This window comes from Thalassophryne amazonica, chromosome 4 (assembly GCF_902500255.1).
Source record: "Thalassophryne amazonica chromosome 4, fThaAma1.1, whole genome shotgun sequence".
Lineage (NCBI taxonomy): Eukaryota > Metazoa > Chordata > Actinopteri > Batrachoidiformes > Batrachoididae > Thalassophryne > Thalassophryne amazonica.
The window spans coordinates 94500727-94644905 of NC_047106.1; the positions used below are offsets into that span (position 1 = coordinate 94500727).

At 42.7% G+C, this 144179-nt stretch overlaps 1 protein-coding gene and 2 long non-coding RNA genes across 3 annotated transcripts; all 3 read right to left on the minus strand.

Moving 5' to 3' along the window:
- Window positions 1-1720: 1720 nt before the first annotated feature.
- LOC117508498 (arylacetamide deacetylase-like) lies at window positions 1721-101026 on the minus strand. The gene is made up of 5 exons (XM_034168274.1): window positions 100717-101026; window positions 65262-65490; window positions 46021-46090; window positions 33978-34149; window positions 1721-2721 (listed from the first exon to the last, which is right to left on the minus strand). The coding sequence occupies exons 1-5, from the start codon at window positions 100855-100857 to the stop codon at window positions 2101-2103; spliced, it is 1233 nt and encodes a 410-aa protein (XP_034024165.1). The 5' UTR covers window positions 100858-101026; the 3' UTR covers window positions 1721-2100.
- Window positions 71005-90855, minus strand: LOC117508500. Its single transcript, XR_004560108.1, has 3 exons — window positions 90725-90855; window positions 80562-80573; window positions 71005-71017 (listed from the first exon to the last, which is right to left on the minus strand). It is a non-coding gene; the product is annotated as an uncharacterized LOC117508500 (long non-coding RNA).
- On the minus strand, window positions 87083-88754 carry LOC117508501. The gene is made up of 3 exons (XR_004560109.1): window positions 88641-88754; window positions 88052-88230; window positions 87083-87114 (listed from the first exon to the last, which is right to left on the minus strand). It is a non-coding gene; the product is annotated as an uncharacterized LOC117508501 (long non-coding RNA).
- Window positions 101027-144179: the final 43153 nt, after the last annotated feature.

Consider the following 144179-nt stretch of genomic DNA (forward strand, 5'->3'; position numbering starts at 1 on the left):
ACATTGCTTCATATCACCCCACAGTGGAGTCAGAGCAAGCTGTGATGTATTATTGGTAAATAAAAATAAGATGCTAGCCAAAGAGAAAAGTCGTAGTGGTGTCAGATCGGTTTTGTTTTAGTGTTGAAGCCGTAAAGCCATCAAATGCTCATTATGAATAATCTGCTACATTTGGTGATGATACATTGAGTAATTCTGAGCGTTATATTCCTGGGCATGCCAAGGCTGTTATAACTCCTCATTTTCATTAAAAGTCTCATTACATTCCTGGCCTGGTGTTGCAGATGATATTTTAAAACATTAAATTAATATAATCCACACGTAAGGAAGAAATGCCACCACTAATTCTGGCAGCGTTGCTGAAATAGGAGGAACAGATAGCCAACCAGAGTGCCCCTTTATATCATGTGACACGTTTGAACCAATGGGCAATGAGCACATTCAAGAGTGAAAAAATGAACTGCTGGGCAGCTTCAGGATCAGTTCTTAGAGACACAAAATGTCAAGAATCATCCTCTTCAACGTGTTTTTTTTTCACATTATCTTGATGTAAAGGATATTCCAGAGAAATCATCTGACGTACTAGATTAAAATTAAAACAGACTCTAGTTACATGAAAATATTTTATAACTCAATGATCATGTGAGGGACACCAGAAGAAAAGCTCAAATGACAAAGTATGATAGAATGTGATTTTGTGTTAAAAAAATATGTCATTAAAGTTGTTATGGTATGAAAAGAATCATATTACTGATAAATATAACAAATATATTTAAAATGAATAAAAGTTGTAACTATCTAAATTGTCCCCGGACCCCCCGAGGAGGACATGCAGTTGAGAATTTGAATAATATTTAATAATGCAGTGTTAGGGAAAGACCAGATGACCAGAGACTTGACTCGGACTTGTGACTTAAGGACTTAAGAATTGCCATGAGCTTGCCCCCTTCAAGGACTTGAGATGACTTGGATTTGCAAAAAAAAAAAAAAAAAAAAGTCACTTAAGGTTCAAGAACAACACCACCATTTCCCCTTTGGCAATATCTTTCGCTGTGTCATATTGCTGGACCACAATGTCAAAATTACTGATAAAAATGAACACATATGGTGAGAAAAATGTGTGGAAATATCAGTCAAGTCTCACACTTTTTTCATGCTCTCATCACGAAAAGAGACATTTGAGGCATTTTTGTTTTTAAGTCAATACAAACCCTCTCCCTTCCCTTAACCCCCACAGACCTCCCACCATCACCCTGCATTTTGTGATACCGTCACGAAATGAATTTGCACTCCCATTACAAAAACTTTTGACGATATTAGTACAAACCAGTAGATTAATTTACTTTTCATGACACCATCACGAATGGGTGTGAGACTGGGTTGAGAAAATATGCACTTATTGCATGGCTTTTTCAAGCTGCTTGTTTTACACACTTGTTTCTCTTTTGATACACTACTCATGGCAACTGCAATTAAAATGACTCAGATTTTTGGAGTGAAATTTCAAAGTCTAACCATGCCCCGACTAAATGATAATCAAAGATGTCAACTTGGAACAGTCAAGTTGTCTTAGGTTTCATCTTCTGCGCATTATCACATGGCAATTAAATTTAGACAAGATACTAGTCATACTATAGTGACCAGGTTAGGTCTCATGCTGGAATGTAGTCAGAAGAAAAAAAAAAAAGCGGAGCACCACACAAAAAGCCAACAAATAGGCAAGACAATATATTTGTGTAATTCTCTCGTTTGCATTTTCTTCCACATTTGGAATTACAGAATATTTGTGCATTTTAAAATAACACACCACTGTATACCATCTTTTGAGCAGAGGTTCTGATGTTTGGTTGAGCTCATCTCCATCTTGCATGAAAAATCTTAACTACTCCTTCAAAAGCTTCATTCATAATGACATCCAAAATTGCTAATTTGCCATAATCAATGAATTGGGTAAAGATATGATCTTGATTCACAAAAGACAGCATTACCAAAGAATATTAACATAAATTTTATAATCAAATGAGGGTATCCAAACAAACCATGGTGCTGTCTGTGAAAAAAACTGGAATGCATATTAACAGTCAGTTTTTTTCTGTTTTTCTATAAATTTTCCTTGAGCCATTTGATGTAGTTGTCTATCATGCGCCGTGCAATCAGGAAGTCAGTTGGCCACACAATGAGCAACAGTGCACCATGGAATCCACTTTCATAGTGTTCGTGTGTCACATCAACTCCAGCAGCACGGAGACGTGTGACGTACATGATCCCATCATCTCGAAGAACATCATACTCACAAGTCACAATGTAGGCTTTGGGTAGAGAATGTAATACAGTGTCTGGGACCAGTAAGGGTGATGCCCTTGGATCAGTAATAGAATGCCCACCCTTTGCAACTGTTTCCCCTCCCACTCCTTGTACCACAGCTGGGGCGTTGTAGTTGTAATTCCCGTGGAAAGACTCCGGCAGGAAGGTGCTCCAGTTAACAAACTTTAGGAGGCTGGAAGACTCCAAACTATTGTGGGTGTTGGTCATCATGGCTCTGAAAAGGGCCTTGTCATTGGTAAAGTACTCACTCCAGAAACGCACCATGAGGGTGCGTGTTAGAATGGGCATGTTATGGTTCTGTTGGTATGAAGGTGTGTTGAGGTCTAAAGCCTGTAGCGCCGGGTAGATGAGTGCTTGAGCCTTCAACTGAATCTCGAGCCCAGGTTGTTTCTGCAACTACATCAGGAAAGAAGGTGAGAAAGACAAGTGAGCATGTGTATAAATATATTAGGGGGTAATCATAGTTCAAAATTACAGGGGAGTGAAGGGGAGCTTGCTTTCCTTTAAAAAGGACACAAGCTCCCTTGAAAGCCTCCACAAAAATGTTTAGAGGGAACTCTAAAAATAAATACACTCAACAAAAATATAAACGCAACACTTTTGGTTTTGCTCCCATTTTGTATGAGATGAACTCAAAGATCTAAAACTTTTTCCACATACACAATATCACCATTTCCCTCAAATATTGTTCACAAACCAGTCTAAATCTGTGATAGTGAGCACTTCTCCTTTGCTGAGATAATCCATCCCACCTCACAGGTGTGCCATATCAAGATGCTGATTAGACACCATGATTAGTGCACAGGTGTGCCTTAGACTGTCCACAATAAAAGGCCACTCTGAAAGGTGCAGTTTTATCACACAGCACAATGCCACAGATGTTGCAAGATTTGAGGGAGCGTGCAATTGGCATGCTGACAGCAGGAATGTCAACCAGAGCTGTTGCTCGTGTATTGAATGTTCATTTCTCTACCATAAGCTGTCTCCAAAGGAGTTTCAGAGAATTTGGCAGTACATCCAACCAGCCTCACAACCGCAGACCACGTGTAACCACACCAGCCCAGGACCTCCACATCCAGCATGTTCACCTCCAAGATCATCTGAGACCAGCCACTCGGACAGCTGCTGAAACAATCGGTTTGCATAACCAAAGAATCTCTGCACAAACTGTCAGAAACCGTCTCAGGGAAGCTCATCTGCATGCTCGTCGTCCTCATCGGGGTCTCGACCTGACTCCAGTTCGTCGTCGTAACCGACTTGAGTGGGCAAATGCTCACATTCGCTGGTGTTTGGCACGTTGGAGAGGTGTTCTCTTCACGGATGAATCCCGGTTCACACTGTCCAGGGCAGATGGCAGACAGCGTGTGTGGCGCTGTGTGGGTGAGCGGTTTTCTGATGTCAATGTTGTGGATCGAGTGGCCCATGGTGGCGGTGGGGTTATGGTATGGGCAGGCGTCTGTTATGGACGAAGAACACAGGTGCATTTTATTGATGGCATTTTGAATGCACAGAGATACCGTGACGAGATCCTGAGGCCCATTACACCCCTTCTATTTTAGCCTGGCTGTGCCTGCTCTCCACGCCAGATCGTTGTGCTTTACAGCCTTCGCTTCCAGCCTTCCTTCAGAGTTTTTGTATCATTGTATTGATTGCCTGCCATGTTTTTTGACCTCCTGCCCGTTCTCTGGACCTCGCCCTGCCTTGATGAATTTGTTACCGTTGCTGATTATTGACTGCCTGCTTATGTACCAAATCCTGCCTGTGACCCGACTAAACCTTTCTGAACACCCATTGCCTGAGTCTTGCATTTGTGTCCAGCCTCCTCTGGTTCCTGAGCCTGATATGTTCATGTGGTGGCTTGAAGGTTGAGCATTTCCACATTGTGAACATAATACCTGTTTTTGGTTGTTTTTGTTTTTTTTAACCTTGCCATATTTTCCAGAATGCAAGTCACATTTTCTTCCTGCATTTGTCACTTTTTTAACCCTCTGGAGCCGTTTGACGCAGATACGCTTCAATGTCACATGACCGAATTAAGCCATCCTCCCACCAAATTCCACACACTTTCAGTTAGAATGTTTGTTGAAAGTGCAGACTTCACCATATATACCAGTTTTTAAAATTTTGTTGAGAGAATTGAATAATGATCAATACTTTTCAGAAGGCTTTTTACTGATTTATTATGATAATGTGTGTGAAGCGCTTTTCTGTCATGCACTCCTCAAACACGTGCACAAACAAGACTTCTCTCCCTCTGTTCTCTTCTCTGCCCCCATCAATTACAAGGGGAAAGAAAACATGACTGTCTCTTTATGATTTTGGGTTAAACGCACATTCTAAACTAAACCAAAATTGATCATAAAGCCACATATTTGGTCATGGGGGTGCTGCATTCAGTGCGAGCAAATTAGGGTTGAGCCGGATACTAGTTTCAGACGAGTATCTGGTACGGATTAGGCATTTTTGACGAGCACGAGCATGATCCGAATAAAACTCATCAATATCTGTGTTCGTGCTAAAGGAATATTCTCATTGGCTAACTGGCTGTCTTCAGACTTTGTGATTGGCCAGTCTCACACAGCGCCTGCCCCTCCCTACACAGACATGTCTGTCTGCAGCTTCTCTCTCACACACACACAGACACACACACAGGATCTCTCTGTGCTTGGCTGGTTTATGCCTCACATTGCTCTGTCAGCACAGAGCTGAAGATGTTGCAATTTTCTCTGGGAATGATGAGGATGGACAGGATTAGGAATGAACATAGAGACACAGAACAGGTCGGACTGTTTGGAGATAAAGTCAAAGAAGCAATATTGAGGTGGTTTGGACATGTGCAGAGGAGGGGTCCAGAGTATATAGGAAGATGCAAGTCTTTTGTTCTATACTTGTAACTGACAGTAATTTACCATGATTTGAACTGTACAGTGATCTTGAACCTGTTATATGTGCTGACCTCTAAAGCATGTGTACAGTTGCAACCGAAATTTCATTATTATTATTTTAAAGTGGAGGCTATGCCTTGTCATGTTGCCAAGTTTTATGTTCTAACCCACAGCCAGTGAGGATCAAAATCACCAAAGAGTGACTGCATTGCAATAATCTTATGACATCATTCATTTTTGTCACCCCTAATATTCAGCAGTGGACTACCAGAACAATGATCAGCTCTCCTCTGAGAAAGATGAAACAGTACAGACGAAGAAGGGGCCTTGGTGTGTGAGTGAGATGGCAGTGCTTATCCCACATTCCTTTTCCCTTTATCATTTTAGCTAATACTCAATCCCTCTGGAGTTTAAAAAAGGATTAGCTTCAGGCTTATGTTCAACACTGACATGAGTTTGAGAATTCTTGTACCACGGCCCTAAAAGGAGACTCGACTCAAACAGAAGGATTATTACCATTTTTTGTTTTTGTTTTTTCAGTCAGCACTTTGGTGCATCTTTACGTACTGACTTGGAAGCTTGAACATATTGAGGATGTGTCTGTTTATAGAAACAGATGATGTACAACTCGTAAAATTCAGGAACATGCATACATTCAAGATTTAGGGCTGCTCTCATACATATTACTGACACATCCTATCATTCATCCTCAACTGCTTTTCCGGGTTCGGGTCATGGGGGCAACAGCTCCAGCAGGGGACCCCAGACTTCCCTTTCCCGTGCTACACTGACCACCTCTGACTGGGGTATACCGGGGCATTCCCAGGCCAGTGTAGAGATACAATCTCTCCAACTAGTCCTGGGACATCCCCGGGGTCTCCTCCCAGATGATCGTGCCTGGAACACCTCCCTAGGAAGCCACCCAGGAGGCATCCTTACCAGATGCCCGAACCACCTCAACTGGCTCCTTTTCCACGTGAAGGAGCAGCGACTCTACTCCAAGCTCCCCACAGATGACCAAACGTCTCACCCTATCTCTAAGGGAGACACCAGCCACCCTCCTGAGGAAGCCCATTTGTCCGCTTGTACCCATGATCTAGTTCATAGGTGTCAAACTGACTCCAGAAAGGGCCAAGAGGGTGCAGGTCTTCTTTGAAACCACCCACTGCACCAGGTGATTTCACTGATTAACTGATTCCATCTGCTCAAAGTGATGTTAATCAGTGAAATCTGGTGCAGTGGGTGGTTACAAAGAAAACCTGCACCCTCTTGGCCCTTTCTGGAATCAGTTTGACACCTATGATCTAGTTCTTTCGGTCATGACCCAACCCTCATGACCATAGGTGAGAGTAGGAATGAAGATTGACCAGTAGATCAAGAGCTACAGTACAACAGTACGGTTGAGCGAATGCAATCCCGCCCCTGCTGCACTGATTCTCCGGCCAATGTCACGCTCCATTGTCCGCTCACTTGTGACTAAGTCTCCGAGGTACTTGAACTCCTTCACTTGGGGCAAGATCTTATTCCCTAACTGTAGTAGGCAATTCATCAGTTTCTTGCTGAGAACCATGGCCTCAGATTTAGAGGTGCTGATCCTCATCCCAGCCGCTTTGCACTCGGCTGCGAACCAATCCAGTGAGTGTTGGAGCTCACTGGCTGATGAATCCAACAGGACCACATCATCTGCAAAAAGCAGTGATGAGACCCTGAGCCCACCAACCCTGAAACCCTCCTCCCCCACTCCGCCTCGATATCCTGAATCATGAATATCACAAACTGGATTGGTGACAAGGCGCAGCCCTGGTAGAGGCCAACCTCCACCGGAAACGAGTCCGACTTACTGCCGAGCACCCGAACACAGCTCTCACTTTGCGAGTACAGAGATTGGATAGCCCTGAGAATGGACCCCCTCACTCCATACTCCTGCAGCACCTCCCACAGTATGTGGATGGATGGATGGATGAGATTTATTGTCATTGTCATTACAAGTGCAACAATGAGATTACGTCCACACTCACATTACCACAGACAAACAGCAATTAATCATCCTATTATCCAGCAATTAATCAACAGCAAATACTCCATCTCCTTCGCAGTTGAACATCTTCTCACGGTTCAACAGTAGCAGCACACCAACCACCTGGACCCCTCCAACCCCCAGCTCCCCCTCCAAACCCTCAGTATTGATGAACAGCTGGTGACCTCCATCCTGCAGAGAGTCATCTCACACAAGGCAGCGGGTCCTGACGGGCTCAGAGGCAGGGTGCTCAAAGAATGCTCCACTCAGCTGGGTGGGCCTCTTGCCAGGCTGTTCCAACTTCTCCTGGATTCTGGCTCTGTTCCTAAGCAATGGAAGGAATCTTTTATAATTCCAATTCCCAAAAAAACACCTGCTAAGGAACAGAGGGACTACAGACAAGTAGCCTTAACATCAGTGCTGTGTAAATGTATGGAGAGGGTCGTGTGCAAACACCTTACAGACCTGCTGACAGACAAACTAGACCCACTTCAGTTTGCCTATAAAACAAAACGAGCTGTGCAAGATGCAAGTCTCACTCTTTTAGACACTGTCACCAAACATCTAGACTCTGCACATCCACACACGAGGATTTTATTCAAGGACTTCTCTCTGACCTTCAGGTTCATCCCACATTGATTTTATGGATTAAGAGTTTTTAATGGATAGATCACAACTGGTGTTTTTAAATGGTTTTAAGTCAACTAAGCTGGTTTTAAAAACAGGACTCCCACAAGGCTGTGTTTTATCTCCCATTCTCTTTTCTGTTGCTGTTGTTCATTCGGCTGCTCCTGGTTTTGTTCGGGGTCACCACAGCGGATATAGCCAGATCTGCATTGGTAACATTTCCTGCAGCAGTGAAGGAATGACTCTTTTTAAATATGCAGATGACATGGCTCTGGTGGCGCACTTGACCGACACTGATGCTCTGTCCCATTACCAGCTCACAGTCAGCAACTTGGTCCAGACTTTTTCTGAACACTCTCTGGAACTGAACATTTCTAAGACCAAGTAGCTGTGCTGTGGGGGAAGAGACAAAATACCATCTTCACTGTTCCAGCCACTAAGTATCCAGGGTCAGATGGTGGAGCAGGTTCAGTCATTCAAGTACCTTGGAACAGAGATCGTCACCGGTCTGTCCTTCTTAACACACAGTGACACCGTTTATAAAAAAGCACAACAGCGTCTCCACCTGCTGAGGAAACTGAGGACTTTCCACATCAGCAAGGACATTTTAACTCTGGTCTATAAATCCCTCAGTGAATCACTTTTTATTTTCAATATCTCATCCTGGTACAATTTCCTCACTATCAAACAAAGAAATAAGATTATCCAGATTATCAATCATGCAAGCAAAATAACTGGCTCACCCCAGTCTGAACTATACAGTCGCTCGGTGATAAGGAAAGCCATCCTGATCACTGAGGACCCCGTACACCCCCTCCACCACTCCTTCCAGCTACTGCCATCAGGCAGGCGGTACAGAGTTCCACTGGCCCACAAAAATATTTATAAGAAATCCTTCATCCCCTCCCCTGTAGTAGCCCTTAATACGACCAGATAAACGCTTGTGCTGTCAATTTGTGTTGTCAATCCATTATTTATTTATTTATTTTTAAAGTTTTGTGTGAGTATTTTTATGTGTTTTTATGAGCCAGTTGTTGAAGAATTTCTGTGACCTTTGTGGGACAGACAATAAAGTTTATTCTATTCTATTCTATTCTAAAATCCACAATTATTACTTGTTTACCGTAATAATGGCACACATCAGAATTAAGACAACACATATACATTTTACATCGTTTATGTGCACTAAACTTGAAACGGTCCGTTATCCAAATTGAGGCGATGTGAGTGTGCGGTAGCCACTGCAACTGGAGTCATGCTGCCGCTAGCTTGGGGGAGAAGGGGGGGTGACATGGGCAGAAGCCGGAGTGGGGGGTGTGTGATGGTGGGTAGGAGGGGATGGGGAGAGGGAGTGGAGCATGCTTCAGTCCTATGAAAAACAGTTTATTGTCTTTGTGGGTTGAGATACGAAAGGAGCCAAATAATCACCAAGGCCTGAAGACATTCCACAGTCGGGCAATTTGTCCTTCAGGCTTGATAAGCCAGCCATGTTGTGGTTTGAGCAGTGAAAAACACTTTTAACAGTTCCACTTGAACAACCAAATCCCAATTATGAATTAAGAATATTCCCAATTATGAATTAAGAATATTCCCCGGCCTCCAAAATCTTCAACTTCATCTGCAAGGCACGCATCTGCTCCAAGATGTCATCCAATTTGCGTCTGAGTTCAAGAGTCATCGCAGTCTGAGAATGCAATGGACAAGCGAGGGGCCGCGCTTCTTGATGCCGCCGTCTTGCCAATTTTCCGATAGATCAGGGCAGCACATAAGCCAGAAAGTACCAGCCCTGCTACCATAAGACCAAATATGAATAAATCCTTGACGTCCTCAATGGAGAGAGGCACCAAGCATGCAATACGACAAGATCCCCAGGAGTTGAGAACATAGCCCGCAGGATGCGTTCCATCTGGGCAGGTAGGATCCCCCGGTCCTGACCTTCTTGTAGAAAAAGATGGTGTCAATAGTGTTCAGAGACCAGCTGATCAATTCCATGGTTAATCTAATAGAAGTCCAATAGAACAAGTATCCAATATAATTTGAGGAATTCACAGTCTGTTGAAGTAGGGACTTAAAGGTTAAAGCAGAGAGCAGAGATAAGAGAGAATGGAGGAGATGCGACCACCTTTGTTGGAGTCCCAAGCTTAGTATGTCCCAGGGTACCTGATCATACACCTTCTCCAAGTCCATAAAACACATGCAGAGGTGGGTGGGCATTCTCCCAGGCACCCTCCAGGATCCTTGTGACAGTGAAGAGCTGGTCATTTGTTCCACGACCAGGATGGAACCCGCATTGTTCCACTTCAATCAGAGGTTCGACTAACGGCCGAACCCTCCTTCCCAGCACCCTGGAGTAGACTTTACCAGGGGGGCTGAGTAGTGTGATGCCCCTGTAGTTGGCACACTGCCTCTGGTCCCCCTTTTTAAATATGGAGACCACCACCCCAGTTTGCCACTCCTTAGACACTGTCCCAGACCTCAACACAATGTTGAAGAGATGTCGTATCCAAGACAATTCCTCCACACCCAGAGCCTTCAGCATTTCTGGATGGATCTCATCAACCCCTGGGGCCTTGCCACTGTGGATCTGTTTGACTACCTCAGTGACTTCCATCAGGGAAATTGATGAAAATCCTCCATGAGCTCCCAGCTCTGCCCCTACTATAGAGGGCGCTCCAATCCGATGCAGAAGTTCTTCAAAGTGTTCCTTCCAGCACCGGATTACATCCTCAGTTGAGGTCAACAGAGTCCCATCCTTACTGTAGACAGCTTGGATGGTTCCCCATTTTCCCCTCCTGAGGTGCCTCACGGTCCGCCAGAAGCACCTTGGTGCCAACCGAAAGTCCTTCTCCATGGTTGCTCTGAACTCCTCCAACACCCGCTGCTTTGCCTCCCCCACAGCAGAGGCTGCTGCCCTTTGGGCCTGTCGGTACCTTGCAACTGCCTCTGGAGTCCTCCGAGATAACATATCCCGGAAGAACTCCTTCAGTCGGACGGCTTCTCTGACCACCGGTGTCCACCATGGTTTTTGAGGGTTGCCACCCCTTGAGGCACCTAAGACCTTCAGGCCACAGCTCCCTACTGCAGCTTCAGCAATGGAAGCTTTGAACATTGCCCATTCTGGTTCAATGCCCCAAACCTCCACAGGGATGCTAGAGAAACTCTGCTGAAGGTGTGAGTTGAAGATCTGTCAGACAGTGGGCTCCTAGAGACATTCCCAGTTCAGCCACACTATCCCTTTGGGCTTACCAGGTCTGTCCAAAGTCCTCCCCATCCTCTGATCCAACTCACCAGAAGATGGTGATCAGTTGATAGCTCTGCTCCTCTCTTCACAATTTCAATTTATTTTCATTTATATAGTGCCAAATCACAACAGAGTTGCCTTAAGGCACTTCACACAAGTTTGGTCTAACCTTACTAACCCCCAGAGTAACAGTGGTAAGGAAAACTCCCTCTGAGGAAGAAACCTCAAGCAGACCAGACTCAAATGGGTGACCCTCTGCTTGGGCCATGCTACAGCCATAAATTACAGAACAATTCACAAAACAAATATACAGGAAATGCTGTTGGTGCACAGGACAGGAGGGTCGCCAGCACAAATACAACTCCCATCTCTGGATGGAGCTGGGAGTGTCCAGAGCATGTGGCCTCAAATCAGATGACACGAACATAAAGTCGATCAATGATCTTTGGCCTAAGGTGCTCTGTAGGCACCCTAGTAATATTTGACCAGTGACATGTAGAAATAATATAATTTGCTTGGCTATTTGATTTAGTAAAAAAGCCTAAGAATGCCAGTCTTTTGATCAATTTATTTATTTATATAGTGTCAAATCACAACCAAGCAGCCTCAAGGCCCTTCACATGTTAGATCATTTGTTCGAAATGTCTTGTTCATAAGTTTTCCTTTTGTAATTTTAAGTTCTTAAATAAACAAACTTATTACATGATACTGAAATTTAACTTGTAACAAACAAAATTTCTTGGAGTTTTTATTGATTACAAATTAAGCTGGAAAACACAATTATGTTAAATCTAAAATGTCTAAAGCCATTGCAATTCTCTACAAAGCAAAAGACTTCCTCTTGCAACATTCATTAACAATTTTATATCATTCACTACTTGTTTCATATATGACCTATTGCATTGAGGTTTGGGGAAAACATACAAAACCAGTATTTGTACTACAAAAGAAAGCCTAACTTTCTATCTGTCTACGTATTTTAAAATTCTGGGATTTGGTTAATTACAATTCACATCACGTATAAAGTCAAAAACAAACTTTTTTTTCTCAACATATCCAGGATCTGTTTAAAATGAGGGAGTCAAGTTACAATTTGAGAGGAATGTTAGTGTTTGAGAACTCAAAGATTTGAACTACTGTAAAAAGTCATTGCATTTCTGTTAAAGGTGTTAACATTTGGAATAATTGTCCTGATAACAGCAAATTATCTGGTACTTTGGTCGGCTTTAAAAGGCTCTATAAGCACAATATAATTACTTGTTATTGTTTTTGGGGATGGTGCAAAGTGTTTGTCTTGTTGTGTTATACTGCGCTTGAGATTTGCTGTTGTGAGTATGTGTACATGTATGTAGTATATACATTTTACTTTTGTGGTAAAAGGAGTGGGCGTTAATAAGCTTTTGCTTCTGCCCACATCCTTTCAGTCACACAGGTTCACTGTTAAATTGTCCCATTTCTGAGTTTTTTGCTATTGCTGAGTCTGTGCTGAATAAATTAATTCAAACAGACAAAAAGAAGAATTTTTGATTCCAGGCTAGTATCTTCTGACTTTTTGATAGCTGCGTTCTGCAACGGAGTTTTATGTGATGGTTCTCTGGCGTGAGAACCAGTGGGTGTGTAAACTGAAGTTGTCCATCAGATAATGGAGCTCTCCAGCTCTCCACAAGTTCTTTTATACTCACTCGACTGGTAAGCACTGAAAGCCGAGATAGACATGTCCCAACTTGTCCTCTAACACTCCGAAACGGAGGTGTTCCTTTGTCTCGCTTCATCAGCGAATCGGTCGTGACGCGCGAAGCCTCCGCGCGGCTTTCCATGACAAAATCTCTTGTTAAAAGTGAAATCTGCCGGAAAATGGCTGATGTCCAGGTCTTGTGATAACCAGAGAAAGAGCACATAACGGTCTCGTATCCACAGAGCCATCAGCTTAGAAATGATCCAGTGGTTTGTGCCGCATCGTCGCAGCTCGCAGCGCGGTGCACCGACCGTCCTTTAAAGGGGTCCTTAAACCTGTAGTTAAAGTCCTTATTCTCTGTGAAGCCCATAAAATTTTCACTGAAAGCCAGATAAATTTTTCGAATGGTTTCCAGGTGCCAGTCTCTAACAGCTTCTGAAAAAATTCTGATGGAAAAAAAGTCCAAATCATTCTGCCATTTCCAGACAATGAAAATCCGACGAGGGGGCGGGACCGCTCCTTCCACAAGGCGTGCTCACAGGCGAATGACGTCACCGACAGGCGTGGAAAAACTCACGCATGCGCACGAGGGTTCAAGCATGTCTGACGTAAAAACATATGAATAAAATCCATATAGTTTTTGAAAAAAATAAAAAGGTACGATACTTTACGGACAGACCTCGTACGGTTGACCAAGAGTTTCCTTCTGTACCCAAAATAAACCACAGCAGAAAATATTTACAATTTATTTACAATTTATACAAGAAATGAACATTTGACTGGCATTTTATAGACAGTGATGGAAAATACGTTCATTCAGGGAAACAATTTTCTTACGCACTCATGAGATGTTGGAAGAAAGAGGTGAAGCTTAAAACTTTAAGTAAATTAATCTGATTGGAATTTAGTGATGAATTTTGAAGCCAATTATGAAGGAAAAATATTACATGAATGTCTTCAAAGAAAAAGGAGATGAGGAGCCACCTGTACCCATTGACAACAAACCTCCTTAATGGAGCCTGGACTGGGTCGATTAACTGCTGTTGGAGGGCTGGTTCCATCCGTCCGTCGTCGATATCGGGCAGCGTGAGCTCAACGAAAATAAACATGCAGAGTTGCCAAGACGGAGGCGGGAACCAGCCTCTTGCGTCTGTGTGAGCCAATCTGAAGCTCTCAGTAAGGAGCTCTCAGCCAGTGAAATGGAGTAACTTGCTGCTGGTTGTGTGCCTCCTTTTCTGTGTAAGCAGAGGAGGCAGGCAGTCTCCTGTGACTGTTTTGGGACAAGGGAGGAACCCAGTCCCACCTGCTGCTCATGAAGGAGAAATACTTCATGCTTTCACATGAAGAGCCTCCAAAAACACTAGGAAAGGTTGCTAGATTTCTCACTAGTTACTTTAAAAAAAAAAAAAGCCAGTGGAGGGGTCTCAATTATCGCTAAGGTGCAGGCCCGGCGCCAGAAAACAAATTTTAAGGGGGCGATGAGTTTATCACAGGGGGCGGGGTCGCCCCCCCCAAAAAAAGTGCACACCGGAGGGTACCTGCCTCTGAGCATGCATAATGAATTGGGTGCGCTCCTAGAAAGCTCGTGTATTTAAGCTACACCATTGTAAGAGTGACTGAGTAAGAGTAAAGAGTGATGACAGTATTTTTTTATTATTATTTGAACGTATAGACCCTCGGTGAAGTGATCTCCTGCCTCAAAACCAAACCAACAACTGATCTGAGAAACGACACGAGACAGTAGATTAACCCCACATACAGCCCTCCATCACAAGCGCAAACACAGCGCAATTGGGCATGACAGTCACACAACGGGTCAAAGATAAACCTTTCATGTAGATACACAGTGGTCCCTCGTTTATTGTGGGAGTTACGTTCTAAAAATAGCCTGCAATAGGCGAAATCTGTGAAGTAGTCAGTGCTATTTTTTGCAATTATTATAGACGTTTTAAGGCTGTAAAACCCCTCACTACACACTTTATACACTTTTCTCAAACAGGCATTAACATTTTCTCACTTTTCTCTCGTGTGTAAACATTCTCAAAGTTCAAACCTTAAGACCAACCTGTTTTCAGGCCCAAACATTTGTTTGAGAAATAAAAATAGAACGTTTTCCTATAAATAATTATGATGGCTTTTAGAACTAACAAATTTAATTTTAGCGATCAACGTACGAGGTTGGACACATAAGAAATTATTAATAGTGACTGACCAGTATTTCACAGTTCCTCTGATCGTGCCTCTGTGTCCTGGTGCCGTGCCACTGTCACGCCTTTTTCCACTCACACCTCGCTGCAGGTGTCTTTTTCCGAGTGAAGAACACAGTTATGGGTAGTTGTTGGTGCTCTTTTTTCTTCTGAGCGAGAAGTCTTATAAACAGACGCAGAACACAATGCGCGTACTCTCCCTTCGCGGTGCCGCAACAGGTGTCCCGTCATCTCAACAGAACACCAGCCTGCTTGATGAGGATGCAGAGCACAATGCGCTGTAAAAAAAAAAAAGCATGCAAAATTGGACTAAAAAAATCTGCGAAACTGCGAGGCGCTATATTTTCCAGTATTTCTTTTTCTTTCTTTTTTATTTTTATTTTTGATAACTCTCACATCCGAGGGGGCGAGGTTGATGACGTGAGGGGGCATCACCCCCAAACGCCCCCTCGTGGCGCCGAGTCCACTAAGTTGGCAACACTGCTAGGGTAACTACCGTGTGATCGGGGCTACAAAGCTAGCTACTGTCACAGAACACTTCCTGTTTCTTGCATGTGTTTCAAAATTAGAGCACAGGTCAAAGGATGAAGTCATCACAAGTCAGATCGTCTCTTAAGAGACGAGAAAAAAACATTGTGAAAACTCTTCTTGCTTTTTACAATATTTTGGGGATCACAGAATCAATTTATTTTAGGTGGGTGTTGAATAAACTAATAAAAAAAAAAAAATTTGGGATGGATGTTAAACTTTCTTCAAAAATGGGAGTGGGTTTATTCACAACCCTGGGCCCTCAAACGCGCGAATACAGTAGTTGCTCCAGGGTGACCTTCTTGGCTTCCAAGAAACAGTTCACGGACGTTAAGAGGCAAGATAAGCCTGCTCTGTGTGTGAGGGGTGCATTCAGCAAACCGGCCTATTTATTACAAATGTTGACATTTTATATGAATTCGTGATGGTCTAGTGCTTAAGCGTTGGGCTTGAGACCAGAGGATCCTGAGTTCAAATCTCAGCCTGACCAGAAAAATCACTAAGGGCCCTTGAGCAAGGTCCTTAATCCCATAGTTGCTCCCGGTGTGTAGTGTGCGCCTTGTATGGCAGCACCCTGACATTAGGGTGAATGTGAGGCATTATTGTAAAGTGCTTTAAGCGTCTATATAAATGCAGTCCATTTAATTTGGTCAAGATTTCACGGATGGGATAGTTGTAAAATAGTGACACTGCCTATGATTTTTAATCTGTACAGACTGAGGTTTTGAGAGATTTTGTTATTTGCACAAAACTAGAACTTAAAAATGACAAAATACTCCATCTGGTCTGGCTCAATATGTTGCACGAGTATAAAAAAAAACGATTCAAGCTACTATTTGCACATTTCTGAACAGGTGAAAATGATATGTCCATCCAAAATTAATGTGTTTTTAAGTTTTAAAACATTATTCCTGGCCCATGTATAATAAATGACGTGAAAAATAACACCAAATAATGAAATATGAAATTTTCATCATATTTAACTTAAAGTAATAATTGTAGACCATTTCAGGTTTTTGCATACCAGTTTTCTGACAATGTCTTTGACTGAAGTTCGAAATATAATAATACTACTTTAAAAAGATTAGGTTTGGTCGAGTCACTCTTTTTTCTAATTCCACTGTGCACGGAGTGGTACCTTAAAATCCTAAACCCAGATTTAAGCTTCTGCACCTCTGCCATGGAATGACGTCAACGTGCATGACAGTTTTAAAGTTCTCCATCACGTCTTTATACAGTTTTTCTGGATTATGCTTTTTCTGGAGAATTTGTCACTCAGTGAGCTCTTCTTTCAACTTCCAAATCAAAGGTAAGGTGTACAATTTTATCCATGAATTGCGGGTGTAATCAGCTGCACACTGCAAAACCTTTTTAAAATATAACAGGACAGAAAGGAGTGAAATATAAAAGTGGTGGTCCAATGTAGCAGGTGCACAGACTGAGTCCCATCTGTTTGAAAACAAAACAAAAAAAAGATCAGCGAGTGTCAGTGCTGAACTTTAATTTTGTACCTCCATTACTGTGCATGTCCAGACTGCTCTGTCCATGCATTGTAATCAGACAGGAGGTTTTGTCAGATATGAGCGAAAACCCATTATACAAAATCTGGTATATACAATGTTTATTCCATGGAAAACCATGCAAAAGCACTGAGACTTTTGCTTTTGTCTGGTGAGTGCAAATATCCGGTTTATACAATGAAGGTTTATGCAAGTTTTACTGTATATTCTAAAACCACAACTCATAAATAAGACAAAGGGTCATGCATCCATTGGTATCGTTAAGAAATTATTCGATCCATCGACATTAACAGCCTTTTTGCTTAATGATTCCCTTATCGGTCCTTCAGAGCAGCCGCTGTTTTTGAGGGTGTTTGTTGGGAAAATGATCATTTCTCTACGTTGATTGCAGACCCTGCAGCGGGTCTGTAATCAACCACTTCTGCAGCGCGGCTCTGCTTTGAAGCAATGAAGCAGTGCTCCGACCCGCTGCTTCGTTGGTTCTTTGCTTCGCTGCTTTTCAGAAGTGGTAACTCCACTTCTTAACCCCTCTCAAAGCCATTAAAATGTCAATCGTGAGTCATTTTTGTGCGGAATAAAGTCACTAACTGGGACTCCTGTCTTGTTGCGAGAAAGAAATGAGAATTGTCCTCCGTTCCGTTTGCACAGCTCCAAATGCTGCACCGCCTTCTGCCGAGTCAAGTTACAAAAAGATAGAGTCCAGTTGGAATTAATAACTTCAAAGCAAATTGTCGTTTAAATCAAATGACACCTGTTTCCAAACAATAAACTGCAATTGATCAAAATGTTTTCTTCCTCCCAAAATGAGACGTGAAGCAGCCGAGTTATGGAGTGACATTCATGCAAAAATGTCTGAAAGGAAATGCTTTTGACAAAAACTACAAATTTTATTTTTATTTATGTGCAGAGATCAAGGATCCAGGGACCAATTTCATATTTATTTACTTTTAGTACACAGAAAACTCTCAAGACATATCAATAAGGGAATCAGAACGATAAGCGGAATCGATAGATAAAATCTTATCAATACCCATCCCTACTTAGCAGTGAAATCCAAATGCTTACACAGCTGCAGTTCAGTTTTGAATGTGGACATTCCCATTTCCCTGTAAATGCTACACTAGTTTTATCCCTCTTAAAATGAAATGTATTCTTTCATTTCTTAACACTTGATCTCAGAATGTTTTGCTTTCCTAGAGAGTTGCGAATCATTGTTTTTACAACCACCAGCATTCACCTTCCTTGTTGTTGTTCATTCAGCTGCTCCCGGTTTTGTTCGGGGCCGCCACAGCGGATACAGCCAGATCCGCATTGGTAATTGGCACGAGTTTTACGCCAGATGCCCTTCCTGACGCAACTCCAATTTCACCTGGAAAAACACTCACAGCCGCTGGTGTTCCAAAGAGGTCTCCCATCTCCCAGTACGAACCAGATCTTGCTCTGCTTAGCTTCTGAGATCTGACGGGATCAGGCGGACACAGAGCAGACCAGCTGCAGCATTTACCTTCCTTATTGTTTGTAAATTTTCGCAAATGTGCAAGATCATACCTGTGTTCACAGATAAAGGTAAACAGACGCGGATTATGTTTACCAAGACACAGAACTACAATTGTATGTAAAGCAGGTGGATAATGGATACTAAGCCCCAAAGTCAGGGTGGTTTCACTGGAAAACATTTGTATAAAGCCAAAATGAACAGACAAAGGAAGATAACACATGCAGCGGGGAAGTGACCAAGTGCATGGGTCCCACGGGAAATAATAATAAATATATGAAAGCTATGCTCATGTAATAGTGAAAGCATTAGGAGTACTGCACTGCCAAAGGGCACACCATATATGGAAAGCAGTCAAGATGTCAAGAATATAAAGATGTTGTCAGTTGAATAAATGGTTGTGGGTGTACTTACTGTTTGTTTTAATGCTTTCTGGGCAATAGGACCTGAGGTGATGTCTTGAGCAGCTCCACTTTAATGGAGAAAATACAAGGTGATGTGGCTGCCTGACAACGGGCAGCAATTTGTTGTTGGAGCAGAGGGTGACCCGTGTCCAGGTAGGGGATCTATGTTCCTATTATACTCCACACTGTTTTTATTGTCTTCTGGAGGTCCATTTTCTTCCTCAGAGTCGTGTTTCTGTAGCACTGCAGTGAGGGCATTCTCCACAAGACTTTTCTAAGCATGGAGCTTAGCTGATGCCTCAAGACAACTTTCTTCCGTATCCTAATAATTCAGGGCCGCTGCTGCACCTACATGATGGTGACCAAGGCATTTTCTGACCAGCTCAGTTTTGGACTGAGGAAGCCACCATTAGTGTGTGTGTGTGTTTGTGTGTGTGTGTGGGGGGGGGGGGGGGGGGGGGGTGTGATAACATACTCCTTAACTTAATGCTGGTAAAACTAAAATGTGTATTAATTTTAGATGCCATCAACTGTGTCTTAGTGGTTTGCACTGTTGCTTCCTGGGATTGTTTCCTGCCTGGTCCTATCTGTATGGCGTTTGCGTGGGTTCCCTCTGGGTACTTCAGCTTCCTCCCACTTCCAAAGACATGCGGGCTAGGTGAATTTCAAAACTCTGACTTGACCGTAGGTGTGCATGTGACTGAATGTGTTTGTCTGTCTATATATTGCCCTGTGATAGACTGCTGACCTGTCCAAGGTGAACACTGCCTCTCGCCCTATGACTGCTGCGATAGGCTCCAGCTCCCCTGACCCTTGGTTGGAGTAAGCAGGTACGGAAAATGAAATAATGAATCAACTGAACATCTCACCACTGGATCAATGGCCAGACTTTGAGTACCTCAACAGGATAAATGACAAAAACCTGATATTTGAGGTCAACCCAATGCACCAGTAAAGAAAAGCTACCAGCACGTTTAGACTGAAACAGCAGAACCCAGATTAATTTTATTACGACAAAAATTATTTTTTCAAGTAAATCTTTCATCGAGTCAGTCCACATTTTCCTCACAAAAGCAAACCTCTAAATGGCGTGATCCAAGTTTATAAGAGTCATGTAAAAAGCAATGCGAACTTTATATTAATCAGGAGCAGAAAACAGTATGTCTGTTCCATGCTCCCTCATTTCTCATTTCAGAGCTTAATTCTGAACAAATAAGGTGGCCACATCGTTTATTTTTTTTTTTAATTTATGCGTGAATAGTAAAAAACATGAATGTAAAAAAGTAACTTACTGTACAGAAAAATGCAAGTTAGAAGCTATGCAAAGAAGTCAGTGTCTCTTCCTGTCATGTCAAGTAGTTAGATATTCAACAATTTATATAAAAAGTAAAAAAAAAACACATTAGGTACAGCCACATTGCTGTGGTTGAATGCTTTCATGAAAGTGTAGGTGACACGATATGCAATTTTGTTTGAGTATTTAAGACTAAACTGAGACTTATCCTTTCCTGGTGTGCAGTTACTGAAGAGATAAATATTCGGATTTTAAACTGTACGCCACTAAAAAACAGGAACTTTCCGGTGACTCCCGACATCGGAGAATAAACAGGAAGTGTCATCAGCTCCAGAACCATTATCTTAATAGTCCCATTAATTTATGGAGTTTTACAGGCTACTGACAGCCCCATTTCCACAGAGTGGTTCGGGTCAGTGATGCATGTTTTTTATTTGTGTCAGAACGGTTAATTTTCACTGACAGAATCCTTTTGATTGACACGTGGAGCACTTTTATTGACGAGCACACACGCATGGTGTCTACGGCTTCTCCACAGTCTTAACTTGCAGCGCAAACAGGAGAGACTTGATCCATCAACCACAGAGGCAATGAACGGATTACACCTGTAGTCAAGGATCAGCAGAGACTCGAACCATCATGGAGTTTTCTTCAGCCAGGACAACAAATTAAATTATTTTCAGACAAGGATCTCACTGAAACGGACAGGTAAGACTACATAAATACTCCTTGTGTGAATGGCTTTAATATTTAATAACGTGCACACAATATAATAAAATGGGTGCACAGTATAGTAAAACATGTGCACATTCTGTCCACATGCAAAGCATTTTGCGATGGGCTCCATACGCTACTAACGTACAGTACACTAACTGTATTCAAAGAACTGGTAAAAAAAAAGGTATCACCTGCATGTCGCAATCACCTGCAGTATTTATTTATTTATTTTATAATACCATTCTGTGTTTTGAACTCTGTCAATAGTCACTGTTGTTCGACTGAAGGTTTTCCTCAAACGTTTCGTCTCCCTCATTGTGGTCTATATAAGGCCCAAAACCATAAGACTGTGTTCCACACAGTTTCTTCAGACACACGTTTAGACTGAACTTAAAAAAACAAAAAACCATCCATCCATCCATCCATTTTCTTCCGCTTTACCCGGAGTCGGGTCGCGGGGGCAGCAGCTCAAGCAAAGCCGCCCAGACCTCCCGATCCACACACACCTCCCCCAGCTCCTCCGGGGGAACCCCAAGGTATACCCAAGCCAGCCGAGAGATGTAGTACCTCCAGCGTGTCCTGGGTCTTCCCCGGGGCCTCCTCCCAGCGGGGCGTCCAGGGGGCACAAAACCAAACCAAGAAAAAAAAATCGTCCGAAAACAGCTCGACCTCAGCGATGTTTACAATTGATTTGGGCTTGAATCAGCAGGGGCTGTTCTTGTTATTACGTAGCAACAATATGGCCGTGCCAGAGGGCTGAAACAGAGCACAGGCTTCAGACAGCTGTTTATCCTTCACATGTGCACTTTGACTTTTATTGCTCAGGATTTTTTTTTTTTTAATATCAACATTTCATCATTTTTAAATTATATGTGCACTTTTTTTGGTGTCACCTCCACTTTAAGTCTGGTTAAAGTCTTCTCAATCCAGAATATAACACAATGCTAAAATACCCTCAACCATATGAGCATAAAAATAGGTAAGAGAATGTGACCTTTTGCCCTTTTAAAATAGGTCAAGGTTAACCATCTTTGAACTTGTACAAGGTCTGTGTCCCAAGAATGTTCCCTGTGAATTTGAAGACCCTGGCAGTAATAGGACTGGACTTCTACCGAGCACAGACAGATGGAGAGACACCAGGCCTTTGCAATACCTGGTGGCCATATTTTGGCCTCGGGAAAAAATTTCAATTTACACTGAGTGACGGCTTTACATTTTTCTTGCTTAAAACAGTTTGATAATTACTTCAAATTAATGAGACAAACTTTTCTGCTCGAACATTTTTTGTGTTGAATCAAACTATGATGTAACAGAGTGCCAGCAGTGTTGCCACAGTAACTTTGAAAAGTTACTTTGTTACTTTATACTTCCAACTGTCGCCAAGTGCTTGCTCATAGGGGGTCGTTTTGACCGTTGGGGTTTTTCTGTAATTATTGTATGGCTTTTGCCTTGCAATATAAAGTGCCTTGGGGCAACTGTTGTGATTTGGTGCTATATAAATAAAATTGATTTGAATTGATTTGATTTATACAGTTACTTCATTCTCAGCTGCAGACAACGAGCTGGCAGTTGTGATATAAATAAAATTGATTTGAATTGATTTGATTTATACAGTTACTTCATTCTCAGCTGCAGACAACGAGTTGGCAGCTGCTGAATGTAACTCAAAGTAACGTGGTTATTTTTAAGATTGAGTACTCAAAAGTAACTATTAGTTAGTTTACTGATGAGTTACGATTACTAAATCTTAAGAGCAACCGAGTTAGATTACTAGTTACATTACAAGTTATCGGCAGCTGCTAAAAAAGTAACTGCATAAAGCTGCTAATGAAGTAACTGTATAAACTAACTAAAAAAGTAACAAATAAAGTAACTTTTCAAAGTAACTGTGGCAACATTGAGTGCCACTGCTTCTGAGAATATCAAACACTGCTGGTATGACTGTTAACAGAAAAAGTATTCAAGGGTGATTCTTTAACTACGGGCACTATTGGACTTGTAAATGTAATTTCCACCACACCATTGCCTTACAATATAAAGCGCCTTGGGGCAACTGTTTGTTGTGATTTGGTGCTATATACATGTGCTCTGATGTCACTGTTTATCTCCATAGAAACTACCCAAACAATCTTTCATACAAACTGTTTAAAGGGACATTACAGTGTTGTGGTGGAAAATACGGCAATAGTGTGGGACAACTACATTTTGTTTAAAAAAAATCACAACAGTTGTATGACATTGAATACCCCAATTATGTTTTGATTATTTTACTGATATTTTATTCAGAGATATTTTAAAACATTAGAAAAAAATGTTTCTTTACCATTCATTTTTATCATTGAAGATCAAAAGTCTGGGTGTGGGACAAGCACAAAACGGCAATATCTGCATATAATGATGCTGAAAAAAGGTGAAAAAGTCATCATAGACTACTAGAACAAATTTCTTAACACACTTTCATTGTAAAGATAACTATAAAAGTGTGAAATTTCCCCTTTTTCTGTTTTTCATACAATATGATCAAAGAACATAATAAGTGCCCGTAGTCTAAGAATCAACCTCAAATGCATCTTTAACCATACACATGACTGTGCTCATCATTAATCTTTCAACTAGCAGCAGTTTTCATTAGCCATGTTTGAATTCTGACTCTACCTATGAACAAATTCAAGTAAAACCATACTGCCTGCTGTAGTAGTGACTGATTAAATAAGAAGGAACTTTGATATCCAATGGATAATTTAAACTATCCTTATCTGGTCAGAAATAATGAGAGAATGTTACTTAAAATACAGATACCGCACATTTCTGCAACAATGGTTGGGGGGGTATTGAACCTGGAACCTTCTGCTCTGGAAACAAGTGTACTAAGCTGCTTGGCCACTACCCCTGCTCAAATGTATCAAAAACTCAACCATGAAAAACATCTTTGTGGTTACATATGCACAGGCAAAGGACTGAGTACTAATCATGAGTAATATGATTTTCCTGCAGTTCAGTATACATTTCTCTTTTTATTCGGAGTTTCACTTTAAATACATAGGTGGTATTTTATATGATTTGTGTCTTTTTTAATTCCTTTTATTTATTTTACTTCTTTTACTTACTTATGTTTAAATTTTTTATTGTGTTTTAATCTTATTTCATTTTATTCTGCTTTTAAATGATGTTTGTGAAGTGCCTTGAGGTGAGTAGTCTTGATTTGGCGCTATATAAATTAATAAATTATTATTATTAAATTATTATTATTAGAAAATCCACTATGGTGATAGTGCAGTTTATCTGCCAGAGAGGGAAATTCAACAAGTTGAGACTGTGGCCTGCTTCCATAGACGTGTCCATAAAAATCATAGAGGGATATGCTTTGCAAACTTAATACCCATTACGACATTGGATGATGTTAAAATTGAGGATGGTCCAGTGGTTGTTCCAGCAATAGCAAAGATTTTGTATCTGCTACCTACAACGCGCGTGGAATGTCTCAAACCTAGACCTACTTCGAGGCATCTTATATATGCTACTCTGGAACCACCCCTAAATCCAAACAGTTCAACTCTCAACCCCACTGAGGTCCTTAGTCTGGGTCTCATTAACATAAGATCACTATCCTCAAAATCATTGTTGATTAATGATCTAATTATTGATCATCACTTAGATATGATTGGTTATGTGAAACCTGGCACCAGCATATATATTTAGTCATGCCCCTCGTGATGAGAAGCAAGGCGGGGGTGTTGCTCTTATTTATAAATCTAGGTTTAGTGTAGCAGCTACACTCTGCGTTGTGTTGTTATGACTCCGCCCATTCGCTCCCCTCGGGACGCAAACTCACGATCCTCGGCATGGGAGTCGGACTCTCTAACCAGAAGGCTAAAACCCAGGGCTCTGTCCTTGTGACCAGAGAATCCTTTTGAGCTGTTGGGAGTGAGGTTTACTAACTACATCTGCCCATATTCTGAATTCTTAGATGAATTTGGTGCATTCATCTCTAACTTGTCAACTAGTGCAGAGAACATTCTGATTATTGGTGACTTTAACTTTCATATAAATAAGCCTTCTAATCCCCTCTGCAAATCATTTATGCAAATTGTGGATGCATTAGGATTTCAGCAATGCATTCAGAACTAAACGCACATTAGTAGAAATACCCTGGATTTGGTTTTCGCACATGGTATTGCTGTCACAAATACTGACATCATGCCTATTCCAGCAGTGGTCTCTGATTACTCACTTCCTAAGTTTACAGTTTCGCTGCCGTGTTTAGTGGAACAACAACCTTATATATCACTACGGCGATGCATCAACTCCTCAGCTAAGACTGAACTCGAAGCTAGACTGCCTGATGCCTAAGCTTCAGATTTGGCAAATACCCAATCAGTAGACAGACTTGTGGATTGTTTAATCTCAGTGCTCAAAACTACACTCGACATGATTGCGCCCCTATGTTAAAACCACGCACCCCAAAACACAGTCACCTTGGTTCAGTGATTGCCTGTGTGACCTCAAGCATAACGCTAGAGGTCTAGAACAGAAATGGCGTCGTTCAAAATTGGACGTATTCCACCTTGTGTGGCATGATGCTATCTTAGACTATAAGCATGCATTATTGGCTACAAAGCGGACCTATTACTCTGATTTGATCAACAAAAACAAGCATAACTCAAAGTTCTTGTTCACACGGTGGCAACACTTATTCATGGACAACCACCTGTAGTTCGCTCTCCTTTTACAGCATAAGATTTCCTGGATTACTTTGAGAAGAAAATTAAGACATTAGGTGAAACATATCCCTGCATGCCTTAACCCAGCCACTACACCCTGCTATTGAGTTGGGAGCCATTACTGAGGTATTACCTAAATTTACAGAATTTGATAGTATCTCACAAGGCGTGCTGACGAAACTCGTAATGTCAACAAAAAGCACAACCTGTTTATTTGATCGTATACCAACAAAACTGTTTAAGGACCTATGGCCCACTCTTGGGCCGACTGTGCTGGAAATTATGAATCTTTCTTAAACTTCTGGATCTGTTCCTCATTGTTTCAAATCTGCAGTGATTAAACCATTACTTAAACCTAATCTTGACCCTAGTGTATTAGAAAAACTATCGGCCGATATCAAATCTATCATTTTGCTCGAAAATTCTGGAAAAAGTGGTGTCATGGCAGCTCGTGGACTATCTTAGTGAGAATAATCTCTGACCCACTGTAGTCTGCTTTTATAAAATATCATTGCACAGAGACGGCTCTCACTAAAGTGGTGAATGAATCTCTGCTTACAATGGATTCAGACACCACTATGGTTCTGGGACTGTTAGATCTCAGTGCTGCATTTGATACCGTGGATCATCATATTCTACTTGTTAGTCTGGAAAATCATTTTGGGATTACTGGGAGTGCCCTTGCATGGTTGACATCATACCTGACCCGTCGTTCTCACTGTGTTTTGTACCGTAACACTATCTCTAACCTTAGTGACATCAAATTTGGGATTCCACAGGGGTCCATCTTAGGCCTCCTGCTTTGCTCCTTTTACATAGCACCCCTTGGGCACATATTGCAGAGTTTTGGGATTACCTTTCACTGCTATGCTGATGATACTCAGTTATACATGCCAATAACTGCTGGTAATCTCGTTCACATAAAATCCATAGAGGATTCCCTTGCATCAGTGAGAAGTTGGATGTTGAGAAACTTCCTACTTTTAAAATCTGATGAGACTGAAATGATGGTTCTTGGTCCAGTGAGACATCGGCATCAATTTGACCAGTTAATGCTTAGCCTAGGCTTGTGTGTCATACATCACACTGACAAAGTGAGGAACCTTGGGGTAATTTTTGATCCTACATTGTCCTTTGACCTCCACATTAGAAATATTATGAGGACTGCTTTCTTCCACCTGCGAAATATAGCGAAGATTCGTCCCATCCTGTCTATGGCTGATGCTGAGACCCTGATCCATGCGTTTATCTCTTCTCGATTGGACTACTGCAATGTCCTATTTTCTGGTTTACCACAGTCCAGCATAAGGGCTCTCCAATTGGTTCAAAATGCTGCAGCCAGACTTTTCACACGAAGCAGAAAGTTTGACCACATTACACCCATTTTGGCATCCCTTTACTGGCTTCCTGTCCCAATGAGATCAGATTTTAAGGTTCTGCTACTAGTCTATAAAATTGTTCACGGACTGGTACCTCCCTACCTAGCTGACCTAATTAAACCTTATGTACCGGCCTGGCCTTTGCGTTCTCAAGGTGCATGACTACTTTGTGTCCCTAGGGTGAATAAGAAGTCTGCAGGTCATAGAGCTTTCTATTATTGTGCCCCTGTTCTGTGGAATGATCTCCCTGCGTCAATAAAACAGTCAGATTCTGTGGAGACTTTCAAGTCCAGACTTAAGACACACTTATTTTCCCTTTTGTATGGCTAGAATAATGGTATAGTTTTGTTTTAAGCTTTTTGCTCTTTTAATTTGTTTTATTAGTAAACAGAGTGGGCCGCGGCCTCAACTTTACCTAAATTCTGGGTATTTTAGTGAAGCTTAGGGCTAGTGGCTGGTGATCAGATGCCTGATTCAGTTTTTTTTTTTTTTCTCTCTCTCTCTGTTTAAGGTCCAGCTCCGTCCAGAGATGGGAGTTGTATTTGTGCTGACGACCCTCCTGTCCTGTGCACCAACAACATTTTCTGTATATTCGTTTTGTGAATAGTTTCTGTGAATAGTTCTGTAATTTATGTATGTAGCATGGCCCAAGCAGAAGGTCACCCCTTTGAGTCTGGTCTGCTTGAGGTTTCTTCCTCAGAGGGAGGAATATAAATGAAAATAAATTGAAATTGAAATTGCAGTGAAGCATGGCACCAGCAAACGTTCCCAGACTTGACTTGTCTCCCTTCACTGGCTTCCTGTTCATGCGAAGTGTGATTTAAAGTATTGTTAACAACTATTGAAGTTCTTCATGGACTAGAGCCCTCATATTTGGTCAGCTTATGCAAGCCGATTGTGTGGACTCATTTAAATCCAGGTTGAATACTTGTTTTTCTTATATGTACTTAGTTGTGTTAATTCAGTTAGGTCCCGCATGCCACCCCCCACCCAATCCAGTGAGGTAAATAAGTATTTGATCCACTGTCGATTTTGCAAGTTTTCCCACCTACAAAGAACGGAGAGGTCTGTAATATTTGTCATTGTACACTTCAACTGTGAGAGACAGAATCTAAAAAAGAAAAAAAAAAGAGAAATCAATTCAATCAATCAATCAATTTTTTTTTTTATATAGCGCCAAATCACAACAAACAGTTGCCCCAAGGCGCTTTATATTGTAAGGCAAGGCCATACAATAATGATGTAAAACCCCAACGGTCAAAACGACCCCCTGTGAGCAAGCACTTGGCTACAGTGGGAAGGAAAAACTCCCTTTTAACAGGAAGAAACCTCCAGCAGAACCAGGCTCAGGGAGGGGCAGTCTTCTGCTGGGACTGGTTGGGGCTGAGGGAGAGAACCAGGAAAAAGACATGCTGTGGAGGGGAGCAGAGATCGATCACTAATGATTAAATGCAGAGTGGTGCATACAGAGCAAAAAGAGAAAGAAACAGTGCATCATGGGAACCCCCCAGCAGTCTACGTCTATAGCAGCATAACTAAGGGATGGTTCAGGGTCACCTGATCCAGCCCTAACTATAAGCTTTAGCAAAAAGGAAAGTTTTAAGCCTAATCTTAAAAGTAGAGAGGGTGTCTGTCTCCCTGATCTGAATTGGGAGCTGGTTCCACAGGAGAGGAGCCTGAAAGCTGAAGGCTCTGCCTCCCATTCTACTCTTACAAACCCTAGGAACTACAAGTAAGCCTGCAGTCTGAGAGCGAAGCGCTCTATTGGGGTGATATGGTACTACGAGGTCCCTAAGATAAGATGGGACCTGATTATTCAAAACCTTATAAGTAAGAAGAAGAATTTTAAATTCTATTCTAGAATTAACAGGAAGCCAATGAAGAGAGGCCAATATGGGTGAGATATGCTCTCTCCTTCTAGTCCCCGTCAGCACTCTAGCTGCAGCATTTTGAATTAACTGAAGGCTTTTTAGGGAACTTTTAGGACAACCTGATAATAATGAATTACAATAGTCCAGCCTAGAGGAAATAAATGCATGAATTAGTTTTTCAGCATCACTCTGAGACAAGACCTTTCTGATTTTAGAGATATTGCGTAAATGCAAAAAAGCAGTCCTACATATTTGTTTAATATGCGCTTTGAATGACATATCCTGATCAAAAATGACTCCAAGATTTCTCACAGTATTACTAGAGGTCAGGGTAATGCCATCCAGAGTAAGGATCTGGTTAGACACCATGTTTCTAAGATTTGTGGGGCCAAGAACAATAACTTCAGTTTTATCTGAGTTTAAAAGCAGGAAATTAGAGGTCATCCATGTCTTTATGTCTGTAAGACAATCCTGCAGTTTAGCTAATTGGTGTGTGTCCTCTGGCTTCATGGATAGATAAAGCTGGGTATCATCTGCGTAACAATGAAAATTTAAGCAATACCGTCTAATAATACTGCCTAAGGGAAGCATATATAAAGTGAATAAAATTGGTCCTAGCACAGAACCTTGTGGAACTCCCTAATTAACTTTAGTCTGTGAAGAAGATTCCCCATTTACCTGAACAAATTGTAATCTATTAGACAAATATGATTCAAACCACCGCAGCGCAGTGCCTTTAATACCTATGGCATGCTCTAATCTCTGTAATAAAATTTTATGGTCAACAGTATCAAAAGCAGCACTGAGGTCTAACAGAACAAGCACAGAGATGAGTCCACTGTCCGAGGCCATAAGAAGATCATTTGTAACCTTCACTAATGCTGTTTCTGTACTATGATGAATTCTAAAACCTGACTGAAACTCTTCAAATAGACCATTCCTCTGCAGATGATCAGTTAGCTGTTTTACAACTACCCTTTCAAGAATTTTTGAGAGAAAAGGAAGGTTGGAGATTGGCCTATAATTAGCTAAGATAGCTGGGTCAAGTGATGGCTTTTTAAGTAATGGTTTAATTACTGCCACCTTAAAAGCCTGTGGTACATAGCCAACTAACAAAGATAGATTGATCATATTTAAGATCGAAGCATTAAATAATGGTAGGGCTTCCTTGAGCAGCCTGGTAGGAATGGGGTCTAATAAACATGTTGATGGTTTGGATGAAGTAACTAATGAAAATAACTCAGACAGAACAATCGGAGAGAAAGAGTCTAACCAAATACCGGCATCACTGAAAGCAGCCAAAGATAACGATACGTCTTTGGGATGGTTATGAGTAATTTTTTCTCTAATAGTTAAAATTTTGTTAGCAAAGAAAGTCATGAACTCATTACTAGTTAAAGATAATGGAATACTCAGCTCAATAGAGCTCTGACTCTTTGTCAGCCTGGCTACAGTGCTGAAAAGAAACCTGGGGGTTGTTCTTATTTTCTTCAATTAGTGATGAGTAGAAAGATGTCCTAGCTTTACGGAGGGCTTTTTTATAGAGCAACAGACTCTTTTTCCAGGCTAAGTGAAGATCTTCTAAATTAGTGAGACGCCATTTCCTCTCCAACTTACGGGTTATCTGCTTTAAGCTACGAGTTTGAGAGTTATACCATGGAGTCAGACACTTCTGATTTAAAGCTCTCTTTTTCAGAGGAGCTACAGCATCCAAAGTTGTCTTCAATGAGGATGTAAAACTATTGACGAGATACTCTATCTCCCTTACAGAGTTTAGGTAGCTACTCTGCACTGTGTTGTTATATGGCATTAGAGAACATAAAGAAGGAATCATATCCTTAAACCTAGTTACAGCGCTTTCTGAAAGACTTCTAGTGTAATGAAACTTATTCCCTACTGCTGGGTAGTCCATCAGAGTAAATGTAAATGTAATTAAAAAAATGATCAGACAGAAGGGAGTTTTCAGGGAATACTGTTAAGTCTTCTATTTCCATACCATAAGTCAGAACAAGATCTAAGATATGATTAAAGTGGTGGGTGGACTCATTTACTTTTTGAGCAAAGCCAATAGAGTCTAATAATAGATTAAATGCAGTGTTGAGGCTGTCATTCTCAGCATCTGTGTGGATGTTAAAATCACCCACTATAATTATCTTATCTGAGCTAAGCACTAAGTCAGACAAAAGGTCTGAAAATTCACAGAGAAACTCACAGTAACGACCAGGTGGACGATAGATAATAACAAATAAAACTGGTTTTTGGGACTTCCAATTTGGATGGACAAGACTAAGAGACAAGCTTTCAAATGAATTAAAGCTCTGTCTGGGTTTTTGATTAATTAATAAGCTGGAATGGAAGATTGCTGCTAATCCTCCTCCTCGGCCCCGTGCTACGAGCATTCTGACAGTTAGTGTGACTCGGGGGTGTTGACTCATTTAAACTAACATATTCATCCTGCTGTAACCAGGTTTCTGTTAGGCAGAATAAATCAATATGTTGATCAATTATTATCACATTGTAAATCACATTGTATGATTTTTAAATAATTAATTAGCATTTTATTGCATGAAATAAGTATTTGATCACCTACCAACCAGCAAGAATTCTGGCTTTCACAGAGCTGTTAGTTTCTCTTTTAGAAGCCCTCCTATTCTGCACTCTTTACCTGTATTAACTGTACTTGTTTGAACTCATTATCTGTATAAAAGACACCTGTCCACACACTCAGTCACACTCCAACTTATCCACCATGGCCAAGACCATAGAGCTGTCTAAAGACACGAGGGACAAAACTGTAGACGTGCACAATGCTGGGATGGGCTACAGATAATGCAATGAAGACACGCACATCCAAAGCACATAAAAAGGCGTGCAGGACCAAAAAAAAAAAAAAAAAATATCAAAGAGAAAAAACAAACGATCTCCACAGCCACAGCGCTCCCAGACAAAACATTTTTATTTAAAAGAAATTAAATGTAACGCTTCAGGCAGGAGTCCTTCGTCTGAATATATTTAGATAGGTGTGTCACATTGACAATGCTGTCTGACGAACGTTTCAGGCAAGAGCCCTTCGTCATACAGCATGTTCAGTGTCACACACCTGTCTAAATATTGACACCTGTGTAAATATATGTCAATATTTAGACGGGTGTCTAAATATTGACATTATATCAATATTTAGACAGGTGTCAATATTTAGACAGGTGTGTGACATTGAACATGCTGTATGACGAAGGGCTCTTGCCCGAAACGTTACATTTAATTTCTGTTAAATAAAAATGTTTTGTCTGGGAGCGCTGTGGCTGTGTGGATCATTTGGTTTTTCTCTGGGATGGGCTACAGGACAACAGCCAAGCAGCTTGGTAAGAAGGCAACAACTGTTGGCGCAATTATTAGAAAATGGAAGAAACACAAGATGACTGTCAATGTTCCTCAGTCTGGGGCTCCATGCAAGATCTCACCTCGTGGGGTAAGGCTGATTCTGAGAAAGCTCAGAATTGCACGGTCAATGACCTGAAGACAGCTGGGCCCACAGTCACATCAGTAACACACGACGCCATCATGGTTTAAAATCCCGCAGTGCACGCAAGGTCCCCCTGCTCAAGCCAGCACATGTCCAGGCCCGTTGGAAGTTTGCAGTGACCATCTGTATTATCCAGAGGAAGCATCGGAGAAGGTCATGTGGTCAGATGAGGTCAAAAAAGAGCTTTTTGTTATCAACTCCACTCACCGTGTTTGAAGGATGAGAACAACCTCAAGAACAGCATCCATCCGTGAAGCATGGGGGTAGAAACATCATTATTGGGGGTGCTTTTCTGCAAAGATGACAGGATGACTGTACCGTATTGAAGGGAGGATGGATGGGGTCATGCATCACAAGTTGTTTGCCAACAACCTCCTTCCCTCAGTAAGACCACTGAACATGGACCATGGCTGGATCTTCCAGCATGACAATGACCCCAAACACAACCAGGGCAACTCAGTAGTGGCTCCGTAAGAAGCATTTCAAGGTCCTGAAAGATCTGGAAAAGATCTGTATGGAGGAGTGGACCAAAATCCCTGCTGCAGTGTGCAAACTTGGTCAAGAACTACAGGAAACATCTGACTTCTGTCATTGCAAACAAAGGTTTCTTCTGTCCCAAATATTAATGTCTGTTTTTTCTATTGTATCAAATACTTAATTCATGCAATAGAAATTTAAAATTTTATTTTTTTTTAAATCCCGTCTCTCAGTTGATGTGTCGCTACAATAAAATTACAAACCTCTCCATTCTTTATAGGTGGGAAAACTTACAGAATCGACAGTGGATCAAATACTTATTTGCCTCACTGATGTGATATCATTAGAAATCTTAGGATGTCTACATTACAAACACAACTGGTAACATTAAAAATACCGGACCTCACTATGACATATGACAATATTGGATTACTACCCTGTCATTAACCACTCACACTGACCCATGGCCTACCCACTTTATTTTTTTTAATTGTTTGAATTTTATTTGTTACTGAATTTTACTGTTTATTACATCAGTTTTACTTGCTGCTAATTTCAATAGTATTGTGTTGACTGCATGGAACAAATTTCTTGAATTTGTTATACTGACTATTTCAAATTTGTTTAGTTGCCAGATTGGATGGTCACCCAACTGAGCTGGATCCAGTATTATTCTACCTTGCTCTTGTGAAATGCTGGTGCAATACATAAATAAGAAACTAAAACTGAAGCGTCACAATTTTTTTAAACCACCACATGAATAGTCTCCATTGCACTGCACTAAAAGCGGCCTGCAGATGAACTTTCACACCAATGTCAAGGTTCATGTCTGACTGGATTGATTCTTACGCACTTACTCCATATTCATGTACAACATTTGTCCAATGCCTGGGTAAGAAAAAAGAAGTCGTGCACCTCCACATTGGTGGGAAAGACTATTGGCTGGAGACAAACTGTGATTCTGGACAATGATTTTGCTTTTAAATTGTTCAATCTTTCATTTTGTGCATGATGTAAAAAATGCTTACAGTTTAGAAAGAGCTATACAATTATTAATGATAAACTCAATACCTGCTGGGTCACTGCAGCTGCCAAGTTTCCTCCAGCACTGTTCCCAGAAATAGCAATTCGTCCTGGATCTACAGAGTACTTGGCCAGCATCCCTTTCTGGAGAAAGTGTTTGACCACACGGTAAACATCCTCAAATGGTACAGGAAAATGATGAGGAGGTGCAAGGCGGTACCTGAAAAAAACAAAAGAAAACAAAACAGTAAATACCTTGAAGGCCATTGCACATGGACATTCTAAATGTATATCATCAAAAACATGCACATTAGGGTCCGCTCCTTTCCCTGCCCCTGACCAAGGCAGCGTCTCCACATCTGGAGTTTGTCCCCAGGTACCATACTGTGGCGGCCCACTGCTCCTAGTGGTTGGACTGTGTAAAACTGCAATTAGGATGGTATAAATGCAGAAGTGTGGGATGAGCTGCTTGGTCTGCTGGCACCATGTCGTGTACACAGATGAGCAGTGGAAAATGAATAAATAAGTAAATGTAGATGACAAAATTTTGTTGTTATGTACGAGTACAGTGCTTCAAAAATGTATTTGGCCCCTTGGTATTTTGCACATTTTAATTTGTTTATGCCATTTCAAATACAGTAAGTAATACAGGCTTATCAATATAAAACTTTTGATAATTACCTTGTTAAAATTCCAACCGGAAGCAAATCTCTACAACTTGATATAAAATAATTAAAAATATAAAAGCCAAGGTGATGGGTTGCATACGTTATGGTCCCCTTTTGTATAACACATCAGTTTTATTGCCAGTTTTCTTCACACAAGTCACGGGATGGATACATGAACATTTTCAAGTCATTGAATATGTCAAACAGTGTGGCACTCTATGGTAAATCTGTGTGGAGTAGATAGTTCTCCAAAACTGAGTGACTGTGCAACAAGGAGAAGAGTGAGGAAAGCCATCAAGATCCCCAGACAACAGAAGACGTTACAGGCTTCTATGGCTGTGGTTGGAGAAATTGTGCACGGTGCATGTTTTGCATTTTGCATCACCAGTTGTACAGCTTCATGATGAAGTGGTATAGAGGAGGATTTTCTTAAAAAGAACACCTGAAAGTTCAGCTACAATTTACCACAAGGTACATCTGAGATGCAAGCCTAGATTTGTTTTGGTGAAAGAAAATCCTTCTCTGCTCCACTCCCGATTTACACACACCCGATTTACTTTTTGTTTTTGAAATGGCATGAACAAATTACAATGTGTAAAATACCAAGGGGCTGAATATTTTTTTAAGGCACTGTATCCATGGATGTACAATGACAATAAAGGGCTTTCTTCTATAACAGACAGCAAATTATTGTATAAACAATGAAGAAAAAAACAAACAAACAAACAGCCATAATTATGTAACATAAATTAACTTCAGGCTATTTTTCAGTTCATTCATTTTCAACTGCTTATCCAGGTGTAGGTCACAGAGGCAGCAAAGCAAGCAGGTCATCCCCCACTTCGCTACCCTCAGCCAAGTCCTTTAACTCTTCCCTGGGATCCCAAGATGTTCCCTAGCCAGCTGGGAAATATAATATCCCCAGTGTGTCCTAGGATTTCTCTGGGCCCTACTCATGGTTAGACATGCCTGGAAGACCTTCCAAGGGAGACAACCTGGGGCATGCTCACCAGGTGCTCAAACCACCTCAACTGCCTCTTTTTGATGCGAAGAAGCAGTGGATCTACTCAGAGTCCCTCCCAGATAGTCTAGCTTCTCATCCTGTTCAGGAGTGTAAGCCCAGATACCAGACAAAGAAATCTCTTTTATGCCGCTTGTATCTGCAATTTGATTATTTTAGTCATTACCCAAAGCTCATGGCCACAGGTGAGGAGGCGCATAAATCGACTGGTAAATTGAGAGCCATGCCTTCTGGCTCAGTTGTTTCTTTACCATGACAGTCCGGTGCAGCATCTGTAAGATTTCAACTGCTGGCCCAATCTGTCATTCGATCTTATGCTCCAAATAACCCCCACTTGTGAACCAAGACCCCGAGATACTTCAACTCCTCCATTTGGGGCAGTAACTCTACCCTGATGCAGAGGGAACAATCCACAGTTTTCTGACAGAGGATCATGGTCCCAGGTTTGGAGGTGCTGATTCACATCCCAGTTGTATCCCATGCCTCATTGCGCAACAGTGGTCACTGCCTGATGAAACCAACAGAACCACATCATCTGCAAAAACCAGAGCTGCAACTCTGAGGTCACCAAACTGGACACCCTTCGGTCCGTCACTGAGTCTTGAAATCCTGTCCATGACCATCACTAACAGAATTGGTGACAAGGGGCAGCCCTGGTGGAATCCAATACCCACCAGAAACAGGTCTGCTGTAATGACAAGAATGTAGACACAGCTACTTTGGTCATATAGAGACCAGGTAAAATGTTGCAACAAATCCAGGACCCTATACTCCTGCAGCACCCTCCACAGGATACCCAGAGGGACCCGGTCAAATGCCTTTTCCAAGTCCACAAAACGCATGTAGACTGATTGGTCATACTTCCAAGACCCACCTAATATCCTTGCAAGGGTAAAGAGCTGGTCCATGACCAGGACGGAACCCGCATTGCTCCTCCTGAATATGAGGTTTGACTAACGACTTAAGTATCCTCTCTAGTACCATGGCAAAGGCTTTCCCAGGAAGGCTGAGAAGTGTGATTCCTCTGTAACTGGAACACACTCTCCAGTCCCCTTTCTTAAAGATGGGGACCAGCACTCCAGTTTGCCAGAGGTGCTATACCTGGCTTCCATACAATGTTGTATAAGTGTGTCAGCCAAGACAGTCCAGCAACATCCAGAGACTTCAGCTACTCAGGATGAATCTTGTCCGCCCCCGGCGACTTGCCACCTAAGAGTTTTTGACAACCTTAGTGACTTCCGCTAGGGTAATGGCACCAAATCCACCCAAGTCTTCCATCCATACCTCCTTGATGCAGGGCATATCAGAAGGGTTGAAGAGATCCTCAAAGTGTTCTTTCCACCACCTGACAATATCCTCAGTCCAGTTTAGCAGCTCTCCTCCACTGCTAAATACAGCCTGGGCTAAGAACTGCCTCCCTTTCTTGAGGCACCTGACAGGCTGCCAGAATCACTTTCAGGCTGACTGAAAATAATTTTCCATGGTCTCTCCACACAGCTCCCATGCCTACATTTTTTGCTTCTGCCACCACTGAAGCTGGAATCCGTCTGACCTGCCGGTCCCCATCCACTGATTCTGGAGACCTCTGTGTTAACCAAACATGAAAGGTGGCCTTCTTCAGCCTGACGGCTTCCCTTACCACTGGAGTCCACCAGCTGGTTCTTGGGTTGCCGCCACAACAAGCAAAGACCACCTTCTGGCCACAGCTCAAAGCAGCCGCTTCAGCAGTGGAGGTCTTGAACATGGACCACTCTGCTTCCATATCCCCAACCAACCTGGTTCCAGAGCCCATGCTCTGGAACCAGCTATTTCTACTTAGTATCTCTCAACCTCCCACACAAGCTCAGACTCTTTCCCCACCAGAGGGGTAACTTTCCACCTTCCATTACCAAGTGTCAGTCCATGTGGGCATTTGCCCCAGACTACTGCCAGAAAAATAGCACACCAGACCCTCTGCAGACTCCCTGCAGGCAGTGAGCCTATTGGATCGCCACCTTATCATGGTGGAGTGGGTTGTGTGCTCTAGTGATGCTTGGTGGTTGTTGCAATGGTTTCATTTTTGTAAGGGGCAGAATTTTACATAAAAGAACCAGGTCGAAATAACATGAGCCTTTCCAGTTTCTGCTGTATTTTGAATAAGTAGCTATGGCTGTGGAAATAACTCCTTAATTTAGATTAATTCGTTACAGCACCAATAACAATTAATCGCACTTCCATCATTTTTGCTTTGATGACACAGACTTGGTCTGTAAATAAATTGTGTTTTTGAGTGAAATAATTGGTTTGGATGACCATGCCTTTGGACACCTTTTTGGCACAGTTTAAACTGTTATGTGGGCCGCTGAAGAGGAGGTACTGCTGGCCCACCACCACCAGAGGGCGCCCTGCTTGGAGTGCGGGCTCCAAGCACGAGAGGGCGCCAGACCCAGAGGAAGTGACAGCTGTCACTCATCGCACCAGCTGTCACTCATCTACACCACTACTTAAGCCGGTCTGCAACTCCACCTCCCCGCCGAGAAATCGACTACCATTGAAAAGGTAATTTCTCTGCTGTCTGACACTTTGTGTGTATAACCTGAACTTCTATTGCAGCCGTTTTCCTGGAGTGTTGCCTTGTCTGGACGATTGGCGTTTGGTGTGACAGCGACGGCTTCGCCTCACACCCCAACCCAGATAAGTGGTTGACCAGGAGCTGCACGAGTGTGTGTGATTGGAGGTGGAGGTGCTCCCTCCTAACTGTGTATGGACTGTGGATTACTGAGTGTGCGGACTCACACTCATACATCTTATCTCTGCTTTCTGCCAGCAGTACCAGGGTCGACAGCCGAAGACAGAGGCCACCTGGGGACTCGGGACTTGGCGGCTCCGGTGTTCTTCAGACCGTTGGTGGTGGAAGTCGTGTGGGATGCGGCTTCTCTCTCGTCGGGGGTCTTCTATCTTCGAGCCTGCCCACACATCACCTGGTGTTAATTGACTGTGCAAATTTCTGTAAATTTAGTTGTGTATTATCACAACATTAAATTGTTACTTTTTGGCTTACTCATTGTCCGTTCATTTGCGCCCCCTGTTGTGGGTCCGTGCTACGACACCTTCCCAACATAAACACCAGATCAGAAGGGTTTTTAAATAGTGTACACCCACAGCATACGTTCTCTGATGTGAACATAAACCTGCACAGCAACACATGTAGATGAAATACGTGTTAAATCCTTTTCATACCAAAATAACTTTCTTAAAAAAACTGTAATCATTAGATCTCAAGTGTCGGGCTTTCAGTATGAGCATCTCTTCACACACAGAAGGCTGGTTCAGCTGTAACGATTGTTAAACAGTGCCAGAACTCTGAAATGCTTAAAACTTTAAAATGGCTCGTTTCCTCATGTTTATGATTTAGAGTTTAAGGGCCCTGTCCCACTGGCGTTTAGGAGGATTTGCGGATGGAATGCGCACAAAAGTGGCCCACATCCGCCAAACAACCGTAATATCCATGTAACATTCCTGTATGACTCGGCCGCCATCCGAACACGTCCGTGATCATCCGCAGAGGCACACATGTCCGCAGCCACACACACACACACACACACACACACACACACACACACACACACACACACACACACACACACACACACACACACACACACACACACCATCACCTTAAATAAGTGATATCTCAAAAACCATTCTACAGTGCAGCAATAAATCATGCACAGTATGTTCATGATGCCCCATTTTTGCAAAGATCATAAACTGCACAATTTATTTTTGTATTTTAGATTTCTGTAACTGTTAGAGATTTTTTTTTCTTTATCCTTTTTTTTTTGCGTTTGAGAGCCTGTGTTAGGTGTTCTGCAATTTGAGGGGTGATATTTAAAAAAACAAAAAACAAACAAGCAATACACACACACACCTTAAACCTTGTAATTAGATTTATTTTTGTATTGCCTGACAGCAGTGGTATATGCATACCTCTGACTTATGTTGTCATTTGGGTGAATATAAATCAATTAAATCTTTAAAAGCTCTTGTAGGCATGGAAAAAGCTCTTATTATTACCATCCATCCATCCATCCATTTTCTTTTTTTAACTTTAATAATACAAATTCATAGATACAACAATGAACCAGAAACTGTGATGTCCCAGTGTCAAGTGAAGAAAAATAAAGACTAAAAATTATACATTCTTACACAGAGCCAATGAGACTGTTGACCTTGTAGAACACAATCAATACATTTGTTTCATTTGTCAATGGAATATACTGGTTGGACTAATATGCACCCACTCACGCAAGTTTGATATAGTAAGGAACGTATTCAGCAATTTATTAGCTTTAAAGACTTGTGTTGCGATAGGGACACACAGATAAGCATTTGGGAATGGTATACACATCCAAATACATGAAGGCAACCAAGCATTCAAGACTAATAAACATATTTAGCTGACTTTTTCACCTATAAAACTGAATTCTATGGAACAAATTCCATAGTTTTAAAAGTATACTTTATTACTGCTTGCTTTTACAGAGTCATGTATTAATCTGAACAGACATGTTACTTTCAGTAATAGCCTACTTTAATTAAAGATATAGTCCAGTTAGTTTCTGCTGATATCATAATGCAGACATTCTGCTCTGTGTGTTCCTGGTCCGGTCAGATCTCAGAAGCTACACAGAGTGAGACCTGGTTAATACTTGGATGGGAGACCTTTTACTGAAGATAGGGGCTGTGTGTATTTCTCCAGGTAAAACCAGATTTCGTTAGGAAGGGCACCTGGCATAAAACGTGTGAACTCCAGGTGCGTATGTGTACAGACATATTACAACTATGCCTACATTTTGATTTTTACAGCCATTCATTTCATTGATCTAAAGACTTCAAAATAGTTGACCAGATGACTGCAATCGGGCAAGACCAGTAATTGCTTCATTAACACACATTAAAACAAAATGAGTAAAGTACAGGGAGTTATACACTGTTAACCCCCCAAACGTGAATCAGATGCAAATTGTGAATTATCCGCAAAGCGTTAATTGCAAAACCTGAATAATGAAAAAATATCTCCCAAAACGTGAACACAGGTCTCTTAAATCATGAACACGGGGGGGAGGTCACAACAGCTGACGAGGTGGGGAGGTGATTGGAGCAGCTCTCTCTTCTGGTGTCCCACTCCAGGGACAGAGTCAGGTGAGGAATTTGACTGGGACAGTCTGTCAAATGGAAACGAAGGCGTCAATCTGACAGAGGACAGAAACCTCCCCCTCCAGTAAACGGCTCAATAATCTGAAGTGAAACACTGTAGAAAAACAAGTTTCTAAGCTCAAGAATGTACACAAGCTACAACATTATTTTTATCCATATGAGCCGTACTCTGAGCTGGAAAAACAATACTGACCTGAACGAGCAGACGGCAGAAAAATGGAAGCACAGGGACAGTCTACAAAGTGCAAAAACGACACCAGAAAAATATTCAAGAAATTTAGCCGTGGTGTCATCAGATTCACTGATCACATCAGTGATCTCCTGATGGTTATATTACAGCAGAAAAATACAACACACACAAAAAAAAAACTTTTTGCGGTGATAGTGTTTGCGATCAAGACTTCCTGCAGTAAGCTACCGAAACTGAATCATTCTATCTATCTTTGTAGAATGAATGATATTTATGTTTTGCGAGACCCACGTTCACGTTTTGGGAGATTTTTTTTTTCCAGTAGTCACGTTTTGCAATTAACAGTTCGCAGATAATTCACGATTTGCAGCTGATTCACGTTTTGGGGGTTAACATATGATCACATCTGGAAATGTTCATTAAAAGACTAGCAGTGTTTTGAAACAGCCACAGTATTTTGAAACAAGAGATAATTGCTTAACACCAGCATAAAGCCCCGGTCACAACCCACCATGCGTTTTTTTTCGCCATAGGTTTTCTACGGATGCCACGGCCACTACGTTTTTGTGAAAACGTACGGAGGCAGTAGCAAGAGGCGGGAGGGAGTACGTTCAATGCACGTCTCTAGGAGTGTAACGATAAAGAGAGTTGACAATAAAGCAGTGTGTGTGTGTGTGTGTATGGGGTCGCTTTTGTTTTTTATGAGCGGGACCGGAGCGGCAGGTGTTTTTCGGCGTCGGCGATGCATGAGAATGTCCAGCCTGCAGTGGTCAGTTGTACGAGTGTTTACTTGCCTCGAAAAGTTACAGCTAGTTAACAGACTGAAGCTGTGGAGTGTGTGTTGCTGAAGTTTGGAAATAAAGTCCAAGTTCAAGTGAGAAGCTGCATTGTGCATGCAAGTCTGTCGGCCTCCATAGTATGTGGTGAGTGCCGTAATCCGTACTGCCTATGTACGGATTTGGTTAATTCAATAGTAATTGAATGAAAATGTGCTGCTTTGAATCCGTACTGAGGCAGTACTCATCAACGTGTGTCATCTGCACTGCTGGTGAATCCGCAGCCTGACCGCAGCGAAAGTTCTGCATGCACTAAAACCTCTACGGCGTGTCTGCGTGTGTCTGCATGCTCCTAAATTCATACTGAGGCAGTACATAGGATGTATGGATCTCCAAATTTAGCCCACGTTTTTGCAAGTAGACTGCACGCACGTGCAAGTACGGCGGGTTGTGACCACAGCTTAAAGAATGTTACAACAACAGCAATCACATTTCTGCCATCCACCTATCCAGATCACCTCCAAAATTCAGTAGACTCTTCCATGCCTCTATCTGTGGTGCAAATTTGGCGAGAATACATGAACTATTTTTGAAGTAATCCAAAAAAGCCTATATAAAGAGAAATCTTGATCCAGAATCCAGATTACCTCAAAAATTTAGTGGAGTCTTCAATGGCCTAAAATCTATCTGTGGTGCAAATTTCATGAGAATCCATGAAGTAGTTTTGAATGAATCCTTCAAAGAATATATAAAGGGAAATCTTGATCCAGAATCCAGATCTGGATCCGGATCACCTCTAAAATTTAATGGATTCTTCCATGGCTTAATACGGTTGTATGTAAAAGGTTGGGCACCCCTGATGATTTCCATGATTTTATTTTATAAATCATTGGTTGTTTGGATCAGCAATTTCAGTTAAATATATCATATAGCAGACAAACAGTGATATTTGAGAAATGAAATGAACTTTATAGGATTTACAGAAAGTGTGCAATAATTGTTTAAACAAAATTAGGCAGGTACATAAATCTGGGCACCCCAACAGAAAAAAAAAAAAAATACATTGATATTTAGTATCCTCCTTTTGCAGAAATAACAGCCTCTAAATGCGTCATATAGCTTCCAGTGAGAGTCTAGATTCTGGTTGAAGGCATTTTGGACCATTCTTCTTTATAAAACATATCAGGTTTGTTGGTTTCTGAGCATGGACAGCCCGCTTAAAATCACACCACAGATTTTCAATAATATTCAGGTCTGGGGACTGAGATGGCCATTCCAGAACATTGTACTTGTTCTTCTGCATGAATGGCTTAGTAGATTTAGTAGAGCAGTGTTTAGGGTCGTTGTCTTGAAAGATTCAGCCCTGGCGCAACTTCAACTTTGTCACTGATTCATGAACATTATTCTCAAGAATCTGCTGATATTGACTGGAATCTATGTGACCCTCAACTATAACAAGATTCCCAGTACCTGCTGTGGTCACACAGTCCCACAGCATGATGGAACCACCTCCAAATTTTACTGTAGGTAGTGTTTTTCTTGGAATGCTGTGTTCTTTTTCAGCCATACATACCGCCCCTTGTTATTTCCAAATATCTCAATTTTAGTTTCATCAGTCCACAGCACCTTTTTCCAAAATGAAGCTGGCTTGTCCAAATGTGCTTCAGCATACCTCAAGTGACTCGGTTTGTGGAGTGTATGCAGAAAAGGCTTCCTCTGCATTACAGTATCTCTTGGTGCAAAGTGCGCTGTATAGTTGAACAATGCACAGATACACTATCTGCAGCAAGATCATGTTGTAGGTCTTTGAAGCAGGTATGTGGGTTGACTATGACTGTTCTCACCATACTTCGCTTCAGTTTATGAGATTTTTCTTGGCCTGCCACTTCCAGCCTTAACTAGTACTGTGCCTGCGGTCTTCCATTTTCTCACTATGTTCCGCACAGTGGAAACTGACAGCTGAAAACTCAGATAGCTTTTTGCATCGTTCCCCTAAACCATGATATTGAACAATCTTTGTTTTTAGCTCATTTGAGAGGTGTTTAGAGGCTCCCATGTTGCCACTCATTAGAAGAGATGCAAAGAGGGGAAACATTTGCAAATGGTCACCTTAATACCCTTTCTCATGATTGGATTCACCTGTGTAAGGAGCTCAAGGGTCAATGAGCTTACCAAACCAATTCTGTGTTCCAATAATTAGTGCTAAATGTATTCAAGTCAATAAAAAAAGGGTGCCCAAATTTCTGCACCTGCCTAATTTTATTTAAATAATTATTGCACACTTTCTATAAATACTAGAAACTTCATTTCACTTCTCAAATATCAGTGTGTTTGTCTGCTATATGATATATTTAACTGAAAATTCTGATCCAGACAACCAATGGAAGGAAAACCTTGAAAATTATCAGGGCTGCCCAAACACTTCTATACAACTGTATGTATCTGTGTTGAAAATTTTGTCAAAATCTGTGCAGGAGTTTTGACGTTATCCCACTAAAAGTAATCTTTCAAAGCCTATATAAAGTGAAACTTGATCCAGAATCTGGATCACCTCCAAAATTTAATGGGTTCTTCTATGACCTAATATGTATCTGTGGTGAAAATGTCTTCAAAATCAGTTCAGTAGTTTTGACGTAACCCTGCTACAGACAGATACACAAATAAATGCCAATGTTTTTAATTACATCCTTGGCGGATGTAATAAGTGATGTAATAAATAAATAATGTAATAATCAAGTCTGAACCTGAGAGTGAATGGTCTTCTCAAGATCACCTCTCCTGAGGAAGAGGTTTACTTAAGCCAGAAGACAATGCTGGAGTGAAAAAAAAATATATATAGTTGTTTTGACAGAGTTTATGTTGCTCAAACAGCTGTCAAATATCACTTCCAAATTCTCAACCGTGGAAACCGCAACACCAAAAGCATTTGGCACATATGAGTGTTCAAACAATAGTATCAGTTTTACTGTCATTCAGAAAAAGGAAATTTTGTGACAGCCACTACCTTATATCATTAATACAATTAAATCTTTGCATCAATTGCATTAGACCTCATAGGCAGGTAGATCTGCAGATCATTTGTGTAGCAATATAAGGGCCAACTGTGCTTTGCTGTAATTGACCCTAAAGGAACATATACAATGAAAAGAGAAATGGGCCAAGAATAGAGCCCTGAGGCACATGAGGAGCATTTGATGAGGAAAGTTCAATCAAAACAGAAACAGCCAAATAGGATTTAAACCATACGTACAGCACCATGAATGCTAACAAAATTATTTATCTAAATGAGAAACAAGTACTGTGTGATCCACAGTATCAAAGGTTGCTTTAAGATCCAACAGTGCCAGTACAACAGGATTCCCTGTGTCAGAACGTGATGTAATTATGCACTTTAAAAAAAAGTGTTGGCTCAGTGTTGTACTGAGATCTAGATCTAGACTGGAATTAAAAAAAAAAGCACTGTAACTACATAACAACCTTTTCTAAAACGTTAGAAAGAAATGGCAGATGAGCAATAGGCCTGTAATTGGACAAATCTGAAGAATCGAGGTGGGGTTTTTGTTTAATAAGGGGCCTAAGCACAGCATGTTTAAAAGCAGTTGGAACAGACTGAACTTAGCCAAGTGTTGACAAGTGAGGAGACCCAACAGTATTAAAAACCTCTTTCAGCACCTTCACTGAAAAAAAAAAATAAGAGGCAGTTGGTAGGTTTCACGTGCTTCATGACCTCAGTGAGGAACGAAAGAAAAACGGGCTCAAACTGCTCAGGCACAGCAGAACATGTACGAATAACAGACAATTAAACACTACATTTATCATCAGCATTCTATCTGACTGATGACATTATCAATGAAGAAACTGCTCACAGATGGTAGGTGAAGCATCTATCAAAAGAGAGGTACACAGGTTTACAACATAGTATACAAATGATGAATATTTATAAAGTTCAATGGTACGAATATTTTATGAGGTGAAACCTGGAACATACCATTCAACTCGGCTTTGCCTGTTGAATCAGAGACAATGTGTCCTGTTCTATTTGAACACGATGCAGAACTGTCAAACTCTATTCCACCTTTCAGTTAAATAAAATATTGACGCCACTGCTAAATGCTGAAATACTCTTGGATCATAAATGTCTCCAAGTTAAATGGCTCTGGCCCAGTAAGCATTTTTCTTACACAACACTGTTAAGCAGCAAATTAGGATATACAAACTATGCTTATGAAATACTCACTCAACAGCAAGCACCACTGCATTTAGCTTTGTGGCCATTTCTCTGGCCAGAAGATCATATGGACCCATTCCTGCACAGAGAGAACAATGATGGGTAAGATCACAGACTGGCATCACAAACACTGACATCTAAAACATCAACAACAGAGATGTACCCGCTACATAATGTGGTGATAATTCCTGCTAAAAGTCAGTGATACTGTAACTGTTACAGCAGCCTAACACTGCAAGAACAGCATGAGATGCATCAAACTGCATGCCATGTCTTTATGACTTTGAGCAGCAACAGTAACCTCCTTCTGAGGTCCCCACTGTACTGGCAGACGGTGTGTTATTTCTGCAAGAGACTGTAGAAGCTTTAGTCCTGTTATGTTGTGATTTTTTTGTCCCAAAGCTTTTCATACCCACATTTCCTCTAAAATTAGTCACATATTTAATACTAATGGATTAAATGATATATTTAGCTCTACTTAACTGCTGAAACAGAGAAAATAGTCATTAAAAACAGCTTTTTGGGTTTGACAATCCATTTTGTTGACATATGCATTCAATTTTGTCATATCCTCAGTACAAAGTAATCAACTTCAACAAGACAGATAAAACATGAAGTGTTGAAAAACCTGAGAATATTTTATTATGTTATAGACCAGGCTACAATGCCTCTAATCCAGTGCATCTCAATTATTTTCTGTTACGCTCCCCCTCGGAAGAGGAAAACACCCCCCACCACCACACACACACACACACACACACACACACACACACACACACACACACACACACTCCGCCATGACTATAAATCATATCATTTGTCCATAAAATTGTTATAAGTACACCTCTGCATAACATTGTATCCTTATTAACATGAAAGAAAACAAAAAAGAAAGAAATTTTGATCAACTTACAGCAAAGAATAACTTTATTAACATTGATTTTTAGTCTGTAACAGAAAAAAAAAATTTAAAGTGCATCACTTTGCTTGAAATAAAAAAAATAATAATAATAATCCTTAACCTATAAATGTTTTTTGATCGACTGCCATTTGATACTGAGAAACAAAATTAATTAAAAAACAAATAAATTCAAATTGATCAGAAAACTATGTCATGACTGCGTGTGGCGTGCATGGCACAGAAAGTGGTAGGACACACTATGCAGACTCGCAGGCCGAGGCGTGGAGGTAAAAATGAGCTTTATCAAAAAACAGGCAATGGTCCGGTACACAAAAGGCAGTCAGCGGGGCGGCAGTACAGACAAGCGAGAGGCAGATTCGTAGTTCACTACACAAGCAGAGGTCGGGTTCATGGCGTGGCGGAGATCGAGTAAACAAGCAAGGTCAAAAAACGAGGCAAAGAAACTGTGACAAAAAAGGCGAGGATGTGACACACGATCGACAAACTAGCAGGGAAGTGAGGGGCTGTGAGAGCTTAAATACAAGGGGAGTAATCAGGGCGTGATGTAAAGCAGGTGCAGAGAACAAGGCGTGGATAGATGAGAGTGGAGTGACAGGTGGGTGTGATAGACAAAACAACTAAGGGCCAGTGACACACCCACAACCAACATAGATAAAAACAACTGAATACCACAAACTGAGTGCTCATGTGTCAGGACCCAGAAATAGGGAGAAACTTAACTAAGACAGGACTCACCATGTGGCCAAAATAGAACAACAAATAGTACAACATATGACCAAAATAAACAGATAAGTGTTACTAAGAATTAAGTGGTGAACAGAACAGATGAGTACAGAATAAAAAGGTGATACAATAAATGATAAAGTGGCAAACAGACTAACTGGGAAATAGATGAACATAGAATGAAATAAACAACCAAAGGAACGTAATCAGAAGAAAACACTGAAGATAAACAATAACCAAAACCAGAGACTAAAGCATAATACGCTAAATGTGATAAAACTAAACTGAGACTGAAGTAAGTAAGTAAAGGGGCCATGAGTAAAAGAATACAAATGCATAACAATGAGCAATAAAGAAAAACTACAAATTGGACAGGAACAAAGACGAGGTGAAACAAAGAAAATAAATGAAACAAAACTAATCATAAACAGAGCATAACAACATGAGAAACCACAAGACATAGAAATGAACAGAACCCACAGACAGAAGAATCAAAATCAGAAGTGAGGCAAAATGATGAAACCTTGACCAGGGCCCTGAATGGGCCAAATCCTGACACACTAACTCAGGAGCACAATATATAAACATTTTAACAGACAAAATAAAAATGAATAAAGCAACTTGTGCTGATTTTTTAAATTATTATTTTTGTGATTTTTTTTTTTTTTTGTATTAGTTTTTATTTTTGCAGCACTTGCATCATCCAGCGTGACAGAGACCATGTCTACTGCTGCTCAGTTCCTCTGGTAAGGTGTTATGATGCCAACGGTGCTCGCTGGTTTACTGAAGCAGCATTCACAAAGTGGAATGATTGCTGGCAATATTCAGCAGGGTTTTGGTGGAAAAACTCAAGCGGCCTTTCTGATTGATTGCGGTGAAATGTTGATAATTGATGCCTTAATTTATTTGGCTTCATGCTGTCTGCTGCCAACATTTTAAGACACGTCGGTCTTTCCTTGTCTCTCACCATAGTCACAGTGAAGCCAAGTGCTACATACTTCATCATGTTTCCTCGTCTTAGCTTTCAAGTGCAAAGAAAAACCCTACATAGAGCTGCTTTCCATTATGTTAGAGTCCTCAATACTCCCTGTGCACACTCCGACAATGAGAGCGCCACTGCCACCTACTAAAGTGGATGTACAATCACACTTTTTTCTAGGGGGGGATGTTCCCCACAGTCACATGCCCCTCACAAGGGGGGTGTGCCCCCCTGTTGGAGAAGTACTGCTCTAATCACATATAAAAATGCAAAAAAAAAAAAAAAAAAAAAAAATTCTCAGTTTTCTTCATTCACTACGTGTCCCAGAAATAATATTCCACCGTGTTAGTATTGAAGCCTCACTTTCCAAAACATACTACAGTTCCCCAGACTATTTTCAGAAAGTGGCAATTTATTTATGTAGGCTAGAATTTAATTGTGCAAACTGAAGTACATTTCAACTATCACTCTGATTTTTTTGTTGTCTTTTTGTAATATTATCCTCCTTGTCCCACTCAAAGTTCAATTTCAATTCATTTTATTTATATACCACCAAATCACAACAAAGCTGCCTCAAGGCGCTTCACACGAGTAAGAGCTAACCTTACCAACCCCTACAGCAAGCACACAGGAGACAGCCGTAAGGAAAAACTCCCTCTGATGATATTGAGGAAGAAACCTCAAGCAGACCAGAGTCAGAGGGGTGAACCACTGCTGAGGCCCCTCTAACAGTTACAAGGTTTTTACAAAGGTTTCACAAAGCTGAAGAAACAGGAAACAAGACGAACATCAAAAACACAGCTCCATCCTATTAGGCTATATTATAGAGAATGTTTGTTTGATAAAAAAAAAAAAAAATTGACAAAATTATAAGTTTTGTCTGCAAAAGGTGAGCTAGCTAAATGTAAAGTGGAACCTAGGTTTTTGAATGGCTCGCTTTATGAACAAATCGGTTCATGACCATATTTTTTGAACAAAAAAAGCACCACTTTTCAAACAAAGTCTTAGTTCACAAACAACTGCTGCCGCAGAAGGTGACAGTAATTCACCATGTTTGTTTGCAATCTGTCAATACACTTGAAAGGAGAAGAAAAAGAAGAAGCAAGAACATCTGGGCACTGCAGCCCTTGCTGTGATGGAAGAACTAACATCAAGTCTTTTCTGTCCAGGTAGGGCAAAATTTGTCTAATTACTGTACAGTATTTTGTACAAGATATTATGCAAATTATTTTTTTTTGTCTGCCTTTTATGCATGAAGTGCAGTTAAAAAGGTGTTATGACCCTGAGGTCATATGTGTTTTTTGTGGCATATGTGTATTTACCCTCCCCACCTAGGTGAGGCGTTGTCTCTTGTTTTAGGTGAGCTTGTACAGATGGCACCGGCTGATTGGTCCAGCAATGAAGGCTTATAAAGGAGGCTGAAACTAACCTCCAGGGCTCCACCTTCTTCCTGCTGCCAACCTATGTGCATGTCTGAGGACACTTGGCAATTTTTGTTAACCCCTTTTGCTTTCCTTTTTGTAAATTTAGTAGCAATTTGTTTTGAAAAGCAGTCCAACACTTTTGGTTAGTAGGGGTGAGAAGCCATGTTATTTTGATAGTTTTCTCCTGTTTTTTTTTTTTTTTTTGCTTGGGAGCCTAGGAAAGACCACTGGTTGTTTTATTTGAGCACTAAGTAAGAACAGGGTTTTTGGTGGTTTGATTTGTTTGTTATTTTGGCCTTTTTCTCAACCTGAAATTTTATTTAAGAATAATAAATTTGTTGTATTTTGGACTACATTTATATAGCACTTTTCCAACTGCATCAAACATTCAAAGCACTTTCAGGGTTGCCAAATTTGGGATCTTGGCTGGAGTGACATGCGCATGCCGAAAATTTATCACCACCCTAACCCTAATTTAAAACAAACGAAACAAAACAAACAAACAAACAAAAAAAAAAAAACAGTCCTCCTTTACTAATAAAAATAATAATAGAAGGAAAACTGTTTGATTCTTCTCTCCATGTCCGTGATCCTTCCTTTTTCCAAAATATTTCAGTAAGCTCATATACTGGCATGTAAGAGGCAAATAATGAAAAATGCTTAAATTGGTTTGGGGTGAAGTGGGCTCTGGTCAGGGGTCTGGGGGGATGAAGCTCCCCAGAAGCTGAAGGGTTTTAGCCATGCTAATGCTCCCCAGGTAGCAGGAGGTGGTAAAATCACAAGTCAGAATTTCAATACATCCACTTGGGAAATGATTCACAATATTAATACCAGCATTTTGGCATCAAAATTAATCCTATATCTTGAAAATAACCCCCCACCCCTTGAATGTAACAAAGTATGGTCTATTTTCAATTATCTGGCTATTCCGCTATGTGTAAAGTTTGCCTATGCTCTTCAAAAACTTTATAAACACAATTCTTTCACAAAGGTTTTATTTCAGTAACACTGTGTGAACAACGTAGGAGGAGGCCATGCTCTTCAAAAACTTTAAACATAAACCATTGTCAAAGGATTTATTTCAGTCACACTGTGTGAATAACAGAACTTAGGAGGAGGCCATGCTCTTCAAAAACTTTAAAAACATAAACCCTTGTCAAAGGTTTTAGTTCAGTCACACAGCCTGAGATCTTGTTTTTGGCTTGGCCATGACACTTGATTTACTACAACTTGCCATGCTGTGACTTGAAATTACATGTGTAATTCCATGATCACTGTAATAATATCAGTACTTATGTAGCTTTTGTGACTTCTCTAAAACAAGTACTACCAAGTCAGGAGCATTACATATCATAAACTTGAATGATGTGTTCAATGCAGGGTTCATGAAACCTATATGAAATATCTCCCAAATTACATAATGCACAATCTCTGTGGATGTAAGCATATTTGGAAAAAAAAAATATATATATATATATATATATATATATATATATATATATATATATATATATATATATATATATATATATATATATATATATATTCTACCATTGCCACCTCCTGCTGTTACGGGTTTTATGTATGTATAAATGTATTTTTGCCTGTGAGTATTTTTGTTGGGCCACAATGGAAACAAGTTTTTTTGTGTTACCCTGTATTTTATTATTTAGTTAATATATGTTTGTATTGTTTTGCATTTTGTATTTTTATATGAATTCAAAGCGTTCCATGCAAGTGCTATGCGTGTGTTTGCGTTTTAATGTGTGCACACAGTCGCGTGTGCCATGCCACACCAGTTTCAGTGCTATTTTCTGCCTCTGTGGAAGTGCGCTCTGTTCTCTACTGCATGGTGTGGTGTGGCTCAAAAACAGTCATTTAACATTATTATTATTATTTTTTTTTTTTTTATGCAGCGAGTGCGTGTTTATTTTAAAGAGTCACAGCTCTTTTCAGCTTTGATCAGACTGATCGATCAGGGCGTTTGATGAGCGCAGGGACATGCAGCGAGTGCGCATTTATTTTAAAGAGTCACAGCACTTTTCAGCTTTGATCAGACTGATCGATCAGGGTGTTTGATGAGCGCACCGACATGCAGCGAGTGCGCGTTTATTTTAAAGAGTCACAGCACTTTTCAGCTTTGATCAGACTGATCGATCAGGGTGTTTGATGAGCGCAGGGACATGCAGCGAGTGCGCATTTATTTTAAAGAGTCACAGCACTTTTCAGCTTTGATCAGACTGATCGATCAGGGTGTTTGATGAGCGCACCGACATGCAGCGAGTGCGCGTTTATTTTAAAGAGTCACAGCTCTGATTAGACACAGAGAGAGAGCGAGAGAGAGAGGGAGAGAACGCTGTTATTTTATTTTATTTTAAGGAGTCTGATAGAGGAGAGAGAGCAGTTTTATTTTAAGGAGACTCAGACTCCTCAAAATAAAACCGCTCTCTCTCTATGACAGAGAGCGAGAGCGCTTTTATGAAACGATGTGACACAGTGAAACAGTCCTCATACGTATATAATGAGTCCAGTATGATAAAGTGAAGCAACGATCTTGCAGTATTTATAGCTCCAGAAGAACAACAGGAAGATGTGAAGTGGTGCACAGTACCGTGTTGAAGTGTGGGTGGGCTCACAATAGTAGACAGTAGCATGGCGCTGCGTGGACTCCTGTGAAGGCTCCATGCTGTGCTGTACGCCGAAGAAAATTAAACAGGTTTAATTTCTTCCATCCTACGCACGTAGCCCTCAACATACTGCTGCATATTGAGAAAAAACTCCTCGTGAAGTGGGCGGAGAGCTGCTCATTACAGCGTAGATGATACGCTGTAATGAGCAGTTCTACGAATACGGCACTGTGAAAGCCCCTTAAATGGAGTTTGACTGTCTTGGAATGTGTTTCAGCATGTAAACAACCTCTCTTCACAGTTTGAGGCCCAGTTAACACACCCTCCCCCCCCTTCAGTCAAATGCATAATTGGCACTTTACGAGTGAGAACGAGAGAGGCTTATTCAACAATATTCCCTCAAAAACAGTCATTTAACATTAGTATTATTTATTTATTTATTTATTTATTTTGTCTTGGTGGATCACTTTGATTGTGTACAGATGCTGCTGAGCAAGGGCGTAGGTTTGGTCTCAGCTTTGGTAGGGACAATACCACACACCCCACCCGGCCCCCCTGCTCACCACCACCACCCCCTAACCCACTCATACCATTAGACGCACAAGTACAGCATAATACATAACATATGACGACATAATGCTGAATAATTTAACACTTTATTTACAATATTAAGTGTGTAGGCAAACAAACAAATAGCTTAAATAACAAAATTGCACCCAAAATCACGAATCTATTCTATAGGCCTACACCTGAGAGAACAAGACAACAAAAAAATACTTGTGGAGCTAACAAAAAAAAAAAAAAAAAAAAACGTTTTTGCAAACAAGATGTATAATCTATTCTCTTCATCAATAATGCAGTTGTAGGTATCTGGCAACCTAATTTGCCAAAAAAAAAGGGATTTCCAATGATATATATGGTGTATTACGGTAAACGTAAGCCTGTGATGTCATAACACAGAGGAAAAACACGGAAGTTTCACACTAGTGCGCCGCTGATTCTCATTACCGTAAGTTCTCATGTAAGCCCTCACTCTGAAAAATTTCAACACTGACAGCAAGCCAAGAACCCGTGCTTTCCAACAGTGTGCTATATGTTGCATATATTACAGTAAAGTGCGTTCGGTGACTTTTGAAACGAGGGAAAAGTGTTGTGTGGGCCGCTGAAGAGGAGGTACTGCTGGCCCACCACCACCAGAGGGCGCCCTGCCTGGAGTGCGGGCTCCAGGCACCAGAGGGCGCCGCCGCCCCACAGGAGCAGCCTCGGTAACAGCTGTCACCCATCACCTGAGACAGCTGACGGCAATTATCACTGGGGTATATCAGCAGGACGGCATCTCCACCTCATCGCCGAGATATCGTTTCTACCAGAGAGGTAACGTATCGAAGCTACGGAGTGTATCTTTTTGGATTTGTGCTTAGTTTGTGGATTACTGTTCCAACGAGAGGTGGAGGTAACTTCCCTGCTGTTCGGAGTCCTGGGTGCAAACGCGCCCCCATCTAACTGTCCTTTGTTCCTCGCCAGCAGTACCAGGTCCGACACGCGGAGGCAGTGGCCACCTGGGAGTTCGGGACTTGGCGGCTCCAGTATTCCCGGGGTCCTGTGGCGGAGGAAGCCGTGTGGTTCCGGTCTTACCTTGGAGAGGCGTCTCCTATCTTCGAGCCTGCCCACACGACACTTTTGTGAATTGACTGTGTCCATTGCTGTGATTGGTTGTATTCGTTGTGCACATTCACAACAGTAAAGCTTGTTATTTTGACTTACTCCATTGTCCGTTCATTTGCGCCCCCTGTTGTGGGTCCGTGTTCCTACACTTTCCCAACAAAAAGTATGAAAAAGAGCGCAAAAGTGACAGAAAAGTACATAGACAGATAGCAAACATAAATGTAGTATTTTTTGAGGAAAAGGCAGGATGTTAGTGTCATTTGTGAAGGTGTGTGTGCGTGTTTGTGTGGGTGTGCAGTTTATTGTAAGTGTGGCGCACAGCATTGTTCGCAACCCCTCCCCCCCGCCCTTCTTGTTTTTCTGCACCGGAGCAGTGTTGCCAGATATGAAATATGAAACTATCGTACCAAAACCTCAAAATTATCGTATTTTGGGAGAAATTATTGTACACAAACAAAACGCATACAACGTAGCTATTTTAGCGTTTTTTTTTTAAATTTACAAAGAATTTTATGTCACATTTTTAAACAGTAATTATATTAATGGGGAAACTATGGCACAAAAAGAACGCAAATGCACAAGCAAATGCACTACCAGACTGTGAAGTAACACAAACGTGTTAATTACCAGACTAGAAAGAGTCGAATTCAACCTCGAGGTGGCTGTCGTCATCCGATGCCATGGCCACTTGTGCAGATTTTGTTGAACACAGAAAAAATGTTGACACCTCCATAAGGAACTTGAACTTTTTTTTATTTTTCTTGTATATCTCTTTGCTCTTGTGTTTTGTTCGTTTGTTATTGCATTTGTTGAAATACAGTTTCGGGAAAAAAAAAAAAAAGATGTTGGTTGGGGAATCTTCCTGTCCTGTCCTGCAGAGATTGGATGGGAACTCATTACTTTGTATGGGGAGGGGGCGGGCTTTCAAATGACTGTCCCGGCAGCCCAAAGCCAGCAGCAGCCCTGTGTGTGGTGTGTCTTTGATGCCGCCTGAGTGCAACGCCTGCAAAATGATTCTTGGGTGTCAGAGAGAGATGCGTGTTTGGGCAACCAACTGAAATTATCGTACATATTGGGTTTTTTCCCATTATAGATCGTACATCGTACAGATGGCAAAACTATCGTACAAATACGATAATTATCGTACATCTGGCAACACTGCACCGGAGCCACCCATCCTCTGTGCTCTGGGACCTCCCACTTTACAAATGAAGCACTGCCTGCCACGAGATGCACTTTGTTTACGTCCATGTGAGAAGAACGTGAGCCAATGAAATTGCAACATGGGTAACCCTGTCACTCTGGCACGTCGAAAACACAATACGTGACGACTAACATTATAGTATTGAGTTCGCAAAAAAAATAGTGAATGATTTTGTTATATAAACAAAAATGCTAAATATTGGTAGGGACTATTTTGCCATCCCAAAATATTGGTTGTGACTTGTCCCTATGGTTCATATGCAAACCTATGCCCCTGCTGCTGAGTCTGGCTGTGGTAATGGCTGCCCTGAATGAACCACTGACTCGTTAAACTTTTAAACCTCTGGTTGCTCCAATCAGGTCCGCTGATTTGATCAGACCTGATCGATCAGGTCGTTTGATGAGCGCACCGGCATGCAGCAAGTGCGCGTTTATTTTAAAGTCACAGGTTCCTTCAGACACAGAGAGAGAGAGAGAGAGAGAGAGAGAGAGAGAGAGAGAGAGAGACCTGTTTCTGGATTTCTGAGTTGAGGTTTGATTCCCTGTTCTGATCACACACAGGTGCTGTGGGCTGTGTGATCATGTTTTCAGCTGATTCCTCTGGATGCACGCACTCAGTTTTTGGTTTTGTACAGAAGTGCAGTGTTGCACAGACTTGCATGCAGTAATGCTGTGCCTTGCAGACCTGCTTAAAACTGTGTCCAGCGCTCTACGCCAAAGAAAATTAAGCGTTTAATTTCTTCTATCCTACACACATAGCCCTCAACATACTCCTGCGTAGGGAGCAAAAACACAACGTAGAGCTGCTAAAAGTGGGCGTAGAACTGCTCATCTCAGTGTAAACGATACACTCCAATGAGCAGCTCTTCGAATACGCCAATGTGAAAGGGGCTTTAGTGACAATCTTCGTTCGACCACGTGAGGTTGTAAGAGACCCTCTTACGCTGATCTGGATATTGGAAAACCATGTGACGGTGAACCAATTCCGATTGGACACTAACATTGCGCACGTCATCACACAGCTTCTATGAGGAGTACAAAGATGGTGTATGGCTGACCGAAAGTCCGCGGAGTTAACTTTTCAGCAAAAAAAAAAAAAAAAAAAGTTTCTATCTTGTATCATTAAAAAGTTATTTATAATTTAGTAAAACATGTACCTAGCCGCCGTATACGACGGCAGCTAGAGGGTTAAGAGCCTATATTTTTAAAGTTCAGGCAGGTTTACATTAGGGTGTGATTCAAGCCGACTTGGATTTCAACGAAACTTGGCTCTGAGATGGAACCTAAAAAGAAACAAACTTTCCCAAAAATTTTCAACCGAAAACCAAACGGTGACCTTACCAGGGGTCATCAAAGTTCAAGGCGAAAATCACAGCCCGCCTGATCTTTACAAAAACTGGCTCTTAACAGTTGTTTTGGGTACATGCCTTACACTCTCTTTTCATTAAGAAACAATGCACTGTGGTCTGGTCTGGTCTAATCTAGTCATCAACAGAAAATAAAGGGGAGATATTTTTATTTTGGTGTGACATTCCTTATTTGAGCGTGAGATTGATGCTTAAAGTGTGAAAGTTGGCTACCCTGTGCTTTACAACTAATGCCTCACATTCACCAGTGGTGGGCACAGTTCCGATAATCCGATAACTGATAATTATCGGAGATAATGTTTTCATTATTGGATTATCTTTTTAGATAACTTTAAAAAACATTATTGGACTAATTATCTTGCGATAAATTTTTTTCAGATAATTTTTAGACTGATAACGTGGTAAATAAAGCTGAACAGCTACAAATATTTCTAAAACTTAAAATCAGTTGAGCACCTACCTGTTAAATATTTCGTAGCTGATGTGTAGTTCTACCCTCTACAAAACAGAGAAGAGCTGTTTTAAAAAGAAACCGCTCTATCCTCTGCAGGCAAAGGAGAACTGGTCCCCCCCACCAAAAAAAAACTCATTTCTTTTAACCCCATACTGATACGCAGGCAATATCACCCAAGTCATCCAGATGCATACATTTTTAACTTATGGTTCAACTTTTAACCAAACTAATGTTGGACAAGTTATTTAAGTTAATGTCATGTCTGAAGTTTTAGAAAGTGAAAATATCAGATATATGTTTTAGTTTTAAAGTAATGCGCAAATTTTTAACCCCTTAACGCCCATCGTCGCATATATGCTACAATCTCTGACTCAAATATGCAACTTACCAAATTGACCTGTATGCCTGTTGACATGAGAAATGCATTGGAAACACTCTGATCAGGCTCTACGGACAACGGCATTAAACTCTAGTGCAAAAAAACTTGTGAATATATTCTCTGGGTTTATAGACATTGTTATTGTGTCTGCCTTTACTAAATTCCACGCATCTTAAATGCAGCAGACACGGATTATCTGGAATTTTGTTTTGGCAAGTTTTCAAGGTCTCTACCGCCATCTACTGGCCAGTAGTGTTCATTCGCCCTATTGAAGTATCCCATAATTTCTTGTGTGCCAGAGAGTCAAACAACATATAGAGAATGAACACGATGACAGTTGTAAATATTATACTACAAAAATGTATTTTTTATGCTTTTCATCACGTTAATAAGAGACTGCATTCATGATACCCTGAAAACTTGCCAACATTTATGTGTCAAGACAATATTGAGTGCACGTTTTACAATATAATAAAATGTGCGCACATTCTCTCCACATGCAAAACATTTTGCGATGACACTTCCATTGCTCCGTAAAAATGGAATATTTTACAAAAGCACATTTATCTGTAAACACCAATACATGACACATGTCACATTAAGGTGTTGGTTTACATAATGAATGACTGAACCAATCAGTGTTTAGCAGAGGCACATTTTACCCAGAATCCTTTGCAATCTGTCTGTGTTTGTTACAAAACCTCAGAATTAGTGCATTATTCAACATTAAAAGATATATGTTATATTTTAACTTTGTACAAATGACTGAATTGACTTTAATAGAGTTATTCTATTGGCATTAATGTTATTTATAAATCAAAACCATAAGTCAGCACTGCTTTATTTTCCAAGACCTCCGCCTGACCAGAGTGTTGTGATTGGGTAGAAAGCTGGGCTTTGTGGTTATGCGCAGCTGGCTTCTGTGCTAGAAGCCATGTAGTAAACAAGAGCTTCCAGCAGGGAGTGGGCTCATTGTTTGGGTCTGTTGTCACTTTTGATACTACTAGAAGCGATCGTGGTGTTAAAACTCAAATTCAGTTTATTAGTAGTTGCAAATGTACGAGAGACAATACTGGAATTTATCGGTTATCTGTAACTTCCGATACATTTTTGGGTGGTGTATAGTTTTATCTTTATCAAAGATAACTTTTCAGTTATCAGATTATCTGTTATCGAAGTTAATTTTTTGGTTATCTGTGCCCACCACTGACATTCATTCCGATGTGAGGGTGCTGCCATACAAGTTACTCACTACACACCGGGAGCAATGAGGGGATTAAGGACCTTGCCCAAGGCACCTCTGTCATTCTTACAAAGTGAAAATATCAGCAATATGTTTTAGTTTTAAAGTAATGCACTAATTTTGAAGGTTTGAGGTTTCTCTTCCTTTCTCTATGGTAGCCAGGTCTCCTCTGCTGGCAGAAGATTGAGCTTTATGTTGTGTGTTGGGGATGTGTGGCTGGACATTTTGGTGTTCTTTTCTTTTCTTTGCTCTCCAGGTGGTATGCAAACTGATTTATTGTCTGTGGAGAAGGTGCTGGCAGAAGAGTCTTTCACCCTCATCAACATGATGTGCAGCACCTGTGGATGGTGCTCATGTGCAACCTTAAAGACTTTCAGCTGAAGCAGATAATGAGATGGCGTTCTGCATTTAAGTCATGTGTGATTCAAGCAGAATTGCCGGGAACTCGACCTTGTGATGTTCGTTTGTGAGATGCTGAGGACCGCGCCTGGGTTTGACACATCGTGCCTGTGAAGGAGGAAGGGTGAGGGACACATGCTGTCAGCACACATCAGAGGTGATTATCTGAATAATTGTTAACAGTAACTTGGTATTTTGTTATGCAGTATATTTGAACTTTGATGAGAGTTGTGCAGCTTGCTTCTCACTGCCGTGGCATGCGGACTGATGATCCTCCACCTGTTGTGAGAAGCTGCTCATTTACATAAAGCTTGAATTCAGACCTGAATGTGTTGCGGATAGTGTGTGCCTTTTGAAGGATATTAGTTGTAGCTGCTGACTTACCTCACCTTTTCTATCCTTCGCAGAGTCGGTTTGTTGTGTCCACCTGGGGGGTGTTTGGCGGTGAACGTGGGTCCAGAAGCGCCGGGCTTCGATCCTTTTGGGCGCTGGAGAGCGTGCCGTCCTTCACTCCGCCAGACCGACGCAGTTTTTGTTTGTACACTTTGTTATGCACCAAAGGGGGAAAATAAATTGTTTTGTTATTGGAACCGCTTTCTGGTTGTTTTAGCGCTGGGTTCCGTCAGACGCAGGTCCGCTCCTCAACCCGCGTCGACACATAACAGTAGTTCCCGGCCATTCCATAATGGACCCAGCGACAGAGGCGGTTCCATTCGCCGAAAGAGTTCAAGAACACTTGGAGAAAATATGGGAGCAATTACAGCATCTCACAAACCAAATTAAACAAACAGATGTCCGCGTTACGGAGCTTGCAGTGCAAGCCATTCCGCTTCCTGCTGCTCCAGCTGCGGCACCATCGATACCGGTGCAGATAACTCCGTCACCCAGAGATTCGGCTTCCGAATTGATTATTTGTCGCCCGGAGCCTTATGCGGGAAACGTTGAAGCTTGTGCTCCATTTTTGATGCAATGTTCTCTGGTTTTTGCTCATACCGTTGCCCAGCGGTTGCTGAATCTCAGGCAGGGGAGGCGGAGTGCGGCGGATTATTCTGTGGATTTCCGAATTTTTCCTGCTCAGTCCGGTTGGAATGCCGCAGCATTAAGCGGAGTGTTTGTGGTTGGTTTAAATGATCCATTAAAAGATGAGCTAGTAGTCCGTGACGAGCCAAATGATTTAGATGAGCTAATATCGTTGGTGATTCGTCTAGATGATCGGATGAAGGAGCGTGGACGCGAGAGAGGGCGGCCATCAGAACGGGTTTTTTTTGTCTCGGGGTTTTCCCCGACACAGATCTGGGCTGCCTCTTCTTCGCCCCACTGAGACTCCTCCGACGGGACCTCTGGCTCCTCTTGCAGATGAGCCCATGCAGCTCGGACGAGCTGAAGCCGCTATATTGCCCCGTCATAGAAGCGTCAAGAAAAATAGCGGTGACGTCTCTCCAGGTGTTCTGGGATAGGCGAAATAATACACACACACAAAAAATTTTTTTTTATTTGGGCTAGTGTTTTTTTTTCTGAAAGGGGTTATACATTGTTTGGGGATTCAGGGGCGTATCTGGTGGAGTGAACGACAGGCGGTTCGAAGCCCGTCCTGGACTCAGTTAATCGTTGGTTTTTATTATTTGTATTTAGGTATTTTCTGTTTGGGTCTGGGGTCATTTTGTTTTGTTGTTTTTTATTTCCCTACTTCCCTAACCCCAACCTCACTCGCCCCAAGACCGTTCATCTTGTGGGTTGTGGGGTGGTGCAGGTTGGTCACGCTGAGCGTTCTCAGAAGACCTCTGCACCTGGGGGGGGGGGGGGGGGTTGTTAGGGGCGTTTTTTCTGATTTGGTTAGGGCCCGGTTCCACTCCAGCCTCGGTGGGCCTTTGTACCGTTCGTCATTGGTGTTGCCGGGGTGTGGTGCAGCGGGAACATACCTCAGTCAGAGGGGTGGGCCGATCTGTTGCCGTTCGCCATTTCGGTAGTTCCACCCCTCCCGATAGGCTGGGGTATGGTCGAGTTGGGGCACCAGACGTATTTCCGGTTTTCCGCTGCGCCTTGGGGTTGGGGCCGGGTTAGTTTTTCCTGTTCCCTTCCCCGGCTTGATGTTTTGTGTCATTCGCCAAAATGAGCCGCCGAAAGGCTCTGGGAGGGATCTGGGGTCTTTTGGGGTGCTGGGGAAGGTAACAGGGTTTATCTGTTGTTTTATTTGCCCCCTGGGGTTGTTTAATGTAGTCCTCCGGGGGTTGGACTTTTGTTTTTTTTTGTTTCCTTCCTGGTTCCACCTCCAGGGTTGATGGGACGGTCCTCTGGGGGGGAATTGGCTTGTGGGGCCGACTAGCCAAGTGTGGCCGGGTCTGGGGTTCCTGGGTTGTGGGGAGGGTGCCTCCTGGGGTTTGATGGTACGGTCCTCTGGGGGGCGCCATTGCTCCATGTGTACCTGGGGACCTCTGTGGGATTCCGGCTTTGGCTATTCCTCCTGGAACCGGCGGTAAAGGCCTTCTGGGGGGGTGTTGGGCTCTGCAAGTCGTTCTGGGGGGGTTGTTTGTTATTTTTCTTTCATGCATTTATGTTTGTATTGTGTTTGTGGGGCTGTGTTGGTTTTTTGCATTTGGGAGTTTTTCTTTTCTTCCCGGAGTTGGATGGGACGGTCCCCTGGGGAGGTTTTGGGTGGGTTTTATGTTTTGTTGTATGTTGGGTTGTACTAGGGACTGTTTTGGGGTTTTTGTTGATGCCAGCCAGCCTTCCAGCTGCGGTGTCCTGTCCTGCTGTCTGTGGTGGACCTTGGGAGCATTACGCTGTCTGCTTCCTGACGAGGACCCCAGAGGGAGGTGCTGTTCTCGGACCTGGTCTGTTCGGTCGCCGGGAGGCTTCCCGTTAAAGGGGGGGTACTGTTGTGTGTGGTGTTCTTTTCTTTTCTTTGCTCTCCAGGTGGTATGCAAACTGATTTATTGTCTGTGGAGAAGGTGCTGGCAGAAGAGTCTTTCACCCTCATCAACATGATGTGCAGCACCTGTGGATGGTGCTCACGTGCAACCTTAAAGACTTTCAGCTGAAGCAGATAATGAGATGGCGTTCTGCATTTAAGTCATGTGTGATTCAAGCAGAATTGCCGGGAACTCGACCTCGTGATGTTCGTTTGTGAGACGCTGAGGACCGCGCCTGGGTTTGACACATTGTGCCTGTGAAGGAGGAAGGGTGAGGGACACATGCTGTCAGCACACATCAGAGGTGATTGATTATCTGAATAATTGTTAACAGTAACTTGGTATTTTGTTACGCAGTATATTTGAGCTTTGATGAGAGTTGTGCAGCTCGCTTCTCACTGCCGTGGCATGCGGACTGATGATCCTCCACCTGTTGTGAGAAGATGCTCATTTACATAAAGCTTGAATTCGGACCTGAATGTGTTGCGGATAGTGTGTGCCTTTTGAAGGATATTAGTTGTAGCTGCTGACTTACCTCACCTTTTCTATCCTTCGCAGAGTCGGTTTGTCGTGTCCACCTGGGGGGTGTTTGGCGGTGAACGTGGGTCCAGAAGCGCCGGGCTTCGATCCTTTTGGGCGCTGGAGAGCGTGCCGTCCTTCACTCCGCCAGACCGACGCAGTTTTTGTTTGTACACTTTGTTATGCACCAAAGGGGGAAAATAAATTGTTTTGTTATTGGAACCGCTTTCTGGTTGTTTTAGCGCTGGGTTCCGTCAGACGCAGGTCCGCTCCTCAACCCGCGTCGACACATAACACTTTACCTCTCATAGCTGTCTGTCTGCTACAAAACACTTAACAAGCAGGAACTAAAATTTCTGATTTCATGCTTTACAAATGTTTTTAACTGTTCAGGTTAATCACTATGCCCACAACAAGATTTTAGCCATCTAAAAGTTATCGGAACTAAATTTAGTGGAAGTTAATTGGTCCACTATTGATTTTCAAAGTTATCTGAAAAGCTAATCAGCTAACAAAAAAGTTAGCTTTGCTAATTAGCAAACTGTGCCCACCATTGGTAAAAGCTAGCGAGAAATGAACACTTCAAAATCTGAAAATGCTGTTTTTGTAACTTGATAACACCTCTGGAGTCATTTACAGGACATTTTGCAGATGTAACTTACGCCAACTCAAAACTAACTTTCTACATAGTTAAATTTGCCTCATTAACACCTGCACAGAGGGTGATCTACAAATATTCCTTGAACTGCACAACTTTCGCTCTTAAAACGTAAATATTGTTTTTGACAAATTGACAGAGGGGCTTTATTGAACATGTACAAATTGTATGTAAGACAATAGGCTCTTAATAATTCATTAACAGCAAATTCTAAAGAACACAATGCTCATACAACCAAGTGCATTTTAGCTCTTTCTTTTTTTTAAACACACACATATAATACTATGATGGTATAAGAAACATCCAAGATAAGTTCATTTTGCGATAAGAAATATGCCCCTATCTGTGTGGAATATCACATGGCCAGTGTCTGTACACTCATCAGTCAGTCATCTTCAACCGCTTCTCCGGGATTGGGTCCCGAGGGCAATAGCTCCAGCGGGAGAGCCCAGAGTTCCCTTTCCCGTGCCACGTTGACCACCTCTGACTGGGGGATCCTGAGGCATTCCCAGGCCAGTGTGGAGATATAATCTCTCCACCTAGTCCTGGGTCTTCCCCGGGGTCTCCTCCCAGATGGACATGCCTGGAACACCTCCCTCGGGAGGTGTCCAGGAAGCATCCTTACCAGATGCCCAAACCAACTCAGCTGACTACTTTCAACATGAAGGAGCAGCGGTTCTACTCTGAGCTCCCCATGGAAGACCGAGCTTCTCACCATGTCTCTAAGGAAGCAGGCACCATCCTAAGGAAACCCATTTCGGCCATTTGTTCCCACAATCGAGTTCTTTCAGTCCTGAACCAAGACTAATGACCACAGATGAGAGCTGGAATGAAGACTGACCAGACTGACCTTTGCCTTTTGGCTCAGCTCCCTTTTCGTCACAAAAATATGGTTGAGCGAAGACAATACCGCCACTGCTGTGCCGATTCTCCAAAGTGCTGTTCGGTGCATACACACAAACAGTCAGAATCCCCTCCCAACCAGCACCACCCGAAGGTGCAGGGAGCCGACCCTCTCATCTACCGGGGTAAACTCCAATATATCCCCACACCCGCCCAGCGCCTCACACCCTGGGCAACTCCAGAGAAGAATAAGGTCCAACCCCTATCAAGGAGAATGGTTCCGGAGCTGAGGCCCACCAGATCTGCCCATAATTATCATGTTTTGTGTCCCTGAACTTGGCCAATATGCATTCCTAAAACTTTAACATGTCACTATTCTGACAGAATGCTAAAAACATGAAAAAGCTGTTTGATTGTTTTTTGTTTTGTTTTTGTTTTCTATAATTTTGAAACCAAAATTTTACCAGCTAACAGGAATGACCCAGAAGGCAGACTTTGTGTTGAAGAGCTTCTTCATCATTTAGGATGTTGTCATAACTCTGAGTCCACATGAAGTTCTAAATGCTGTTTTAGGATCAAATCCATTCTCCCTCTGAGTAATGGATAAATTTTTGTACCATGAACAGATTAGTAAGGAGGACATGTATAGCAGCTAGTTATCCTTTTAAGTGGTTGTTGTTCATTCGGCTGCTCCCGCTTTTGTTTGGGGTCGCCACAGCGGATACAACCAGATCCGCATTTGTAAATGTCACAAGTTTTACGCCGGATGCCCTTCCTGATGCAACTCCAGTTTTACCTGGAGAAACACACACAGCCGCTGGTGTTCCCAAGAGGTCTCCCTTCCAAGTACTAACCAGATCCTGATCTGCTTAGCTTCTGAGATTTGACGGAACCAGGCTGACACACAGACTGTGGTACAGTTCTCAATTTACTCACGTGAGCTGCCCAGACACCATCCTCCACCATGCAGGTAAATAATGGCACTTCGAAGGTCACCGTCACTGCCATGCTGCTTTGGCTGATACGTCACCACTTCCACTCCATCAAATAATTCCTCGGACACTTTGACATGCTGGTCTGACACTGGTACGACCTTTTCAGCCATGGTAATGAAGTACATAACCCCCATGTAGTCCTTTAGACCCATTAATTCACTGAAGTCTGCCTGGAAAAGAAGAGAGCATGTCAGAAGGCAACACACATGAGTGTTTACCCCATTCATCATATCAAAGCTACTGCTCATCTATATAATACATTCAAAGCCAGTTTATGATTTGAAAACAGTCACCTTTCAAAACAGCAAAGGGTTAAAATTCCAAAGTGTGACCTTCTTAAAGAGGGAAAGAAAGTGTGAAGGCTGGAGTCAATGCTGCTTCTTCCAAGGTGCCCTTTAGTTTCATAAAGTCTGCTGAGGTACAGCGGTTTGCTGTACCTCAGCAAATGATGGATGAAGTCCATCTACTGTGACGACAACAAATGAACCAAAGTCATATTTTCTAAGCTTCTCCTGTCATGCAAAAATATCAGTCTGGGAAAAAAAATGCCTACTAATGATTTCTGTTGAAATTGATAACTTTTTGATAAAAGATGTCATTATATATATATATATATATATATATATATATATATATATATATATATATATATATATATATATATATATATATATATATATATATATATATATATATATATATATACGAGGGCTGTCCGTAAAGTATAGGTCCTTTTTATTTTTTTCAAAAACTATATGGATTTCATTCATATGTTTTTACGTCAGACATGCTTGAACCCTTGTGCGCATGCGTGAGTTTTTCCACGCCTGTCGGTGACGTCATTCGCCTGTGAGCACTCGTTGTGGGAGGAGTCGTCCAGCCCCTCGTATGAAGAAGTCGGTTTCAGCATTTTATCCGGATTTTCCACTGTTAAAGGAGATTTTTTTAATGAAAGACGTGCGGACGGGTCCGTGCGTCGGGACGCAGCCGACGCGGCGCGGCGGCACAGGAAAAACACCTCCGTGTTGATAACCATTTGTTAAAATCCAGTTGGCTTTTGATGGCTTTCAGTGGAGTGAGTATATGAGAAATTGTTTATCAGCTGGAGATGTTCCAACTTGTCCTTAAGGCTTCCAGCAGAGGTGTTTTTCCTGTGACGGAGCGTCGCGGCGGCTGCGAGCCGACGCTGCAATCCGCCCGCATGTCTTTCATTAATAAAATCTCCTTTAACAGTGGAATATCCGGATAAAATGCTGAAACCGACTTCTTCTGAAACTTCTCTGTTCTCTCACGACGTCCTGGATCAACAGAGCCTGAAATGTGGAGGTTTTAAGCTTGAACAGGCTGATGACGCTGCCTGAGAGCGCTGCGCGACGTCTCACACCGTGAAAAGTCCTTAAAGCGACAGAATCACCTCAAAATCTCTCATCAGCTGTTAAAATTTTCACTGAAAACCAGCTTAATTTTTCGAACCATGTCCACTTCGATGTGTCTCACAGGTTTAGAAAAAATTTTGATCAAACAAAGCGCCAGTCTCTCAGTAACTTCTCAGACAAAGGAATTCCGACGAGGGGCTGGACGACTCCTCCCACAAGGAGTGCTCACAGGCGAATGACGTCACCGACAGGCGTGGAAAAACTCACGCATGCGCACGAGGGTTCAAGCATGTCTGACGTAAAAACATATGAATGAAATCCATATAGTTTTTGAAAAAAATAAAAAGGACCTATACTTTACGGACAGCCCTCGTATATATATATATATATATATATATATATATATATATATTATACAAATAATGGATGGTAAGGATGTTGGACAACTTGCCATCCATCAATTGTTATGTTCTCCACTCCCATCCCAAATTAAGCAAACAACAAAGAGTCAAGTAAATTAGATCAATTTATTTTGTTGTGAACAGCATATGAATGCTTCTAAAACGTCAGTAGTGTGCTTGTCTACCTTCTTAGTGTTTTTGGCATCCTTGGAGTTCAATATTTCCACCACTTCTTCCTGTGACCTCAGCAAACCTCACTGGCAGACGATTTTCTGCTGTTGTTGACATGTTTGTTGTCATTTTTTCAACCAGCATCTGTCAGCTAGTTCCTGACCTTCGTATGCTGCGCTCTGATTGACTGACTATTGGTAAGTGGGACCCAATCCAATATAACTTTTGGTCCTAGCCTTTTTGGATCCTTTTGGATCCAACATAACTTTCTGGCGCCAAGCATGCCAAAATACAGGTAAATGATGGACAGAAAGGCTAATCTGTGATTGGCTATTGCAATCTGAGTGGAGAACATATATATAGTGGAACCTTCTCATTTGATTGGTGCTTTGTATGTCACATGACATGGATTAATTCATCCCATTTGTGTTGCATTACATTCAGAGCATGGCTTGGTTCCATTTAAAGTGCAAATTTGGTTCCATACGTTTGGTACCACTGCACTCTGCACACGCATGCACGCACACGTGATCACGAGTATGTGCGTGTCCACACATGCTCGCACAACACACGTACACACACACAAAACAAATCCACTGTGCTGCCTGGAGGCTGTTAAGCCCCTGTCACAGTGGCGTATTCGTAGAGCTGCTCATTACAGTGTATCATATACGCTGTAATGAGCAGCTCTCCGCCCACTTTACGAGGAGTTTTTTTCTCAACACGCAGCAGTATGTTGAGGGTCACGCATGTAGGACGGAAGAAATTAAACAAGTTTAATTTTCTTCGCGTACAGCACAGCATGGAGTCTTCACGCGAGTATTAGCAGCGCCGTGCTACTGTCCACTATTGTGAGCCCACCCACGCTTCAACACGGTACTGTACGCCATTTCACATCTCCCTGTTGTTCTTCTGGAGCTATAAATACTGCAAGATTGTTGCTTCACTTTATCATACTGTACTGATTATATGAGGACTGTGTCGCATTGTTTCAAAAAGCGCTCTATGGCACGCGGTCTCCCTCTCTCTCTCTCTGTGACACAGAGAGAGAGAGAGGGAGACCGCGCGCACTATCAATAAAAGCGCTCTCTCCCAGTTTAACGAGTCACAGCGTTTCGTTCAGGGCAGCCTTTACCACAGCCAGACTCAGCAGCATCTGCAATGAAAATGATCCACCAAGACAAAAAACAAAAACAACAAAAAAAAAAAAATAATAATAATAATAATGTTAAATGCAGTGGTGGGCACACTTACGATAATCCAATAACAGATAATTATCGAAGATAATGTTTTCAGTATCGGATTATCTTTTTAGATAACTTTAAAAACCATTATCAGACCAATTATCTCCCGATTAATTTTTGTCCGATAACTTTTAAACCGATAAACAAAAAACAAAGCTGAACAGCAACAAGCATTTTTAAAATTAGTTCAGCACCCCCTCTGTTAAAAGTTTTGTAATAGATGCATAGTTATAACTTTTGCAAACAAAAGAGAACTGCTTGTATAAAAAGCATCTCAATTCTCTACAAACAAAGGAAAAACAGCCTCAAAAGCAAAAAGAAAAAAAAAAACATTTCCTTTAACATCATACTGATATGCTCGCAATATGACCTAAGTCATCCAGAGGCATACATTTTAACTTATGGTTCAAATTTTAACCAAACTAATTTTGGACAACTTATTTAAAATTACTGTCATGTCTGAAGTTTCATAAAGTAAAAATATCAGATATATGTTTTAAAGTAATGTGCAAATTTTTAAGGTTTTGTGAGTACATGCTCTGCCCCGCAGTGCATTTTGGGTAGGATGATGTAATCTCAGTACGTCACGACAGGACAAATGCATTTCAGACACTCTGTTCAGGCTCCACGGACAACAGCATTAAACTCTAGTGCCTAAAACTCTCTTGAATATATTCTCTGCGTTTATAGACGTTGATTTTTTAATTGCGTTTGTTAAATTCCACGCATTTTAAATGTGAGCAGACAGGGATTATCTAGAATTTGTTTTGAAAGCCTCTACTGCCATCTAGCATCTACTGGCCAGTAGTGTTCATGGCAGTGTCTTGAACCAGTAGATGGCAGTGTTGTATTTATTTTGACCCCGGTTATGTCAGATGATTGTCAAATCAACTTTTTTGCTTTGCAAATGTTTTTTTTTACAAATAAAGTTTAAAAACAAAACAACTGCAAAATAATAATAATAATAATAATAATAATAATAATAATAATAATAATAATAATAATAATAATAATAATAATAACATTATTACAAGACAGCTCTGCAGTGTTTGCACAGGCACAGTGCCAGCGGTTGGATGCTGCGTGTACCTTTCCAGGAAACCCTCACGACGGCCGACCACAATAATATATCAAACAGGTTTGATTCTCATTCGACCATATAATCGGCGATCAGGAGGTGGTCGTCAGATGTTGACCGCAGCTTGATACTCCATGAACACTACACGATGCAGGATGCACGATTAACCTGAAACTTGGTCCAAAAAATTCCTGCATGAAAAATCATCTCGCACACTGTAAAGCACGTTTTACAACATCAAATGAATGTTGTAATGAGAGAATGTGCGCATGTTTGCATTTTAACGATTAAATGTGAATAAGCCAGTTTTGAGTTTCTCAGTGCGCATGCATTTTCACAACAGGTGACAGTGTTACTTTGTGCACAGCAGAACAACACTGTCAGTTGCTTTAGGCCCTAATTTTGTATTTTATTGACTGTACAACCAGCAACACAGCACCCTTTTGGTGCATTTACTGGAATGGAACCGATCAAAATACGACAAAAGACAAAGAATTTTTACTTGACAGTTTGAAGTGAGTTTCCTTTGTTTCAGAGGGGTTCAAACCCATTAAAATTCACTAGAATATACAAAATTTGACTTGCTCTTTTAAAAACATTCTGGGGGGAGCACCCCCAGACCCCCCATAATCAATATTGTGTTTTTACTTGACAGTTTGAAATGACTTATTTGTTTCAGGGGGCTTCATACCCATTAAAATTCACCAGAATATACAAAATTTGACTTACTCTTTTAAAAATTTTCTGGGGGAGATTCCCCCAGACCCTCCCTTAATCAATACTGTATTTTTACTTCACAGTTTGAAGTAAGTTTTCTTTATTTCAATGGGCTTCATGCCTATTAAAATTCACCAGAATACACAAAATTTGACTTGCTCTTTTAAAAATGTTCTGGGGGAGATCCCCCAGACCCCCAGAATCAAGACTACACCCCGCCCCCACAACCCTTTTATGTACCTTTATATTCAGGTTTTGCATTCTTTTTATGCTTTGTCTCTCTCTCCTTAGACACTATTTAGAATAGATTTGTATAATGTATAATGTATTTATTGTATTTAATGAGGAAAAAAGTGTGTGCCTCCACTACGCCACATTTTAGGAAATTGCTGGGATTGATTTTTGCCAGGAAAAAATTTCAGTCAGATGAAAATGTATTGCTTTAACCCATGGACTAGCAGAGTGGCTTGGCGAGATTACTACGTAACTAAAGTTAAAGTGGTAAGACTATAATACCGCAACAGACATTTGCCTATTTATTTATATTATTTTGCTGCCGGTTTGGCTAAGCCAAATCCAGTAGTTCGGAGGCCTGGTCGGGTTCGAGCTCTCAGTTTAAATTTGGGTTACATTTGATATCTTCGGACTGTTTGGCCACGCATCTTTTTCTTCAGGCTGGCCTGGCGAGGGCTCAAGAACACATGGTTATACTGTATTGAAGGGTATTGGTGTGTCTGCGCACCCACAGAGCTAAACCGAGGGTTGTTAGGTAACTGGTGATTTTGGCTATGAACAGCATGGTGTCAGGAGTGGACCAAGCATATGATAGGGCTCGGTATGGAATGAGAACTTGATTTTGAATTTCTTTCAAAACTATCTATTGGGCCATGTCAATGACCTGAGAGCCTTCATACTGGATTTTCTCCAGGGTTTGTTGGTCTAATTCGATAGCTGTTTGGTTATAAAAGTCAGACACTTCAATGGGTCCTTCAAATTGGTTAGGATGCAGGTGGGAAAGGGACACCTCACCAATGCAGAGCAGGGCATTTTCGGGTACTGTGATCCACAATGTGTTTCGAGCGAGCTCGATATGAGTCGATGTATCATGACGGTTGTACACTATTAAGGCTGATTTTTCAGGGGTGCTGACTAGCCGGCATTGTCCCACTATCTCTACCTGGGTGTTCATGACCTGGCGAAATGGCATGGTGGACGTTGGACAGCAATTCGCCTCAGTGAGGGTTTTGAGGCTGCAGATGACGGCAGTGTTGTCCCAAATGAAGGGTTTGCTGGGACATAGATAATGGATATCCTTAGTGACGGTGCACATTTTGAGATTCGGCACTAAGTATAGATCAGGATTAGTGTTGTTGAACGCCACCACGGGGGGTGTGTGGATTTTGAGGTGAGTGTCTCTTTGCCAGAGACCTATGTTCACAACATTCTTAAGTCTGTAGATGTTTTCGGTAGTGACAATAGGCAAGTTTATTAGAAATGCCATTAGATTGGAATTGAGATGCCCAACGCGTACGCGAGGTGAGCTTGCAGTGGCGTGACTATGCTATGGGTTGCGGACTCTAGAAGTTGGTGGACCAGGGTTAAAGGGACAATGTAGGGTGGAATCCTACCGATGGCGAGGCTGTCAATCGACGATCCGACGTCCCTGGTCATGTACGCCATGAGCATACTTAACATCTGTGTGTGTGTGCATAGACTTCCTGCAACACTGATGTTAGTTGGTCAAGTACACCTACGGTCTTTTTAATCATGTTGGTGTGGGTGTCAAGGATCACCACGGTGTCTCGTACAGTTTGCCGATGGTCTCAAGACCTTCTCTCTGTAAATTAAGCTGAGCCTGTATTTCAGGGATTACTTCTTGAAGCTCGCTAACGTGTCTCTTTACTGCTGTCATTGTGACAGTGTTAACTGCTGATAAGCCAAAACTGAAGAGGGGTCCTACAACTGAGGCTGCCATTAGCAGACCTCCAATGAACCTCTTCTCTCTTTTCTTGAGTCCACCCAGTTCAGCTTGTGTTACCATGAACGTCTCTATCTTGTGTAGCATGTGCACGATGTCTGCCTCAGCATGCTTCAGTACAGACTTGGTCCACCGGCTACCTGCCCAGGAGACCAGGTTTACTGTCATGCTTGCGAAGTTGGCCCTGTACACTTCTGAGGGGTCGAGCCTGACGAACACCCTCTGTGTATGCAAGTGGCAGTTCATTATCAGTAAGCTGATCCTTCAGGACGATGCCTGAATCTGGTCTGAATTCAACCACGTCTGATGAGGTGTCAGTGATAGTTGCACCGAGGAGCAGCAGGATCACAAGCCAGGTCATCCTGGCAAACACAACAAACATGGTTAGAACTTTGTCTTAGAATGGTTTGAGATTTTCTTTGTCCTTTCTGGCTTATAGCACAGAGTTTGAATTACCTGAACGAATCTCAATTAGAGCGTTAGGCTGTCGTTTTTGGTGACTTACCCCCACTACGGTGGTGTTGGCGAGATCACCTTTGTTATTTTATTTGTCCTGTTGGAAGTTAAAATTATTCTGGTAGTTTGTCTCAATCGGGGTAGATCAATTGTTTGGGATGCAGCAGGTGTCCTCTCAACTTAATGAGTGTTTTTTTTTAGGTTCTATCGGCGAATGTGGCATCCCCGGCGAGTCCCATGGGGGTTTTGTGCGGCTTTATTTGATTGCGGTGTACCCACTTGAAAACTGGTTCTCTTTGACCCTTGCTGACCTTGATTTGGTATACGACGGCAGAGAGTTTGTCAGTCACCAAATACAGTCCGGTTCCAACAGGGTAGCAACCTGTGAGTCAACCTGGTTGTTTTCTGGCTGGGTTGCCCAAATGAGTAGTACCACACATTGTACCCCACTTGTATCTCATGGTGGGATGCCTTCTGATCATTGTCAGCTTTTCGGCGTTCTGTGCATTTGTTCAAGTGTTTTTGAGCAATTGAGAATGTGGTTTTCAGATGTTCAGTCAGGTCAGTCATGTATTGTTGAGCTGTGTATGCTGTCGCAATGTTTGCCTCCCCTGGCTGGTACAGCAGGTATCTTCTGGCTGGGTCATGCATGTGCATCAACATCACCCCCCCGGTGGTTACGAGGGACCACTAACGTAGGTGAAGAGACGTTCTCGGAAGCACAGAACAAGATACAGGTATGCCCTACTTGAGATGCAAACTCAGAATCCGAACTTCGATTAAGGCATGACTGTCGGAGGGCAGAGCACAGGTGGAAACAAGACCGTTTGGAGGTTTCAAAACAGATTCTTAAAGAGAGCTGGAATAATTATCAGAGGATGGTTAAAGCTGAAAAAAATAAGTATTTTCAGAACTGATTTTAAACGATCTTGGCAAGCCTCGTATTCTTTTTAAAACAATTGATTCTGTTTTTAATCCCAGTCCGTCCACTTTACTGGAAATCACAAGTGAAATGTGTGAAAAATTTCTCCACATTTTTATTGATAAGGTCGATGCCATTAGGGCCAATATATCACCGTCCCCGGTGTGTCATTGTGTAGCAAATCAGTGCTCATGTGTTTTTAGTAACTTTCAGCCTGTGTCAATGACTGTGCTGACAGGAATAGTTAGGAATCTAAAACCCTCTTCCTGTCCCACTGACCTGGTCCCCCCTCGCTTTTTTAAGGAGGTTTGGGACACCATTGGCTCTTTTGTCAGAGAAATTATTAATAGTAGTCTATCTTGTGCAATTGTGCCTTCCTTTTGTAAAAAAGCTATTGTGGAGCCACTGATCAAAAAACCGAGTTTGGATCCCACGGCTTTTTCAAATTATCGACCTATCTCTAAGTTACCACTTGTGTCGAAAATTTTAGAGAAATGCGTCTTTACACAGTTGCAGCCTTTTTTAGATACAAACAAATTAGATACATACAAATTGGATCCATTTCAATCAGGGTACAAAGCATTTCACAGCAGTGAGTCTGCACTTTTAAAGGTTTTTAATGATCTCCTTTTAACAACTGATTCTGGCAGTTCAGCCATTTTAGTGCTTTTATACCTCACTGCAGCTTTTGACACAGTTGACCACGCAATTCTTTTAGACCGCCTGAGAGACTGTGTGGGTGTCAGGGGGACTGTTCTGGAGTGGTTTAGGTCGTACCTGTCGGAGAGGTCTTTCTCCGTCAGGTTGGGGGACTCCACCTCGTCTTCAGCCCCCCTTCATTGTGGAGTCCCCCAGGTTTCTATCCTGGGACCCATCCTTTTTGCTCTTTATCTCCTCCCACTCAGAGAGATTTTTAAAAAAACATGACATGGCCTACCATTTTTATGCTGATGATTGTCAAATCTACATGCCTATCACTAAAAACAGCCTTTGCCCCCTGACACCCCTACTCGACTGTCTGTGTGACGTCAGGGCTTGGTTGTCACAGAATTTTTTGAAACTTAATGCGGGCAAGACAGAGGTTATGTTGTTTGGAAGTGCCCTCATTCACTTGGGACCTCTTAAGGATTTTGTACGTCCCAAGGTCACCAACCTTGGCGTCACGATAGACAGCGATTTTAAATTTGATAAACAAATCAATGGTGTTTTGAAGTTGTGCTTTTATCATCTTCATCTTTTATCAAAGGTAAAACCGTTTTTATCTTTCAACCTTTCTGAACAAGTTGTGCACTCTTTTATTTCAAGTCATCTGGACTACTGTAACGCACTTTATTTTGGCATTAGCCAACGGGCTCTTTCCCGGTTGCAGTTAGTCCAGAACGCTGCAGCGCGACTTTTAACAGGAGCCTGGAAGCGTGAGCACATAACCCCAATTCTTGCATCTTTGCACTGGCTTCCTATTAATTTTAGAATCGATTTTAAGATTTTATTGTTTGTCTTTAACATTTTTGTTGTTAAATGTGCTATATAAATAAAGTGGATTGGATTGGAAGGCTCAGAGCTGGTTCACTGTCATCCCCAGCATTTGTTTTGTTCTGAGAGTCGACCGTGAGGACTGTAAGGGCCTGGAGGACCATGTGGTCAGGGTCACTGAGCTCTATTCTGCTAACAGTGTCTTCCTCAGAGATGATCACTGGAAATACAGCAATCGCTCATGAGGGTTTGGAAAAGACAACCCCCCTGTTGTGGGCAGGGAATGAGTGATTGAGGGATTTGGCCAAGAACTGGAATGTTCAACTCAAAGCCCTGAAATTCATTGCTGATTACCCAGCCCAGTGGGGTGGCCTGGGGAATCAGGATGTCTTCGTCAGTGTTGTTATGCACCACCAACCGATTTCTTAGGCTCAGAAGCGGGGTGCCTTCGAGAGACAGTCCCAGTTTGGTGAAAGCTGGGATGGCTGGAAGACTACCTGCGAGTGCTGGAGCCGCTGTCCTGGACATATCACGAGGCGGAGTGGTGCATTTCTCAGATTGGCAGGTATCGTGATGTGACCATCACTCACTACCTAGCATGTGTCAGGATCAATTGTGCAAATTTTAGATACTGCAGATTGGAGTAAACGGGTTGTCATGTGCTCTGGTCAGAGACCAGAGGACCTGATTGACTCTGTCAACCTGTACCTCCAATCTGACAAGGAGGTCCCCTCCTATGTAGACAGAGTGTGGTACATTTTGAACAACTAAGAATGAGTGGCTCAATTCTTGTTGGTTCCAGCATGTTCTGAGAGTGCAGATCCCAGTGGCCTTGAGTATGGTCTGGGGTAGAGGGTCCTTTGGAACATGGAAAGATTTTTCCACATATAAAATATCTGGATTGGATTTGCTCAATGAGTCAAACAGACTTTGACTAATAGCTGATCTTTCGGCCCAAAGAGCCAGAGCTACATCAGCAGTGTGTGTTTTCCAAATGGAGACCATCTACTACCAGAGTGTAGTACTCTCTCGCATTAGTATCCTCTGACAGCTTACAGAGGAAGGTGTCCTTCTCGGCCAACAGGGCATCTGGGGGACATGAAGCATTCCGCGGGTCTACAGTCGATGGGATGTTCACTCTGACTGTGTCGCGTGGGCATTCTGTATCATCTGGAATCAGAGTCTCAACAGCATAACATTGGGGCTCTGCTGATTGGGTCGCCTCGGGTGGGTTGCCTCAGGTGGGAGAGGGTGACGGACCTGTGCCCACAGTTTTAACTGTTTGAAATCGATGAGGTTCAAATCAGTTGAGAAAATCTTTCCCAAAGAGGAAGGAAATGGTGTCAAGTGCTGATAGGTACACAGGGTGTACCAGACACATTGGGCCAACAGTGATGTTGACCAGAGCCATTGAGGACAAAGTTGCAGGGTAGTCTATGTAGGGCTGGATCTCAAGCCAACATGGTGATAGTTTGAGGTTCCTGTTGGCCTGCCATGTTGCTACCTGCACTTGTTTAAACAGTGAGATAGACATTAAGGTGCCATCGGCGGCAGTATCCAGAAGAGCCTCATATCCGAGGGAGTTTTCGAGGATTAGTGACAAATAAAATTTCTTTGTAATCCCTTTCTCAGAGATATTCCCCAAGAATTTCCATACAGGTGGTTGTCCAGGAATAACGGATGCGGGATCAGCGTGTGATCTCTTGTCCTTATCGACATGGACTACCAAGATGGTGCTGGGAGGACCAGACTTGGTCTCTCTTGGTTCTTGGTCCCCAGCTGAAATGTACAATGTCTCAGGACATGGGTCCTGGGATGTGCCGATAATGGGGTGTCTACACTCCGGTATGGGTCTTCCTCAGACACCTTTGGCAGAGTTTGTGAAGACACTGGGTTGGTAGTTGGAGCTATGTGGTTTACACACAGCACGTTAGCTTTCTTTTTGGCTTTTTTGTCCTCAAACTCCTGAAGGAGGCCTTTCATGATCTTGCGTATTTCTTGGTGGAGGCTTGAGTCCACATCCTTACCTGAGGGTTTGGACCGGTCTCTTTCTCTGGAGTCTCTGTTGCGTCCAGGTGGTCCCTGATGTGGGTGTCTGGAACCCTGCCATCCTTGGGATTGGCCACTTGGGTATTCACGTCTGTCATCAGGGTGATCTTCCCACGTGGTGGGCTTTTCCAACTGTCTGGGTTTGAATTTATTACCCTGACTTTCACCAGTTTCGGAGCCCTCTCGTGTTCCAAAATCCCTTTGGTTTTGTTGGGACCACTGCGGTTTTGCTTGTGGTCCACCTCGATCCTTTGGTTGGCCTATGACAGATGGTTTCATCTGTCGAGGGGAGGTAGTGGCAAAACAAAAGTTGCACAATCTTTCACAGCAAGATCACATTGGTATTGTATCATGACCTCATTGGGATCTCCCAGGATTCCCAAAGGATGACTCATGGTAGGGTGTAGGTTCTCAAGGAATAAGGTTTTAAAGTTAAGGTCTTCTTCCATACCTGGTTCATTTCGGGTGCTGAAATAGGCACAGAGAAGCCGGTTATAATATTGCTGGGGCAGTTCACGCCTGCCTTGTTTGACCTTCATAGCGGCAGCTAGGCCTGTCCAAACTGAATGATCCAAGTACTCTTTTTCTAATGCTAAGTTTCACAAAGTCCTGTTGTACCTCCACGGGTTGATGCTCAACAAACAGGCTAACCTCGCAGCTGGAAGTCCACTTGATGAGGTAGATGTAATGTTCAATGGTAGCATGAGTGATATCCCTGAGGTAATAGTGTATGTCATTTAAATATGCACATGTGTCAGGGGAGCCTCCTGGAGCTGGCTCAAAACAGTTAATGACTGTGCAGTCCAGTTCTCTGTCATGAAGGATTGTGGTAGGACGCAAATGAGTGGGAAGGAGAGGCAGTGTATCACAATACCCATGATGAGGAGGTTGGAGCTCCCAAAAATACGATATGGGTTCTGACAGTGGTTCAGGGCACAACTCCTTGCGTTCTGTGGTGGTGAACGTTTGCGCTCTGTTTTCCCACATGACTATGTTCCAATTCTCCTGGTGATTGGGAGTTTAACTGGAGTTCACATTTTAATGATTGCACTTCGGCACTGAGGCGCTCATTCTATTCTAGAGTATCAGCTAAAAGAGTTTGTGCATCTTTCAGACATCTCAGCACCTCATGATTCTTCAACTTTTCAGACTAACTGTCTTCATGCTTTCCAGCATGACTCTTCAATGTACGCCTGTTGGAGTAAGTTGTGAGCTTCTCTTTGTTCCCGACGCGCGGAACTAAGTTCACTTTGTAACTCCTCAATTTCATGGTCACGTTCCTGAAGGGTTTCTTTTAGGAGTAAGGCTTTGTCTTCAGCTCCGGGGTCAGATGCGGTATCTGGTTCCGGGGACTGATTTGAGGAAGCCTTCAGGTCTTCCAATTTTTCCTCAACAAGGGTCAAAGACTGTTGTGTTTCTTCTAATTGCTGTCTCAGGAGTTTATTCTCCTCGCACAATTCTGCATTTTGGTCTTTCTGCTTTTTTAGAGAAAGAACTGATTTCTCCATGAGTGATTCTGCGTATCTGAGCTTCAGGGCTGTGTGGCAATGGCTAACTTGCCAAGCACTGTAGCTAGGTTTTTCTTTTCCACAGTTGCTGCCAATGTCTGACTGATGAGTTCAGACATTTCAGCAACTATGCCTTCACGTGTGTCTTCTTGCATGGTGTGCAAGTAGTCAGGCAATATTTCGGCTGTTAGGTCGGATAGTACCTCTTCTAAAAGCTCATCTGAGTCACTATGACCTTGGCTTTCCAGGTCGGTAGAAGTACTTGGCTTGTCGGCACTGGGCGTGGCCATGTTGACTTTCTGGGGTGGCGGTTAAGACAGCGTCCACACCAGAGACAAAACAATAAAGAATCAACAACAAAATAATAAGATGAGCGAAAATAAAAAGTATTTACAGATGAACCAGCTGCAGAAGTGTGAACTGGATTAGTGAGTTAACTGCAGGTGAAACCAGCAGTGGAGAATTCACACGAATGCAAAAGGAAATTTTAAATGGAGTGTTAGTCATATTTATGTACACACAAGTAGAAACTTTCTTTTGTTTGGTTATTATGATGTAACATGAACAATTTCTGTTTGAAATTGCTGTGGGTTACAATTTATTAAAGCTCTAGCACTTTTACTTTAAAGAGATCACTCCTGAACGAGATGTTCTTTTAAAAAGGTAGGAGAGTTAAAAAAAAATGTTATTAAATGATTTCCTGATTAATCTTAATTATACTCAACAAAAATATAAACGCAACACTTTTGGTTTTGCTCCCATTTTGTATGTGATGAACTCAAAGATCTAAAACTTTTTCCACATACACAATATCACCATTTCCCTCAAATATTGTTCACAAACCAGTCTAAATCTGTGATAGTGAGCACTTCTCCTTTGCTGAGATAATCCATCCCACCTCACAGGTGTGCCATACCAAGATGCTGATTAGACACTATGATTAGTGCACAGGTGTGCCTTAGACTGCCCACAATAAAAGGCCACTCTGAAAGGTGCAGTTTTATCACACAGCACAATGCTACAGATGTCGCAAGATTTTAGGGAGCGTGCAATTGGCATGCTGACAGCAGGAATGTCAACCAGAGCTGTTGCTCGTGTATTGAATGTTCATTTCTCTACCATAAGCTGTCTCCAAAGGCGTTTCAGAGAATTTGGCAGTACATCCAACCAGCCTCACAACCGCAGACCACGTGCAACCACACCAGCCCAGGACCTCCACATTCAGCATGTTCACCTCCAAGATCGTCTGAGACCAGCCACTCGGACAGCTGCTGAAACAATCGGTTTGCATAACCAAAGACTTTCTGCACAAACTGTCAGAAACCGTGTCAGGGAAGCTCATCTGCATGCTCGTCATCCTCATCGGGGTCTCGACCTGACTCCAGTTCGTCATCGTAACCGACTTGAGTGGGCAAATGCTCACATTCGCTGGCGTTTGGCACGTTGGAGAGGTGTTCTCTTCACGGATGATACGAAGATGTGTTGCACTGCATGAGGCAAATGGTGGTCACACCAGATACTGACTGGTATCCCCCCCCCCCCAATAAAACTAAACTGCCCCTTTCAGAGTGGCCTTTTATTGTGGGCAGTCTAAGGCACACCTGTGCACTAATTATGGTGTCTAATCAGCATCTTGGTATGGCACACCTGTGAGGTGGGATGGATTATCTCAGCAAAGGAGAAGTGCTCACTATCACAGATTTAGACTGGTTTGTGAACAATATTTGAGGGAAATGGTGATATTGTGTATGTGGAAAAAGTTTTAGATCTTTGAGTTCATCACATACAAAATAGGAGCAAAACCAAAAGTGTTGCGTTTATATTTTTGTTGAGTATACTTAAGATTAATCAGGAAATCATTTAATAACATTTTTTTTTAACTCTCCTACCTTTTTAAAAGAACATCTCGTTCAGGAGTGATCTCTTTAAAGTAAAAGTGCTAGAGCTTTAATAAATTGTAACCCACAGCAATTTCAAACAGAAATTGTTCATGTTACATCATAATAACCAAACAAAAGAAAGTTTCTACTTGTGTGTACATAAGTATGACTAACACTCCATTTAAAATTTCCTTTTGCATTCGTGTGAATTCTCCACTGCTGGTTTCACCTGCAGTTAACTCACTAATCCAGTTCACACTTCTGCAGCTGGTTCATCTGTAAATACTTTTTATTTTCGCTCATCTTATTATTTTGTTGTTGATTCTTTATTGTTTTGTCTCTGGTGTGGACGCTGTCTTAACCGCCACCCCAGAAAGTCAACATGGCCACGCCCAGTGCCGACAAGCCAAGTACTTCTACCGACCTGGAAAGCCAAGGTCATAGCGACTCAGGTGAGCTTTTAGAAGAGGTACTATCCGACCTAACAGCCGAAATATTGCCTGACTACTTGCACACCATGCAAGAAGACACACGTGAAGGCATAGTTGCTGAAATGTCTGAACTCATCAGTCAGACATTGGCAGCAACTGTGGAAAAGAAAAACCTAGCTACAGTGCTTGGCAAGTTAGCCATTGCCACACAGCCCTGAAGCTCAGATACGCAGAATCACTCATGGAGAAATCAGTTCTTTCTCTAAAAAAGCAGAAAGACCAAAATGCAGAATTGTGCGAGGAGAATAAACTCCTGAGACAGCAATTAGAAGAAACACAACAGTCTTTGACCCTTGTTGAGGAAAAATTGGAAGACCTGAAGGCTTCCTCAAATCAGTCCCCGGAACCAGATACCGCATCTGACCCCGGAGCTGAAGACAAAGCCTTACTCCTAAAAGAAACCCTTCAGGAACGTGACCATGAAATTGAGGAGTTACAAAGTGAACTTAGTTCCGCGCGTCGGGAACAAAGAGAAGCTCACAACTTACTCCAACAGGCGTACATTGAAGAGTCATGCTGGAAAGCATGAAGACAGTTAGTCTGAAAAGTTGAAGAATCATGAGGTGCTGAGATGTCTGAAAGATGCACAAACTCTTTTAGCTGATACTCTAGAATAGAATGAGCGCCTCAGTGCCGAAGTGCAATCATTAAAATGTGAACTCCAGTTAAACTCCCAATCACCGGGAGAATCGGAACATAGTCATGTGGGAAAACAGAGCGCAAACGTTCACCACCACAGAACGCAAGGAGTTGTGCCCTGAACCACTGTCAGAACCCATATCGTATTTTTGGGAGCTCCAACCTCCTCATCATGGGTATTGTGATACACTGCCTCTCCTTCCCACTCATTTGCGTCCTACCACAATCCTTCATGACAGAGAACTGGACTGCACAGTCATTAACTGTTTTGAGCCAGCTCCAGGAGGCTCCCCTGACACATGTGCATATTTAAATGACATACACTATTACCTCAGGGATATCACTCATGCTACCATTGAACATTACATCTACCTCATCAAGCGGACTTCCAGCTGCGAGGTTAGCCTGTTTGTTGAGCATCAACCCGTGGAGGTACAACAGGACTTTGCGAAACTTAGCATTAGAAAAAGAGTACTTGGATCATTCAGTTTGGACAGGCCTAGCTGCCGCTATGAAGGTCAAACAAGGCAGGTGTGAACTGCCCCAGCAATATTATAACCGGCTTCTCTGTGCCTATTTCAGCACCCGAAATGAACCAGGTATGGAAGAAGACCTTAACTTTAAAACCTTATTCCTTGAGAACCTACACCCTACCATGAGTCATCCTTTGGGAATCCTGGGAGATCCCAATGAGGTCATGATACAATACCAATGTGATCTTGCTGTGAAAGATTGTGCAACTTTTGTTTTGCCACTACCTCCCCTCGACAGATGAAACCATCTGTCATAGGCCAACCAAAGGATCGAGGTGGACCACAAGCAAAACCGCAGTGGTCCCAACAAAACCAAAGGGATTTTGGAACACGAGAGGGCTCCGAAACTGGTGAAAGTCAGGGTAATAAATTCAAACCCAGACAGTTGGAAAAGCCCACCACGTGGGAAGATCACCCTGATGACAGACGTGAATACCCAAGTGGCCAATCCCAAGGATGGCAGGGTTCCAGACACCCACATCAGGGACCACCTGGATGCAACAGAGACTCCAGAGAAAGAGACCGGTCCAAACCCTCAGGTAAGGATGTGGACTCAAGCCTCCACCAAGAAATACGCAAGATCATGAAAGGCCTCCTTCAGGAGTTTGAGGACGAAAAAGCCAAAAAGATGGAAAAAGATATGGAAAAAGTTTTAGATCTTTGAGTTCATCTCATACAAAATGTGAGCAAAACCAAAAGTGTTGTGTTTATATTTTTGTTGAGTATATTTATTATCTTTTTTTATGTAAAAAATAATCTTGACCAAACAATTACCAAAAAATTATAAAAACATTTATTCTCAATATGGCTCAGACTATCTGGTCCTTTTGAGGAGTGGGTCTTTTTCACTGTAAAGCACTTTAGCATTCCTTCCTGTCCTTCTCCATAACCCCCGCTGAGTAGAGTGTAATGGCCTCATTTACATAACACTGTGACAAGCTGGGCTGTTCACAGCCGCCATTTGGCACCACCTTGGCTTTAAAGGAATAAGTGCCATTTGGCACCACTCTGGTAGTTCCAGTGTTAAATTCGCACTTAACCCTCTGGGGTCCGAGGGCATTTTTTGGACAGTTCACTCGCCTGGCATAAATGTTTTATTATTGATGTTAACAGCTCTCCCTGCATTCCATAATCAAGTTTTATGTCTCTTTTTTCAGGACAATCTGTGCTTTAATAATATATATGCTTTTGTTGTGTTTTATAAGTGCAATAAAGGTTTACAATCAGAAATAAGGAAAAAGCAAAGTGGAAAATAATTTTCCACACATTTATTCAAAACACACAGCAAACTATAACAAACACCTGTTTTGACACTTTATAAAGGTAACTTGAGGTCTTGTGTGAAAGACTGTACAACAAAACGGTTCAAACAATAAACACAAATGCACATTTTGAACAATATATACAAAATAGTCTATGTGTTTGGTCTTCATCTCAAAGCAGTTTCTGTCTGTTACATCACAAACTTCTACTTCTATTGTGTTTTGGAGTGTCCTGTACTGCTCCTAAAGCAGCTTCCATTCACACTTTGGCTCCTTAAGCCTGGCGCACACAGGGGGAAGATTCTTTTCCAAATGGCACGCGTGGTCAAATACTTAAGCAGGATACCCTCGTCTGCGGTGGATTTTGTGAGAGTCATCCGCCTTTCTGACCCAAAAGCAAACTATTTAGTGTTTAATAATTTCTGCCTCGCGTGACAAATGACTCGCTGTGTGCGGGGGAGCATAAGCATTCTGCTTTCAGTCTGACTGAACTGCACCTGTGCCACGACCTGTGTACCCCACTGCCGTGTCACGTGTCATAGATAACATGGCTGAACACATGGAATCCCAGTTGTCATCGGATGAAGATGATATGATCGGTCTTTTAGCTGTATTACTGATTCGGAGACGGCGTCGAAGACGAAGATCTGCTTGTAGTAAAAGCTGGACAAGATCTTGGATAAAGAGGAGAAATCAAGGGGCGTACAGTAATTTGGTCCAGGAACTAAATGCCGAGGATCCAGAGACATTTCGCAAATACCACCGGATTGATCGCCAGTCCTTTGATGAAATCTTAGCATCAGTGAAGCCTTTTATTAAGAAAGAAGACACGACTATGCGTGCTGCAATAAAACCTAGCGAAAGACTTTCTGTCACGCTAAGGTTTCTAGCAACAGGTAAGTCTCCTTTCCCATCAGATATGACCTTTATATTTGCTAGCCTGGTCTATGTAGATTTTTAATTATATGTAACCCACCAGGCTCTCACTAGAACATAGACTAAGCCTGGGCAGTGCTGGGAAGAAAATACTTTGAAATTGTATATAGTTACGGGAATACTGAATACTTGCCTTAAAATATTAAAATATTTCTATATAAATGTGGTGCATAATAAGATATGATCAGAAAAATCCAGGCTTGTTACACCTGCTGTTGACTTTTTTAACACAAATTTTGAAAGCAAAATTGTGGTGATAAAAAAGGATTGTACCTTAAATAGCTTTCAATCTTTGTAAATATTTTACGGGGACAGATCACTGATTTTAAAACAAATACGTAAATGGTCTTTTCCAACTTCATCAAGCTCAAAGCCCTTGAAAAAGTGAAATGAAATTCAGAAACTTTGACAACCAGCTATTTTAAAGTCAGATTACTGACGTTCAGTGTCCAACACTGTCAATTCTGAACAGAAAAAAAAAATGTTCTTGTCCCCCTTTACTCACCTACTGGTTCCATTTGTAACTGTCTGTTAAAGAATTTGAAATAAACTTTTTTTCTGGTCATTTAATTCTCTTGCAAATGTTGTGCAAGATAAGGCTGATATGTAATGACTAAGTACCATAATGTATTTGTTATGTGGGCCGCTGAAGAGGAGGTACTGCTGGCCCACCACCACCAGAGGGCGCCCTGCTTGGAGTGCGGGCTCCAAGCACGAGAGGGCACCAGACCCAGAAGAAGTGACAGCTGTCACTCATCGCACCAGCTGTCACTCATCTACACCACTATATAAGCCGGACTGCAACTCCACCTCCCCGCCGAGAAATCAACTACCGAAGAGGTAATTTTCTCTGCTGACTCGAATCGTTGAGTGATAATCTGAACTTCTTTTGCAGCCGTTATCCTGTGGTGTTCTGCCTTATCTGTGGGATTGGCGTTTGGTGTGATCAGCGACGGCTTCGCCTCACACCCCAAACCAAGATAAGTGGTTAAACAGGAGCTGCACGAGTGTGTGATTGGAGGTGGAGGTGCTCCCTCCTAACTGAGTGCAGACTGTGGATTACTGAGTGTGCAACTTCACACTCATCCATCCTGTCTTGTTTTCTGCCAGCAGTACCAGGGTCGACAGCCGAAGACAGAGGCCACCTGGGGACTCGGGACTTGGCGGCTCCGGTGTTCTTCAGACCGTTGGTGGTGGAAGCCGTGTGGGATGCGGCTCATCTCTCGTCGGGGGTCTTCTATCTTCGAGCCTGCCCACACGTCACCTGGTGTTAACTGACTATATATATTTTGTGTGTTTAGTTGTGTGTTGTCACAACTTTAAATTGTTACTTATTGGCTTATTCATTGTCCGTTCCTTTGCGCCCCCTGTTGTGGGTCCGTGCTACGACACCTTCCCAACAGTATTCCTACGATTTTTGGAAAGTAACTGTATTCTTAATACCCTCAAATGAAAAAGAACCTAAATATAGTTACTCAAAATTAATATTCTGAATATGTATTCTAAATACATGTATTCCAAATACTCCCCAACACAGAGCCTAGGCATACATTTCTCAGTGAAATGTTAGATACAAGTAAAGCTTGTCCTGGATATCTTTAAATATTCTGATGTACGAATAACATTTCCGTTTGTATTCCTTTAGGAGAATCGTTTAAGAGTCTGTCGTTCCAGTATTGGATGGGGGAGAGAACGGTTTCTGGAACTGTATCCGAAACATGTCAGGCATTGTACAATATTCTGAAAGAGCAGCACTTAAAGGTAAGCTTGAGCAAACAGTTTTATTGTAAAAAGTGAAATTGAAAAAAAAAAAAAATACTGGGAAATAAATAGAACCTTTAACAAATCCTCTACTATTACAATGTAAGTGACTTTAAGCTGTAAGTTGTAATACTGATTGTTTTAACATTTTAAATGGAAGAAGTTTTGAATCTTTTACTTTGGTTTCTGTCATGGTTGTTTTGTTCTGTCGGTTATCAAGCTGTGACCATTGATTTTGGCCCACAGAACACTGGAAATTTGCATTGTTTTGCAGTTTATTTTCCTGTTGCCAAATACTCTGATTGACATTGGTGTCAGTGCCAGGATTCAAAAATTGTTGCGGTGGTGGACACCATGTTTGATTTGGGATTGTAGAGGCAGGATTATGATGTTGTTGCTGGTTTGGTTGATACCATCTATTGTATTCGGGTGGTGCCGAAAATAAACGGTCTGGTGGAAACCAATTAGACTGCTGATTATATTGCAGAGAATGCACTTGACTTTGTGGCTGTGATTGTAACTGGCCAAGAGTTCCCATCTGAGCCTGAAAGATGACAGTGTTAATGTGATGTACAGCTAAATGCTTCATTTTTGGATCTAGTTGTGATAGGGCCTCTGACACATAACAAGCAAATGGGTCAATTTTCTGGTGGGCATTTTCTTCCCTTTTCTTCTTTCGATCTGATAATGTTTGAGTTAACTCTTTAATCAAATGATACTCGTCCTCAACCTGTCTTTTAGCAGATGACTTTGTTTTTGCCTTCAAGGGCTCCTTTGTTGATTTTCTTCCAGGGGTTACGTCTTGATCAGTTCCATCAAGTGTTGATGGAGTTGATGGGTTATCTTGGAGACTTTCTGTGTCATTATCTTCATCATCATTGTTGTCATCACTTGTTACTTCAGATGAGACCGTTGAATTCTGCAAAAAAAAAAAAAAAAAAAAAAATTGAAAATTAATAAAATTAATTATTATTATTAATTATTTTCTATTTTTAGACTCCGTCTACTCCAGATGAATGGCTGGCCATAGCAGAAGAATTCAAAAGAAAGTGGAACTACCCATGCTGCATTGGGGCCATAGATGGTAAACCAGCAACCAGACAACACAGGGTCCCAATTCTTTAACTACAAACACAATTTTAGTGTTCTTCTTCTGGCTGTTGTGGATGCAACCTATAGATTTATGTTGATGTTGGAGCTGCTGGCCGTGCAGGTGATGCTGGGGTTTTCAATTACTCCACACTGAAAAATGCCCTGGATGACAATTCTTTGAACCTACCATCTCCTGAGACTGTCGATGGAATTCCAGATCATAAAATCTCCTTCCATTTCATAGGTGATGATGCTTTCCCAATGAGCAATAACATGATGAAACCCTATCCTCACAGGCAGTTGGACAAAGACAAACGAATCTTTAACTACCGCATTTCACGCGCAAGACGTGTGGTAGAAAATTCATTTGGCATATTGACCAACAGATTTGGGTATTCTTGACAACCATCAACTTGTCTCGTGAAAAAGTAACCTACTTAATTCTGTCAGCTTGCTGTTTAGATAATTTCATGATTCAGAAAAATAAGCACCTGTATGTTAATGTCTGTGATGTGGAGGACACTGAAACATGCATGTTTATTCCTGGAGGTTGGAGGAGTGATCCAAAACTACCTGGGATTGGCCCAAGTACTCAGCGAAACCCAACACAAAGTGCAAAGGAACAACAGCAGCTCCTAACTATGTATTTCAACTCAGAAATGGGATCTGTTCCTTGGCAGGACAAAATGATAAATCTTTAATGCTAATGGGGAAAAAAGAAAAACAAACATGTATCAGTGTAAATAAAGAATAAAGAAACTTACCTTGTTTAAATTTGAGATTGATGTTCTTGTCTGTATGTGTGGATCCAAAAACTGTAGTCTCTCTTTCATCCAGGTTGCTCTTTTACTTAAACTTTTCCTTGAACTTCCACTGGGTCCCAGTTTCTTTATTTTTGTGTAGCTGTTGCGAAGAGCTTTTATCTTTGAAAAGACCCACTGAGCTGAAAAACATGAAATGATATTTGTAAAAAAAAATTTGTAGAACTGTTATATTCAAAATGTGTGTAAATTATTGGAGAAACTGTAACAAATATAAAGATGAAATTAAATTCTGAAACAGTCCTACCCTTGTCACAATGCTATGAAAAATGTCACTTGTAGCAGTCACATATAATTCAGTGGTGATATAACAAGGTAGGCCTGGTCATGAGAGACTAGCTCTGTTTATTCACGATTGCAATGTGTTGTGGAAATGGGTGTATAAGTGCATTGCATGTGGAAAATTTATAATTGTAGAACCTTTCTGCAGAAAATATATTCGCCTTTTCAAAAAACTGTTATGACATCCTTTATAAATTATGAAGCGTATTTATTTTATTAGCTAGTAGTCAGGATAATTATAAAAACTCACCTGTTTTGTTGAGTTTCTCTGCGATTTCTGACGCAGCAAGGAAGCGTTTATCCTGGTTTTTGAAATCTGCTGAATCAACGACATACAAACATGGATAATCGGGCCATAGGTCTACAAGTCTCTCTTCCAAAATTATTTCAGAAACAAACTGTGACGACAACGGGGATTCCATGTGTTCCGCCATGTTATCTATGACACGTGACACGGCGGTGGGGTACACAGGTCGTGGCACAGGCGCAGTTCAGTCAGACTGAAAGCCGAATGCTTATGCTCCCCTGCACACAGCGAGTCATTTGTCACGCGAGGCAGAAATTATTAAACACGCTAGATAGTTTGCTTTTGGATCAGAAAGGCAGATGACTCTCACAAAATCCACCGCAGACGAGGGTATCCTGCTTAAGCATTTGACCACGTGTGCCATTTGGAAAAGAATCTTCCCCCGTGTGCGCCAGCCTTTACAGTCTGAGGAGCGGCCCTCCCCCTCGCTCCATTGATATGGTAAACAGTACTTTACGCCAAGAAAGCAACAGAGTTATCCAGTAACATTCACATGCAAACTAGTGGAGCAATCCTGATAGTTACACACTCTTTGTTTGAGCACGAGATTGTCATCAGGGGCTGTCCGTCTGCTTTCACTGATCGCTGTGTGTAATGGCGTAGGGCACATTGGAATAGTATGTACTCCTTGGAGCACCCGGGGGGCTATTCAAATGGGCCAACTAGTAACATAAATCACTCCTGAAAAGGGTCTTTGGTTTTTCACGTGAGGTAAATCTGTGCTACGATTGGATTTTGGAAAACCATGTGACGGTGAACCAATTCCAATTGGACACTCACATTGCGCAAGTCATCACACAGCTTCTATGAGGAGTACAAAGATGGCCTATGGCTGGCTCGAAAGTCCACAGAGTTAACTTTTCAGCAAAAAAAAGTAAGTTTCTATCTCATATCATTAAAAAGTTATTTATAATTTAGTAAAGCTTGGTCTTAGCCATCGTATACGACGACGTCAGCCCCAGAGGGTTAACCAAGCAAGTCCTGTATTGTAAAACTCTAGTAAACAATTTCCTTAGAACTACCACACAACACAATTATATATGAAAAAACACATTTGATAACTTTCTGCAATCTATGATCAGAGCAAAAAGGCACAAGACATTTACATTCCATATGTGAAGTTAAATGACCACATTGTAGTTCTTTCCTTTCGTTTCATCTTTTTTTTCTTGTTACAACAACAAAGTACAGCTTTTTAAACGTGGTTACAACTTTATAACATTACACGAGTTGGGCACATGTGCTTTCCCCATTCGCCCAACAGGGGTCACTCTTGTTCCACGGACTGTAAGAGGCTGCGTTTTGGATTTCATTATAAAACATGAAATCTGTTAATCTTGCATTGATTTTAACCAGACAAACTGCATTGTGATGACCACATTGAGGGTAATCCTGTTGTATGGTCTTATTGGAATTGTGTTGTGAAGACACAGTTTTTGGACTTTGGGGAAAGCAGGCCTTTCTGTGGTCTGTGTTTTAGATGAAAAACCATCTGGTTTTGGGAACTGATAAGGGTTTCACAGTTCCATGAGGAATGCACTTTAAAGAGTCTTAAATCCTGTTAGTGGTGGGGGTTGATGACAGTTGGCCATCCTGTGCTAAGCCAGAAAAGCCTCCTTTTGACAACTAGATATATCCCAGATCCTTGGGATATATTCGGATTCTCTGAAGACAGATTTTATGACTTTTGCTTAATGCAAACTTAGGAGGTTGAATGGCAAAATGCAGGCTTCTCGCTACACATGCAGGAGTTTTTTTTTTCCCTACCCGCAGAATGCATCAGTCGCTAGCAGTCAGCCCTAAGAATAAACACATGTACTGAGCACCTGTCAGACTCTCATTGCTGTAACATGATGGAACAACTTGAGCAAAAGGTACTGCATCAAATTTTGCCACAATCGTGGCAATACTCTCTATGGAAGTAAATCTGTGCCATTAGAATTTGAATGAATGATTTTATTTATTTGGCACACGTGTTAATAATATTACAATTTAACAAAAATAATAAACCAATATAACATTATAACAAAATAACAATAATATTAACCAAAAACAAATCCCATGTGTCTGAAAGGGAGTGGGTTGAAGCAGAACTTACAATGCCCACCCTTATACCACAAATCTAACAATTATATTCACTCATACTCACAGACTTGTAAACATGTCACTACGCAGACACAGACTCACGTATTTATACACACACAAACGCATGATACATACATGTCCACACACACACACACACACACACACACACACACACACACACACACACACACACACACACACACACACACACACACACACACACACACACACACACACAAATCAAATCAAATCAGTTTCATTTATATAGCGCCAAATCACAACAAACAGTTGTCCCAAGGCACTTTATATTGTAAGGCAAAAGCCATACAATAATTACAGAAAAACCCCAACGGTCAAAACGACACCCTGTGAGCAAGCACTTGGTGACAGTGGGAAGGAAAAACTCCCTTTTAACAGGAAGAAACCTCCAGCAGAACCAGGATCAGGGAGGGGCAGTCTTCTGCTGGGACTGGTTAGGGCTGAGGGAGAGAACCAGGAGAAAGACATGCTGTGGAGGGGAGCAGAGATCAATCACTAATGATTAAATGCAGAGTGGTGCATACAGAGCAAAAAGAGAAAGAAACAGTGCATCATGGGAACCCCTCAGCAGTCTAAGTCTATAGCAGCATAACTAAGGGATGGTTCAGGGTCACCTGATCCAGCCTTAACTATAAGCTTTAGCAAAAAGGAAAGTTTTAAGCCTAATCTTAAAAGTAGAGAGGGTGTCTGTCTCCCTGATCCAAATTGGGAGCTGGTTCCACAGGAGAGGAGCCTGAAAGCTGAAGGCTCTGCCTCCCATTCTACTCTTACAAACCCTAGGAACTACAAGTAAGCCTGCAGTCTGAGAGCGAAGCGCTCTATTGGGGTGATATGGTACTATGCGGTCCCTAAGATAAGATGGGACCTGATTATTCAAAACTTATAAGTAAGAAGAAGAATTTTAAATTCTATTCTAGAATTAACAGGAAGCCAATGAAGAGAGGCCAGTATGGGTGAGACATGCTCTCTCCTTCTAGTCCCCGTTAGTACTCTAGCTGCAGCATTTTGAATTAACTGAAGGCTTTTCAGGGAACTTTTAGGACAACCTGATAATAATGAATTACAATAGAGGAAATAAATGCATGAATTAGTTTTTCAGCATCACTCTGAGACAAGACCTTTCTAATTTTAGAGATATTGCGCAAATGCAAAAAAACAGTCCTACATATTTGTTTAATATGCACACTGAATGACATATCATGATCAAAAATGACTCCAAGATTTCTCACAGTATTACTAGAGGTCAGGGTAATGCCATCCAGAGTAAGGATCTGGTTAGACACCATGTTTCTAAGATTTGTGGGGCCAAGTACAATAACTTCAGTTTTATCTGAGTTTAAAAGCAGGAAATTAGAGGTCATCCATGTCTTTATGTCTGTAAGACAATCCTGCAGTTTAGCTAATTGGTGTGTGTCCTCTGGCTTCATGGATAGATAAAGCTGGGTATCATCTGCGTAACAATGAAAATTTAAGCAATGCTGTCTAATAATACTGCCTAAGGGAAGCATGTATAAAGTGAATAAAACTGGTTCTAGCACAGAACCTTGTGGAACTCCATAATTAACCTTAGTCTGTGAAGAAGACTCCCCATTTACATGAACAAATTGTAATCTATTAGATAAATATGATTCAAACCACCGCAGCGCAGTGCCTTTAATGCCTAATGGCATGCTCTAATCTCTGTAATAAAATTTTATGGACAGTAAACAGTATCAAAAGCAGCACTGAGGTCTAACAGAAGAAGCACAGAGATGAGTCCACTGTCTGAGGCCATAAGAAGATCATTTGTAACCTTCACTAATGCTGTTTCTGTACTATGATGAATTCTAAACCCTGACTGAAACTCTTCAAATAGACCATTCTTCTGCAGATGATCAGTTAGCTGTTTTACAACTACCCTTTCAAGAATTTTTGAGAGAAAAGGAAGGTTGGAGATTGGCCTATAATTAGCTAAGATAGCTGGGTCAAGTGATGGCTTTTTAAGTAATGGTTTAATTACTGCCACCTTAAAAGACACACACACACACGCATATATTTGTCCATAATTAAACAATACCTATAATTCAAATCATATTTTCTTCACTGTAATACTTTGTTATAATATTCTCTTTAAATAATCTCTTGAAAAATAAAGTACCACACATTCTAATCTCTGTCGGACATTCATTCCATTTCTTCACCCCAATCACAGACACACAAAAACCATTTACATTTTTCTTACTGGTGGTTTCTTAAAAACTGCACAACCGCGTAAACTGTAACTGGATTCCCTCAATCTGAACAGATTCTGGACATGTCTCGGTAAGGCTTGGCTTTTTGCTTTAAGCAGAGTTTGAATTATGATGTAATCCACCAAGTCTCTGAATTTTAATAAATTTAAAGACACAAACAGAGAATGCATTGGTTCACGGTAATATTTATTGCAAATGATTCTTATAGCTCATTTTTGTAAAAGAAATATTTGATTAGTAAGTGTTTCCCCACATCTCAACACAATATGTCATGTATGGAGTTATGGAGTTATCAAGGAGTGATATAAAGTAAGTAACCCTTTTTGTGAAAGTATGTCTTTAGTTTTATACAAAATAGCGATGGATTTCCAGTTTCCAGCTGAGTTTGTTATTAATTATAACACCTAGAAATTTGTTCTCCGTTACTAATTCTATTTACATATTGTTTATAATAAGGTTTTTACATTTAGGTACTTGTTTATTTCCAAATATAATATATTTAGTTTTCCCAAGGTAGAGTGACAATTTATTAGCATAAAACCAAGCCTTAAACTTTTTCAACTCATTCTCCATCATGTCCAGAAGCTGTTCTAGATCATCACCACTACTGAAGACAGTTGTATCATCTGCAAATAAAATACACTTTAGTGATTGCGACACCCAACCTATATCATTAATATATAAAATAAACAAGAAGGGACCAAACACAGAGCCCTGCGGCACTCCACAACTTATCCAGTCATATGCAAGATCTCTGATCCCATATTTTTGTAATTTAGTTAGTAATATTACATGATTCACCGTGTCAAATGCTTTCTATAGATCAAAGAAAATGCCAACTGTATATTGTTTTCTATCAATTGCTGTCACTATACTTTCAACAAAATCCATCAATGCTAGTGATGTTGTCCGAGATTTTCTGAATCCATATTGCCCCTCACAATGTATCTCATGCTTTAATAAATAGTCATGCAATCTCTTAGCAAATATTTTTGTAGGATTTTGGAAAATTGTGGTAGGAGTGAAATAGGTCTATAATTAGAAAAAAAAAAACATGTTTGTCACTGGTTTTAAACAAGGGTATTAATTTTTCTTTGCTATTTTCATTTGAGAGGGAAATTTAACAGTACTTAATGACATATTGCAAATGTGGTTGAAAGGTTTTACTATACAATCAATTATTTCCAATAAAGCCATATTCAGATTATTATATTCATCTGATTTCTTACTTTTAGAATTATGAACCTAATCAATTATTTCTTTTTCGTCAGTTCCAACAATAAACATTGACACAGGTTTATTGAATGTATTATTGCTAATCCAAGAATTATTACTCATATAACCAACACTACTTGCAAGATTCTTCCCCACATTAACAAAGTATTCATTAAAATGATCAACAATAGATTTATTAGCATCAACCACAGTGTTATCTGAATTTTTAAAATGGAGGATAATCCCTAGCAATTTTATTCTTTTTATTATCTCATTTATGATATTCCAAGTATTTTGAATATTGGTTCTACTGTTTTCAAGTAAGTCACTGTAATGCCTATTCTTACTAAGTCTCATAATGTTTATTAATTTATTCTTATATGTTTTATATTTGCTTTCAGCTTCCTTAGTTCTTAATTTTATAAATTGTTTATACAATATTTTTTTTTCTTTTTACATGGATTCTGAAGACCCTTAGTTATCCATGGTTTGTTACTGTACCGATTTCAATTAATTTTTTCAACAAGAGGACAATGTTTATCATATAACCTTTAAAAAATGGAGACAAAAGTATCATACGATTTGTCAATATAGACTTCATTCCAGTTCTGAAGTTTTACTTCCACTCTTAAATTATCAATAGCTACAGGTGTTAATTTTCTAGTCAAGGTTCTAATATCACATTGGGGGTTACCCATATGCAGCAATTCAAAAACAGCAAAAACCAACAAGTGATCCGGAATATCACTTAACAGTAGTCCCCCACTGAGATTACCTAATGTCACGTTAGTTAAAAAGTTATCAATGAGAGTTGTTGAATTCACAGTTACTCTACTTGGATGAATAATAGATGGATACAGCCCCAAACAATATCGAGTTTATAAATGAGGTGATTTGTGGATGATTATGAGGATTTTAAAAAACTCTATATTAAAGTCTCCACAGATAAATAAATGCTTGTTGCTATTAATTTTATTATACGAGGTCTGTCCGAAAAGTAACGGAGGCATTTGTTTGTTGTGCTCTGTCCCGACGCGCGAATTCCTCCGCATATCTTTCATTACAAAATCTCCTGTAACAGTGGAATGTACCACAAAAGTGCTGATGTCAAACTCTTCAGCAATTTCTCTGGTAGTCACATGATGTGCCGGATCAACACAGCCCTCACTTTGGAAATGTTCTGGTCATTTCAGCCTGTCGATGGCCGCTGGGAGCGCAGCGCACCCTCCGCCGGTGTGGGCCGTCTTTAATCTGGATGTAATTGTCCTTAATCTGTGTGACGCCGATAGAATCTTCACCGAAAGCCATCTGAATTTTCCGAATGGTTTCCACCTGGCTGGCTGTCACAGTTTCTGAAAAAAATTTCATGGAGCAAAGCGACAGTTGCTCAGCCATTTCCCTGACAATGAAAATCTGACGAGGGGGCTGGACCAGTGCTCACTCAAATCCTGCCCACAGGCAAATGACGCAACCGACAGGTGTGAAAAAACTCACGCATGCGCACGAAGGTTCAAGCTTGGCTGATGCAAGCGCACATGATTCAAATCCATATAGTTTTTGAAAAAAATAAAAAGGTCCGTTACTTTTCGGACCGACCTCGTATGTTCCCATCACTATATCCTTGAAGCTCCAGCAGCTCTGTAAATGCAGCTCACAACCATATTGTTAGAATTTGTAGATGTAATTTCAATGGTAACACACTCCATAATGTTGTCAACTGCAAATGACATATTCTTAACAAGTCTGCAATTGTAAAGTGACCTTACATACAATGCAACACCTCCGCCCCTTCTCATCTGCCTATTTACCGAGAACAGATCATAACCATCCAAGTGTACAAGATCACTATTAACATCATTTAGCCATGTTTCCAAAATAGTAATAACTGAAACCTTTTTTTGGCTCTTGTCAGACAATCCTTAATTCTAGACATGTTCTGAGGAAGACTTCTGCTATTAATATCTATAATTGCAAAAGCTCCATCATTGAGATTGTAATCTTTGAATTGTTGTTCTGTAAAGTATTTGCATTGATGCTCAATGTTATCAATAAAAAAGAGATCCGGATCGGACTCAGGTCCAAAGGGGCGGGATGTGCTTTTATTACAATCATATGTTTCTAGACAGAGCTCCTGGGGAGAAATAAACTGGTTATTCTCCATAGTCATTATGTAATATTTAGACTTTCATCTGCCATCATAATCAACCTCAAGACCAATACATTTCACCATTTTTGTCCTTATTCATATTTTTTCAGTTCATCAATATCTTTGATAACCAACACCTTAGCTTCCTCCGGTCTACCGTTCAATTTGATAAACACTTTACAACTGTTGACCAAAGTATTCTGAATTTTATTTTGTGTCCGTAAGTATCTGGCTTTCTTAGCGATAGCTGCATTTCTTTTTCTCAGGTGATCATTCAAATAGACATTTGTACCTTTTAACTTTTTTCCTTGTTTCATCAATGCTATCTTTTTTTCCTATTGAAAAACCTCATTATCACCGCTGGTGTATTCTTGTCTTTTGTTGGAAGGGGATGGCAAGCCCAAATGAGTCCACATCCAGGTAGATGTCCCTGGATGCGAGGAAAGCCACCACCTGGTGTTCAGTGGAGCCCCCCTCAGTCTCAGCAAAATCTTCGTCCCTGTTTGCCGTTACTGCATGGGCATATGACCTGGGTTTTATTTTTAACCCAGTCACAATTACCTCATTCATTCTTGAATATTGTTCCAAATCATCCAACCTTCTCTCCAGTACCACTATCTTTTTATCTCTCTCCTCGACCAGTGCTCGTAATTTTGTTACTTCTTCCACAAGTGAAAGAATCCGTTCTTGCTTTTCCTTTATAATAGAGACGTCCTGTGAAAGGAAGTCGAGTGATCTCCTGATGTCCTCATTGTCCTCCACTGTCAATGCTCTCTTTGGAGGCATGATTATGGGACACAGCTAGTTAGCCTCCTGGCTAGCTAGTTCAGTGCGCGGGCCTCGGAGTTTGGTTGGAAAATGCCGACGACAAACAGCTGCACCTTGGGGCCTCGGAGTCCAGATGAAAACGCCTCCGGCGAGCTGCAGCGAGTCTCGGTCCTGAATAGCACCTCCGCTGATGATTCACTGCAGGCTTCGGGACTGGATGTAAATGCCACCGTCATACCGCTGCTAGCCTCGGGGCCTGGGAACCTGGATGGGAACACCTTCATCGAGCAAGGCGCTACCCACGGGCCCAAATGGAAACTCTGCCGGTGAACCGCTGCGGGCCTCAGGACCAGATGGAAACCCCAGTGACATACTGTTGCTAGCCTCGGGGCCTGGGAGCTAGATGGGAACTCCCCTGACGAGCAAGCCGCTGGTCTCGGGCCTAAATGGCAGCTCCACAGGTGAACCGCTGCAGGCCTCAGGACCAGATGGAAACTCAAGCGATGTACCGCTGCTAGCCTCGGGGCCTGGGAGCTAGATGGAAACTCCTCCGATGAACAATCCGCTGGCCTCAGGCCTAAACAACACGGTATGGCCTTCGCCTGCTAACAAGGCTACACACAGTCTAGCTGCGTTACACATTAACGCTCTGAGTTAGTGACACACTGACGCTCTGAGTGACACACTGACGATCTGAATTTTTAAGGTTGAATGTTTTTAGCATCAAAATCAGAGTTTGAAGTTGAATGTCTAAGGCTGAATTTGTTTAGCATCAAAATATTCAGCCTCAAAAACTTCAACCTTAAAAAAAAAAATTCAACCTGAAAAAAATAGAAAAACAGGTAGAAGCAATCAATCCATCTCAATCAGCCAACATCACAGATTTACTTCCATAAATGTTGGATGATTGAGACAGGGATCGATTGCGTCTACCTGCTTTTCTATTTTTTCATGTTGAATTTTTTTTTTAGGTTGAATTTTTTGAGGCTGAATATTTTGATGCTAAACAAATTCAATTTAAAACTCTGATTTTGATGCTGAAAAAAAAACAACAACCTTAAAAATTCAAATTCTGATGACAGATTTACTTCCATCATACTCAAGTGGACCACTCAACCACTCAAGATTCAACAGGCTTTTGGCGATGATGCCGTGAGCGTAACGCAAGAAAAAACAGCGGTCTAACCACTCCGAAAATGGGTGCACATCATGTTCTGGAAGGCCATCCACAAGCTGAAATCACCAAGTGTTTGGCAGAATATAAACTATGGCCATGGATGACCATCATGTCACCATCCAAGAACTTGTGGATGAGTGGGAATAACACAGGTTCAGTACATTCCATTTTGATGGAGCTTTTGGGCATACAGAGAGTGCCAGTAAAATTTAAAAGACGTGCGGACGGATCCGCGCGTCGGCTGCGTCCCGACGCGCGGATCCGTCCGCACGTCTTTCATTAAAAAAATCTCCTTTAACAGTGGAATATCCGGATAAAATGCTGAAACCGACTTCTTCTGAAACTTCTCTGTTCTCTCACGACGTCCTGGATCAATAGAGCCTGAAATGTGGAGGTTTTCAGCTTGAACAGGCTGATGACGCCGCCTGAGAGTGCTGCGTGATGTCTCGCACCGTGAAAAGTCCTTAAAGCGACAGTCTCACCTCAAAATCTCTCATCAGCCGTTAAAATTTTCACTGAAAACCAGCTTAATTTCTCGAACCGTGTCCACTTCGATGTGTCTCACAGGTTTAGAAAAAATTTTGATCAAACAACGCGCCAGTCTCTCAGCAACTTCTCAGACAAAGGAATTCCGACGAGGGGCTGGACGACTCCTCCCACAAGGCGTGCTCACAGGCGAATGACGTCACCGACAGGCGTGGAAAAACTCATGCATGCGCACGAGGGTTCAAGCATGTCTGACGTAAAAACATATGAATGAAATCCATATAGTTTTTGAAAAAAATAAAAAGGACTGTAACTTTATTGACAGCCCTCGTATATATATATATATATATATATATATATATATATATATATATATATATATATATATATATATATATATATATATATATATATATATATATATATATATATATATATAGTTCATTTTATAGGCAGACACAGAAGAAAGTCATTTCTAGAAAGTTTTTTGTTTTATTCTATTTTTTTAATAATGTAGGCTGCAAGTTGCTTGGTGACCTATGTCAACATACTGAAAAGATGTAGAAATGACCCCTTTAAGTGCAAACAAAAACCCACCAAGTATGTGCTTCAGAGGAGAAAGGACAAAAACATGTCCAACCTCAAACATAATTATACTGTTTTGTTTGTTTTGTTTTGTTTTTTGTTTTGGGGGGGGGGGGGGGGAGTAAAAAGGCATCACTCAGTCAATTTCTAAACTATTTGCATTTGGAAAAACAACTTACTGTGATGATCTTCTAATTTAACTATAACAGTATAAATGATTATAGAAAGCAGTATTTGATATGTATCAGTGGCCTTTGTGGTGCTGAAATCCTGCAATCCTGCAATTAACAACACTTCACAAGCAATTTAACCTGTCCAGATTTTACACTGTGGACATTTTCCATGTTAAAAGATGCCAACACGGCCCAAAATATGATGTTTATTGGTCCTTATCTGTACTTGTGAACACTCCAAATGTCAGAGCTGAATATGCAGTATAGCTAGTTTAATAATAAAAAAAATAGAAATATCCATTTTGAAAAGGCAGTGGAAATTCTTCGGTGACCAGAATAGGACAGACTTTGGCTAATTTGTCTGGAACATATTGTGATTAGTCAAGCACAACGACATCATCAGGGTTTTTAATATTTTCATGATGCGGTTTTTGTTATTTTGCTGTTTCAAACCCTCTCCCTTCCCCTAACTATAACCCCTCAGACTTCACAGGGTGATTTGGACAAATAGTCAAAGCAAGTCCTCTTCCAGTCAAGGAAGAATAGCCACTTCATTTTGAAAATGCACAAAAATTTTAGCCATTTCAAGAAAAAAAAAGAACCAAAATTTAACTTTTAGGATTGGTTGTTTTTCCTGGTATTTTTGAAAATTTTATATATATATATATATATATATATATATATATATATATATATATATATATATATATATATATATATATATATATATAATAAAAAGTTTCAAAACAGTTTCAGCAGGAATGTATTGAAATCAATTGATTATGTGCAGTAATATGAATTAACTATGTTTTATTCTTAGTATGTTGTATAAATCAGATTGAGTCACACTTCCCTTAATATGTTCTATTCTTGGAACAGGTGAGCAGCCTATACAACGGATGGATTATCATCTGACATAATCTGGTGAAACCAGCACATCGACCCCAACACAAAAAGAAAAAAAAAACTTTTGCAATGCCAAATTAACTGTATTACTTTGGCACCAACTTTGCAGTTGCCTGTCAGGCTGGAAGTGGCTGAACTAGGCAAGAATTAAAATAAACTGAAGTACTGAGAGGGAGTTTGAAAGAAACTAAATCTTTTTTTTTCTTACCAGGTGGCTGAGACTTCTGAAGAACGTGTTGGTCAACATGAGTTTCCATCGCTGCTCAATGTTCTCAGGAATGGGCTCATAAATATAATAAGCGCTAAATGAGCACACTACGACGACTAAAACGACGCTTGTCGACCTCATTTTTCCACAAAAGTGCGTCTCCGGCCGCCAGCGAACGCAGCGCGCAAACAGGACGCGTCTAATCCAAAGGATCCGCTTTTACTTCAGTGCCACCGAACCTAAATGTGACCGACGTTTAGTGTCGTTTGATGCTCATTAACGTGCATGATCTAACACTTTGCCCCTGGCAACCACGTGTGTTCGTGCCGTGGATAAAGTGGGGGCGGTGTGCGCGCACATTAGGCAGGGGATGCATCTTTGCGAAGCAGATCTTTGAGATGAGACGCAACTGATGCGCAAAGATCAGAAATGTGAAAACAAGTGCGGCGTTAAATCACATTGATAAATGTTGTTTGTTTGAGCCGGTTTGGTTTGAGTGGGAGGAGGGTGGCTGTGTGGCTGATCCACAGCAGAGACAGTGCGCGCTTCTTTTTTGGAAGCGGTGAGAGGGTGAGGGCTCAGAACTGCTCAACACTCAGAGCTGCAGGGTATGTTAAGCTAATTATATTATTGTTGACTGTGTCAAACACGTGTTTCGTGGCAGGATTGGCTGTCAGCAGCCGCGTGACTCCCCACTCGTGCTTCAGAAGCGATCCAGTGTAAGAAAATGAGATCTGCAAGTGACATAATCAGGCGATGACTCCATCTGCACAAAATGAGGCAGATTATTATTTGATCCTGCTCACATCTGATGAACCAGTTAGATGTCTGCCAGGTCATCTTTGGGTGAACACACTTGAGTGAGGTGAGCAGGCAGGAGAGCTTCCAGAGATTTTGGGCCCCATGAAAATCTTACTGCTCCTGCCCCACCACCACCACCTATAGCCGTTGTAAAATTTTGATACAGTATTACATAAAACTATGCATTTTAATGATAACGAGCGAAACAACGCACCCCTTGCTAAGTCCTAAACAGTAAGTACCAAATTTTGAATCCACAGCAAAACAGGAAATGTTCAAATGTCAAACACTTCCTGAATTGACAGACAAGATCCCATGGATCAGTGGCAAGCTCACACTCAAACAGGAAGTGCCAAATGTTCAGTCATAGTGAAACAGGAAATGTTGAACACTTCCTGGCATGGGTGGAGCTAGAGCAGAGGCCGGGGTTTCACTGGACCCCCCCGATATCTGATTGGACACAGATGATTGACATGTCACAGCACCACACATCTGGTTGAAAGAGCTGCATTTTGAAATCAGTGAGTCACATTGACTGCTAGGTTCCTACTGTCCAGTAGTTAGTGCTGTGTACCATAAAAAGTGTACCATAAGTTACCTTATGCCTGGTTCACACGACAGGATTTTAAAATTATCTTTAGGTTTCCAAAACCTGAGACACCAGCTGCTGTACACAGCAGCCATGGAGAAAACTGACCTGCTGTCCGATGCTGATTCTTGTTTCACAGGGCTTAATGTGCTTTGATATTTCAAGGATCCACAAGTTCCACATGACGGTCATTACAAATCCGATTGCCATCGCCCCCTTTGTGTCTTTTTATATTATGTCGTTTGTTCAGTCACAGCCATTAAGCTGTATCAGTGATGCATGAATGTAGTTGCAGGAGCATATTAAAGAAGAACTGGAGAATACACTGTCCAGGTTATGATCTGTACCTCTATCCATGCGGCGAAGGAAGAGTGGGGCTGCACAACATTGCACACCCACTTATATCCTTAGTAATAATGTTTTAAGTGAACCTAATGTCATCAGGTCACCAATAATTGCTACATGTGCTAATGTCATTCATATCTGAAATGAAACAAACATTCACTCAACAGAAATACTGAAGCACAGATGTCTTGCATTTTCCATTAGGACAATTAACCACACAAAAAGCCATATTACTACAGATATGTGTAATAAAATGCTCATAACAGCTAGCAGCCACAGCTCGTGGCCTCTCTGCTTTGAGTCTCACCTCAGTAGCACAGACTAGCTGTCACTCAAAGTGGGCACACTACAGATTATGCCATAACTTTATGGTTTACAGGATCTTAAACTGAGGAGTTTGAAAAAAATATTCACACCCCACATAGTTGTCCTGTTTTTTTTTTTTTTTTTGGGGGGGGGGGGGGGGGGGGGGGTGAAAATATTTCTCCTGGAAAGTTGGACATTTTAACATGTGCTTCTGTGGGAATGTGCACCTTTTTGGAGCCAGGCTCAAGTGGGCAGTCAAGGAACCACAACTTTTTCCTTCTTCTGGGTGCTTTCATTTTGGACTCCTGCTTGGACAGTAGCAGCATAAACATATGCAGTTTGCTCATTGGAGTGAGAGCGAGATTGATGATCTGCTCTGTTTTGTCTGAACCCAAAGGGACTTCAGGCTTCTCTCAGTGGGAGCTCTGTGAATTAAAAAGTTCTAAAATTTGCTGCTCATATTAATAATTACCACTTGAGGTGTGGGTTGAATTCTTTAAGTATAAGAATTTGATGTGCCATAGTAAAAGTCAGTTCTTTTGGCTTTTCCCATTTTCATTTTGGGGTTACCAGTCCGGATCTGTATGTTTACTTGGCCCAACATTTATGTCAGATGCTCTTCCTGACAAAACTCAACATTACATGGAGAGTGAGTCAGAGAAGCCTTGAACCAGGAACCTTTCTGTGGAAATTTCTGTGCTCCAGAAATAAGGACATTAGCCACTTGGTCACCATGCAGCCTAACTTGGTGAGGCACAGTAAATGTGTTTGTTAATATCAAGGATGAACATGAACAAAGAATTCAACCAGAATCTGTCTGTATGTAAGCAAACAATTTCATACTTCAGACACCACGTTTCTTGTTTGAGTGAAGAAATCTGCTGGTGCGGTTACTAACCCCCACAGACAGCAGAATGTTTGCACACTACATGGGATAGCATTGCAAAGCATGGCTCTATGTACTGTAGATGAAGATAACTTCACCCACGCATATCCCATGCATCTCCCACCAGGATCACAAAAAGTGAAGAGAGCTCCATTAAAGTTTTACCAACTAACTAAGCTGATTTTGCTTCGAAGCTGAGATACAACCACTGGTTGGAAGTGAAAAAGCAGGCAGGAATGCCACAGGGAATCCCTCAGTGTGTGAAGTGTAATTTTGTATTCCGAGAAGTAATTTAGCATTCCAGTGCTCTGCAGTGATCAGTCTCACAGAGGGGTTCACTAAAATCTCATCACACCATGGATCCTGAAGCCCCATACTGTATCTAAACAGCAGGGGGCTGAATAACTAGTGTTTGATGGTTAATGAGATGAGACACTTGTCTTCTTTTAAACACTGGGCAATTAAAATATCCACCTCTGCTGTGAGAATGTTTGAAACGATTGTAATACATCATAACTCTAAATTCACGTGGAGTCATGTGGTTTAGGTCATTGTGAGTCAAAACGATGAGCGTCCTGTCTGATATACATGGCACCTGGACATTAAAATAACTGTTTTTGCATCTACCTGTTGTGTCTTGCTACCCACATTTTGGGGTCCAGTCCAGTTCCTCATGGTCTAAACCGTAGCACAGCCAATAAACTCAAAAGAAGTGTGGGTTATTTTTACGGATTTAGTCTGTGGTCTGTCTTCATGATGTTTGTATTTGTAAAATTGTTTGGAAACGTTTGTGATGACAGGCCGCAGTGGATATTAATTCTCAAGTTTTCACGTCCTGATCCAAGACTGAAGGATTAATGTTACTTGCTACTACATGTCCACACAGCAGCCAATGAGAGACGCCGTAACAGAATTTACCATGAACTGTGCGCTGTGCTGAAACTACAAAACAAATGTACGAAACATTGTTCTACTGCAGGAGATGATTTAAAGTTCATCATGTTCTATTTTCTGGTTTACTACAATCCAGCATTAGGGTTCTCCAAATGGTTCAAAATGCTGTGGCCAGACTCTTGACAGGAAGCACAAAGTTCAACCACATTACACTCATTTTGGCATCTCTTCACTGGCTTCCTGTCTCTGTGAGGTCAGATTTTTAGGTTTTACTATTAACCTCTAAAAGTATTCACAGATGAGCACCTCCCTACTTAGTTGACCTAATCAAACCCTATGTACCAACCCGGGCTCTGTATTCTCAGGGTGCAGGACTGCTTTGTATCCCTAGGGTGAATAAAAAGTCTGCTGACCACAAAACCTTCTCTTATAGCACACCTGTTTTGTGGAATGATCTCCCTATGGAGATAAAACAGTCTGATTCTGTGGAGACATTCAACTCCAGATTTAAGACGTATTTATTCTGCCTTTCGTATGGCTACCATACTGGCACAGTATGGTACTTCAATTTTTCAATTTATTTTCATTTATATAGTGCCAAATCACAACAGAGTTGCCTCAAGGTGCTTCACACAAGTAAGGTCTAACCTTACTAACCTATGCTTCCAATCCTTCTGCTAAAAGCACAACCTGTCTGTTTAACCCCATACCAACAAAGCTGTTTCAGGACCTGTGGCCCACTCGTGGGTCTATTGTGTTGGAAATTACTAATTTGTAACTAACCTCAGGCTCTGTTTCTAATTGTTTCTAAAATTCTGGGAAAAGTCGTTTCACGGGAGTTTGTGGAGCACCTCACTGAGAATAATCTCTTTGAACCAAAACAGTCTGCATTTACAACACATCATTCCATGGAGACAGCTCTCATTTAAGTGGTAAATGATCTTCTGCTTGCAATAGATACAGACACCACAATGCTGCTGGTGCTGTTAGACTTTAGTGCTGTGTTTGATACCGTGGGTCATCATATTCTACTTGATAGACTGGAGAATCATTTTGGGATTACTCAGAATGTCCTTATGGTTGACATCTTACCTAACCAAGCCAGTCACTCTCATTCTGTCTTGTACAACAACACTACCTCTAACCTTGGTGACATGATATATGGGGTTCCACAGGGGTTTGTCTTAGGCCCCTTGCTTTTCTCCCTTTATATAGCACCCCTTGGGCACATACTGCAGTATTATGGGATTACTTTTCATTGCTATGCTGATAACACCCAGTTGTACATGACAATAACTGCTGGTAATCTCGTACACATTGTGGTATCTGGAAGGTTCTATGGGTGCAGTACCCATGGTTACCTGCAGGGTGGTGAGCACTGCTATAAAAGACTGTGCCTGCAGAGAACAGAAGTAGGGTGGTGATGAACAGTGTAGAGACCTGTTGGATGCTAAGCTGTAATAAAGTTTGTCATGTTCCTGAGGCAAACTCATTGGCTTCCTTTGGCAGTATTTGAACAACATCTGTGACACAACAGAAACTGGCAACGAAGATTGGGATACCGCCTTTGGAACTGTGTTTTGAGCCAAAGCCTGAATTCCACTGAGATGACTAAAAACATGAAAAAGGAGCACAAAATAGTGGCAAAGACCTCAACTTCAGTGAAGAACAGGAAGAATTTGAAGCCTATGTCGAAAGGTTAGAGGAATTCTCTGTGGCAAAATATTGGGAGTGTTTTGACCGTCGTTGAAAATGAAACCATATGTTGCTTATGGACTTTTGTTTGCCATTAAAGCCGTCTGAATGCAAGTTGACCAATTTAATAAGTCTTTTGTGGCCCCACTTTGTGCTAAAAAAAAAACCCTTTATTGCTGACAGATATAAGTTTAGCACCCAAAGGCAAAGGGAAGATGAATCTATCAGTGAATTTATGGTTAGTCTCAGAAAGCTGGCTTCAAAGTGCAAATTTGAAGCATTTTTGTACGATACAGTAAGAGATAAATTTGTTTGTGGTGTTCACAGCCAAGAGCTAAGGGACCGCATGTTGAATGCTGCCCACACAAAAGACGTCATGTTAATGGGAGCTCATGAAATGGGCCTGGCACATGAAGTCAAAGTAAAATGCAAACAGTGGTTGCAAAAGTCCCTGAAAACCAATGCTGTTTGCAAGAGAGCTGTTCCCAAGAAAAAGGAAAGAAAATACACCTTGATTTTGTAGAGTCTAAGAAGCAAATGTTCCTTATAGTGATGGATGTGTATGACAGATGGCCTGAAATAATCCATATCCAAACTACTACCTCTTGAAAAATATGAGGCCCCAGTTCACCACATGGGGAGAACATGCAAACTGAACACAGAAAGGACCAGGGTCCTCAAGTACTTGTATGGATCTACTGAAACTTACCATATGCCAAAACCCAGAAACTGGTGTAAGCACAAAAAAATTCAGATGTATCAAAGTGTGCATAGGCATGGATCCATGCACATTCAGTTTGTACATCCCAAACAATGTGGAATTGAGCACACACGCACCAATCTCCTCCCTGGCCATGCCTCATTCTGAATATGCAAATTTATTCAAATAGTTTGGTTGTGTCATGCTGATGGTACCATAAATGTGAGCGGTAGTGTGTTTGATAACATCTGCCATTGTCTCTGTGTTGTGTGTATAAATGAAAGAACTTTTAGAGACAACATGCAAAAACAATGAAAGCTGTGGCTCAATCGCTGCTGTTCTCTCCTGCAGCTCACTGCAATGTAAAATGAAAACTGAAATGAGTGCATCTGTGTGTGTGTAAATGCTGAGGCCAGCGCAGCGCACACACACTGAAGTAATAACATTACTTACACAGTGGCTGACAGTGTGGGACATTAACCCCTTACCGCCCATCGTCGCATATATGCTACAATCTCTGACCAAACGTACCAAATTGACCTGTATGCCCGTTGTCGCAAATTTGCAACATACCATCATTATTATTATAACATTATAACATAAAGTCATTACCAGAATACCCAATATTACTATCTAGTTTTTGTGCAAAAGTGAAATTAATAATCTCAGCATTATTTACCATCTACTTAAAGGCAAAAACACACACAAAACATTTTTTATATACAGCTATATAAATTCAGGCATTAAGGGGTTAATATGACATTCACGTTTATTGACAAATACTGAACACAGTCTGGGGCTTAAGGAGCTCTCTAGTTTCACCATCAAGATAAACAAAACACAATAATAATAACAAAAAACATATTTCAATGTGCACATTCTCAAATGTGCCCGCGCAAGTTATCGTTAGGAACAATTACACAAATAAACTATTTAACCACCAAGCAGCCATCCTTCGTGCACCATGCCAACCTCCAGCCTGATGCGCATTTGTGCATCACATATGATTTGAACATTGATGGGATGAAAGTGTTTCCTATTAACAAAAACAAATTCATCATGTGTTGGCGCCTTCATAGCAATATGTGTGCAGTTAATATCTCTGATTACATTAGAGAAACCAGGTCTCACTGAAAAGGCCACTTTAATGGAGGAATGTAATGTACCTGGATGACATTTGGATGATTGCGTTCCACACAGCTGGCATGGCTCAGCTCAAGGTTGACTGGCACACCCCTGACAGATCAGCCAGCTCACACTGGAATACCCATGATACCAGGAACCACAGCGTAGTCAGCACCTGTGTGGGCATAGACAACTGCCTGGCTCCTCACTGTATTGGGCTCTGGGCCGACCGCATTCTGCGTGCAATTCCAGTAACAGTGGCCTTGGTAACTGAAATCGGTTTATGAGCCAATTACTGTCATTTTCAAGAAAATCCTCACATTCCCAGACTACACGCTCACTTTGGATTGCACCACTTCCAAGGTCCTCTTATAACGCTAACACAGCCACTGTTAGTGCCATTTTACACATCACTTTGCACATGCTTTTATATCCACCCATATAACTGCAAACACTTGGGTGTGTTAAATGTTCACCAGTGTGTGTCTGGTGTGCATATCACTCTGACTTCTTGTTTTCACACTATTAATGGATCCCAGCATCACCTCTATATGTCGGCAGTCGAACAATAGCTGTAGAAACGTGTACACCAGCCAGGATTTTTGCATGATGCCCCGCACATTTCCACAGTCATGTCACTGTTGATACATCAGAAAGTTGACGTGGAGATGGGCGTACGCCAAGTTTTTGTGTATAAGCACGCTTTGTTTCAGAGTCTGAAGTGCAAGAATGTTACCTCTTGTTTTCTAAAGTGTTTCTGACAAATTTTCAATCTGACTTAACAGTGTCTTCCTTACAGAATGTCTGTTTATCCTGTTTATGAACATACAACTAACCTTGTTGAAAGCACGCTTTGTACATGACGCCCCAGGTCCTTCTCGCTGTACCAGCAGTGCAAGCCACTATATGAAGCAAAAAAATCAGAGAAATAAAATATGTTATATTCTAATACCCCTTCATAATGTGAAATATGCCCTAGTAATAGAGTTAAACAATTGATAGCTGCCATGCAACTGACATACCATTTAGACTGACAATTTGAAATGATGGATATGATATATTGTTTTCCTCCATGATTAAAAAATATGTCATAAATTTTAGGCCACACCACCTACTCCCAATAGCATTCCATTTTATTTATCCTTGGGAGATGATATACATTAAAAGAAAGCCTTTATGTGGATTTCCTGTGTGCTTTAAGTGATTAATCACGTTTAATATTAGGGGTGAAAAAACTTGAGCCAAATCAACATGCAGATCCACCTTGAATCTGCTGTGGCAACCCAGAGTGAAGACAAGGGAGTGGCCAATTTTCTATGATTGTGTTGTGGTTCAAGCTCATCAACTATAGGTTCAACATGATGTTGAGATTTGGGAGGGCTGCATATCACCTTCCAAAATGCCTCTGTTGTTTGATTACCCATTCCTTTCACTGCTGTGGCCAAGAGCAGTGCTGATTTGCAGAACTGCTGCCATGAAAAGCGTAAAATGTAAGCCTATAAAACAGCACGAGAGAACCTTGAGATAGCCATCCAAGAATCCAAGCATGAATACAAACAGCACATTAAGGAACACTTAATGTACAACAACGCCTGCAGCATATGGAGCTGAATTAAGGCACTGATAGGTTATAAAACCAAGGCCAATCTTCCTGACATGCACAATTTGTTTGTTGACTGTTCTGACACTCAAAAAGGGAGAGAACCTCCCTACACTACACCTTCTGCAGGTGAGCAGTCAGGGGTTTTGTTGCCCAACTGGGTGAGAGCCACAATACAGAAAGTCAACACTCATCAATCTGCTGGCCCAGTTTGGAGTGCCAGACAGACTCTAAATGTAAATTACAAAAGGCTTTGTATTCACAAAGTCTCCTACTTCAGAGTTGCTCCTGGAAATGAAATTCTAAGACAGATTTTAGAATTGTTGCCATTCTCCCTGAAAATTCAAGCATAAATCCTTATTAAGATGTTGTTCATAAAGAATTGTAACCCTTAAAAGATCCCAAGGTGAGAAAATGTTAGACATTAAGAGGACTCTTAGGTGTTTATTTAACCCTATTCAGGACTTTAATGAGCACAATATGGAGAAAGCAATTGCCAAAAATCCTGAATAGGGTTAAGCAGAGGAAAAAAATTGGCCGAAAGACAAAGAAGCACAAGAGATGTGCACAATGGATGACAGTGAAAATAACAATAAAAAGCTACAGATTAGATCATGCATTGATAATGTTTGTGACTGATCTCATGAGAGATGCACCTACATCCCAGACACAGAACAACAATGCCATAATGCCAGAAATCAAAGTCATTGCTACAGTAAGATGTTTGCCAACTAGGAAAATGCAGTTGTGATGATTTGGGTTGGTCACAGCCTAGTTTGAGCAGAAGGATCAGACAAACACTGAAAGACATCAGAGAGTTGATGTTTTCTTTTACCTTTGCAAATTTCCCCATGTGAGACTAATAAAAGAATATTATCTTGCCAAACTCCTACAAAATATATTCCCTTCCACATATCTATCCAAGTAATACGAGGTCTGTTAGAAAAGTATCGGACCTTATTTTTTTTAAAAAAAACCTGATGGATTTGAATCAAGCGTGGTTGCATGAGCCAACCTTGTACCTTCGTGCGCATGCGTGAATTTTTTCACACCTGTCGATTGCGTCAGTTGCTGGCAAGCAACATTTGTGTGAGGTCATGTGTAGTGCTCTCAGCGGTTTTTCATTGCAAGGAAAATAACGGAACGACTGCAGCAGTGCTATTGCATCAGATTTTGCCAGAAACTGGGCGACAGCCAGGTGGAAACCCGGGGAAGACCCAGGACTAGGTGGAGAGATTATGTCTCCACACTGGCGTGGGAATGCCTCAGGAATCCCCAGTCAGAGGTGGTCAATGTGCATGGGAAAGGGAAGTCTGGGGTCCACTGCTGTAGCTGTTGCCCCCATGACCTGATCCCGGAAAAGCGTTGAAGATGAGTGAGTGAGTAAATAGAAAGAGGTCACCCAGCATAAGTGCTTTTCTCATTAGTATTAAGCACAAAAGTAACAGCATTGTAAATCAAATGTAAATAAAATATAGTTAAAAAAAAGTGTGTGTACGTGTGAGAGAGAATGGGGTAAATAGACAATAGGTGTGTTATTTAAAAGTTAAGGTTTATATTTCATAGCACTTATATGCATGTATCTGTGCGTGTCTTCAAAGGAATGTGACACCTAACAACAAGGTCAGCCCCATCTCCTCACTAAGATAAAGAAAATTTTGAAATGTTCCAAAAATCTTTCATGCATAAATGCTGTGCAACAAATGTGAAGTGGTAGTGAATGTTGCACGATCTACTCACCAACACTATTTGCAGCTCATCAAGTCGAGTTAAGAAGTGAATAGTGTGCATCACCGTGCACTGCATCATAGCGCAACTCATCTGAACGATTATAACAAGATGTTAAATCTATCATAAACATACTTTTACAGCTGCACACAAGAAGGGATGAACATATAACTGTTTTACCCAGCCATTACAATAAAAACATGACAAATAATTACCTTTTTAGATGGCTCCAAATGCTTTCTCCACCTCGTTCAGACATCTCGATCTCTCCATCTCATCCACCTCCTTTCTGCACAACTCCATGGACAGAGTTTGATGCTTAGGAGCAATCTGACAGTCGGATGAATATGGGGGGGTGGAGACAATTCTCCTGATTCACAACGTGACAGAACGTAACGATGCACTGTAATGCGCAACAGCGCACAACAGTGCAGGACATTATTCTTGACCGTGTGAAAGGGTTCCTGATAATTCACCAGCGATACATACCATTCATCATAATGTGTGGTTGCAACAGTTCCTGAGGACTCCGGATGCCTCTGCCCCGAATCATCACAGTCGTGATCAGCGGCCAAGAATATACAGTATACTTCGTGGCATTCGTGACTTGTGACACAATTAGCTGGACTTTTTAAAACTGTTTTGCAGTCTCTGAAGGGATTCTTAGAATCTTGATGAATACAGGCCTTTGATTCAAATTGGCTATCAATGTCCTGGAGCACAAGGATTCAGCAGTGAAGTGTCCAGTTACAGTCATTCCTTTTCTATACCCACTTACTCCAACTGAGTGTCAAGGGGGCACTGAAGCCTATCCCAGTTAGCCAGTTGCAGGCCCAGTTACATAGGGCCTACAACTGCTTCCAGCTGCCATTGTTGCTTCAGGCAGTGAACTTGGGATGAAGTTTGCCCCCCACTGCTCCATTTTGATTTTTGAAAGACAAAGACACTGCTTCATTTGGTGTAAATAATAAAAAAAATCGTGGATGATAAATTTATTATTGGGTTCAATTTAGTGAAATATACACATGACTCTTTGTAATGAGCACTATTTCATAATGATTTAATAAATTTGACCTTCATGTCACAATTTGGGACACTGTTATAAAGAATTACCCAGATACAAGTTGGGATTCCAGTATATGTGTGACCAGTTTTTAGGTGAGTAAGTGTTGTATCCTTATCATTTCTAGGCATATTTTTCAACTCCAAGCTGTAAAAGCTGAATTTTTGTTTGATTTAAACATTCTCAAATTATATGCATTTGTGTATTGAGAGAGTGTGTGGCCTAATGTGATTAACACCCAGTATCAAGGTATAAATAATTATTAGTTAGCTTCTTTACCTCCGGAAAAATGAGCACAATAAGAGATTTAAAAGACGCTGTAAAGTCAAAAGTTGTAATACGCCTTTCCAGAGAGATGCAACACTCTGGAAACAGCTTGTTCAGGCATGATCACTGACCAATCAAACATTTTGTTTGAAATAGTCAAGAGGGTTGCAAGAAATATTGGCAGAAAAAAAGGAAGAAATTAACTGCAAAACAATTCAGAAGATTTCAGTGGAGCGCAACCAGGAACCCATGATCCTCCAGTGCCATCGTATTCCAGAACTGCAACCTACCCAAAGTGTCCAGATGTGTGCTGGCATCCACACAGGCATCGCCATAGACAACACTTATTTGTCGATGAATGGCTATTTGTTGATGAATGGTACACAATCCTCCGCTGTGAGGATTTTAATCACATGCTAATGGCCTGCCACCTGTACAGTAAATACACTGTTTGAACTTTCATCCGCTGTTGTTTTCTGCTCAGAGGTCATCAATTGAACAATAGCTATTACAAATAGATAGTGCCAACAGTTGTTTTTATAAAATCCTGTTGGTTCCACAAATAACTTGCATAGCTTTTGTTTGTTTTTTTTGGATCAACTTTAACTTGACTCCTATGCAAACTGAAATTGCCCATTGTCACTATTTTTGTTGTTTTTACCTGATAACCAGTGGTGGGCACAGCTAACCAAAAACTTAGCTTCAATAACAGATAATCAGCTAACTGAAAAGTTATCTTTTATAAAGCTAAACCAATAAACCACCCAAAAATGTATTGGAAGCTACAGCTAACCGATAACTTCCAGTATTGACTCTGGTACACTTGCAACTACTGATTTTGAGTTTCAACACCACAATCACTTCGGGTAGTAAGTATCAAAGGCAACCACAGACCAAAACGACGAGTCAGGACTTCTGACTTTTTGCACCCTGCCCCCTGCTGGAAGCTCCTGTTTACTACATAACTTCCAGCAATGAACCTCGACTCTCTACTCAATAGCAGTGTGTCTGTGAGGCTGAGGTCTTGGAAAATAAAGCACATAAAAATATTTTTTTGTAAAATATGCTTTTTTTATTTGTAAAAAAAAAAAGGCATTTGTAAAAAGCCAAAAGGTAAAGTTGTTATTTGACAACGCTCTGATATAACCGCGGTCAAAATAAAAAGAACACTGCCATCTACTGGCGTCTAGATGCTCATCCTGCCATGGACACTACTGGCCAGTAGAGGGCAGTAGAGACCGCGAAAACCCTGCCAAAACAAAATTCCAGATAATCCGTGTCTGCTACGTTTAAGATGCGTGGAATTTAGTAAACACAAATTGAATTTCAGACATTTTATATTACTCTGGAACAAAGACGACAGACAGTGTTTGACATAAGCAGGATTCTAAAGCGCAAACAGGAATCGATTGCAATGATTCCAACTGAAAATAATGGACAATAAGCAACCTTGGCTTCTTCTGGCATTTTTACATAAAACAAACACAATAACAATGTCTATAAACCCAGAGAATATATTCATGAGAGTTTTAGGCACAATATACAAAGGGTTTAATGCTGTTGGCCGCGTGGAGCCTGATCAGAGCATTTCAAATGCATTTCTTCTGTCGTGAATGTACTGAGATTACCCATAATGCACCTGGACACAGCATGTCCACACTAAAACCTTCAAAATTAGTGCATTACTTTAAAACTAAAACATATGTCTGATATTTTCACTTTATTAAACTTCAGACATGACATTAATTTAAATAACTTATCCAAAATTAGTTTGGTTAAAATTTTAACAATAAGTTAAAACTGTATGCTTCTGGATGACTTGAGTGATACTGCTAGCGTATCAGTATGGGGTGAAAAGAAATGAGCTTTTTTGTTTTCTGTGACCAGTGTAGCGGGAAAATGTGTTTTAGGAAACTTTGAAATTATCACTTGTGGATAATTTTACCTTGAAGAATGGGGGCACCACCTATGACTGAATGATATTATAACAAGGTTATAATATCAGTGATTTTAGGGTCAGCCACTAGGAAATATTAATTCAGTCTCTAATCTTACAGTAGTAAGTTCTACAGGTTGGGTCCGATTCCTCTGTAAAACCATACAAACCACAGATAATTTCATACGTTTAAAACATTTATTTAACTCAGTCAGGAGTTAAATAACAGGACATATCACAGTAAGCACTTTGATGATAATAGAGTTCAATGAACAATTATTATATGACATTTATGTAATTTGGTTTAGTTGTGGGAGTTTAAGAATGAATTCCATCCTAATCAGCAGGGGATTTACTTTGGTATTTATTAACATGAGGTGTGGTTAGTGAGAGAGAATACAATTAAATAAAGCCACTCTGCTTATCTCTGATACACCAAACCCCAGTCTTACTTGGATGTGCAGTGCAGATGGTCTCCATGAGGTCAGATGCTGGGAACTGTCTTGTTCCAGTCGATGAATCGTCCTGCACAGCTGCTTCAGGGACCTTAGCAAAGGGACTCTGCTGGTCACCATGCCTGGTTTCATTGGTTACCAGGGGCTCTTTCAGTTGTTATGCTGTGACTTGTGGCGGCGCTTCGAATTGCAGACGGCTCAGCTGACCTGGATGTTTTTATCTCTGCAGCGCTTGCTATCTGGGATTGTCAGAATAAAGGCTTGAGTGTCTTTATTTTCTATTCACCAAAACAAAATTCTTCTTTCGTCATCATCTTTGAAAGCCAGGTCAAATCAAAAATTCAATCCAAAAATAGTTGACTTTGTAAGAAAAGTTCATGAGGTGAATTTGGAGTTCAAGAAGAAAAAGGTTTTAATTTGGAAAAATAGTCAAAGGAAGTTAATTGCGCCTGCGTGTTTAACTTGACAAAAGTGGAGAAAAAGTTGAAAAACTAAAAAGTACTTTCTTGTTGCGCACATAAGAAATAAGTTTAGACAACACATGGTTGCAGGAACAAAGGGTCATAAAATTTTGGGCAAATAAGGCAGCGTCTCGAGACCCAATAGATAGAGAAAGAGTTGGTACTTAAGGGCAGAGAAGAGCAGAAGAGCTCCCCGGGGGTGCATGCTTTTAAAGGGTTAAAAGCTCCACCCCCAAGAATTCTGGGAACTGTAGTTTTTCTCTGCGTTTCTGTCTAGTTTTATAATGAATCAATGTCTGTTTTCTTAAATTCCCACTTAAAACCAAGCAAGTTCTGTATTACAAAACTCTAGTACACAATTTCCTTAGAAATATCACAAAACACAGTCATATCTGGAAAAAGCACACATTTATCAAACTCTCTACAATCTATGATCAGAATAAAATACAGGATATATATACATTCCATGTGTGAGGTTAAATGATCACAGGTTCATTCCTTTTTCTTTGTTTTCTGGTTACAACAACATGAGTCCAATTTTCAACGTAATCTTCAATTTATAACACTCACGAATTGGGCACATGTCCTTCCCCAATTCACCCAAAAGGGGTCACTCTTGTTCCACGGACTGGAAGAGGCTGGTTTTTGGATTTCCTCATAAAATGTGAAATCTGTCAATTTGGGGTTGATTTTAACCAGAAAACCTGTATTGTGATCTCCAAGTAGATGTCAATTCTTCTGTAAAGTGGGCTTATTGGAATTGTGCTGTAAAGGCACAGTTTTTGGACTTTGGGGAAAAGTAGGTCTTCCTGGGGTCTGTGTTTTAGATGAAAAAGGAGTTTCTCACCATCTAGTTTTGAGCTGATAAGAACCCAAGGCTCTGTGAGGAATGCACTTTTGGGAGTCTTAAGTCCTGGTAGGGGTAGTTTTATAACACCTGGCCATCGTCTGCTAAGCTCAAGAAAACCTCCTTTTGGCACTTAGATATATTCCAGAGCTTGAGCTGTGATGGGTTATTCTTTGAAAGCTACTTTGCATGACCTTTGTTTCATGCAAACTTAGGAGGTTGTGTATTGCAGGCTGGCTCCTCGCTACATTCCCCCACTCGAATTGACTTTGGGTCTCCAACGTTGAATCGCCAAGACGAGGAAGGCTGCAACGGTTGGTGGGTGATGTCTTCCACTGGCAGGGAGGCTGCAGAGGGTTAGTATCAGCCTATCAGAGTGGCTTGGCGTGATTAGTACATAACTAAAGTGGTCCAACTACAACCCCTGGCAAAAATTATGGAATCACCGGCCTCGGAGGATGTTCATTCAGTTGTTTAATTTTGTAGAAAAAAAGCAGATCACAGACATGACACAAAACTAAAGTCATTTCAAATGGCCAATTTCTGGCTTTAAGAAACACTATAAGAAATCAGGAAAAATAATTGTGGCAGTCAGTAACGGTTACTTTTTTAGACCAAGCAGAGGGAAAAAAAATATGGAATCACTCAATTCTGAGGAATAAATTATGGAATCACCCTGTAAATTTTCATCCCCAAAACTAACACCTGCATTAAATCAGATCTGCACGTTAGTCTGCATCTAAAAAGGAGTGATCACACCTTGGAGAGCTGTTGCACCAAGTGGACTGACATGAATCATGGCTCAAACACGAGAGATGTCAATTGAAACAAAGGAGAGGATTATCAAACTCTTAAAAGAGGGTAAATCATCACGCAATGTTGCAAAAGATGTTGGTTGTGTTGGGAAAGTGTAGTGACACGGACCCACAACAGGGGGCGTAAATGAACGGACAATAGAAGGAGTTAAATTAGAACACTTTACTGTTGTGAATGCCACAACCAAACACAGCAGATTACAGAATGAATACAAGTCAATCAATAAAGGTGTCGTGTGGGCAGGCTCGACGATAGGAGACGCCCGTCTGGAGACGAACCGGAACCACACGATTTCCACCGCCACCGAACCCGAGGGATACTGGAGCCGCCAAGTCCCGAAGTCCCCAGGTGGCCACCGTCTCGGCGTGTCGGATCTGGTACTGCTGGCGGAAAACAAAAACAGTCAAGTGTGGGTGTGTGTACACCCAGTAACAATTATGGTGGGAATTCCACCTCCACCTCTCACTCAATATCTGGCAGAGTACCGCAGTGATTCCTCAGGGGAAAAGAGTGCCGTCCAGCACTCTCTCAGCTTCCACCGACAGAGGTACCGGTACTCCTGCAAACACTCACAATATACAAATTATATTGTACCACACAAACGGCTGAGGATATTACCTCTCAATGAAGTTGATATCTCGGCGATGTGGTGGAGGTGTCTTCCTGCTTTTATTCCTGGTGTAATGTAGATGATCAGTGACAGCTGTCATGGTTGATGGGTGACAGCTGTCACCTCGGCAGTTCCTGGAGGCGGCAGCGCCCTCTCGTGCCTGAAGCCCGCACTTCAGGCAGGGCGCCCTCTGGTGGTGGGCCAGCAGTACCTCCTCTTCTGGCGGCCCACACAACAGGACCCCCCCCTCTACGGGCGCCTCTACGGGCGCCCGACCAGGCTTGTTCGGGTGGCGACGGTAGAAATCGGCCAGGAGGGCCGGGTCCAGGATGAAGCTCCTCTTCACCCAGGAGCGTTCTTCGGGTCCATACCCTTCCCAGTCCACCAAATATTGAAAGCCCCGGCCCATTCGACGGACGTCCAAGAGCCGGCGTACTGTCCAAGCTGGCTCCCCGTCAATAATACGGGCAGGAGGCGGTGCCGGACCGGGTGCACAGAGGGGTGAGGTGTGATGTGGTTTTATCCTGGAGACATGGAAGACCGCATGGATCCGCAGTGAGGCCGGGAGTCGGAGCCTCACTGCAGTAGGACTGAGGACCGTAAGGATGGTGAATGGTCCGATGTAGCGGTCTTTCAACTTTGGCGACTCGACCTGGAGTGGTATGTCCTTGGTTGATAGCCATACCTCCTGCCCGGGCTGGTATGCGGGGGCCGGGGACCATCGACGGTCTGCATGGGCTTTTGCCTCGTCCGGGCCCTCAACAAGGCCAAATGGGCGGTGCGCCACACCCGATGGCATCTCCGCAGGTGGGCCTGGACCGAGGGCACACCGACCTCTCCCTCCACCAAAGGAAACAAAGGGGGTTGGTACCCGAGACACACCTCAAACGGGGAGAGGCCGGTGGCAGAGGACACTTGGCTGTTATGCGCGTACTCGATCCAGGCCAGATGTTCACTCCAAGCCGTCGGGTGTGCGGAGGTAGTACAACGAAGGGCTTGCTCCAACTCTTGATTGGCCCGTTCGGCCTGTCCGTTAGTCTGAGGGTGATACCCAGACGAGAGGCTCACGGTGGCCCCCAGTTCCCGGCAGAAACTTCTCCACACCTGCGAGGAGAACTGGGGACCGCGATCTGAAACGATGTCTGTAGGTATCCCATGCAGCCAGATGACATGGTGGACCAGGAGATCCGCCGTCTCCTGGGCCGACGGGAGCTTCAGGAGGGCCACGAAGTGGGCCGCCTTGGAGAATCGGTCCACTATCGTGAGAATGGTGGTGTGCCACCGGGACGGCGGGAGGCCCGTGACAAAATCCAGACCGATGTGGGACCAGGGGTGATGAGGCACAGGAAGTGGCTGTAGGAGTCCCTGTGCCTTCTGGTGGTCCGCCTTGCCCCTGGCGCAGGTGGTGCAGGCCTGGATGTAAGCCCAGACGTCAGTCTCCAGGGACGCCCACCAGAAGCGCTGCCGGACCACTGCCACGGTCCTACGCACCCCTGGGTGGCAGGAGAGCTTGGACCCGTGACAGAAGTCCAGGATGGCAGCTGTGGCCTCTGGTGGGACGTACAGTCTGTTTTTCGGTCCTGTTCCGGGATCCGGGCTCCGTGCCAGGGCCTCCCGGACGGTCTTCTCCACGTCCCAGGTTAGGGTAGCCACGATAGTGGACTCCAGCAAGATGGGTTCCGGTGGATCCGACAGCTCGGTCTTGACTTCCTGTTCGTGCACCCAGGACAGGGCATCCGATCTCTGGTTTTTGGTCCCGGGGCGGTAGGTGATCCGGAAGTCAAAACGGCCAAAAAACAGTGACCAGCGGGCTTGCCTGGGGTTCAGTCGCTTGGCGGTCCTGATATACTCCAGGTACCGGTGGTCAGTAAAAACCGTGAAAGGCACTGACGCTCCCTCCAGCAGGTGTCTCCACTCCTCAAGAGCCTCTTTCACCGCAAGGAGCTCTCGATTGCCCACGTCATAGTTCCGCTCTGCTGGGGTCAACCTGTGGGAAAAATAGGCACACGGGTGAAGAACCTTATCGGTCTCTCCGCTCTGGGATAGCACGGCTCCTATCCCTGAGTCAGAGGCGTCCACTTCAACCACAAACTGGCGACTAGGATCGGGCTGCACCAAGACAGGTGCAGTCAAGAAGCGCTGTTTCAACTCCCTGAACGCGGCATCGCACCGATCCGACCAGGTGAAGGGAACTTTTGGTGAGGTCAGGGCTGTCAGGGGGCTAACTACCTGACTATACCCCTTAATGAACCTCCTGTAAAAATTTGCGAAGCCGAGGAACTGTTGCAGCTTCCTACGGCTCGTAGGTTGGGGCCAGTCTCTCACCGCTGCGACCTTGGCCGGATCCGGAGCGACGGAGTTGGAGGAGATGATAAACCCCAGGAAGGACAAAGAGGTGCGGTGAAACTCACACTTCTCGCCCTTCACAAACAGCCGGTTCTCCAACAACCGCTGCAGGACCTGACGTACATGCCGTACATGGGTCTCAGGATCCGGAGAAAAGATGAGTATATCGTCCAGATATACGAAGACAAATCGGTGCAGGAAGTCCCGCAAGACGTCATTAACCAAAGCTTGGAACATTGCGGGGGCGTTAGTGAGGCCGAACGGCATGACCAGGTACTCAAAGTGACCTAACGGGGTGTTGAATGCCGTCTTCCATTCGTCTCCCTTCCGGATCTGAACTAGGTGGTATGCGTTCCTAAGATCCAACTTTGTGAAGATTTTGGCTCCATGCAGGGGGGTGAACACCGAATCCAGCAAAGGCAACGGGTATCGGTTGCGAACCGTGATCTCGTTCAGCCCCCGGTAATCAATGCATGGACGAAGACCGCCATCTTTTTTGCCCACAAAAAAGAAACCTGCTCCCATCGGAGAGGTGGAGTTACGGATCAGCCCGGCAGCTAAGGAGTCCCGGATGTAGGTCTCCATCGATTCGCGCTCAGGTCGGGAGAGGTTGTACAGCCTGCTGGACGGGAACTCCACGCCTGGCAACAAATCAATGGCACAATCGTACAGACGGTGCGGGGGAAGGGTGAGTGCCCGATCCTTGCTAAAAACGTCCGCAAGATCGTGGTACTCAACCGGCACTGCAGATAGATTGGGGGGAACTTTGACCTGCTCCTTAGCCTGGGAACCGGGAGGAACCAAGGATCCCAAACACACCCGATGGCAGGTCCCGCTCCACTGTACCACCACCCCGGACGGCCAATCAATCCGGGGATTGTGTTTTAGCATCCAGGGGAACCCCAGAATCACACGGGAGGTAGAAGGAGTCACAAAAAACTCAATCTCCTCCCTATGATTCCCTGACACTACCAGAGTTACTGGTAGTGTCCTGTGTGTGATTAAAGGGAGTAGGGTGCCATCTAGTGCTCGCACCTGCAATGGTGAAGGAAGCGCCACCAGAGGGAGCCCTACCTCCCTGGCCCATCTGCTGTCTAGCAGATTCCCTTCTGACCCTGTGTCTACCAATTCTGGGGCCTGAAGGGTTAAATCCCCGCTAAGGATTGTAACTGGGAGCCGTGTGGAAATGTGTGTGTGTCCCACGTGAATTTCTTGGCCCACCCTAAGCCCAGTTTCTAGGGGCGGGCGTTGGTGTTTAACCGTTCGGGGCAATTGCTCAATTGGTGCTCCATTGAGCCACAAACAAAACACGCCCCGCGGGGAAGCCTCCTCTGTCTATTCGGTGGTCTGAATGTGGCCCTGCTCGTGTCCATAGCTTCATCAGCAGGGGGAGCTGTCGCCCCACGGGACGTAGAGGCCAGGGAGCATGGGAAGGGCGGACCTTTTTCGGACCCGGAAGGAAGAGGGACGGCGCGCACCCGGCCACGCCCTTCGTCTCGTTCCCGACGGCGTTCTTCCAACCGATTGTCTAACCGTATAACAAGATCGATAAGCCCATCTAATTCCCGCGGTTCATCCTTGGCCACCAGGTGCTCCTTCAGGACCGATGACAGTCCGTTTACGAAGGCGGCGCGGAGCGCAGCGTTATTCCAGCCGGACCTCGCAGCCGCGATGCGGAAGTCGACTGCATAAGCGGCTGCGCTCTGGCGTCCCTGTCTCATTGACAGCAGCGCAGTTGAAGCGGTCTCTCCCCTGTTAGGGTGATCAAACACTGTTCTGAACTCCCTCACAAACCAAGTGTATGTGTGAAGGAGCCGTGAATTTTGCTCCCAAAGCGCCGTAGCCCAAGCGCGTGCCTCTCCCCGAAGCAGAGTAATCACATAAGCTATTTTGCTAGCATCTGACGCGTACATGACGGGACGTTGTGCGAAGACGAGCGAACACTGCATGAGAAAGTCCGCGCACAGTTTTTAGGTGAGTAAGTGTTGTATCCTTATCATTTCTAGGCATATTTTTCAACTCCAAGCTGTAAAAAGCTGAATTTTTGTTTGATTTAAACATTCTCAAATTATATGCATTTGTGTATTGAGAGAGTGTGTGGCCTAATGTGATTAACACCCAGTATCAAGGTATAAATAATTATTAGTTAGCTTCTTTACCTCCGGAAAAATGAGCACAATAAGAGATTTAAAAGACGCTGTAAAGTCAAAAGTTGTAATACGCCTTTCCAGAGAGATGCAACACTCTGGAAACAGCTTGTTCAGGCATGATCACTGACCAATCAAACATTTTGTTTGAAATAGTCAAGAGGGTTGCAAGAAATATTGGCAGAAAAAAAGGAAGAAATTAACTGCAAAACAATTCAGAAGATTTCAGTGGAGCGCAACCAGGAACCCATGATCCTCCAGTGCCATCGTATTCCAGAACTGCAACCTACCCAAAGTGTCCAGATGTGTGCTGGCATCCACACAGGCATCGCCATAGACAACACTTATTTGTCGATGAATGGCTATTTGTTGATGAATGGTACACAATCCTCCGCTGTGAGGATTTTAATCACATGCTAATGGCCTGCCACCTGTACAGTAAATACACTGTTTGAACTTTCATTCCGCTGTTGTTTTCTGCTCAGAGGTCATCAATTGAACAATAGCTATTACAAATAGATAGTGCCAACAGTTGTTTTTATAAAATCCTGTTGGTTCCACAAATAACTTGCATAGCTTTTGTTTGTTTTTTTTGGATCAACTTTAACTTGACTCCTATGCAAACTGAAATTGCCCATTGTCACTATTTTTGTTGTTTTTACCTGATAACCAGTGGTGGGCACAGCTAACCAAAAACTTAGCTTCAATAACAGATAATCAGCTAACTGAAAAGTTATCTTTTATAAAGCTAAACCAATAAACCACCCAAAAATGTATTGGAAGCTACAGCTAACCGATAACTTCCAGTATTGACTCTGGTACACTTGCAACTACTGATTTTGAGTTTCAACACCACAATCACTTCGGGTAGTAAGTATCAAAGGCAACCACAGACCAAAACGACGAGTCAGGACTTCTGACTTTTTGCACCCTGCCCCCTGCTGGAAGCTCCTGTTTACTACATAACTTCCAGCAATGAACCTCGACTCTCTACTCAATAGCCGTGTGTCTGTGAGGCTGAGGTCTTGGAAAATAAAGCACATAAAAATATTTTTTTGTAAAATATGCTTTTTTTATTTGTAAAAAAAAAAGGCATTTGTAAAAAGCCAAAAGGTAAAGTTGTTATTGACACCGCTCTGATATAACCGCGGTCAAAATAAAAAGAACACTGCCATCTACTGGCGTCTAGATGCTCATCCTGCCATGGACACTACTGGCCAGTAGAGGGCAGTAGAGACCGCGAAAACCCTGCCAAAACAAAATTCCAGATAATCCGTGTCTGCTACGTTTAAGATGCGTGGAATTTAGTAAACACAAATTGAATTTCAGACATTTTATATTACTCTGGAACAAAGACGACAGACAGTGTTTGACATAAGCAGGATTCTAAAGCGCAAACAGGAATCGATTGCAATGATTCCAACTGAAAATAATGGACAATAAGCAACCTTGGCTTCTTCTGGCATTTTTACATAAAACAAACACAATAACAATGTCTATAAACCCAGAGAATATATTCATGAGAGTTTTAGGCACAATATACAAAGGGTTTAATGCTGTTGGCCGCGTGGAGCCTGATCAGAGCATTTCAAATGCATTTCTTCTGTCGTGAATGTACTGAGATTACCCATAATGCACCTGGACACAGCATGTCCACACTAAAACCTTCAAAATTAGTGCATTACTTTAAAACTAAAACATATGTCTGATATTTTCACTTTATTAAACTTCAGACATGACAATTTAAATAACTTATCCAAAATTAGTTTGGTTAAAATTTTAACAATAAGTTAAAACTGTATGCTTCTGGATGACTTGAGTGATACTGCTAGCGTATCAGTATGGGGTGAAAAGAAATGAGCTTTTTGTTTTCTGTGACCAGTGTAGCGGGAAAATGTGTTTTAGGAAACTTTGAAATTATCACTTGTGGATAATTTTACCTTGAAGAATGGGGGCACCACCTATGACTGAATGATATTATAACAAGGTTATAATATCAGTGATTTTAGGGTCAGCCACTAGGAAATATTAATTCAGTCTCTAATCTTACAGTAGTAAGTTCTACAGGTTGGGTCCGATTCCTCTGTAAAACCATACAAACCACAGATAATTTCATACGTTTAAAACATTTATTTAACTCAGTCAGGAGTTAAATAACAGGACATATCACAGTAAGCACTTTGATGATAATAGAGTTCAATGAACAATTATTATATGACATTTATGTAATTTGGTTTAGTTGTGGGAGTTTAAGAATGAATTCCATCCTAATCAGCAGGGGATTTACTTTGGTATTTATTAACATGAGGTGTGGTTAGTGAGAGAGAATACAATTAAATAAAGCCACTCTGCTTATCTCTGATACACCAAACCCCAGTCTTACTTGGATGTGCAGTGCAGATGGTCTCCATGAGGTCAGATGCTGGGAACTGTCTTGTTCCAGTCGATGAATCGTCCTGCACAGCTGCTTCAGGGACCTTAGCAAAGGGACTCTGCTGGTCACCATGCCTGGTTTCATTGGTTACCAGGGGCTCTTTCAGTTGTTATGCTGTGACTTGTGGCGGCGCTTCGAATTGCAGACGGCTCAGCTGACCTGGATGTTTTTATCTCTGCAGCGCTTGCTATCTGGGATTGTCAGAATAAAGGCTTGAGTGTCTTTATTTTCTATTCACCAAAACAAAATTCTTCTTTCGTCATCATCTTTGAAAGCCAGGTCAAATCAAAATTCAATCCAAAAATAGTTGACTTTGTAAGAAAAGTTCATGAGGTGAATTTGGAGTTCAAGAAGAAAAGGTTTTAATTTGGAAAAATAGTCAAAGGAAGTTAATTGCGCCTGCGTTGTTTAACTTGACAAAAGTGGAGAAAAAGTTGAAAAACTAAAAAGTACTTTCTTGTTGCGCACATAAGAAATAAGTTTAGACAACACATGGTTGCAGGAACAAAGGGTCATAAAATTTTGGGCAAATAAGGCAGCGTCTCGAGACCCAATAGATAGAGAAAGAGTTGGTACTTAAGGGCAGAGAAGAGCAGAAGAGCTCCCCGGGGGTGCATGCTTTTAAAGGGTTAAAAGCTCCACCCCCAAGAATTCTGGGAACTGTAGTTTTTCTCTGCGTTTCTGTCTAGTTTTATAATGAATCAATGTCTGTTTTCTTAAATTCCCACTTAAAACCAAGCAAGTTCTGTATTACAAAACTCTAGTACACAATTTCCTTAGAAATATCACAAAAACACAGTCATATCTGGAAAAAGCACACATTTATCAAACTCTCTACAATCTATGATCAGAATAAAATACAGGATATATATACATTCCATGTGTGAGGTTAAATGATCACAGGTTCATTCCTTTTTCTTTGTTTTCTGGTTACAACAACATGAGTCCAATTTTCAACGTAATCTTCAATTTATAACACTCACGAATTGGGCACATGTCCTTCCCCAATTCACCCAAAAGGGGTCACTCTTGTTCCACGGACTGGAAGAGGCTGGTTTTTGGATTTCCTCATAAAATGTGAAATCTGTCAATTTGGGGTTGATTTTAACCAGAAAACCTGTATTGTGATCTCCAAGTAGATGTCAATTCTTCTGTAAAGTGGGCTTATTGGAATTGTGCTGTAAAGGCACAGTTTTTGGACTTTGGGGAAAAGTAGGTCTTCCTGGGGTCTGTGTTTTAGATGAAAAAGGAGTTTCTCACCATCTAGTTTTGAGCTGATAAGAACCCAAGGCTCTGTGAGGAATGCACTTTCGGGAGTCTTAAGTCCTGGTAGGGGTAGTTTTATAACACCTGGCCATCGTCTGCTAAGCTCAAGAAAACCTCCTTTTGGCACTTAGATATATTCCAGAGCTTGAGCTGTGATGGGTTATTCTTTGAAAGCTACTTTGCATGACCTTTGTTTCATGCAAACTTAGGAGGTTGTGTATTGCAGGCTGGCTCCTCGCTACATTCCCCCACTTGAATTGACTTTGGGTCTCCAACGTTGAATCGCCAAGACGAGGAAGGCTGCAACGGTTGGTGGGTGATGTCTTCCACTGGCAGGGAGGCTGCAGAGGGTTAGTATCAGCCTATCAGAGTGGCTTGGCGTGATTAGTACATAACTAAAGTGGTCCAACTACAACCCCTGGCAAAAATTATGGAATCACCGGCCTCGGAGGATGTTCATTCAGTTGTTTAATTTTGTAGAAAAAAAGCAGATCACAGACATGACACAAAACTAAAGTCATTTCAAATGGCCAATTTCTGGCTTTAAGAAACACTATAAGAAATCAGGAAAAATAATTGTGGCAGTCAGTAACGGTTACTTTTTTAGACCAAGCAGAGGGAAAAAAAATATGGAATCACTCAATTCTGAGGAATAAATTATGGAATCACCCTGTAAATTTTCATCCCCAAAACTAACACCTGCATTAAATCAGATCTGCACGTTAGTCTGCATCTAAAAAGGAGTGATCACACCTTGGAGAGCTGTTGCACCAAGTGGACTGACATGAATCATGGCTCAAACACGAGAGATGTCAATTGAAACAAAGGAAAGGATTATCAAACTCTTAAAAGAGGGTAAATGATCACGCAATGTTGCAAAAGATGTTGGTTGTGTTGGGAAAGTGTAGTGACACGGACCCACAACAGGGGGCGTAAATGAACGGACAATAGAAGGAGTTAAATTAGAACACTTTACTGTTGTGAATGCCACAACCAAACACAGCAGATTACAGAATGAATACAAGTCAATCAATAAAGGTGTCGTGTGGGCAGGCTCGACGATAGGAGACGCCCGTCTGGAGACGAACCGGAACCACACGATTTCCACCGCCACCGAACCCGAGGGATACTGGAGCCGCCAAGTCCCGAAGTCCCCAGGTGGCCACCGTCTCGGCGTGTCGGATCTGGTACTGCTGGCGGAAAACAAAAACAGTCAAGTGTGGGTGTGTGTACACCCAGTAACAATTATGGTGGGAATTCCACCTCCACCTCTCACTCAATATCTGGCAGAGTACCGCAGTGATTCCTCAGGGGAAAAGAGTGCCGTCCAGCACTCTCTCAGCTTCCACCGACAGAGGTACCGGTACTCCTGCAAACACTCACAATATACAAATTATATTGTACCACACAAACAGCTGAGGATATTACCTCTCAATGAAGTTGATATCTCGGCGATGTGGTGGAGGTGTCTTCCTGCTTTTATTCCTGGTGTAATGTAGATGATCAGTGACAGCTGTCATGGTTGATGGGTGACAGCTGTCACCTCGGCAGTTCCTGGAGGCGGCAGCGCCCTCTCGTGCCTGAAGCCCGCACTTCAGGCAGGGCGCCCTCTGGTGGTGGGCCAGCAGTACCTCCTCTTCTGGCGGCCCACACAACAGGACCCCCCCCTCTACGGGCGCCTCTACGGGCGCCCGACCAGGCTTGTTCGGGTGGCGACGGTAGAAATCGGCCAGGAGGGCCGGGTCCAGGATGAAGCTCCTCTTCACCCAGGAGCGTTCTTCGGGTCCATACCCTTCCCAGTCCACCAAATATTGAAAGCCCCGGCCCATTCGACGGACGTCCAAGAGCCGGCGTACTGTCCAAGCTGGCTCCCCGTCAATAATACGGGCAGGAGGCGGTGCCGGACCGGGTGCACAGAGGGGTGAGGTGTGATGTGGTTTTATCCTGGAGACATGGAAGACCGGATGGATCCGCAGTGAGGCCGGGAGTCGGAGCCTCACTGCAGTAGGACTGAGGACCGTAAGGATGGTGAATGGTCCGATGTAGCGGTCTTTCAACTTTGGCGACTCGACCTGGAGTGGTATGTCCTTGGTTGATAGCCATACCTCCTGCCCGGGCTGGTATGCGGGGGCCGGGGACCATCGACGGTCTGCATGGGCTTTTGCCTCGTCCGGGCCCTCAACAAGGCCAAATGGGCGGTGCGCCACACCCGATGGCATCTCCGCAGGTGGGCCTGGACCGAGGGCACACCGACCTCTCCCTCCACCAAAGGAAACAAAGGGGGTTGGTACCCGAGACACACCTCAAACGGGGAGAGGCCGGTGGCAGAGGACACTTGGCTGTTATGCGCGTACTCGATCCAGGCCAGATGTTCACTCCAAGCCGTCGGGTGTGCGGAGGTAGTACAACGAAGGGCTTGCTCCAACTCTTGATTGGCCCGTTCGGCCTGTCCGTTAGTCTGAGGGTGATACCCAGACGAGAGGCTCACGGTGGCCCCCAGTTCCCGGCAGAAACTTCTCCACACCTGCGAGGAGAACTGGGGACCGCGATCTGAAACGATGTCTGTAGGTATCCCATGCAGCCAGATGACATGGTGGACCAGGAGATCCGCCGTCTCCTGGGCCGACGGGAGCTTCAGGAGGGCCACGAAGTGGGCCGCCTTGGAGAATCGGTCCACTATCGTGAGAATGGTGGTGTGCCACCGGGACGGCGGGAGGCCCGTGACAAAATCCAGACCGATGTGGGACCAGGGTGATGAGGCACAGGAAGTGGCTGTAGGAGTCCCTGTGCCTTCTGGTGGTCCGCCTTGCCCCTGGCGCAGGTGGTGCAGGCCTGGATGTAAGCCCAGACGTCAGTCTCCAGGGACGCCCACCAGAAGCGCTGCCGGACCACTGCCACGGTCCTACGCACCCCTGGGTGGCAGGAGAGCTTGGACCCGTGACAGAAGTCCAGGATGGCAGCTGTGGCCTCTGGTGGGACGTACAGTCTGTTTTTCGGTCCTGTTCCGGGATCCGGGCTCCGTGCCAGGGCCTCCCGGACGGTCTTCTCCACGTCCCAGGTTAGGGTAGCCACGATAGTGGACTCCAGCAAGATGGGTTCCGGTGGATCCGACAGCTCGGTCTTGACTTCCTGTTCGTGCACCCAGGACAGGGCATCCGATCTCTGGTTTTTGGTCCCGGGGCGGTAGGTGATCCGGAAGTCAAAACGGCCAAAAACAGTGACCAGCGGGCTTGCCTGGGGTTCAGTCGCTTGGCGGTCCTGATATACTCCAGGTACCGGTGGTCAGTAAAAACCGTGAAAGGCACTGACGCTCCCTCCAGCAGGTGTCTCCACTCCTCAAGAGCCTCTTTCACCGCAAGGAGCTCTCGATTGCCCACGTCATAGTTCCGCTCTGCTGGGGTCAACCTGTGGGAAAAATAGGCACACGGGTGAAGAACCTTATCGGTCTCTCCGCTCTGGGATAGCACGGCTCCTATCCTGAGTCAGAGGCGTCCACTTCAACCACAAACTGGCGACTAGGATCGGGCTGCACCAAGACAGGTGCAGTCAAGAAGCGCTGTTTCAACTCCCTGAACGCGGCATCGCACCGATCCGACCAGGTGAAGGGAACTTTTGGTGAGGTCAGGGCTGTCAGGGGGCTAACTACCTGACTATACCCCTTAATGAACCTCCTGTAAAAATTTGCGAAGCCGAGGAACTGTTGCAGCTTCCTACGGCTCGTAGGTTGGGGCCAGTCTCTCACCGCTGCGACCTTGGCCGGATCCGGAGCGACGGAGTTGGAGGAGATGATAAACCCCAGGAAGGACAAAGAGGTGCGGTGAAACTCACACTTCTCGCCCTTCACAAACAGACGGTTCTCCAACAACCGCTGCAGGACCTGACGTACATGCCGTACATGGGTCTCAGGATCCGGAGAAAAGATGAGTATATCGTCCAGATATACAAAGACAAATCGGTGCAGGAAGTCCCGCAAGACGTCATTAACCAACGCTTGGAACATTGCGGGGGCGTTAGTGAGGCCGAACGGCATGACCAGGTACTCAAAGTGACCTAACGGGGTGTTGAATGCCGTCTTCCATTCGTCTCCCTTCCGGATCTGAACTAGGTGGTATGCGTTCCTAAGATCCAACTTTGTGAAGATTTTGGCTCCATGCAGGGGGGTGAACACCGAATCCAGCAAAGGCAACGGGTATCGGTTGCGAACCGTGATCTCGTTCAGCCCCCGGTAATCAATGCATGGACGAAGACCGCCATCTTTTTTGCCCACAAAAAAGAAACCTGCTCCCATCGGAGAGGTGGAGTTACGGATCAGCCCGGCAGCTAAGGAGTCCCGGATTTAGGTCTCCATCGATTCGCGCTCAGGTCGGGAGAGGTTGTACAGCCTGCTGGACGGGAACTCCACGCCTGGCAACAAATCAATGGCACAATCGTACAGACGGTGCGGGGGAAGGGTGAGTGCCCGATCCTTGCTAAAACGTCCGCAAGATCGTGGTACTCAACCGGCACTGCAGATAGATTGGGGGGAACTTTGACCTGCTCCTTAGCCTGGGAACCGGGAGGAACCAAGGATCCCAAACACACCCGATGGCAGGTCCCGCTCCACTGTACCACCACCCCGGACGGCCAATCAATCCGGGGATTGTGTTTTAGCATCCAGGGGAACCCCAGAATCACACGGGAGGTAGAAGGAGTCACAAAAAACTCAATCTCCTCCCTATGATTCCCTGACACTACCAGAGTTACTGGTAGTGTCCTGTGTGTGATTAAAGGGAGTAGGGTGCCATCTAGTGCTCGCACCTGCAATGGTGAAGGAAGCGCCACCAGAGGGAGCCCTACCTCCCTGGCCCATCTGCTGTCTAGCAGATTCCCTTCTGACCCTGTGTCTACCAATTCTGGGGCCTGAAGGGTTAAATCCCCGCTAAGGATTGTAACTGGGAGCCGTGTGGAAATGTGTGTGTGTCCCACGTGAATTTCTTGGCCCACCCTAAGCCCAGTTTCTAGGGGCGGGCGTTGGTGTTTAACCGTTCGGGGCAATTGCTCAATTGGTGCTCCATTGAGCCACAAACAAAACACGCCCCGCGGGGAAGCCTCCTCTGTCTATTCGGTGGTCTGAATGTGGCCCTGCTCGGTGTCCATAGCTTCATCAGCAGGGGGAGCTGTCGCCCCACGGGACGTAGAGGCCAGGGAGCATGGGAAGGGCGGACCGTTTTCGGACCCGGAAGGAAGAGGGACGGCGCGCACCCGGCCACGCCCTTCGTCTCGTTCCCGACGGCGTTCTTCCAACCGATTGTCTAACCGTATAACAAGATCGATAAGCCCATCTAATTCCCGCGGTTCATCCTTGGCCACCAGGTGCTCCTTCAGGACCGATGACAGTCCGTTTACGAAGGCGGCGCGGAGCGCAGCGTTATTCCAGCCGGACCTCGCAGCCGCGATGCGGAAGTCGACTGCATAAGCGGCTGCGCTCTGGCGTCCCTGTCTCATTGACAGCAGCGCAGTTGAAGCGGTCTCTCCCCTGTTAGGGTGATCAAACACTGTTCTGAACTCCCTCACAAACCAAGTGTATGTGTGAAAGAGCCGTGAATTTTGCTCCCAAAGCGCCGTAGCCCAAGCGCGTGCCTCTCCCCGAAGCAGAGTAATCACATAAGCTATTTTGCTAGCATCTGACGCGTACATGACGGGACGTTGTGCGAAGACGAGCGAACACTGCATGAGAAAGTCCGCGCACGTCTCCACACAACCTCCGTACGGCTCAGGAGGGCTTATGTATGCTTCAGGGGATGGTGGGAGGGGTTGTTGAACCACCACTGGAACATTCATATCCTGCACAGGGTCGGCAGGAGGAGGAGCTGCAGCAGCGCCCTGAGCGCTCGCCGCCACCTGCGCGGAGAGAGCCTCCACCCTGCGGTTCAGGAGGATGTTTTGCTCGGTCATTTGATCCAACCGAGCCGTAAAGGCGGTGAGAATGTGCTGTAGCTCACCAATCATGCCTCCTGCAGACGCCTGCACTCCCTGCTCTCCCATTGGTCGTTCAACAGCCGGGTGACGCCCCTCGGAGTCCATGACGCTGGCCGAGATATCCTGTTGGGAAAGTGTAGTGACACGGACCCACAACAGGGGGCGTAAATGAACGGACAATAGAAGGAGTTAAATTAGAACACTTTACTGTTGTGAATGCCACAACCAAACACAGCAGATTACAGAATGAACACAAGTCAATCAATAAAGGTGTCGTGTGGGCAGGCTCGACGATAGGAGACGCCCGTCTGGAGACGAACCGGAACCACACGATTTCCACCGCCACCAAACCCGAGGGATACTGGAGCCACCAAGTCCCGAAGTCCCCAGGTGGCCACCATCTCGGCGTGTCGGATCTGATACTGCTGGCGGAAAACAAAAACAGTCAAGTGTGGGTGTGTGTACACCCAGTAACAATTATGGTGGGAATTCCACCTCCACCTCTCACTCAATATCTTGCAGAGTACCGCAGTGATTCCTCAGGGGAAAAGAGTGCCGTCCAGCACTCTCTCAGCTTCCACCGACAGAGGTACCGGTACTCCTGCAAACACTCACAATATACAAATTATATTGTACCACACAAACAGCTGAGGATATTACCTCTCAATGAAGTTGATATCTCGGCGATGTGGTGGAGGTGTCTTCCTGCTTTTATTCCTGGTGTAATGTAGATGATCAGTGACAGCTGTCATGGTTGATGGGTGACAGCTGTCACCTCGGCAGTTCCTGGAGGCGGCAGTGCCCTCTCGTGCCTGAAGCCCGCACTTCAGGCAGGGCGCCCTCTGGTGGTGGGCCAGCAGTACCTCCTCTCCTGGCGGCCCACACAACAGGTTGTTCACAGTCAGCTGTGTCTAAACTTTGGACCAAATACAAACAACATGGGAAGGTTGTTAAAGGCAAACATACTGGTAGACCAAGGAAGACATCAAAGCGTCAAGACAGAAAACTTAAAGCAATATGTCTCAAAAATCGAAAATGCACAACAAAACAAATGAGGAATGAATGGGAGGAAACTGGAGTCAATGTCTGTGACCGAACTGTAAGAAACCGTCTAAAGGAAATGGGATTTACATACAGAAAAGCTAAACAAAAGCCATCATTAACACCTAAACAGAAAAAAACAAGGTTACAGTGGGCTAAGGAAAAGCAATCGTGGACTGTGGATGACTGGATGAAAGTCATATTCAGTGATGAATCTCGAATCTGCATTGGGCAAGGTGATGATGCTGGAACTTTTGTTTGGTGCCGTTCCAATGGATTTATAAAGATGACTGCCTGAAGAGAACATGTAAATTTCCACAGTCATTGATGATATGGGGCTGCATGTCAGGTAAAGGCACTGGGGAGATGGCTGTCATTACATCATCAATAAATGCACAAGTTTACGTTGATATTTTGGACACTTTTCTTATCCCATCAATTGAAAGGATGTTTGGGGATGATGAAATAATTTTTCAAGATGATAATGCATCTTGCCATAGAGCAAAAACTGTGAAAACATTCCTTGCAAAAAGACACATAGGGTCAATGTCATGGCCTGCAAATAGTCCGGATCTTAATCCAATTGAAAATCTTTGGTAGAAGTTGAAGAAAATAGTCCATGATAAGGCTCCAACCTGCAAAGCTGATCTGGCAACAGCAATCAGAGAAAGTTGGAGCCAGATTGATGAAGAGTACTGTTTGTCACTCATTAAGTCCATGCCTCAGAGACTGCAAGCTGTTATAAAAGCCAGAGGTGGTGCAACAAAATACTAGTGATATGTTGGAGCATTCTTTTGTTTTTCATGACTCCATAATTTTTTCCTCAGAATTGAGTGATTCCATATTTTTTCCCTCTGCTTGGTCTAAAAAAGTAACCGTTACTGACTGCTACAATTTTTTTTTCCTGATTTCTTATAGTGTTTCTTAAAGCCAGAAAGTTGCCATTTGAAATGACTTTAGTTTTGTGTCATGTCTGTGATCTGCTTTTTTTCTACAAAATTAAACAACTGAATGAACATCCTCCGAGGCCGGTGATTCCATAATTTTTGCCAGGGGTTGTATGATACAACATCACACATTTGCCTATTTATTTACACTATTTTGCCACCGGTTTGGCTAAGCCAAATCCAGTAGCTCGGATGCCTGGTCGGGTTTGAGTTCTCAGTTTAAATTTGGGTTAACTTCGAGATCTTCGGACGGTTCAGCCGCGCGTCTTTTTCTTCGGGCTAGCCTGGTGAGGGCTCGAGAACACCTGGTTATACCGTCTTGAAGGGTATTGGTGTATCTGCGCGCCCACAGAGCTCAGCTGAGGGTAGTTATGTAACCGGTGATTGTGGCTACGAACAGCAGGATGTCCGGAGTGGACCAGACATATGATAGAGCTTGGTATGGTCTGAGATCTTGATTTTGAATCGCTTTGTCTATCAGGGTCACGTAGATGACCTGAGAGCCTTCATACTGGATTTTCTCCAGTGTTTGTTGGTCTAGTTTGATAGCTGTTTGGTTATAAAAGTCAGACACTTCAATGGCTCCTTCATATTGGTCGGGATGCAGGTGGTAGAGGGATACCTCACCAGTGCGGAGCAGGGCATTTTCGGGTACTGTGACCCATAAGGTCTTTCGAGGGAGCTCGATACGATTTGATGTGTCATGATGGTCTTACACTAGTAGGGCTGATTTTTCAGGGGTGTTGACTAGCCAGCGTTGGCCCACTATCTCTACCTGAGTGTCCGTGACCTGGCGGAATGGCATGATGGTCGTTGGATAGGAATTCGCCTCGGTTAGGGTTTTGAGGCCACAGATGCCGGCGGTGTTGTCCTTAATGAAGGGTTTGCTGGGACACAGATAATGGATATCCTTAGTGACAGTGCACATTTTAAGTTTCTGCACTAAATATAGATCAGGATTGGTGTCATTGAAAGCCACCACGGGTGATGTGTGGATTTTGAGGTGATTGTCTCCTTGCCAGAGACCTACGTTCACGACACTCTTGAGCCTGTAGATGTTTTTGGTGGTAACAATAGGCAAGTTAATTAGAAATGCCATTTCCAGATCCTCTGGGTCTATATAGATTGGAATTGAACTGCCCAACGCATATGCAAGGTGGGCTTGCAGCGGCGTGACTGTGCTATGGGTTGCGGTCTCTAGAAGTTGGTGGACCAGGGTTAAAGGGACAATGTAGGGTGGAATCCTACCAATGGTGAGGCTGTCAATCGAAGATCCGACATCCCTGGTCATGCCCGCCATGAGCATACTTAACATCTGTGTGTGCATAGTCTTCCTGCAACACTGATGTTAGTTGGTCATGTATGCCTATGGCGTTTTTGAGCACATTGGTATGGGTGTTAAAGATTACCATGGTGTCTCGTACAGTTTGTCTGATGGTCTCGAGACCTTCTCTCTGTAGATTAAGCTGAGCCTGTATTTCAGGTATGACCTGTTGAAGCTCGCTATCCTGTCTCTTTACTGCTGTCATTGTGACGGTGTTAACTGCTGATAAGCCAATGGTGAAGAGGGATCCTACAGCAGAGGCTGCCATTACCAGACCTCCAATGAACCTCTTCTCTCATTTGTTGAGTCCACTCAGTTCTGCTTGTGTTACGGTGAACTTCTCCATCTGGCGTAGCATGTGGACTATGTCTGCCTCAGCATGCTTCAGGACAGACTTGGTCCACTGGCTGTCTGCCCAAAAGCAGCAGGGTCATGAGCCAGGTCATCCTGGCAAACACAACAAACATGGTTAGAAATCTGTCTTAGAATGATTAGAGTTTTTTTCCTTCCTGGCTTATCAATCAATCAATCAATCAATTTTTTTATATAGCGCCAAATCACAACAAACAGTTGCCCCAAGGCGCTTTATATTGTAAGGCAAGGCCATACAATAATTATGTAAAACCCCAACGGTCAAAACGACCCCCTGTGAGCAAGCACTTGGCTACAGTGGGAAGGAAAAACTCCCTTTTAACAGGAAGAAACCTCCAGCAGAACCAGGCTCAGGGAGGGGCAGTCTTCTGCTGGGACTGGTTGGGGCTGAGGGAGAGAACCAGGAAAAAGACATGCTGTGGAGGGGAGCAGAGATCGATCACTAATGATTAAATGCAGAGTGGTGCATACAGAGCAAAAAGAGAAAGAAACAGTGCATCATGGGAACCCCCCAGCAGTCTACGTCTATAGCAGCATAACTAAGGGATGGTTCAGGGTCACCTGATCCAGCCCTAACTATAAGCTTTAGCAAAAAGGAAAGTTTTAAGCCTAATCTTAAAAGTAGAGAGGGTGTCTGTCTCCCTGATCTGAATTGGGAGCTGGTTCCACAGGAGAGGAGCCTGAAAGCTGAAGGCTCTGCCTCCCATTCTACTCTTACAAACCCTAGGAACTACAAGTAAGCCTGCAGTCTGAGAGCGAAGCGCTCTATTGGGGTGATATGGTACTACAAGGTCCCTAAGATAAGATGGGACCTGATTATTCAAAACCTTATAAGTAAGAAGAAGAATTTTAAATTCTATTCTAGAATTAACAGGAAGCCAATGAAGAGAGGCCAATATGGGTGAGATATGCTCTCTCCTTCTAGTCCCCGTCAGTACTCTAGCTGCAGCATTTTGAATTAACTGAAGGCTTTTTAGGGAACTTTTAGGACAACCTGATAATAATGAGTTACAATAGTCCAGCCTAGAGGAAATAAATGCATGAATTAGTTTTTCAGCATCACTCTGAGACAAGACCTTTCTGATTTTAGAGATATTGCGTAAATGCAAAAAAGCAGTCCTACATATTTGTTTAATATGCGCTTTGAATGACATATCCTGATCAAAAATGACTCCAAGATTTCTCACAGTATTACTAGAGGTCAGGGTAATGCCATCCAGAGTAAGGATCTGGTTAGACACCATGTTTCTAAGATTTGTGGGGCCAAGTACAATAACTTCAGTTTTATCTGAGTTTAAAAGCAGGAAATTAGAGGTCATCCATGTCTTTATGTCTGTAAGACAATCCTGCAGTTTAGCTAATTGGTGTGTGTCCTCTGGCTTCATGGATAGATAAAGCTGGGTATCATCTGCGTAACAATGAAAATTTAAGCAATACCGTCTAATAATACTGCCTAAGGGAAGCATGTATAAAGTGAATAAAATTGGTCCTAGCACAGAACCTTGTGGAACTCCATAATTAACTTTAGTCTGTGAAGAAGATTCCCCATTTACATGAACAAATTGTAATCTATTAGACAAATATGATTCAAACCACCGCAGCGCAGTGCCTTTAATACCTATGGCATGCTCTAATCTCTGTAATAAAATTTTATGGTCAACAGTATCAAAAGCAGCACTGAGGTCTAACAGAACAAGCACAGAGATGAGTCCACTGTCCGAGGCCATAAGAAGATCATTTGTAACCTTCACTAATGCTGTTTCTGTACTATGATGAATTCTAAAACCTGACTGAAACTCTTCAAATAGACCATTCCTCTGCAGCATGATCAGTTAGCTGTTTTACAACTACCCTTTCAAGAATTTTTGAGAGAAAAGGAAGGTTGGAGATTGGCCTATAATTAGCTAAGATAGCTGGGTCAAGTGATGGCTTTTTAAGTAATGGTTTAATTACTGCCACCGCTTATAGCACAGAGTTTGAATTACCTGAACAAATCTCAATTAGAGCGTTAGGCTGTTGCTTTTGGTGGCTCACCCCTACTATGGTGGTGTTGGTGAGATCATCTTAGTTGTTTTATTTGTCCTGTTGGAAGTTGAAATTATTCAAGGTAGTTTGTCTCGATTGGGGTAGATCAATTGTTTGGGACGCGGCAGGTGTTGATATTCCTTCTTTGCATCCTCTCGACTTAATGAGTGTTTTTTTTTAGGTTCTATCAGCGACTGTGGCATCCCCAGTGAGTCCCATGGGGGTTTTGTGTGGCTTTATTTGGTTGCGGTGTACCCACTTGAAAACTGGTTCTCTTTGACCCTTGCTGACCTTGATTTGGTATATGATGGCAGAGAGTTTGTCAGTCACCAAATACAGTCCAGTCCAACTGGGTAGCAACCTGCAAGTCAACCTGGTTGTTTTCTGGCTGGGTTGCCCGAATGAGTAGTCCTACACCTTGTCCCCCACTTGTATCTCATGGTGGGACGCCTTCTGATCATAGTAGGTTTTTCGACCTTCTGCGCTATTGTTCAAGTGTCTTTCAGATGTTCAGTCAGGTCAGTCATGTATTGTTGAGCCATGTACGCTGTCGCAATGTTTGCCTCCCCTGGCTGGTACAGCAGGTGGAGAGGTAGCGTCATCTGACGGCTTGTCATCATTTGAATAGGGGAGAACCCCGTCGATTTTTGAGGGGTCGCCCGGATGGCTATGAGGACCAAGAAAAATTTCACATCCCAGTCTCTGTGGTTGGCTGCCACATATTTGCGCAGGATGGTCACCACAGTTCGGCTGGCCCTTTCCACCTGTCCTGACAACTGAGGGTGGTGGCTGATGTGGAAGTCTGCCTTAACCCTGAGCACTTGCTAGAGTTGTTGCATGACTTCACTGGTGAAGTGGGTGCCTCTATCCGAGTTTATGCGGATAGGTAGTCCAAATCATGAAAAGATGTGATTCATCAACAAATAGGCTGTCGTCAAGGCTGTATCATTCAGAGCCGGTAGACGTTCCAGCCATTTGGTGAAGTCACATGTGACAGTGAGGAAACATTTGTTTCCTCTTGCAGACTTCATGAAGGGTCCTACCCAGTCAATTTGTAGATCTGACCAAGGAAAGGAAATACCGCTTTTCTGTAAGGGAGCTCTGTGAATCGGGTTCACAGGTTGAACTTGGCAACAGACCAAGTAGCCTTGATGTAATCGCTCACATCCTTCTGTATTTTTGGCCAATATGCCACCTGTCGTATAGCATTATATGTTGCTTTTCTTCCTTTGTGACCTGCGCATGCTGAATTGTGCCCGTGCATCAACATCACCCCTGGAGGTTACGAGGGACCACTAACGCAGGTGAAGAGAGGTCCTCAAAGCATAGAACAAGATGCCACGGAGCACTTTTAGGTGATCTCAGGCATGGTACAGTTGTTTCAAGTCAGGGACGGAAGTAAAATCATCCTCAGTGAGGTGTTGCACCATTTTGTTTATAGCAGGATGCAGAGCCTGGAGTGAAGCCAAGTTGGAGTCGGAGAAAGCCGGAGCGACTGATGCTGTTGTGGAGATGGGGGCTGTGGCAGGGTCTGCGGCAGCAGTCCTGGCATGGGTCACCAAGGACACTGCATGGGTGGGTGTGCGGGATAAAAGTGCCTCATTGAATGCCCACAGCGTGCCGTCCAGAGCACTTTGCTTGGCTAATGTGTCAGTCAAGTCATTGAATTCTTTGTCTTGACCTGGTGTGCAGGAGTGACCTCTGACCTGTTTCCAGTGTATCTGGAGGTTGTGTGTTGTTATGAGGTGGTCACAAGCCACAAACAGTTCTTTGTGTTTGACCGATTTCCTGTTGGAGGTCACAAAACCATTGCATTGCCAGCCAGGTAGATGGCACAAAAAGCTAAGGCATGCATAGTTAGAGTCTGTGCACAGCACAAATGTTCTGACATTTTACGCCACACCTAACTGGCATGAGTATGCCAGCAATTTCTGCATACTGGGAGGACTGTGGTCCCAGTTGAAACCTCTGTGGCTCATATGGTTTGTTGTAAATCCACACAACCTCCACTCCCGCCCAGGTGACTGTTTCATGGTCGAATGAACAGCCATCCTTGCATGCAGTGATCATGCCTCGGCAGGCATTGTGGTCAAAGTAGTGGTGATTAGGGGAGTCAGGTGATGGCAAGTCAAATAATCAGCCATCGAGATAGTGAAACCTGTTGATTGAGTTTGCGGTAATCAATAGCAAGTCTCCACTTACCATTTGGTTTGATTACCGGCCATACAGGGGCTGAATAGGTGCTCTTGCAGGGTCTTATGATCCCTTTTCCCAATAGGTCATCTATGATTTCCTGTACAGGTTCATAGGATGCCAAAGGAATTTTGTACTGCCGCACGAAGGTGGGCAATGCATTTGGAGGAGTTGGGATGCGCACAGAGTGGATGTGTGTGAGTCCACAATACAATGAATCATTGGCAAAGGACACTTGGTATTTGTAGGCATCCTCGCTCCTTTTTCTTTAAAGCATCTGCTGCTGCTAAAACTTGTTCTACTTGAGATGCAAATTCAGAATCAGAAAATTGGTTAAGGTTCAGACCTGGTTCAGTGTCATCTCCAACATTTGTTTTGTTCTGAGAGTTGACCGTGAGGACGGTAAGGGTCTGGAGGACCATGTGGTCAGGGTCGTGAAGATCTATTTTGTCAACAGTGTCTTCCTCAGAGATGATCACTGGAAATACAGCGATCGCTCCTGAGAGTTTGGAAAAGACAACCCCCCGTTGTGAACAGGGAAGAAGTGATGAAGGGACTTGGCTAAGAACTGGAATGTTCAGCTCAAAGTCCTGAAATTCAGTGCTGATTAACCAGCCCAGTGGGGTGGCCTTGGGAATCAGGATATCTCCGCCAGTGTCGTTATGCACCACCAAGCAAGTTGTCCAATTTCTTAGGCTCAGAAGTGGGGTGGCTTCGAGAGACAGTCCCAGTTTGATGAAGAGCTGGGATGGCTGGAAGACCACCTGTGAGTGCCAGAGTCGTTGTCCTGGACATATCACAAGGAGGAGTGGTGCATTTTTCAGGTTGGCAGGCATTGAGATGTGACCATCACTCACTACCTGGCATGCATCAGGGATCAATTGCCCAGACATTAGATACTCCGGATCGGAGTAGGCAGGGTCGTCGTGTGCTCTGGTCAGAGACCAGAGGACCTGATTGACTCCGTCAACCTGTACGTCCAATCTGACAAGGAGGTCACCTCGTATGTAGACAGAGTATGGTAAGTTTGGAATGACTAAGAATGAGTGGCTCAATTCTCGTCGGTTCCAGCGTGTTCTGAGAATGGAGATCCCAGTGGCCTTGAGTATGGTCTGGGAAGAGGGTCCTTTGGAAAACGGAAAGATTTTTCTACATATAAGATGTCCGGGTTGGATTTGCTCAATGAGTCAAACAGACTCTGACTAATAGCTGATCATTCAGCCCAAAGAGCCAGAGCTACATCAGCAGCATGTGTGTTTTCCAAATGGAGACCATCTACTACCAGAGGGCAGTACTCTCTCGCATTGGTATCCTCTGATAGCTTACAGAGGAAAGTATCCTTCTGGGTCAGCAGTGCATCTGGGGCCCACAAAGCGTTCCGCATGTCTACAGTCGACGGAATATTCGCTCTGACTGTGTCGCATGGGGGTTCTATATCATCCGGGATCAGAGTCTCAATAGCATAACATTGGGGCTCTGCTGGTTGGGTCACCTCAGATGGGAGAGGGTGATGGACCTGTGCCCACAGTTTTAACCATTTGAAATCAATGAGGGGTTCAAATCGGTTGAGAAAATCTTTCCCTACGAAGAAAGGAATGGTGTCGAGTGCTGATATGTACACAGGGTGTACCAGACTCATGGGGCTGACAGTGATGGTGACCAGAGCCATTGAGGACAAAGTTGCAGGGTTGTCGATGTAGGGTTGGATCTCCAGCGAACACTGCAATAGTTTGAGGTTCCTGTTGGCCTGCCGTGCCGCAACCTGCAGTTGTTTAAACAGTGAGGTAAACATTAAGGTGACATCGGCGGTGGTATCCAGAAGAGCCTCGAGTCTGAGTTTTCCAGGATTAGTGACAAATAAAATTTCTTTGCAATTCAGAGAGATTGCCTAAGAATTTCCATACAGTTGGTTGGCCAGGAATAACGGAAGCTGGATCAGCGTGTGAGCTCTTGTCGCTATTGACCTGGACTACCAACATGGCGCTGGGAGGACCAGACTTGGTCTTTCTTGGTTCTTCATCCCCAACTGAAAAGTATGATGTCTCTGGACATGGATCCTGGGACAGTGCCAATGGCGGGTTGTCTTCATTCCGGTATAGGTCTTCCTCAGACGCCTTTGACAGAGTTTGCGAAGACACCGGGTTGATAGTCAGAGCTATGCGGTTTATACACAACATGTTAGCTTTCTTTTGGGCTCTTTTGTCCTCAAACTCCTGGAGGAGGCCTTTCATGATCTTGCATATTTCTTGGTGGAGGCTTGGGTCCACATCCATACTTGAGTGCTTGGACCAGTCTCTTTCTCTGGAGTCTTCGTTCCAAGTACTCTTAGTGTTGCGTCCAGGTGGTCCCTGATGTGGGTGTCTGGAACCCTCCCATCCTTGGGATTGGCCACCTGGGTACTCACGTCTGTCATTGGGGTGATCTTCCCATTTGGTGGGCTTCTCCCATTGTCTGGGTTTGAATTTATTACCCCGATTTTCACCAGTTTCGGAGCCCTCTCTGGTTCCGAAGTCACTTTGGTTTTGTGGGGACCACAGTGGCTTTGCTCGTGGTCCGACTTGATCCTTTGGTTGGCCTCTGACAGATGGTTTCATCTGTCGAGTGGAGGTAGTGGCAGAGCCTGTATGGGGCTTAAATGACCCCCCAGAGGTGCCTGCAAGCTCAAGGGTAGGTCAAGGTGCTTCAAGGCTGAGAATCATTTTGTCTTCAGGTTTACCCTCTCGTTTGCTTTGTTTAGGCAAACCTTTTCACAGCAAGCTCACGCAGGTATTGTATTGTGCCCTCATTGGGATCTCCCAGGATTCCCAAGTGATGCCTCGTGGTAGGGTGTAGGTTCTCAAGGAACAAGGTTTTAATGTTAAGGTCTTCTTCCATACCTCGTTCATTTCGGGTCACGAAATAGGCACAGAGAAGCCGGTTGTAATATTGCTGGGGCGGTTCGCGCCTGCCTTGTTTGATGGCCATAGCGGTTGCTAGGCCTCTCCGAACTGAATGATCCGAGTACTCTTTTTCTAATGCTAAACTAAGTTTAGCAAAGTCCTGTCGTACCTCCGCGAGTTGATGCTCAACGAAATGGCTAATGTCACAGCTGGAAGTCCGCTTGATGAGGTAGATGTAATGTTCACCAGTAGCATGAGTGAAATCCCTGAGGTAATAGCGTATGTCATTTAAATATGCGCGTGTCAGGGGAGCCTCCAGGAGTTGGCTCAAAATGGTTAATGAGTCGTGCAATCTTGTCCAGTTCTGTGTCATTAAGGACTGTGGTAGGACGTAAATGAGTGGGAAGGAGAGGCGGTGTCTCACAATACCCATGATAAGGAGGTTGGAGCTCCCGAAAATGTGATAGGGTTCTGACAGAGGTTCAGGATGCAACTCCTTGCGGTCTGTGGTGGTGAACGTTTGTGTTCTGTTTTCCCACATAACAGGGGTAAGTTCCGTGGATCCGAAGAATCTGATTTGTATCTATAACACACAGATCAGTGTCCCTGGACTTATAAAACTTGATTGTCATAAAGAAACAAACCGCTTTGCAATAAGCATTTAAAAAAGCCTCAGTGATGATCACGATTACAGAGTACAGAGTTTACAACCGCTAATGGATAGTTTCTACCAAGTGCAGATAAAATTGCTTATCGTTATGCCCCGTGTTCCTGCCACGGTGCTGTGATGCGGACCATATCTGTCCCAGATCCGTGCCAGATATGGTCTGTAAATGGTTGGTCTTTTGCAGATCCAGTTCAGATCTGGTCTGGATCTGTTCCAGAACTGTAAAGCAGAGCTGTGCCAGATCTGGGCCAGGGTGCAAAAACTGTCTGGACTGGATCTGTTTTCAGGATTGGTACCAGATGTTGGACTACATCCGGCCCGGATCTATTTGCTGTCTGGGATGATGCCACAGTTGTATATAATTCTCGTTTTACATTTTACTTGGTCCACATTTTATTTTATTTTATTTTACCTTATGTTTATATTAGTTGTACATATACTCAGAATAATTTACCATTAAATTTCACTATCTTTTATATTGGCTAAAAATCACTCGCACAACGGAAAGCACCTTTTTGGAGTTGCACTCAAATCTCGTTGTAATGCAAATTACAATGACAGTAAAGGTGATCCTGATTCTGATTCTGATTGTGAAATACAGCATTGTTTGGCAACTACTTTTTGTGCAGGAATTCTTCATGTTTAGATCACTGTGGTGTTTGGTTCATTGGTAAGTTGGGTCCTGTTCACTTTGCTTTTGTCTTTCTGCACTCTCTTTTCTGGTGTTCAGCGTTTGATGT

Coding starts and splice junctions, on each gene's coding strand:
- LOC117508498 (XM_034168274.1), bottom strand. CDS start 100,857: ATGAGGTCGACAAGCGTCGTTTTAGTCGTCGTAGTGTGCTCATTTAGC. Junction 65,491..100,716: donor TCAGAAGTCTCAGCCACCTG/GTAAGAAAAAAA, acceptor CTTCTTTTCCAG/GCAGACTTCAGTGAATTAAT. Junction 46,091..65,261: donor ATGGTGTCTGGGCAGCTCAC/GTGAGTAAATTG, acceptor CTCTCTGTGCAG/GAATGGGTCCATATGATCTT.